The sequence below is a fragment of the Scomber japonicus genome, chromosome 5 (genome assembly GCF_027409825.1).
Source record: "Scomber japonicus isolate fScoJap1 chromosome 5, fScoJap1.pri, whole genome shotgun sequence".
In the NCBI taxonomy this organism is placed as follows: Eukaryota; Metazoa; Chordata; class Actinopteri; order Scombriformes; family Scombridae; genus Scomber; species Scomber japonicus.
The window spans coordinates 28,474,257-28,579,865 of record NC_070582.1 but is presented as its reverse complement, the minus strand read 5'-3'; the positions used below and the strand labels follow the sequence as shown (position 1 = coordinate 28,579,865).

Here is a 105,609-nt window from a genome sequence, read left to right as displayed (position 1 = left end):
TAATCACTGCTGGCTGGAGGCAGTGTGGGAATCGTGATTAGTGTGTGAGTTCTAATTAAGTCTGTGAAGCCTCACACACTGGCAGACAGGCTCCGGGAGCTGCACGCTTAGATACACACACAGATGTAGTAGGAAGGGACATAGAAACACACACAAGCAAACACACACACACACACACACACACACACAAGCACACACACGCCTTTCACATGCATCTACAGAAATCCACAGGAATCCACATGCATACATGCATGCATGCAAGCAACTGCAAGTGCACGCGCACACATGGGATCTTCTGTAAAGCGTGATGATGCAACAACAAAACAATCTGCATCTCTCTCATCTTAGGCTCACTCACATCAGCCCATCCACTGCAGTGTCCGAGACATCCAATCCAAAACTACATCAAGCTTGGAAGCGCACACACATACACATACACACACACACACGGAGGGACGCTGACTCAGATGGATGCTCTCGGTGGCAGTGCGCCCCCAGCGGCGGTGCAGCGATGCTGTAGCTCCTGCGCCGGGGTTAAAAAGCGGCGGGCGATGCGCCGGGGCCACAGTGTGGGGTGTGTTTGACACAGAGACACAGAAAAGTTAGTAGCGGACTTTTCTTGGCGTCGGACCTGCAGCATCTGTCGAGAGCATCATGGCAAACAAAGCACAGCAGCCTCCTCACCTGCATCTGGCCGAGGTCACCGCATCCCAGTTCATCGATATTTGGAAACATTTCGACGCTGACGGTAGGACACGTTTTTCTTTCCTAAAAGTTGATCCAAACTCAAAATGCATGAAATATTCCTGAATATATCACTGCAGTTAAATGTGCCGATTGAAGGTAGATTCATAATAGTTACGCAGGGAAATGAATGAAAAAAAGAAGAAGATTGAAATGCATCCTTAAAACAATACAATAAAAACCGTTATCATGTTTAGATTAATAGACAATAATATAACAGCAGAAGTTTGTCGTTTTGGGGAAGGAAAGCGATCATTCAGAAGAGATGAAATATGAGAAATATGAAAAAAAGTAATTTGTTAACTCACTTTTGCGGTTCAAGAGACAGAAAGTCCCCACAGTGGCAGGAGTCGGGTAAAAGGGACTATTTCATCTTTAATTAATGATGGTATGGTAATTAATGATGAATCCCCATGGTTAATAGAAAAATAACGCTAATTAATTGGAACGTTGTTTAACAGTGGATTTCAGATCATGACATTGTGTTTGCTGCTTTATTGCAATGCTTTAAAAAGTTTGATGTTTGTCAAATGAATTTTTGATGCCGACCACTCCCGAAACGCAAAGTTATATCCATTAATTCTTCACAAAACGCGCAAATCATCATAACGATGCTCTTCATTCATACAACGATACATTCATGATATTATTTTCATGATATCAGCCTCAAACCTCAAATGTAACTGTAAACTGTGTAAACCGCATATTGAATGGTCATTTTATCCTTAAATGAAGCTTCATGAGCGCACAGTGCTCTCCAGGAAAAGACTTCTAACGGTGCAGGAGATCCATCCTTTTTAATAATGAAAGCGTCACATTCAAAGTGTTATCAAGGAATCGATTTATCATCAAATGTTTGTCCCCCCCCCCCCCCCCCCCCCCCCCCCCCCCCCCCGTGGTTTACCTATAATAATGTTGTATTTCACCTATAAGTAGACTAATTGGATTTGAGTGATGCTCCTAGTATGGATATGGATGTATTTCTAATCAAAAACAAGTTTGTTCATTGAGTGCAACCTGTCACGTGATGCTGTCCATGCGGTAGAATTACCTTCATAAGCATTGATTTATGTTTTATTGATGCAATATCTGTCAACATTAAGTTGTCCTATGTCGTAATTTATTCAGCGAACCCCCTGCCTTCCTCCTCCTCTCCTTACTCTCTCTCTCTCTCTCTCTCTCTCTCTCCCTACGCACACACGCACACACACACACACACACACACACACATACACATACACATACACACAATCTTGATCTATGCCTTCTCTTGTGGACCCTCTGTTTGCCTCTGTACAAATCTGTCTGTGTACAGTATAATAATGATGATGATAATAATAATAATAATAATAATAATAATAATAATAATAATAATAATAATAATAGGTGTGATTTATATTATAATATTATTAGATTTATACAAAAGATAAAACAAACAAACAAATAAACAAAACAAACAAAAATCGTATGATGTGCTGTCATGAAATCCTCATTATTCTAATTACAGAGATGTTCTTAATTTCACTCGAGGGTCTGCACACTCTTCGGTGGCTTAAGAGAATGTTGTGCGCTGATGAGAAAAACCTTTTCTTAAAACACTCTATACACTCAATAATCCACAGTGGAAAGAAAAAAATAATGTTTTACTTTGAAACTTTTTTTTATCTCTCTCATTGTTCCCTATTGAATGGCTGAACAGGTTATAATTGGCCTGCGGTGTATCGGGGGCTTCATCCTTCAGGGAGAACAAGTGCTGTGCCCTTTTGGTGTGCTGGATAAATAACATCAAAATGACACAGTTAACCAACCCCCTGTTACTTGATATTAGACACTCCCAGCTTATAAAATGTTCATAAATCATAAACCAGGCAGTGTGCCAGACTGAGAAATATAGATCACCAGTTTGATTCCTGCAACTCGCCATTATTGATGTCCATAATGCACCTGTACACAAGGCGAGTGTGTTGAGACACTCTGGGGAATTCATCGTTAATGTTATCTGTTTTGACGCCTGCATACATGCTGAAACATATTCCATGGGGAAATCAAGGTGGAATGAGGGAGGCTGGGTGGGGTGTGTGTGTGTGTGTGTGTGTGTGTGTGGGGGGGGGGGGCTCCTATACGAGACACCATGCAGATGAAGTTGTCATATCTTATTGGTTTACTCTGTGGCCTGCTTATGTCTAATGAGCACCAGTCCAAATGTCTTTTTCTTCCAGGTGATACCTACAACCGAGGTATTTTACATATTGAGCTTTGCAACGAGCCACTTTGCAAATCAAATACAACCAGTGCATCAACAGATTTGGCTACAGTGTTTGATTTCTGCTCTCATTACTGGGAGTGTCTCCTCGTTCCGCAGAAAGAAAGGAGAGCTAATTTGTTTGCTCAGGTTGAGTAAACATCTCTGAGTTGCAGATAAAAATACACAGGAGGCGATGCGCCCAGGGATGATGAAACCACATATTCCCCTGTTGGCCCTGGATCAAATCTCATCTGGATTGCGTCTTTCGCAGCTCCACCGCTCTGTGTCCCTCTTATCTTTCTCTTCTGCTGTCTCCGTCAGGTTTTTTTCAATTCCATCACTTCAAAGTCGGAAAAGGAAGCAACTCCGCTGCCTTTTGCTAATTATAGAGCATTTGCTGTCAATTATTCTTATTAACCTGGATCTGAAATTTCTGAATATGAAGCAAAAATCTCACACCTACTGAATGGGCTCAACTGTCTCTATACAAAATATGGGAAATGCTTGGACTGCACCCTCCCCTGAAAGGCAAATACTTTATATAAGCTTTAAATGTGCCACCTATGTTGGAATGACCTGTGTTGGGTTTTAAGAATCAGAACCAGAAGAGTGTCTTAACCCACATCTTAACCAGGGTCTCCTGGGACTCATGATGCAGTATTCCAAAGAGTGTGTAAATTGGCCAAAAGTGTTTTTTCAAATCTTTTATCTTGGCGGTTGGTGCAAGTTTTAAGGAGACTGTGCAGAATATAAGCTCTAGAAGTATATGAGGGCAAGTTGAATATAGTTTTAAGGAGACTGTAAAGAATATAAGCTCTAGAGGTGTATAAGGGCAAGTTCAGTGCTTTCATTAAGCCATATTAAAGTCATTATTTGACTTTTAAATTGAATGATCTGAATGTCTGTTGAAGTCAGCCATGAAATGTATCCATTGGCAGCGATTTCTTTTTAACATCTGCACACTGATCTAAACGTGTAAATGAGGAGTATGTGTTCACTGGAAAGTTTGCATTTGGTAGCTGCTGGGGACAGTTTAAAGCAACATGGACATACTGTAATTAGGCTACATATAACATAGAGATAAACCATATGGGTATCTTAAGCATATTGTTGTGGCTTAAAGGCTGCTTGGAAGAGAAATTACTTGCATCTAAATAAGCACAGTACAACCACAAACAGATGCTCCCTTAGGCACAAGTATAATGGGATGTATGGATCTATTACAACGTTTATTGTAAATATGACAGCATTTCGGCATAATCTATTCATAAATCTATTTTTATTGTCATTTTAGGCCATTCGCCTTGTAGTTAATCAAATCTTACTCTGTTTAATTATCAAGCGGGCTATTTCTCTCCAGAGTGCTAAATGTCAATAAGACCCACAGGAGGGATGCTCGATAGCAGCGAGGCATTTCATTGTCCCACTTACTGAAACAGCCGAGCTTGTATTCATGAGTTTTGATAACATCACTAAGGAAAGCATGCGTGCCCACACGCACATACAAAAAATTGCCACGGATAGAACAAAGCCGTCAAGATGTTGGTTGGATAGAGAGAAGATGACAGGGAGATATGGCAAGTTAGAGGGAGACGTGAAGAAGTGGATGGCATAATAATCTTTGTAAGTGTTTAATGAGGCAACTCTGCCTTCCAGGGTTTTATTGAAGCAGCTAGTCACATCGTTTGGAGCCATCTGTGCAGCCATTCAGCGTGCTTGTTGATAGAATATTGGCACAGGCTCACATACTACCTAGGTGAAGCAGGCACACTTATTTGTCCCCTGATTAAGTACTCTTAGGACAACTGGACACTGGTAATAAGGATACAACATAAGATAAAATCAAATCATCATTATTCCCAAGCAAAATTTGTCAAAACAAAATACGATGCACATCATCCCAGGTGCATCTTTCTAAAATAAGATGAGCACCATTTGACAGAAGTGACATGTAGTCTGACAAGATGATTGATAGCACGCAATGAATCAAGGTGTTTTTTGAAGCATAGCCAGAAGCTTCTGTTCTGTTTGACAAATAATCAGCATTTTACAGTCTACTGTAGGTATTCTTAGAAAAAGCAATTCAGGTAGGAGTTGTCTCAAGATGTTATTTGTGGCACGACACTAGTACACTGTTATCCATATTGATTCATCCCATTTGCCAAATTCCCCTGCTGAAGGCAGTATTGATCTCCGTTGAATAAAAGAAGCTGCTCGTGGATCATCAAAATCATCAATTTTCCATATATAGCCTCTCCTTGTGTACAACCCTGTGAACACACAGTCTTTGAGGAGTGATCAGTTTGCATCGTGTCAGTCAATAGTCTAATCTATTGAGCCAGAGGAAGGAAGAGAGTTACTGGTAAAAGGCTCATATTCGAATCAATACGGGTGCAAAACTAAGCCATGCTTGGATCTGTTTGACATTGTGACACTATGACCACATCTGCTCTAATTGCATTTTTGCATGTCAGCAATACTGAGAAAGTCCTTTGTGTTGTGTTGGGATAATGTGACTTTAATGGTCTATCTGTCTCACAGGTAATGGCTACATTGAGGGAAAGGAGCTGGAGAACTTCTTCAGGGAGTTGGAGACAGCCCGGAGAGGAGCAGGAGTTGTGAGTCCAGTGACTATAGATATTCTACTCAGATACACATATTGCCAATTCAGGTTTCACTTATACTGAGTAAAAATGTTTTCTAGGACCCTACAAACCCCATATTCAGAGAAAAGATGAAGGAGTTCATGCAGAAGTTTGACAAGAACAAAGATGGAAGAATTGAGATGTCAGAGGTAAGGCACTAAATGTGCTTCTTGTACTATGCTTGGATATCGGCGGTTTTCACTAAAGGAATGGGATCAACATTTTGGGAAATCAATAGATCACAGAACAGTCAGATGTTTCATAGGCCTGGTCAGTACTCCAATCAGTTGCATGCAGTATTTATGATAGTCTCTGTGGAGTGCTTTCCCTCAATTTGACCATTTTCTTTGCATAATTTTAAAGTGATGCAAGAAAGAGGCCTTCTGCAACACCAATAATCAGCAGCCAGTATGGAAAATTTGCACATGGTTCAGTTATTCCTGTGAGTGAAAATCTGTCATAAAGGATTTGTCTGAACATTCAAAAACATGATTTTTGAAAAAAAAATTCTAATGTGGGCATAGCCTAGTTCCTGAGGTTATGGCACTCTATTATTTATGTCTGAGTCGCCCATTTGAAGCTTTGCACACAAAAAGCTCCCCAGTCTCCATCTCTTCTCTCCCAGCGTATCGACTCCACCATCTTGTGCTCTAACCACTCCCATTTCCCTGTCATTTCTCTCTAGCTGGCCCAGATTCTCCCAACTGAAGAGAACTTCCTGCTCTGCTTCAGACAGTTTGTCAGCTCCAGCGCTGAGTTTATGGCGGTAAGAGTGTGTGTCTGACTGTGTGTCATGTCTATGATCAGGTATATTCTTATAATGCAAAGATGCTGCCCTCTTTGCAATACTTTTCGAGATTTTGCACAAAAATCCTTTTTTTCTTGGGGTAACACCATTTGTCAGGACAGACTTACTTTAATCAACCATATGTTATAGCACAGAGTCAATCAACCATAGAAGGCCGACAGTCTGCGTGTTCTCATTCCTACCTAACAGCTAATTTCACGGATTAGGTCCCTCTGTATGGTTGAAGGTGTACTAATTAGTGAAATAAACTGAAGTAGCATGGAATGAAAACCGCAGACTCTCAGCCTTCATTCCACATCGCTGCACGTCTGCTGTTGAGATTTAGCGGTTGGATTAGAAATCGAGTGACCACAGCTGGTCCATCATGAACATCGACTGTAGAATTGACTAAGCACAGATCTACTGAGGATAGATGTGACTAATATGTGCCAAATGAGCAAGAAGAAGACACATACTAGTTAAAAAAGACATGCTCAATGTAAACCACTTAATTACAGTTAAAAGGAGGATTTAATAGGATTCTATGGAACTAATTTCCTTTTACCTTTTGGTTTCCGTAATTCAGTAAACTGTCCTGCTGTGTCTACAAGTCATTCATTGTGGCTTCAGAGGCTAATTTGATAGGAGCCATTAGTTTTGGTGTTTTATGCTCAGTTGTAAGCATGATGGCAAATCAATTGGCGTTAATTACTCAAGCTGGAATTATAGTTTTCCAAAGATGCACAGAGGAAGGTATTACGGCACAAATATAACAAATCTCAACAAGCATTACCAGGTTCGCTCAAAACAGAGGAAAAAGAACTTGGCGCCTAAAATCCTGACAAGTATAAAAGAAACAGCCAATGTTTGCGGATGACCACCATGAACATTTGCCTATGTGCAGACTTTCGTACCAAAATCACTGAAAGTAGAATAAGAAAATGTAAAACTGGCGCCCCCAGTGGCATTGTTTATATGAGATACTAAATACTTTATAACACATTTAAAAAATCTGTAGTAACTTTGCAAAAAACGTCAGTTATGTAGCTGTACTTTTGAACCAGATTTACTGAAACTAGTCAGAAACAACAGAAACAACTACAAGTAGCATACATGAAGCAAACGAGAAGTACAGCTAACTTCTAACAACTACAAAGTTTGTCACCACATACCAAAGGGTAAACTAGTCCACTAAAATACCAAAATGTCTACATATATAGTCTATGTCTGTATATCTGTATAGACAAATTTAACATTTTGTTTATAACAATTATCTGCAATGAAGTTAGCAACGAGACAATGCTAGCAAGAAAAAAAAACTACATCGATTTAGCTAACTAGCAAGTGGACATTAGCACACACAATTAGTTTAGTAATTTCCAAAACCTCACAGAAAATAAGAATGATTTTTTGTGTTTAAGAAACCATTGATATATGGGTATTCCCAAGTATGTTTCAAGGACATTTGGTGCTGTGAATTATCAATATTGAATAAAGGTAGGAGTAACAAAAAGCCTTCAGCAGAGCAAGATGTGTGTTGAAAGGTACTAGAAAGGAATTATTCCACAAAAAGCCTTAAGAAGATAAGAAAATGGCAGATTTTATGTTAAATCTGCCGCAATGAAAGAATGGAGCCAATTAGAAACCAATTACATGAGGGGAAGAGGCCTTCCTTGTCTCCTGTGTCATATTGAGTAGAAATAATGAAATGAGAGAAGGAGGATGACTGAAAGAGAAGGTGTGGAGGGAGAAGGATACAAAGGGCAAACGAGAAAAAGAAGGAACAGAGAGGGCATAAATGAAATGTCGATGGGAAGTTGAGAGCCAGAGTCTGAGAACATAAAACAAGAGAGGAGAATTAATCAGTCTTTGTTGAAGGGTGCAGGGTGGAGGAAGTGGGCAGAGAGGTTTTTAAAGGGTTAGAATGAGGAAGCAGAACCTTCTATTTTCAGAGTCATATATAATGAATAACACCACTGTAGCTCCTCTCTGCAGAGCCCAGAGGAAGAGAGGAGTAGCAGAGGGGGGAGGAGGAGAGGAGAAGGAGAAGGACGGGAGGCCATCCATCTTTGATAAGGAGCCCTTCTTTGGACAGGGACAGCTGCTAGATTAAAACATTCATTAAAATGACTTTCACCCCCTCCCTCATTTCTCTATCTGTCTCTCATTGCCCTCTATGCTCAGTATGTGGGCGAATGGGATCATATTGAAAACTATGTGATTACAGTGATGGTCCAGGCTTTTGTGATCATCCCCATTGGAGCAATTTCAGCTTTGAACCAGAGACAATCAAAACTCTTAAACGGGTAACCTCTGGTTCGATCAGGGAGGATTTATGTAGGGGGGGGGAGATGTAACTCACTCTGAAGGAGAGCATCTTTGTGCATCAGTGCTGAGAAAATGCTTTCAATCCACTGTTTCTTCTGTTTGTTTTATTGATTTCTCGTAGGCATGGCGGCGATATGATACAGACCGCAGTGGCTACATTGAGGCAAATGAATTGAAGGTATGTTTTGAATATATATTGGACTTCCACTGATGCATTAAAATCAAACAAATATTACAAATACACCTCATTTATTCCTCTTATTAACATGGTCATGCTTGTTCTTATTTTGTCATCTCTTTTTTTCCCCCTCCCCGTGCCATTCAACCACTCACACAAAGGGCACCTACCCTAAAGAGTAATGATCAGACAGTAGATCATTCCCTGTCTTTTCCTGTACTCATCTTCATGTTTAAACCACTGTAATGGTCTTATTTTTCCTGTTGTGTTACCGTCAACTTCATTCCCATATTTTTACTTTTAATGTTTCATTGACATATTAAGTGTACACACTATGTCTTGATTTGTATGGCTTTCTGTTTCTGTTTATTCTCAGTTGTTAAGTTGTTTGCACCAATAAAAAGAAAGAAAGTCAGAAAGAGACAAAAACAATCATCTACATTTGTTGTGTTATGGTCAGAACTGTCCTTATAACACTGATTCTGAATCTCTGTGCTTAAAGTCCACCACCAGCCAGTCATGGTTCAGTATGTAGCTGATTATTTATTAGATTATTTTCACTGAGGGAGAAGAGTTAGATGTCATTTTCTGAATTTTTAACAAGGTAATTGAACTTTTTTATAGGGGAAAAAAACATGTCAGGCACACATTATTATTTAAAGTCAAGTATTTTTATATGTCTTCAAACATGTCTGGAAGGGATAGTTTGACATTTTCAGACATGCGTTCATTTGCCGTCTTGCCAAGAGTAAGATTCGAGGATTAAAACTACTCTCATAAATGCAGCTAGACATACAGCAGATTATTAGTTTAGTGTAGCATAAAGACTGGAAGCAGGGGGAAGCTAGCCTGCCTTTGTCCAAAGATTTAAAAAAAAAAATGCCTACAAGCACACCCAGTTGGTTGCCCGTCAACCTCACAGTAATATCAAGAAATACCTCAGGCATGAACTTTCTTGGAAAGCGACAATTTTTCACTTTTTTAACCTTTGGACAGAGGCAAGGCTAGCTGTTTCCACCCAGTTCCAGGCTTTATGCTAAGCTAACCAGCTGCTCGCTCCAGCTTCATATCTAGCAGACAGACATGAAAGGGGTATCAATCTTTTCGTATAACTGTTGGCAAGAAAGTGAAATGGTGTATAACCAGAAATGTCAAATTATTCCTTGAAGGAGCATGTAATCTTTAAGAATATTTTTTATTTTCATATCTGAATTCAAAGAGGTACAAGCAAAGATAATCAACTCATAAACTGAATCGGAAACAAGCGAAAAACATTTGGAGCTATCAAATGATGTATTAGATTGGAAAAAAACAATCAATATTTTATCATGACTGATGCTGAGAAGTATATGTGCATATGCGTGAGTAAAGCCAGGCAGATGCTTTGACAGAGGACAGTTAAGTGGCTTCTTTACAGGAAACTCCCCAGTGATGCTGAGTTAGCTCTTTCTGGTGAGGATTCAGATCCAAAAAAGATTTAAAGACCACATATATGTTTCTCACTTGGACACCTTTAGGAAATGTTGTAGAATTATATAAAGGAAAGTACTCGACACCTGGGAGTAGTGAGTTAAAGAGGTCAGCAATTACACTGCTTGGGTTGTTATGGGATCACATTTGTTCCAGATGACATGGTGTAGATGAGTTACTCAGGTGTGGGTTTTTGAAAGCTTTGGAAAAAAAGCAAAATGAGATCACAGGCTTCAGACGTGTATCACGCCACATGACTGTAGGTCGACGAAGAAAATATCCATATGTTCACTGACTCGAGTACTGTACGGGTAATGCAAGAACAGACTGGAGAGATGGGGCTTGAGTACACTGCACTACATTTACTGTACCTGACAATTATAGTTACTGTTTATTTGAAATTTAAGCCCAAAACACAAGATAAACCCATAAAATCTTTGATCCTTCTTTCTTCACTGTTTTTCTTTTCTTCGATCTTCATTGTTTCATTCATTCTTTTCCTCAATGAGGAAGTCCTTTTATATTCCTTTGTGATGCTTGCAACATTAAACTTTATCCTTCCTCATTATCATCACTTTTATGTTGAATGTGATTGTTACTGCTACTACTTTTCCTTTGCCTCAGTAAAGATTCGCTACATTTACTTAAATAACAGGCTTGAGTGTATCCTCCCCACACTATTTCCAGGCCCTATTTTCAAGTTTTAGAGAGACAAGATTGCTGTCCTCTATTTGTCTTTGAATATTAGTATAACACAAATAAGATACAGTTAACATTCCCAGAGCAGGACTTCTAATCAAACTATATGTGTAATTTATTTCTGTTTGTTGATGTTGCATGTTACCCATCATGAAATCTGTAATCAAACAGAGCCACTTCTCTATATTTCATCTGTGTGTTGTCAGGGCTTCCTGTCAGACCTGCTGGAGAAGGCTAACAGACACTATGATGACCAGAAGCTTCAGGAGTACACACAGACCATAGTAAGACTCTCTCTCTCTCTTTCTCACACACAAACACACATACACTACCCACATAACCCCAGATATCGCCTACGCATACAGCATAATTGTACTGTTTGCATTTATTTAAAGTTACTAATTCAGTATTCTCTTGGGCTACACTTTATGCTTAGTATCAGGAACAGTAGATAGAGCAGTCTAAATTTAGTTTTACCCAGATTGTGCTGTAAGAGGAAACCGTTCATCACAGCGTAGTAAACAAGGTCTTACTTCTGCTCAGAAAATGCTTTCAGTACATGTAAAGTGAGACGAAAACTGAAATGAGCCACTTATAATGCATCAGAGTCTCTCAAAGTAATTAAAAACACACATTAGTGGCTAAACTTAGTGTTCCAAATGTTTGTTTCTTATATTAAACACTAAATTAATTTAATAAACAGTGAAATCTTACATAAAATGAAGTAAGGTTTAGTGTCCATCTGTTCTGGAGGACCGCAGAGGCTACATGGGGTTGGTGGCAAGGGCGCTGTGCGGCTGAGTGGTCGTGAACCCCTCATGTCCTGCAGGTTGTGTGTTTACAGGCCAGATGTGCTAACAGCTGCTTCTTCTTGGAAGCCCCAGAGCTGTCCTGACCTAATTTACCGAAGCAGTCTCCTGAACACTCGTAGAGTGGTCATTATTTTCCTTCACAGATTTATTTGCACATTTTAGAACCGCAGATGGTAAGACCTATAATTGAAGGAATACAGCAACTTTTTTTTTAGATATGTGTAAGACTCCCCAATTAGATGATGACATACATGTAATATAGGCACCAATATCAGTCAGGCTTGGCTGACTGAAAATATGAATATATAAGTAATCTTTACTGAAAGTAGCTAAGATGGGCAGTTTTGTGTAGGAGATCTACAGTATCAGCTATACGGAACTTTGAAACACATGACTTACACATTGGTGGGAGAGGTTGGATTGTACTTATTGGGGTGGGTGGCCAAAAGAAAAACATAGAATAATATATAATAAATCCATTGATAACAACAAGCAGTGTCTGACTAAGTGGCACTATCATTTTAAAATGATGGCATAGCACCTTAGCAAGCATATCATATTAATAACTACTACATTTTCTCATAAAACATTTAAAAAGAGAATAACATGTCAAGAAATTGGAAGTTTTTTAATATTCTTGGTTGTATACCAAATGTACTTGCAAAAACATTCTTTGCAATTATTAGAGGATCATTTTTTGCTCTTTCTTGAGGAAAATATAACAGGAAATCTCTCTCCTATTCTTTCCTCCTGATGCAACGCTCCCCTAAAAAAGCATTGCCTGAAATGGCTGAAACAAGTTTTATGAGCAGTCCCTTCACTGATTCTCTGTTAATCACCTAGAGAACTGTGACACAAAAAGTTGTGGATGTATAATAAAGGTAGAAACTTTAGGACATGTCCATTCTATTTCTCAGGTAATGAAATTCATGTGTCCACATTTACCTTCATCTTGACAGCATATATCTATAAAATACCTTTTCCTTTCTCTCTGCTTTGTCCCTTCTCTGTTCTGCTTCCACTTTGTAGCTCAGGATGTTTGATCTGAATGGAGATGGGAAGTTGGGCCTGTCAGAGATGGCAAGGTGATGTGCAATTTTACTTGCTTCTCTTTCGCTGTGTAAATGTTGAAACATAGCGCCTGCTGATGTTCATTCACTGTCAATGGATTTGAATAATTTAACGACTATTGTGTCTGCTAATGAAGTCCTCCTCTCTCTCTCTCTCTCTCTAATAGGCTTCTCCCTGTTCAGGAGAATTTCTTACTCAAATTCCAGGTAGGGAGCAAACATGGTGCAGAGAGAAATTTTAATTTAAAACAAAACAGCTCTTTCGAATGCACAATTAATGGCTCTGAAATATCTAATAATGTGCGGCCATTGTCCTATGTTAAGATAGGCTCCTTATTTTAAAACTATTTTAGATTTTTTTGTGAGCATTGAAAGTCAAATCTTGTTTTTACAGGGTGTCAAGTTGACCACTGAGCAGTTCAACGCCATCTTCACATACTATGACAAGGTGAGTGAGATTTTATTCACTGTGGTCATAAGTAATGGTACTTGACTACTTTCCACACACTTCCAAACACACAGCTGAAGTCTGGCCAGACTTTCTGTTTTAGTTTATGTTCCACTAGCTTTCAGTTTTCAATGTTTGGCATAGACCAGATGTTTTCAAAGTGGGTGGTGGGCCTCCTTAGGGGGGCTCTATACAGTTTCAGGGGAGGCTCGGTGAATAGGAGCAAAAACAATATTTCATTAGTGATCTAAAGGAGAACACATAGAATAGCCTCAATGTGTGAATTGGTTAAAGAGATAAAAGTAGTTTTTGGGGAATTTTACAGTTTCCCCAGAGTCAGAAACTAATAAATGAGTACAGACAGACCTTTTTATGTGTTTAGTGTAGTCTTATGTTATGTTAAACAACAATGTTTGGCTATCTTGGCTCATTTGTTGAGTGTCTATGGGATCAAATAATATAATCATGATCCCATAGGCATCCAGGAACTGAGCGAAACTAAGCAAGTAAACCCCCTGGCATAGATGGTTTCATCTGCATCCCTGAAAATACATTTGTTTCAAGTTAAACTGGTATCTACTGCTACTACAAAGCTACAGTAACATCTGGGTTACACCACCTCATGATGTTTTATCATAAACAGTTAGCAGATTTTATTAGCAACAATTACAGCCCCCATAGCTCCATAGCTCCAACTCCCATGATGTTTTGATATCATGGGAGTGGCTGCTAAATGCTAATTAAATTGTTATATCTTGGTTAAAATAATAAGGTGCTCATACATACATACATTAGTCAGCTAGTGATACAGAAGCTGGCTTGAAAATGAGTGGACGTTAGCTCTTTAGTACTTGATCAGGTGAGCTTGTCAGCATTATGATTACTGTACTTTGCTGTAACTCAAAAATAGTATACTAAGAGATAAAATGTATACTCCCACAGTAAAATAAGAAAAGAACTGCAGCAGAGTAAGAAAATAAGAGAGTCTATTTGACTGGAAAGCGCAGTTGTTTGTTTAGGTAGGAGTTTCCTTTTCGCCCATATTGTGAATATGCAAAATCCTTGCTTTGTACCTACAGTAGGTGCTCCCCACCGCCTAGGGAAATGAGTTAGACTCGGCACACCTGTTCCTTTGTAAACAACTCAGGGTGGTTGAGCAGTGGTTTGGTTAATGGCCATATATTCCACATTAGCAATAGATTGTTGGGGAGGGACTGCAGGGAGTGATGTGACATAGGACAGAAAGGAACAAAACAGGGTGACAGGGGAGGGAGCAGGAAGCTGTACATCCACTAAATTATTTTCCGTGTTTATAATATCTTGTGAGTTTTTGTATGCCATAATCGAGGTAGCTAGCTAGGCTCCATTTTTGAGGAAACAAACTCAGCTTGAGTTGTTATAGTTAGCCTGGTTGTCATGTACAAAACGCTTTCTATATTTTGTTCTTAGGTAGCACAAACTAGCTAGACATTAGCTACCAACCTTACCGAGCTAGCTAATTAATGCTATTAGCTATGTGAGCCGGTTGAAAACTCCTTTTCCTGGACTTATCGTCTCCCGAATAATCATTGAGTGTCCCTAATACATACAGTACTATAATTCTAAACATCTTTAATGTATGTAGTATTCCTGGTGGAAACAGTAGATCACATTTATTACACTAAATGCCCGAATTCATGCTATCATTGCTTGATTTTTGAGTGGGAAAATGTAACATTTCTGATTGAATTGAGAAACAATATCAGGTGTGCTGGAAGGAGGTATTTGGCAGTGACTTGAGATACCAGTAGATGGTGAGAGTTTGTTTTAGAGGGGCAGGTAACATCACCAACTATACTGTAATATTAAAATAAAAATGAACAATCAAAGTCTTCAGAATTGGTCTTGGAATATTCTGTCTAGGCTCTAGCAATAAAACACTCAAACGTGCACAATATTGTTCCATGTTTGCAAAATCCAACTTCTTTCGAGAAAATCTTTGTGCTTTCAACCATTCACCAATTCAATCCGCCAATGAAGACTATGAGATCTTATTTAAAGATACAGAAATGTCCCACTAAATTGACCTTGTGCTAAGAGTTTTCTGTCAGACTGTTATCTTCAAGATCAATAATACCTCCTAAAACATGAACTCTTCAACCGTGGCGTTAAAAGTTGGAGAGCAAGAGGAGTCCTTCACAGCATTTGGAGCTGTGCGTGCATGTTCGTGTCTCGGGTTGGACTGAAGGTTAGCACTCGCTCTAGCTCACTTGCAGGGGACAGGGTTGAATGTTCAATGATGGATGAGCCCCCGCGGTCCATTCATGTAGACTGCGCGTATGGAGCACAAGCATTTATGTGTGTAATTAGTTTCATCATTTTGTTATGAGCTCAGCCCCTGCAGCTGAAGCGCAGGCAGCTGCTGTCACTGGTGCTGAGAGATTGTGGGCAGGGCAAAGTGTAGCCGGTCAGCTGAACACTAACATGGCTCACAGTGCCAAAGCACCAAACTGTGCGAAGCCTTGAAAATGTCTGAAGTGCAAGATGGCACGCAATTAAGACAGACTGGCTGATACCTGATGTTGCCTCGTTTTCCCATAACTCTGCAGAGTCCTGGGTCTTTTATCCTTATAGGGAAAATAAATAGAATTCATGCTTTATTTCAAAGATCTGGGACACCTCAATGTAGCTTTGTAAACATCAAAGAACATCTCCTAAAGTAAAAAAAACAAACAAATAAGACTGGCAAAGTCACTCAGCTCTGAAGTCATCTTGAGACCGAGCCTAGATGAACAGAACAGTTTTGTGCCAGTTGCCAGGGGAAAATTTCCAACAATTTGGACTTATTTTTATTTTTGGCTCTTAATGTGACTACGAGACATAACTCATTAATTATCAAAAGTGACTCCATATTGACTTTACAGCTAACCCCCTTTACAGAGTTGTGAATGGGAAGTCTTTTTTTAAAGATCATCAGTCGTGAATGGCTGTTTGGCTGGTGCATTCATGATAGCTGCCATAAAGTATTGAATGAGTGCTCAAAAACCAGGAAGCTCAGAATAGAAACAAAGAGCTGACTAGAGAGGAAAAAAACACAAGTGTATAGGAGAAGGTTGCAATTAGCTTGCCATCTCCAGATCATATCAATGATCTGTATGTTTGGACATCTAAATAACACATATTGTTTCTGTTTTAGGATGGGAATGGCTACATTGATGAGCAGGAGTTGGACGCTCTGCTACGAGACCTTTACCAGACAAACAAGAAGGTGAGATGAGTACTTTGGTAAAGTTGTCTGGTACTCCCTGTGCATATTGTATACACCTACTATGTACAAGATAACAGACATATAAACACAATTCTCTATTATCACATGATCTGTTTGTATCACAGATTTAGTACTAAACATGCTGCAGTTAACAAGCTGCATGTGATGAATAGTATGACACATTTCAGTGCTGCAAAAACGCATATTGAGAGTTTTTAATGATACCAGTAAATAATAAAAGTGTTTAATACCTGCATTCAAAGTGTATATTGGTCCAAACCTTTACTGAACAGTTATCCAAGTCATCCATCATGTCATCAAGATGCAATGTCACAATGGACACATTAAAGTCAGTGGTGATGGAACATTATTTAAAGATCTTTTTTTTTTTTAAATACAAAAATAAGCTACAGCTACATTTTATTTGTAATACTGTACTATAATACCAAGGCTAACCATCTCTGCACTGCAACACAAGAGTAAGGTTGCTTATTTTGCACATCTTCTACATGTGCATGCATCATTAACTGGTAAGGAAGCCGACTTTTTGCCTGGAGCATGTTGCTACAGCCTCTTTTAGTATTATACAAATGCGTGTATGTTGGCATCAAATGCATGGTTTAGGATGGCTCTCGTTTGAAAACAGCTGGACATAACAGCAGGAGGAAGATGGTTCAGACAGCTTACAGAATTAGCATTAATTAGCTAGCTCATTAAAGCAGGTAATATCTGCTAGTGATGCTCATTTCTGATGGAAAAATTGATGATGGTCAGCAAAAAAAGGCATGCCTGCTTTTGTCCAGTTCTGTCTGAAATCAAGGTCCCTTTGTTCTAAAAATAACCAAGAATTTTTACGTCATTATTATTATCTAATTTTTATCCCTCTTATCGATTCTATTTGTCTTTGTTTTGTCTTTTCAGTCTGCTTAATCTAGTTTTTATTTCAACCTATTTTATTATCATAGCTTTTTAATATATTTTATTTTAACACCATTTTCACTGTGTTTATTTTTTGTGTGCATAAGTCTCAATTTGTTCTTTTTTTCCAGTTTTACGTTCCATCTTATTATCGATTTGTCAGTCATCTGTGAAGCACTTCCACCATCCAGTATTAACCCTTTGATGCATAAGATGGGTCAAAAGTGACCCGACAGAGTTTTAATCGTAAATATCTTTGCAATAAATGAATTTCACAATTCAGAATTCCAGGAATTCCTCAACTAACTTGTTTTTGATCATCACAAATTCTTATTTTCATTTTTAATTTTTTATTTTTTTAATAAAAATAATTTTTGTACGACTACCCTTCTAAAGCGCAACATGGGTCAAAAATGACCCGTATTCATTTCCTATGTTATTTCATGCATGGCTGTGTTTCTTTGCTATGTAATTTAAAATATATTAATTTAATCATTTAATATTTCAAAGTATTCATTACATATCTTGTTTTTGATTACCATAAATCATTTTTTTTCATTTTCTTCATTTTCATGTTGGAACTAAAATAGGTTTTGTATCACTACATCAAGTTTACACACATGGGTCAAAAGTGACCCATGTCACTTTTATTCATAAAATGGTTGCAGTTAGGAACATTTTTACTGTGGACAACTTTTCACTTGTCAGAACTGAACAACTGGACAACTTTTCACATTCCACTCAGAACAAAACAGGCTGCTTTTTTCACATCTGATTCATGTAAGTAGAAGTACAGCTCCGAATTTGGCTTCTGTGGCAACATGACGATGGTGAGCTATGTCCCGAAAAAGGGGAAGGCTGTTGTGCTACTAAGCACCATGCATAATGACACAACAGTGGATGACCATAGTGTCAAGAGGAAGCCAGAAGTGATCCAGTACTACAACTACACGAAATCTGGAGTGGAAACAATGGATCAAATGGTTTGCATGTACACCTGCAAGCGGAGAACACGGAGGTGGCCCATGGTGCTCTGGCACAATATGCTGGATGTTGCCACCCTCAACGCCTTCACCAACTACACTGCACAACAACCTGGTTACATGGGTGGTGTGACTAATGCATGGCGGCTCTTCATAAAGGAGCTGGGCAAAGAGCTGGTCATGCCACACATGAGGAGACGCATGGAGGGCATGCCCCACCTCCAAACCAATATCACAGAGGCAATGGGAAGATGTGGGTTAACCAGGGCAGCCACCACCCAGCCACAGGAGGGCCAAGTGAAGAGGAAGAGGTGCAAGATCTGCCCAGCTAGCAAAGATCGAAAGCTAGCATGAATCTGGTGTTCCAAGTGCACCACCACTGTGTGCAAGGAGGACAAACATGTCGTTGTCGTTTGTGAGGCATGTAGGCGCTAGATCATAGCTGTCAAACTCAAGGCCCAGGGGCCAAATCCGGCCCGCAGTGTAATTTTATTTGGCCCCCCAGATAATATCTAATGTCTATCAGAACTGGCCCGCCAATATGTCGCATGCACCATTTAGTTAGTATAATTCAGATTAGTTCAGTTAGTTCCCCGAATAGTTCAGATTCTATATGTGTGTAACATTAAGGGTGAGTTCATATTTAGGCCTATTCAAATGAATTAATATTATTGCAATAGCTAATAAGCTAAAGCTTTAGGACATTTTCAGATTCAATATGTGTAAAAGTTTATAATAAATATTGGATATTTCCCGCCCTCGACTTGGACCCAGTTTTTTTATTTCGGCCCACTGGGTGTTTGAGTTTGACAGCCCTGTACTATATTGCATCTTACTCATAAGAGTTTATTTGATCAGTTTTCTTTTCTTTTATTCATTCATTTTATATGTTCAGCATTCACCACAGTTCACTGCAGTAACACTTCAGATGCACTAACAGTTCAAAACCAGTGTTATCGGTTGTATGGTGTATGCTACATGTGAGTGTGACAAAGTGACAAATGAACATTTCAAATATTAACTGTGTTATTCTTTGGTCCAAATCACTGCTAAAATAATGTTTTTTGACACAATCATTATTATAGTATGTCATTTTTAAAGAAAAATATCACACCTGCATACACAGGTCATTTTCGACCCATGTGTGTAAACTTGATGTAATAATACAAAAGCTATTTTAGTTCATTAATTAAAAAAGGAGAAACAAAAATAATGGTTTATGGTTTTCAAAGACAAGATATTTAATGAATATTTTGAATATTAAATTATGAAATAAGTTGATTTCCAAAAATATAGCAAAGAAACACTCAACCATGCATGAAATAACACTGTATGTCAATACGGGTCATTTTTGACCCATGTTGTCCCTTAGAGGGGGTTTGCATAGCTTGTGCATCTAAGGGTTAAAAGTGCTATACTAGTAAAGTTTGACTGATTGATTGAATTAATTCGAATGGTAAAACTGCCACTGTGAAGTTTCAATTGGCCATCAGTCTTAAACTTCCTATCAATTAAATGAGATTTTCTAGCCAAAAACCTGGATCTATTATTCACTTTCTCCTCATCATGCTCTTTCCACACAAACAACTGTAAAAGCAACATCCTATATAACTCATACAACTCACTCTATCATGCCTCCCTTTGTCTTGTTCAGGAGGTGGATGTGAAGAACCTAACCGGCTACAAGCAGAGCATCATGAGCCTGTCTGACGGAGGAAAGCTCTACCGTGGCGAGCTGGAAATCGTCCTCTGCAGGGAGCCAATTGTGTGACTCATCGTCCTCTCTCTTGTTGCATATCATGATTTTCTCTGCCTGCCCTGCCCCGCTCTCCCGAGATCACACCCACTTCCAGCTGCCTGGCGACATATACCAGGTGCATGTGCCGGACACCGCCCTTTCCCCTCCCCTTCCCTCCTTTTCGATCATTCCTCCATCTCCCTCCTCCCTCCGCCCTAAAGTTGCAACTTCAGAATGAATGACAAGTGCACTGTCAGCACGAAACAGCTCTTCTACATTAAACCCTTATTTTCTGCAACCTGAACTTTCAACCCCGACCGTGACCCGTCTGAACCCTCTCTTCTCTACTGTTCCTGTCAACTCTTCCCTCGTGTCCTTTTTCTGACCCCATCCTTGTCCCCGCTGATCATGCTGTGCCTGACTTGCAACTCCTGACCAAAAATGCAAAATCCTGTATTCCACAGAAGTGACCCATTGACCAGTTGATAACCCCTGAACCTTGACCCCCCACCCACCCCACTCCCCTTCATTCCCTCGCTCTTTCAACTTTTTTGCATTAGAAACAATATATAGTCGAAGAAAACTGCAGACAACTGTGTTCGAAGTGATCTAATTTATAATCTCTAAAGGAACTGATATAATTTTCCCACCTCTATTTGTGCCGAAGCCCTCATGTTCCTATTCATTCATTCTCTTCTATGCCATTGCCATGATATGATTTCATTTTCAATGTTTGTTTTTGGCTGATACTGTCAATTGAAAATATGAATAAAATGTCTTAAGATAAAAATTTTGGTGTTGTACGAATGTGATTTTGTTCAATAGCCTGTGGTGGTTACATCTCGGTGAAAAGATTAACCTCCAGGACAGAAAAGTATCGATGTAAAAACTTCTCTTTGCCTCAAGGTCTGAAGATTTTCTACTTCAGAGCGCTGCGTCATTCTCTCAAAGTCACATCCCTCACATTATTTCTGTTCAGCTGACTTTTATCAAGGCCTCCCAGCTTTAAATTGCTCCCTTGCGCATGCTAGCATCCGCTTAAAAAGGGATTAACAATGCAAGCAAGATGGTGTGGCTACAATTTCAAACTGCAGCACAGTTAGTGTAGAGAGACAGTAAAACTGGACTCAGTGGACTTTGGTTGTCAGCGGTGGGTAACTTAACACCCCCCAACTTCTACACCTTCCCTGTTGATTTATTGCTTAGAGTACACTGGAATCGAGGAAGATGACAGGAATAATGGTTCTCCCGCCGTAGCACTGACTCAGACAACTTGATTTTCAGCATGATGTCTTTCTCTCGGTTGCGTAATGAAAATGACTGAGGAACCAAGTAGGGTGATATTGCTGATTCAGCACTGCGAGGCAACGACTTGTGTTTTCCATTTGCGCGAATGAAATGAGGCGGCACGGCAAAACACGTCCTCCTCGCCTTCAAGTCGCTGAGGCAGACCTGAGCTGCTCCTCGAGACAAAAGGGCTGACTGGAAGTTTCGGTCAACATTCATTCAAAAGTAATACGCTAAACAAATTTGCAGTTTGGCTTTTAAAAATCGAAATATCCACAAGATAAAACATTTCAGTTTAAACAGGCTCATATATGGACAATTGTTTAAAAGATCAAATACAGACAAAAAAAGAGAAAAAATATAATCTGATCCAACATAACCCAAAAGACAAAACCCTGGTGTGTCTCAGAAGATTTGAATGTAATTAGAAACATGAATGCAGATCCTTTACATACAACTGCAAGCCTTTTAAAACAATGATCTACACTGACAACCAAATATTTGGCTGGTTTTTCTGGTTGATTCCATGGTGGGAGTTTCCTGCTCCTGAGCTGACATGTTACTCTTGAGGTTGTGGGACAGGACATGATATTTCTAGTAAAAATCCCTGTAATTGAGTTGACATGCTTTTAAAGCCACCTGAATAATACAGCAAGCCCACAAGCTCCCATCTCACTGTGGAGCTGGTGCAAACTCACATCAATTAATCAGAAGCATTCCAATCTTTCAATGACATGTGGCTGCACAGTGCATATCATTGAAACTGCTAAATTAATTTAGCTGATAAGAAATCACGTAATATTGTTAATAGAGGGTGTGAAACTGTTGCTCAACACTGTGGGTACAAGTGATAGTTGTTGGAAAATGATCAAATATAGTGTAAGTGTAACATGAGTAGAAAAGAGTCATAAAGTCAACTGATGTTATCCTCTGTAAGTTACTGACAGTCATACCAAACCAAGTGAGACTTTAACAGCAAAACCCATTCAGTGTATTGAATTAAGGAAAGGTTTGTTTTATTACTTAAGTTAAGAGACAATCACAGAATAATAAAGGGTCAATGACTGTTTTTTGTGTCCATGTGGTTTAGTCAAATTTAAAGGGGTTATTATTTGAAAAGCAAACATATGAATAACTTCCACACATTCTTTTTGTAGACCCAGCATAACATTTCTGCTTTTAGAGTATTATGGCAAAAATGTCTAAGTGGTGTAACCATAAAAACTACACTAAATTCGCAATAAAACATCATTTAATATTTATCATTATTTTGTGGTCATTTGACATTTAAACTAAATGCATAAGATATTTTTAATTTCTCATCTTTCCAACCCTTATTTGTCACTGACCCTTAAAGGTTTGTTAGTCACCCTCCACTCAAAATTGTGCATCGATAACCAACACGCCTCTTACCTCTGTAGGATGAAAGAGCTTCACTGTGCAAGATGATGTATGTCCAGAGTTTGACACTAGAAGGCTGTTTACCCATTTATCTGATGAAAGGGGGAAGTTCCTGTGCTCATCAAAAATATAATATATAGTATTATACATATTATTCATGTAAGGAGGAGATATTTTAGCAACTGGTCATATCAGACAAAATACGCCTAAAGCAGCTAAACCCCAGTTCCTGAAATTAGCAACAGTGTGTGTATTCAACTTTACATCCGTAAGATGAAGAATGTGTTATCATAAGTAACAAAGTCTAATTTAACAATAGCTCTCAGCTGCAAACCCTGAGCTGTGGGAATCTCTTTTGTCTTTTGGGTGGAGAGTCAATAAACCTGCACACAGCAATACTCAAAACATCATCCCAGGTGGTATGCAGCTGCTTCTTCAGAAAGTCTCCAGCCTACAGGTGTGCAGTGTCCCTGATTAAAACAAACATTTCTCTCTCTTGAACGTACACGCATTACTATCTTGCTTTTTCCCCGACAGTGTGAGATCTTTAATTACTGTTTCAAGTGTAGAGATGACTCAGCTGTTGTTGTTAGACTTTTAAACAAGGGAATGTGCTTAAGGGAGTGGGGTGCATCGGTGTGAGAATAATTTCTTACAACTCTACATTATTTTTTTTTCAAAGGGGGAAAAAAGGGATCTGCTGATAAATGTCAGGCAGGAAGCACAACTAATTAAACATTTTGCTGAAGATGCAGTCAGGTCACTAAATCTAAAATATATCAATTTATTATGCTGAAGATTAGATTACTGGTCATGTTTGTCAGACATACTCTTTCCTTTGCTGCCCATTATTTCTGTTTTATAATGTACTGTAAAAGTAAAGAAGCAACAAGGGTTGTTTATCATTTTAATATGTGATTAGCTGTGCTGTCTTGTGGAAGGTGTTCATAATTATTGTTAAGAAGTGTATTGCTACTTCCTTGCCTTGGTCCATGTTAAGTAAGATGATGGGTGAATATGCCACTGCTTTGATCCTATAGGCCTGTGTTTCCTGAGGAATGCTCATGTTAACTACATTAAAGGATCTGCTGGTCACCATTTATGGCTGAAGGTCCCATTTCCTATATCCAGGGCTATTTGTCATTGACTGTACTCATATAGGTTGACATTTCTTTGTTCCTTCAGAGACTATAATGGTTTAGGCATGCTCTAAGCTTGTTGAGATGAGCTGATGTCATTTTGTATGTATCCTTTCTCCTTATTGTACAATAATAATGGTTTAATCTTCCACTCAGCAGTGTTTTGTGTATTATTTCATCTTTGTGTTAAGTGTTTTCAGACAATTTCCACAACAGTACTGTTTAATATATAACGTACTGTACATACAAGACTAGTAGTCATATTTGAACATCAGTGCATGAAGGGAAAATTACAGTATACTCCTTCTACAGCTGTAAGTGATACATTGGATTGTCTATGAATGATCTCCTTACAGACCTAACTGTAGGTATGATGTTTGCAGTGCAAGCTTTTGATGAAGGCTGTTAAGGACCAAACAGTGAGGCGATAAGGAAACAGGAGTTGTAGATGAAATTGGTCTTTAGTTTCCCCAAAAACGCAAAAGAAAATCATGACATGAAACACATTACAACCCAAGAATATATAGAACTTTACTCAATATAATAACAAGCAAACAAGCTGTGAACTGAACAAAACTAACCTAATACAATGACACATAAGAGAAGTGGCTTGGCCAAACCAACTAACATACAAGGGACAATATGGACCCCTACTACAACTAAACAAAGTAAAATTAATTCAACCCAAATCCTCCCGTTGACATGGCAGCACATGCTTTGGTACAATGACCTGGGTCCAACATTTAAAACTCCACAACTTTCAGCCAGGAAGGACTTCGTTCAACAACCACGATGACTCAACAACAAAGAAAAACATTATTAATATAACTTTGTCTGTGTAACCCCACAGTGTTAAAATGTCTGCACTCCATACCAAACAATGTGGCATCAATGGTTTGGCCATGGCTGACTGCAAATGAAAAGTAAACTAATGAAATGGGCGAGTGTGAAGTGGGTTAATATTACCATGTACAGATGCAGCCATCACAGACCATGAAATGCAGTTGAAAGCACAGGTTAGAAAGCAAGTTTTGTCTTTTTGTTCTTCAGGAAAATGCGGGAAATGCATCTGGGACACTTTGTGGGCTCTTATGGTTTAAAAAAAAAAAATTGGGCTGTTCTGTGCAGTAGATAGTAATTGGGGTGTTACATCAAACACCCCAATGTAATCACACATTAGAGAGTTAGTTCTTCAGTTTCTCACTTTCACCAAAAAAACTAACTGCATCTGGGACATAAACACAATATCAACTGTTGAACTCTTGAAATTGAGTTCATCAGTTAGTTTGAGGGGGGATTTCTTTTTCCACTGACACGCTGTTTACTACTTTTCACCTTTATACGTCTGGCAAACTGAGTTTCTCTCAAGACACTAAACAGTATTAAATCTTGTGTTATGGTCATGGGTTACACACAAAGCACTTATTCAGGTTATTGTAAGCAATGTTCACATAAGCCAACTCAATAAATGAATAGCTGAATAGACCAAAAAATGAAAGGATAATGTTGTGCATGTAAACACAATCTAGCCCAATATGATGAACCCATGTGATAAAGACTGGAAGCAGTCATCTACACAGCACAGGAAAGAAAGAGAGGAGAATATGAATGTAAGAGGATAACGGCCATGATTTATTCATTGATGAAAGGAACCCTGTTTTATTTATGATCTCTTTAAATATAGCTCATGTGAATTAAATAAGTGATTGAAAATGGATGTTCCAACCTAGATTCTTGTGTATCCCGCACACCCGGGCACCACACTCCGCACACAGGCATCTACATGCACATACACACACATACACCACGGCGTAATAATTATTAGCTGTTGCATTGTAACATAAAGGCGATCTTGTACTGTAGCAGGCTTGACTGATTGGGGCTCCACTGGAAGAAAAAACTATTACAGTTGATTGCAGCTCCTCATTATTAAACAGCAGATTTCTAAGAAATTCCTCCCACAGGCAGTCTGAGGGATTCAACTTATTATAAATAGCATGTTGGTCAAACGATGCCTGCACGTCACCAGGAGATTTGTCTCTTCTGGCTCGTTGTTCGCCTCATCACAATAAGCCTAAGTTCTTTACTGAGTTGCCATGACTCACTGAAACTCAGTTACACTTCTTTTTGTTTTAATGGTTGGGTCAAACAAGAAACAACAAGAACTATCTAAAGGAATATGTTTGGTTTGATACCACTCTAATGTCTGTCCATAGCCAGGAGATGATTTGCTAAGCATGAAGTCTAGCCTGTGTCCAAAGGTTAGAAAAATAATCCTCCCATTAGAACCATTAAAGCTCATTACTAAAACTGAAGAGTAAAAATAACTAGTGGTGGTTTTATGTGCTGGCTATCTCTTGGCTCCAGTCTTGCTATGCTAAGCAAATATCTCCTGGCTGTACTTTCATATTTAATGGAGACATGCACGCACGCACGCATACACAAACACACACACACACAAATACATGCATAGATACATAAATATACCAAACTTAATTATCAGTCTTAATGTTATAGTACTGTTATTTCTATTTATTGACTCTTGGTGTGTTAACAATATTCCTGCCAATAAAGCTAATTTGAAGTATAGTGTCAATCAATTCTCTTTCAACTCTCAGCTAGAATTGAATAAGGATTTTCTCCCAAAATCTTGAACTACTCTTTTAAATAACTACTGCTTCCCCTCTGTTAAACCTTCTTTTATAATCATTCTTAATTATTGGCCTTTTTGATGCCAAGGCTTGAAAACTGATTAAAACAATTAAGGCAGACATTTAGTGTTGAGTGACAAAATCTTCTACATAAAGAGACAGTGACCCAGAGTCATATTAGCCCATCCCCTCAAACCAGAGCAATCAAGTTTTCTTTTAGAAACACTGAAGTATGATGATGAATGCCCTTTTCATTGGTCTGCATGATGATTGTCAATGATCTTTATCATGCTTTATCATTTCACAGGGCTCTTGGCTGAGTCCCAATGGCCTGTTAATGTTTATTCCTTACCACCAAGCCAATATATGATAGGTCAGGAAGAACATATGAAAGAGTATCCTTAAGGGATATGGGGAAAGGAAATGGCCTACTATAAGAAGATCAATACATTACTGCCATTTTCAGTTGCAGGCAAAGCTTTCCTGTCTCTGGTTTTGGTTGAATGTTACACAGCCACAGAGTGTATGTAATCTATGGTTGATTAAATTACACATTAAATTGTAATATTTCACTATACTGAGTTCATGTTTCGTGTTGGATTGAATCTGTGCACTTTTGGACATGAGTATTACATTGAGGTTGTTTTGTGGTGTTCTTGAACCAAACTTCCATGGTGTTGTGTAAATGTGATCAGCTGAGGAATTTGTGGGTGTTCCTGATTTATAACTGAGTGAATTTTTCTTGAGTTGTAAAGTATTGATTGTTTTCCTTTTCAGCACTTGGAGATGATGCACTTTGGACTGTTTGTTCATTCCTAGAGTTAATATATCTCACAGGCAGCTGATTTAAGTAATACCAGTGTTGAATGAACTCTGGTAGACATAGGCACCACATTCATTATGTGATTTCGCTGAGTTGGCAAATTGAACGTTTGGCAGAACTGGCAAAATTGAAACACCTCGATCTGTACTGTCCCCCCGTACTGATTACTGGAGAGACCATGCGCCATGAGCTGATTGCTTACTGGAAGACAATACATCACTATTGTGTACGCTCAGGAAGGCCAGTTACCATCCACCAGTTTCAGGAGAGCCACTACCAACCCATCATTTGCACTGTGCGCTATGTGCCAAAGTAATGTGTTTGTAAATGGAGGCACAGGAGCCAAATTCCAAATTAACTGACCCATAGCAGACCAGGGATATCTGCTGTTCCCAAGCACCAGAAGCTTTAAGAAAATCTGCACTCAGGAGGCTGCCAGAGAAACCATCTGTGTGCTGTGACTGCATAAGCTCCCTCAGCTGTGCTGTCACCCTTATCTCTGCACCTCCATCTTAGCTTCAATATTTGAAAACTAACTGAATGCAAAACCCCAAACATAGCTTACCCTCTCTACTTTATTACTTACAAACAGACAAAATGGAATGCGAAAAATGCACAAACATTATATGAAAAAATTACTATATGATTTTACTGTTTAAATAATTTTCTAAATAATTATATAAAAGCAGCTGAAGGTCTAACATGCTGCAGTGCTGCCTATGTCACTGCCATCTTTCTTTTTTTGGGAATAATAACTTGCATTTCTGTTAACATAATAATGATACTCATCATAAAGAGAAACAACTTAATTCAATTGTTATTATTATTATTAAAGATTGAAGTATTTCATAAACCTTTGGGATATTTCCTCTCCCAATATTCTGTGTGGCATTTGTTTGATTTAAATAGGCCTACAACTATTTTTTTCACAGCAATTCCTGATTCAAACCTAGAGCAAAAAGACATTTTGTTATCCATCACTTTTTCAGTAGGTCCTGATAATCATGCTGACCAAAGAGACCAAGAGTGGGCTGCACACTATGATAACCTTTAAGGGTCCAGTACACAATATTTTGTCCCTGTAACTCAATTCTGGATACACTGTGGTGTGTGATGGTTTAAGTTATTTCGACTTTACTGTAAGAAACTGTAGATATAACAACTCTTCTTCCGATTCCCAGCTGTATACAGCCTGCACGGGGGAAGGTATAGTCTGTTGGATTATCTCCATCGTGTAGCGGTTCTGGTTTAGTTTGGTCAGGTGGAGCAATCCTCCCACCTACTGGAGATTTCTTATTCTAGGATGGCGAAGTTATGACCCGCCTTACTCTGTCTATGATTGGATTACCCCGATATTGTTACCCTATCCCTGACCAATCTCACTCCATGTGCCTACGCCTAACCAACCCAATTAATGAAGTCCTAGTCAGTAAGAGGCAGAGTGTGGGCGGGTCATGACTTCACCATCCTAGGAAATCCATTTGGCCTACTAGGGATTTGACGTAGCTCTGCCACAAGAAATATCTGGGAAGAGAATTCACCCACCGGGACGTCCAGTGCAGCTCTAGTTGAGGGTAACATTAATAATGAGTGGAGTCATTAATTTTAAAAACTGCGGCTCGGTGCTGGTAACAGGGGCCAGTCGGGGGCTCGGGCTGCAGATAGTCGACATGCTGGCGACTGGAGGAGCGTCACCCGGCAAGATTATAGCCACGACTAGAAACCCCGCCAGTGCGCAGGTAACCACCAATACCTGAAGACAGTGTCCTGATAAGCTAACCGCCCAGTAGTGCTTTTAACATGGTTGTTATAAGGCCATGATGACGCTGAGTCGACCTTCATATGGTGTGACGGTGTGTTAAATAACGGAATAAAGTTAAACGTTAGCAGCCACCACACCAGGTGGCGCCATTTTCCCTAGCTGTCAGTGAAAAGTGACCAGAGTTGTGCTTTCACCCTCAGACACTTCAGGAGCTGGCCGAGAAACATCCCAACATCCACATAATCACTATGGGTAAGACCCAGAAGAAGAATGGGTAGTGTGTGTTAACCATAACATTATGGATGTATAAAGAGAGAGTACTGTACACACTGGAGATATCAGGTGTTTTGGTTTAACTGGTGACCGTGTTACCTGGTGACTTTATCACATTACAAGATGCGTTGTGAGAGATGAATGAGTCTTTATGAGCGCAATTTAACTTAATTACGTAAATTTAATATTGAACATGGATGTGTATGTATTTAAAGAGGGCTAAACTGCAAATAAAGGCTCTTAGGAGAACACATACGTGAAAGTCACCATTTAACACGGTCACCAGTTAAAGCGTAACACCGGGCGGTATCTATTGTGTCATACATTCAGACCTCCCTGGCATTTTACCGGGTTTACGATAATATGACAAAACAAAACGTAAAAGCTGAGCTGTTGGCGATATTACTCACTGTAGTAGACTATGTGTGTTACAGTAAAACTAAAGAGAGAAAACAACTAACACTAACCTGTTCATTCAGTACCACAGCGGAGAAACATCTCAACAAAAAGCCAGGAACAAAGTCACTGAAGGCCACAAGATGATTGTCAGCTCTAACAATGAAAAATCTGGCGAGTTTCATTCATCACAAACACAGCAGCACGCGAACAACTTTTATTTTGGCAAAAGTTTGTAGAGAAGTTTTCAAGAAATTTAAATGACTTTTTCTGCAGTCGTAACTTGCAGGGGCGCAAACGAGCGGTAATGCGGACAGCGCCACGCTGCCATTGCAACCCACACTGTGGTCTGAGGGGGGATTACATGCTGCCTTCAAGTGCTCCTAGTAAACTCTAGGTTTTCTCGGAGTTTGTATTTTTGACTGCATTGAAAATCATACCTTCAGCAGGATTTCTAAGTAACCTGGTATACCGTAGTGCCGTGATACAGCTCAAGCCTAATTTGAGGTTAAATTGAACACAATTAGATTTATTTATTATTTTCCCCCTGTGATAATGTATATCTTACTTTTTGATTAGTTTTTGTTCTGGTGATGTGCAGTGTTGATGTGTCTCTTTATCAGATGTCGTGAGCCAGGAGAGCATAGAGAAGTGTGCAGAAGAGGTGCACCAGCTGGTACAAGAAGAGGGTCTGAACTGCCTGATCAACAACGCAGGGATCAATGTGGTGGCTGACTTTCATACTGTTACTGCAGAGAAGATGATTGAGAACTTCCACACGAATGCTGTGGCTCCACTGATGATCACCAAGGTATAGCTTCTGCATGAATTGTGTGCCTCTTGATGAACTGGGTGCAGTACATCAACTACTTAGTTTTGTTTAGAAAGTCTCAATTCACCAGACATAGAAATAAAAAAGAAAACAAACCACCCTTTATTTGTATTCAGTCAGCAAGCACAGGACCAGTGAGTTGCTCATTTTCTGAATGCTGAAAACTACAACAAAAAAGATGACCTTGATAAACAGAAGTAACACAATCCCTCTAGCTCAGGGAAAAAACCGCATTTCATAAATATTAATTAAAAGTCTGGTTGAACTTGGCCTCAGAGTACAGGGTGGACTACAGGGGAGCATCGAGCTGGTATAAATTCAGGGACCTGATCAAAAACATGTCAACAGGGCAGAAGCCTGCTGACACAGAGCTCAGTCCAAATGAAGGACAGTCTCTGTGACTATAAGACATACTGCTAACAAAGCTGTTCTGTAATAACATTTCCAAGGTGGGGGGCAGCCTTAGTAAAGAATTACATAAAGCAGAAACTTGCCACTGCACTGCTCTCTATGGGCTGGGACTTTGGAATATGTTGTACTCCACATGAATGAGTACACTGTATGAAAAGGCAAAGACAGTACTAATAAGATGCTGCATCTGCTTGAAGAAAGTCAGTACTGCGAGGGTTGTCTCAAATCAAAAGCACCTTGCAGTATTAAATAGCCACTTCATTAGTACTGGTATGAGTACAGACCATTTCTATCTGTGGTGGAAATGCTGCCACCAGAGGGCAACACTGCTATTCTGCCTCCCTGCATACACTGTGAAATGATTTTACTCTCACTAAGAATACTCTACCTTTTGTCTAGATTGCAAGATATATTGAAGTATTAACATTTAAAGTGTGTTTAGATTGCAGCTCTTCGTTTGTTTACGGTTGTATTTTCTGTACTTGTGTAGTCAGGTCATTAATACTGAGTTTGTGTATTAAAATATCGCATTTAATTAATCAGACACCATCACTAATAATTATCACAAAAATGGTCCACTCATTCTTTGAAAACATGCTGATTGGAGCTGCATCTCTTGAAATCCTCGTGGGTTGATTTCATCCTCCGCTGTAATGTGTTTTTCTTTTGTTTTTTTTTCTGTTCCTGCCAGGCCTTCCTGCCTCTGTTGAAGCAAGCTGCGTCCAGAGGTGGAGCAGGTGACGCTGGAAGCATGGGCATCCAGAGGGCAGCAGTCATTAACATGACCTCTCTGCTGGGCTCTGTGGAGCTCAACTGGGGGGAGAGGGCCAACAACTTCAAATGGTACCCCTACAGGACGTCCAAGGTATCATTATCACATGACGATGGGTGATGAGTCATAGCACTTAATAAAGTAAAGTACAAGACTGTTAAGGCATGTAAGGTAGGTTAACTCTGATAACTTGATGATAATAACTTTATTTGTATAGGACCTTTTATTAAAAAAGCATCTTAAAGTGCTTTACAATTAAATAAATTACATACACAATACATACATCAAAAAAGACATAACATGAAGAAAAAAACATGTACATAGTACATAAGATGGAAATTAAAACCCACTTGATAATATTGCTTAACATAAGATAGAACAAAGTGAAAATACAATACATTTAATGTGTTCTTCATTGGTAGTCATTTGAGAATGAATAGGCAGAAACTCAAAAGGTGTGTACTCAATGTACTGTATAAGTTTGTGCCTAGGTCTCTGAAGCCATAAGCAAACTTTTTCCCAATGGACGTTGGCTATTGATTTTTGTATCTTGGTAAATCAAAGTTAATCATCTCTTTTTAATTAAACATTTCACAACTGGTGAGGTGGCACCATCCAGCCTCCCCCACTGATCACCTGCTGTGGTGTTGGTTTACATTGCACTGGAGTGTGTTGCATGTTGCACGCTAACTTGTTTGTTCTTGCCTTCTCAGAGTGCCCTAAACATGGTGAGTCGCTGTATGGCTACAGACCTGGAGCCTGACGGGATTCTCTGCATGGCCGTACATCCCGGCTGGGTCCGCACTGACATGGGGGGGTCTGCGGTAAGCTTCTACTCCACATAAACTTTCTGTGAATACTCTGAGCTAGTAATAAAAATGTTGCAGAGAATTCATTTGACTAAAACGTGTCCATCTCGTGTCCGTCTCTCTCCAGGCTCCACTGAGTACAGAGGAGAGCATTTCTGCCGTCTTGTCTGTGATTGGTGGACTGACTGAGAAGGATCACGGGTCATTTTTGAACTTTACAGGAGAGCCGATACCTTGGTGACCCTGATCACCACAGTAGAAAGTACGGTGATTATGTGTTCTATTAACTGACCTGAATGACAGTTTAGTGACATATGATTAACTTCAACTATGAAAAGATGAATGCTTCAGTGAGTCAGAGCGCACAGTGTTAAATCAAACTTTACTTCTAAAAGTTTTGCACATTTCAGCTAAATACAAAGTTAATATAGGAGAGCAATCATATGTAATTATTGTGAAGGGATTGCTAGTTTTTCTAAGTAGATGAGTGGGGTTTGGTGTGCTGCTTGTTTTTTTTTAGATGCCAAACTGTACCTACAGTAAACTGCATCTGAGCTGTGTTCAAATGTAAATATAAAAAGTTTATATTTACATTATCTGATAACACATCAAAGTTATTGTACTAGCAAAATAGACAAAACTGAGTAGAGAAAATCATAACAGGAAACACTGTTATTTGCTTGTTGCTGAAGTGTTAAGGAGACAGACACATTTGCCACAAAGAGTATCACCCTAAAACAACAGTATTATAATCTGGTGTTAATCCATACAGATTTTTTCCCCTTCAGGTCCAACATGGTGTATGTGTCCTGAAATACTACAAAGTTACTTTAAATTGCAAACTGTTAGAGTGGATGGTTAGTTACTTGTTAAATTGTCTGATTGCTTTCTTTTACCTGACAGTCAGTAGAGAAGCATATGTACAGTATATCAAGTTTGTGTCTAAGAATGCACAAAAGTGAAGAGACTCATCGGCAGTGAACTCTTCCAACAGTTTAAAGCACAAACTAAGAATATAATATATTACTGTACTAAACTCCACTAGTTTACCATGTTGGCACTAATTTAAACTGCTGTTGCTGCACAATATATCAGCTAAGTTTAAGCACAGTTAATGTAGAAATGTGTTGCATATTTTTGAGCTCATTACTGTTTTTAGCGTTATTGTTATAAAACATAATAAAGCTTTGACTGTCTACAAGTATGTCTTCTGGTAGATGAGCTGCTTTATAACATGATACAAGTATTCTGTCATGTAGTTAGGCGTATGTTTTTCATGTATGGTCACATGATGATGAGTTTTCTACTGATACATAGATCAAGTGATGAAGCCTACTGATTTTTGGGATTCGCTAACTTTTCAGCACCAGCATGAGGTTGACTTTTGTATTTAAGTGAAATATCTCAGCAATATCTCAACATCTATCAGAGGGATTGTCACGAAATTTGTTACAGATATCCGTGTTGCCCAGAGGATGCAATATAATGACTTTGGTGATCCTCTGACTTTTTATCTGGCGCCAAAATCATTATTTAACTTATGCAGTGAAATATCTCAGCATCTACTTGATGGAAAAGTACATTTTCTGCAGTCATGTATAGTACGTAGACAGTGTGTTCTAATTGATGATCCCCCAACTTGTCCTCTAGCACCAGAATGAGGTTTGTGGTTTTGAATGAAATGTCTCAAAAATGATTTTGTACAGCCTCACAGAGCTTTGGGCATGCCTGCGGACCCATGATAATCACTTGGTATGTGAGTAAGTGAACCTAGGAGACAAACAATGTCAAACAAAGAAACCAGGAAGTTTTGTCAAAATGGTTTTCTTCCTCATTCTTGGAATATTAAGGTATTGATTTTATCTTTCAGCAATGTCCTCCTTTTTGTTCAAGGCCCATTTTTACGTACATTTCTTCTTTCCCTAATTGCGTGCCTGTTTTTCAGCGGGCAGGTCTACAAAGTAATTGGTGACAAGCCTGCAAGATAATGATAACAATGAAAAGCATTTGGGACAAAAGTCATGTGAAGTCATGAACCTGTGTCAGCAGTGGCACGTTACAATTGAAGAGAGGTACGAGCGTGTCTTATCATTGGCAGTTAGTGCACCTGTGACTGATTTGAGTACAGTGACATGATAACAGCTCCTCTATAACAAGGCAAAGCTGGCAAAGTGGAACCTGCAACTACGGAAATGAACATATCAAATGTATCAAACCTTCACGCAAAGTGTATTTAATGGCTAACCAAATGAATTTATTATATACATAGTATTGACTCAAAAGTGCAGTAGAAATGTTGTTTAGCAGCTTGTGGCGTCTGCAATGCAATGATCTGACAAAGTATTTAAATCCCCCAGTAGTTATTTGTTGAAGTCTGACCTAAATATTCAGCAAGCAGGCCTGTAGAAGCATCCTTAAGAAGGACAGAGCTGGCGATCAAGCCAATGTTAAGCTTCCAAAAAAGTTATCAAACCAGTTTGCCCAGCATGTTTGCAGGAAGTCATGTGCTGGGTGTGTGCGAGTGTGTATGAAGAGAGATGTGTGTGAGAGAGAGAGAGGGAGGGTGCCTAGAGTGCAAAACAGGACCAACAGTTATATGATAAGGTGCTACTTTGAATCTCTCACAAGTTCTCTTGCTTCCTTGGAAATTGAAGATCTCACAGCATGGATTTACAGCACAGCAGAAGGCGAGCAATCCTCAAGAAAAATATGACATGAGTTTTCATTTGTAAAGGTAAATTTGTCACTATTTTTCTCTCATGTATTGAGATATAGTTCATGATCAAGTAAACACAACAGTAGGGCTGCATTCTAGTGGAAGATGTTTTCATAGAGCAGCAGGAGAAATAATGTCTACAACTATAAATAATAGCTATAACCACTGCACATTCAACTTATGATAAAGTATAATTGTCTTTGAAAACATACAGTTGCCTCCTTAATGGTTTCAACTGTGACATTGTAAACTCCACTTTTCTTAACTTTAGTGCATCACTGTATTATATCTGAATTACCAAAGTGTATCATGCCATCTTTAATATGAATACTAGCTTCACCTTTTTAGAATTGAGAAAGTTCGTCTGGTTTTGCATTACGTGTGAGCAGGGTAAGAGCTATTTTGACTAAACTGTGACTGATAGTAGATAATAATGTTTTAATGACCAGGCCACAACTGCACCGGTTTTCTTTACCTCAAATAATAATCTGAATGCTGAAGTATGTCCAAGAAATTAGCAGCCACATGTTAATCTGTGCAAATTGCATAAACAATACAAAATATCATGTTTGTATATGTCGGGGCTCTTCAGTGGGAATAATAAAATAATAAAATGTAGGCCTATTAAATCTGAAAAGCGGCACCAGCTATATTTTCCGTAAGTTGTGTAGCGAAATATTTTAAAACAATTCAGGGAGGTTGCAAGGCCTGAAAATAGTCTTTGCTAAATTACACTCCCCACCCACCCTTTTTAATTATAAGTGCATGTTACTAATATTAACAATGTCACTATTAGTAACTTGTAGTAACATTATTCAAGTGTCCCAGGAAGGCGTGACTGTACCAGGACCCTAAAACTGAACTAAATTGAACTCAGCCATCATCATTTTATTATTTACACATGACCTTTTTGTGACAGGTCAAGAGGTCTTTGGCTACATTAGTATGCAAGACATATTTAGGACATACTTTGTCACATAGGATCTTAAATGAACATTTTAAAAAAGCTGTGAATGTGTGGCATTATTATGAGAAGACAGTCTATCAAGTCCATTAACCCTTGTGTCGTCCTCCCGGGTCAAATTGACCCCGTCCGTTTGGTTGTTCCTTCTTTCCTCCGTTCCTTCCTTCTCTCTTTCTTTCCTCCCTCCCTCCTTTCCTTCCTTACCTCCTTCTCTTTCTTCCCTCCCTCCTTTCCTTCCTTACCTCCTCTCATTCTTTCCTCCCCCCTTTCCTTCCACCCTCCCTCCTTTCCTTCTTTACCTCCTTCTCTCTTACTTTCCTCCCTCCTTCCTTCTTTCCACCCTCCTTCCCTCCTTTCATTCCTTCTTGCTTCCCTCCTTCTTCCTCCCCTCCCTCCTTTCCTTCCTTCTTTCCTCCCTCCTTCTTCCTCCCTCCTTTCCTTCCTTCTTTCCTCTGTTCCTTCCTTCTGTCTTTCTTTCCTCCCTCCTTCATTCTTTCCTCCCTCCCTCCTTTCCTTCCACCCTCCCTCCTTTCCTTCTTTACCTCCTTTCCTTCCTTACCTCCTCTCCTTCTTTCCTCCCTCCTTTCCTTCCACCCTCCCTCCTTTCCTTCTTTACCTCCTTCTCTCTTACTTTCCTCCCTCCTTCCTTCTTTCCACCCTCCCTCCCTCCTTTCATTCCTTCTTCCTTCCCTCCTTCTTCCTCCCTCCCTCCTTTCCTTCCTTCTTTCCTCCCTCCTTTCCTTCCTTCCTTGACTCAAGGACAACAGGAGGGTTAATTAGTCAGCAAATGATTTAAGATTAACTTACCGTTGGTCTGCCAATCAATCAATAATTTCAATAATTTACCTAAATGTATCACCAAATATTTTGGGAAATTTAGGCCATTTAGAACCAATGTCTGATGCTTCATGTATGTGGTCATAATGTGTTTACTAGAGGGACCATTTCGTTCTATAGTCTATAGTTCTATAATCTGTAGTACAGCCCCCATCAACATGGTCTGAACTCCTGTGTTGCAGCTGTATGTGTAGACCACATGGAGGTAGAGAATCATGATGATACTGGTGGACTTTCCTCCTTCTGTGGAGCGGCTGTTGGCGGCTGGAGACATGAAGATGCCCTTCTCAGACACGGTCAAGTACTGCATCCTGGGCATCTCTGTCACGCTTCTTCTACTGGCGCTGGGCATCTTAGCCTGGCAGGCCTTCAGATGCTGCACACACACACATACCGAATACGCCCAGCAAGATACAGGTGGGTAGGGATCAGATTACATTACCAAACAATACGGAGCATATGGATGATGTTTGGTGTCTGATCATCAAAACTTGTGTCTGATCTTTACTGTAGTGAATAGTGAACTACTGTACTCAGATGGCAAGTCTACAGCAGCTGGAAACTTCTCAGGATCTCCAAGTACTCAGGTAAGAGGATGTGGAGTGTAGATGTGATGAAAAAATACTACTTATTCTCTTGTCACCACATGTTCTTCTGTGGTCATCCTACTGTATCAAGTGTCCCAGAATTTGAAGTAACACCTGCACCGTACCATTTTAGCCTTTCTTAATCTATAGATGTTGGAGGTTCTTTGTGGTTCTATTTGGCATTATGTTGTTTAATGTAATTTTAGTGAAGAAATATATAACAGATGAAAAACGAGAGACCTAATTTGAAGAGTTTGAAGAGTTTAGTCAATTCACTCACATAGCAACACTAGTTTTTACATGTAAAAATATTAACTCAACCTTTTATCTTACTGTCGATTGCTAATTTGACATAGATATCTTTAACATTGGTATTAAATAATCTGTCAGAGGAGGCCGGTTGGTCTTGTGCTCATAGTAAACAGCAGGTTGGGTTAGGTTTTTGTTGGTGTTATGTCCTCGAACACGAGCTATGTTTAACAACCCATATTATTTGGATACTCTCTTGTTTCATTCCTAACAATAACTAATGTGTCAGTGAAAGTGTTTGGTCTCTGACAGCTTTAGTGAACATTTATGATTAAAAGCTTCACAAATTTCTTTTTTTTACAATCCATATTTATTAATTCTGAGATGCACCAAATAAGCAACACTGTCTATGTAAATAACGATCAATGAGCACATTGTTTAAACAAAGGAAAGTTGAGGCTTGTGACAAGACAAATAAAGCTAAGCTGGAGGCTTAATAAAAACACCACTAATAGAAATGCAATGTGTGTGTGTGTGTGCTCTCTCCAGGAGGTGGATGTTGGCATGGAAGTCCGCAGGCTGAGCCGCTGTTTGTCTCTGACTTCGCTTCCCTCCACAATATCCTGCCAGACAGATGGGGACATGTTGGAGCAGGCTAACATTAGAAAGGTGACGAGTAACAATCTTACAGCTCCAATTTGTTTTTTTTTTAGTTTTTTTTATTCTCTTATCTTCATGGTTTATGCACCTCCTATCTTCCTATCCTAACTACTTAGGCCTCCCTATTAAGTTATAGCCTAATCCATCCTCTAGTGCAGTGGTCACCAACCCTGATCCTGGAGAGCTACTGTCCTACATATTTTAGGTATCTCTCCACTCTAACACACCTGATTCTAATAATTAACTCTAGTGACACATACTGTAGGCTACATGTACCGAATTTCACAGCAATCCATCCTAAAGATATTTCATTCCACTGTCTGCACCAAATTTCATGGCAATCCATCAAGTTTTTAGTCAGGACTAAAGTGGTGGACCAACTGGCAAACTAATCTATTAAGATGAATCACTAAAAGAAAATATACATTGTACATTTTCAAGCAATGTCATCCGCATCATGTTCAATTATAGCAGGTCGATGGATCGCTGCGATTCTCTATCTACTATGACCAGCTGCAGTCCCGTCTGGTGGTCACAGTCTTGGAGGTGGAAGGGCTGGTGGAACAAAGTCAGACCCGCAGCCTCCAGCCATTTGTCAAGCTAAGACTCATGAAGGAAGGATCAAACGGAGGAGACCTGGAGGGCTGTACGGATGAGGAGGTAATCGATCTTTAAAGCCCAATCAAATGAGTGACAGACATCATTAAATTAAAGACTCAGCAGCAGCATCTTAAAGGGGGAAAATATATATACTCATGATTAAGACAGTTGACAGTAAGATTTTGCCGAACCTTGTGTGATGTTTGATGATTCTTGATTTTGTCCTGCTTTGGCCCCCTCAGTTTCTCATTTAAAACGTTGCAGTGGTGTCTTTGCACTGTATGAAGGTGTTACGGATTACTGCTGTGATCCTCTTAGGGTGAAGGGACGTCGCCTGTGCTTTGGACAGTGCTGCAGGAGTGGCAGACGCGCATTGTGAAAGGCAGCTGCAACCCTTTGTTCGGGGACCAGTTCAGCTGTGTTCTGAGCGAGGGTGCTCAGGAGCTTCAGCACATCTGCCTCAGGATGGAGGTCCTGCAGCACACAAACACATTTCACACTCTCAGCATCTCTTTAATTATAGTAGGTTACTTTATCAGTAAGGCTAGGGGACGGGCTGAATAGCGGGCCTGATTTTACAACCCAGTCTAACAGTTCTGCGAGTAGTTTACTTGCACTTGGGTGAAATACGATCAACTAGGTGCCAGACAGTTAAGATTTGTTTTGTGCATTTGTCAGTAGGTCTGAATACTGATTAAGCAGATGGCAGTGCAACTGATCTAAGAACCTCAACTAATAATACACTCCCAAGTCTATCATGAATAGAATTGTATGTGGATTACATCTTCATATTGCGACATCAAAGAAACAGTGCTTCTGTCATTCAGCCCTAAATACATTCCAATCAGGAGAGACAAGCCAATGAGAACAGAATGATGTTTATTATATTAATAGAAGTAATAATCATAAAGTACTTTGGCACTTGAACGTTACAAGGGACTTCATCCCAGAGCAGTCGGGAGATAGGTGATGGCGGCGGCTGATGACTTTGGATGAGAATGATAGCCGATGAAGTGATAGGACTGCTGATCCCGTGGAGTTGGGGAGGTGGTGGGGTGCATGTAGCAGTTGCATGTCAGACTAGAGAAGAGAGAGAGACAAATTCAAAAAGACAGCAACCAGATGATAGGCCAATAATGAAAGTATGTCATTGCGTAGACGTGAAACTAAGATTACACCCCTGAGCAGTGAAAACCAGGGATAAAATGAGCATGTGTGAAAGACGAGTATGACAAGACGGAATGAGCAACGCACTACATATGCCTAGATAGTCCATGAGCATGTTGAATACTTTATATTGCAGCCAGAGTCCTGAACAACATGGGTGTTTTTGTGTGGGTTACTCTTTAAATAAACTATCTGTGTGTACATTTCAGGTAAGGGACTTTGATAAATTCTCCAGACCCACAGTGTTGGGAGAGGTGAGGGTTCCTATAGGGCAGCTCAACATCTCCTACCCTCTGGAGCAACAAGAGGATCTGCAGACACCCCAGAAGGTACAGTAGGAAACGATTGCGCACATACTGCAGAAATACTTGTACCTGTGCCATCATTTATACGGACACACACGTGCAATTGTTTTTCTCACTTTTTAGATTGAAATAGAATGAATCAAGGGATGCCATATACATACAAATGTAAATAGCATGTATATCTTTGTAGAAGAAAAATAATACACTGAAATGATTTCAATTCCTTTCAGTTTCCCTAACATTCCCTAACAGTCATTTTTTTAGGCTTAACTACAAAATCTATGGGAAAGGCTCTTAAGGGCGTACCAATATTTTTTCTCAGTTTATCTGTTAATCCTTAGTTCCACCAAAATGTAAATTGCTCAGATATCCTGTTTAGTCTTACCAACAGACAAACTCCCAAATATATTTAGTCGACAATAATATAAATCAGAGAAAAACAGCCAATTCTTACATTGTAGATGCTAAAACCAGAGAAGATTTCTTTTTCTTTTTTTTAAATTGATAAACCAACAAGCAATTGATTATCAAAATTGTTGCAGATGAATAACTGTAGCTCTGACACACTTGATTTCAACACCTAAGCAGAGAAATCTGTTGAATTATACAGAAATGATCTATTTAATGTTTTCTTTATACCTCCAAAATTTGTGTCCCTTTTTGTTTTTTTTCATGTTGTAGTTTTTGTATCCTATGCGTCTGCAACAATGTCAGCATTTAAAGAATAAATTGGTTTAATATTTTCTTACTGTACATATTTTGTATGTAAATGGACATCAATCTCAAGTGTTGATCTTCTCACTGTCATGTCAGGATCTTGTAGGAGAAGCGCTTCTGTCATTGAAGTTTCTTCCCACTTCTCAGAGGCTTGAGGTTGGCCTCCTAAAGGTCAGAACGGTCCTCACTGAGATATGCTCGGGTGCAGGTAAGGAAGAAACACCCACACAGAAAAAAAACGTCCATATTCTTAAAAAATACAGTTCCTAATTTGCCCTCTCTGTGCTGTACAGCTATGTATGCCAGGATCAGTGTGCAGTGCAACCAGTGCAAGTTGAGGTATCAAAAAACCTCTGCAGTGGCCCGACGCATGGTGACTGTCTTCAATGAAGTTCTCATGTTCTCCTTGCCAGAGCTTCCTCTGGAGCAGTGTAAAATTTCAGTTTCTCTGTATGAGACTATAATGACTAGGAAATCAACCAAGCGTCTGATTGGACAGTTGACTGTGGGTAAGGAGAAGAGTTTTGAAGACAAACACTGGAGCCTAATGATGTCCTCAGTCCGTCAGCCAATTGCAAAGTGGCATGGCCTGCTCATTTGAGTTACATCTCATAAAGCCCCTCTCCTGCACTTCCTTGGATGCCCGTACCTATTTCTATTTAACTGAAAGCTGTGGTGCTTGTATATCAGGCTGTTGAGAGATCTGCACTTGCTTAACTACAGGACAAGCATGGACCCATCTCCCTCCTGACTCCATAATGGACCTTTATGTGCTTAGGACAGTGGAGTGAATGCCCAACAGAAACCGTAGATTACTCAGCCTATTTATTCATTCATATTTCTTCCATTACTCATTTTTTTCTCAATCTCATCATATTGAAAGGGCTCTATGGATCTGACCTTTGCAATTATTCTCTTCTCTCTAATGGAGTTTGACTTGGTGCTGCACTTACTGTCCTGCACTCAACTGTGTTGTTCTTTTATGTATTTATAAAATTGTCCATTCTGCATTATTAAATCTATACACTGAAATACTAAATGTTCAGTAAGTTTAACAATTTACTGTAAATGAGAGTATTACCTCATTTCTTATATGTAAGAGAAACCAAACAGTCCATTTAAAATGGTTGTTTAAGTGCAGTGGCCAGGGTTAGGCCCTGAACACATCTGAAAAAGATACTGTAAGTGTTCTCATTGTGAAAAAAAGACACAATTCCATGCTTATATAAAAACTTTATATACGCAGGGTATTTGTTAACTAGTCCTCTTTTTTTTAGGAATGCCCTGTTTAAACTCACCCGGTTAAACGCATTACTCTCCCACATTAACTTTACAAAAGCTCTTTGCTGCCATCTGTTGGTGTAACATTTTACTTTGTGACAGCAGATGCATTTTTTCTGAATTTACCAATAGGATTACACTAATAATGATGATGATTATTGTTGTAAATAACAGTTACTAACTTTAATATAATAATGTGTACTTTATAGATTAACAAATTCATCATTTGTTCTATAAAAGGTGAACATATCAATAAACAATGATAAATACTCATTACAAGGTAGAACCCAAATATTTACTGTTTGAATTGAGCACTTACTATGAGTAAATTTACAATTCTTTTCAGATTTAAAGAATGATAAAACAAAGAATTTAAATTCATTCCCATGTGAATTTAGAAATAAAGAGTTTTTCAGTGATATGAGTTAGTGGTGCAAAATAAAAAGTACTGCACTTAAGTACAGTTTTGAGTTATTTGTACTTTACTTGGGTATTGCCTTTTTATGCTACTTTATACTTCTACTCCACTACATTTCAGCAGGAAATATTTTGCTTTTCTCTCCACTAAAACTGACAGCTATAGTCACTGGTTACTTTTCAAATTAAGATTTTACATTAAAAACAATACTGTACAAAAGTGGTTCCCAACCTTCTTGGCTAAGTTGTGACCCCTTGAGCTGTTTATTTAGGGCCCCTAATATTATAGTAGTATAGATGTATGAGTTATTAACAGTTCCTCCAAAGTGATTTCCCCCTATAAATCAGATTCAGCTGTTCAGAAAGACATCAAATCATTAAGTCCATAAATTGAATATGCCCCCCCCCCCTCCCCCAAGACGCAAGATGTATCTGTCATTTGATGTATTAATTAGTTCCTGTAGATTTTGGAATATAAATATATATTAATCATATTAATCTAATGGTGTAACTAGATAGCTCAAATGTGCCATTTTTCTGCAGAGGCAGCTGTAACATTAAACTCCACCACTGGGGGGAGCACAACCACCATATGTAACCTTTTCCTTGTCGCTGATGAAGCTCCTTTATCCATACTGTAATTTAGATCTCCAATGTTGATACAGCGCGAATACATGATCAAATAATAGTATATTAATGTCTCCTTTAAAATTAACAGAATTATAACGATTATGGCTTACGGTCAAATTCACTGTATTACCCGACCCTATGTTGTATCCACGCAGTCGACGATGTTACACTAGTTATAGACGGCACATGCGTGACAGATTGAATTCCCGCTCTATTTCAAATTCCAGTATGTTTTTGTCTTTTCTTTCAAGGTAAGCCAGGCCTGGTAAACTGTTGTGACAGTTAATGACTATCATTACATTGTACATTATTTTATATTTTGTCTTAACTATCCTCATTTTCGAATTATTTTTGTTAGCTAGAAGGGTTAATTTAACATTTAACTTAATTTTAGTCAAGTTACCAACTTTAGCTATTGAAGCTATCTAGTGGTTTGCTAGGGGATATTTTATAATATAAGATAGCTTTGCATGTGTAATAATAGTGAATTTGTTTGAACACACTTGAGTATTTGTTCTCATGTATCTATCTCAAAGAGTGTAAAAGATTTAGACAATTTTAACATTTTTACATTAATGACATTTTGTTAATGCTAAACTTTAAACTGCAGCTCAGCCATAGCATACACTGGACTCTTGATACGTACCCAATAAGGTACTGTGGTTAGGATTTGATGATCAAGAATCGGATTAAATCCTTGAGTTATTCTTTAATTACCTGCTGTAGAAAACTGGGTTAGTCGACTTGTATCAGACACTGCCAGAGAAAGAAGATGTTCACATTTCATAGGTAACGGGTGTTGGTCATAGCATATTTCATCATTAGTAGTATGAAAACATTTTGATACCAGTACCAATCAAAGTACCCTTAAAGTGATAGCGATAGCAATTGACCACTTCATTTGATACCCATGACATATTTTGTGCACTTTGGCTGTGAGCAAGTCCATACAAATAGTCATATTTTCTAGCTCTGGGTGCAAAAAGGATCGATTGCAGGTATCGTTTGATGGCAGACGGTTTGATACTACTTGGTATCGATTTATTTTGATTGATACCTTAAAGGTATTGAGTACTGATACCCAGACCTAGTGCGGAGGCCCTTTTTACAGTACCTCGGCCAGAAATTCAAGCATGATTCTACCTGATTCAAGTGACAAGACAAGTCAATATTACCGTAAATATTTAAGATAATCAATAGCTAGCATATATTCAAATTATTTTATTGATAGTGAGCACTTTGGCTCTTTATTGTTCACTACTGGGTCATATAAAGGAAAGCGAATGCTGTAGAAGTTTTTAAACAGCAGAGATATTGATTTTCAAATCTCTATAAGTAAAGGGGAATCCAGAGGGGATAAAGATTTTAGGTAGATACTCCTGAATTCAGGCACAAGGTTACAGACCTGGGACTGACAATAAAAACTGAAGCCCCAATGTCAGATTTGTATGTCTTTGAAAAGCCACTCTGTCAGCCTATGATGATAAAACTCCCTGCAACTGTCACTTTAGCTGTGGAAAGTTACTTGGGAGCTGTTTGTGTAGGCCTACACTTACCAAGGCTGCACCCTATGATTTTCAGTAATATAATTGGTTGAGTGTACTACAAGACACCATAAGACATCAACCTATTGTCCCTTTCTCAAACTAGTCAAAGCAGTGCTGTTCCTCTCACTTGTCTTTGTCCAGTGCACCTCAGAGTTTTGATCACTAGTCACCTAAAATTCAAACGTAAAATTGATTGTTACATTAGATAGGTGTTGTATTTTCAGTAATTTGCTTGAAAAATGATAGAAGGGTCAATGAAGGCTGAAATCAATGACAGTAAGATAAGTAGACTCCATGGCCAACTATTTAATTCAAATTTGTTCCAGCAGTGATAGTTTCTATACCTTGGGGGAACAATGAGAGGAAAAAAACAAAGTAGACAGCAATTTAAATGCAAAATGTTTATTTTTCCAACATTCGTCACATGATATATGATTGGAAACAGCCAGTATGCTTTACTCAGCTGAATCTTTTCCCTAAAAACAAACAAAGAAAACAGGATTAAATCACATTAATTTTCAATCAGCTTTAAATGAGTGTTACTCTCTATCAAATTAAATGTATCTATCTTATCTCCATCTATTACATTTAGATCAATAGTAGTAGTATTTAATTTGATTTGTTTTCACTAAACAGAATTGTATATCTACCTTGCCAGAGTCACGGGTCTTTGCTCTCAGTTTGTTGACCTGGGACTCTGCAATGTCTGCACGCTCCTCAGCCTCCTCCAGCTCATGCTGGACCTTTCTGCACTTGGACAGATGAACGTTGGCCTGCTCCTCCTGGAATTCCATAGAGATAGACATGATTGATTGTCCAAAAAATCACCAGAAGTTTTCTTTGTGTAAAATAACTTGAAAGACTATCAAGTTTTCAGTATTGAAAATGTATATGTTGTCCTTACCGCTTCCTCAGCCTGCCTCTTGTAGGCCTTCACCTTGAGCTGCAACTTGTCAACCAAATCCTGAAGCCTGCTAACATTTTTCTTGTCCTCTTCAGTCTGTGATGGAAAGAAAAATTGATGTATAAATGTTGTCATAATGACTGATTGATTGAATTGTAGATTTTAAGTGTTAATGTGGCTGTACCTGGTAGGTGAGTTCCTTCACCCTCCTCTCATATTTGCGGACACCCTTAACAGCATCTGCTCCACGTCTCTGTTCAGCCTCAACCTCTGTCTCAAGCTCACGCACCTTGAGGAAAGCAGAAAATTCAGAATATATTTAGAGTGCCTGTTGTATGTTTTCTTACATCTCTTCAACTGTGCATTTTTCTAAAATTAAGTGTCTTACCCTAGACTCAAGTTTCTGGAGCTGCTTCTTGCCACCCTTCATGGCCAGGTTCTCAGCCTCATCCAAACGATGCTGCAGGTCCTTAACAGCGACCTCCAGGTTCTTCTTCATCCTCTCCAGGTGAGCACTAGTGTCCTGCTCTTTCTTCAGCTCCTCAGCCATCATTGCAGCCTATCAGAGGCAGTATTAAATGTCATTCAAAATATCTGCATAAGCAAATTTGACTTACTCAAATGAAAAACAATTAAAAGTAAACTCACATCAGTGATGGCCTTCTTGGCCTTCTCCTCTGCATTCCTTGCTTCCTGAACACTGTCATCCACTTCACTCTGGATCTGAACCAAGTCAGTCTCGAGCTTCTTCTTAGTGTTCAGTAGACTTGTGTTCTAAAAGAGAAGTCAAATTAGTTAATTCATGACATGCTTTACATAATGGAGTAGATTTGTGAATTAGTGGAAAGATGTTTGAAGAAATATTCACCTGAGAGTGCAGAAGTCCAACACGCTCACTGGCATCCACTAGCTCCTGCTCAGCAACCTTGCGGCCTCTCTCTGTCTGCTCCAGACCAACTCTCAGTTCCTCAATTTCAGCCATCATGAGACCATTTCTGCGTTCCACCATGGCAGCTTGTTCCTTGAGATCATCCTGGGCTCTGACAGCATCATCAAGGTGCAGCTGTGCATCCTAGTGAAAAAATATTGGGGAAATATTTACATTAATACCAAAATGTAAATGTACTGACTGACTATAGTCTGTGCAACAACAACGATATATTACAATATTACCTTAAGCTGTGCCTGCACATTCCTCAGCTGTTTCTGGGACTCAGCAGCCTGGCGATTGGCATGGCTCAGCTGAATCTCCATCTCGTTCAGGTCTCCCTCCATCTTCTTCTTGATTCTCAGGGCATCATTTCTGCTCCTCACCTCAGAATCCAGAGTGCTCTGCATGGAGTCAATCACCCTTTGGCTGTTCCTCTTGATCTGCTCCATCTCCTCATCTTTCTCTGCCAGCTTCCTGTCCACCTCACCTTTGATCTGGTTGAGCTCCAGCTGGACTCGCAGGATCTTTGACTCTTCGTGTTCCAGAGTTCCCTAATGATATCACAGAATAAAATGTTCATCTTTACCTCAGCCTTTGTATAATAAATTCATCCATTATTTAAAATTTCTTTTCAGAAGATTTCCCTGTAAATGTTTTTACCTCAGCCTCTTCAAGAGCTGTCTGGATCTCAGCCTTCTCTGTCTCCACCTGCTTCTTGGACTTCTCCAGCTCATGGATGCCCTTTCCAGTCTCACCAATCTGTTCAGTCAGATCTGAAATCTCCTCTGCAAAGAAATACATGTGTTTAATGTTGATTAGCTTTAAAAATGTATAAAATACTCAAATGTAAAATGTAAATATAAAATACACACACATATACGTTGAAGACAGTCAAACTATAGTTGCTAACCCAATCTGTTACGAACTTACGTTGCAGGTTCTTGTTTTCTCGCTTCATGGTCTCCAGGTGATCCAGAGCTTCCTCATAGGAGTTCTTCATCTTGAACAGCTCAGTACCAAGAGAACGAGCTTCCTTCTGAGCTCCTTCAAGCTCTGCCTGACCCTCCTCATGCTTTTGTTTCCACTCTGCCAAAACCTAAATTACACAATTCGCACAGTCAATAACAGTCGACTTAGTTATTAATACATAAAATGACTAATACTTTTCCTTCTCTTTTTTTTTGTTGGTCACTATAAATAAATGGTAGTACCTTGTCAAAGTTCCTCTGCTTCTTGTCCAGGTTGGCGGCCAGACCATTAGCCCTTTCCACATCAATCATGAGGTCCTCCACCTCACTCTGGAGCCTTTGTTTGGTTTTCTCCAGAGAAGCACACTTGGAGTTCACAGCCTCAATCTGCTCTTCAGCCTCCTGAAGGCGCTGAGCCAGCTTTTTCCTGTAAGAAAAATGGCATATTTGTTTGTCAGTGAAAGATTTATACCCAACTTACAAATGCCTATATCATTCCTGGTATCTTTGCATATATGAAATACAAATAATCACATACTTTAAGGATCTCCTTGAACATATAAAGATAGTGTTACAATGTAAAATACAAATGAAATGAAAGAAATATTTGGATGAATTTGTTTACATACAGGTATTAACACACAAGTAACACTGCTGTCACTTCAGCTGTATCATAATGCTAAACTTTTGCCATTTCATCATTCAGATTGTACTCACTTGGACTCCTCAAGCTCCTCAGTGCGCTGGATAGCATCAGTTTCATACTTAGTTCTCCACTGAGCCACCTCACTGTTGGCCTTGGACATTCCACGCTGCAGCTCAGCCTTGGCCTCCTGCTCCTCCTCAAACTGCTCCCTCAGCAGTTCACAGTCATGGCGAGCTGATTGGAGTGCATGGGCAAGAGCATTCTTGGCCTAAAATCCGAAATATTACTGAGTGAGCAATTTTTAAAAAATTTAAATCATACATAATACCCTGTTGACACTCTTATTTAAAGGTAGATGTTTTCTTTTTCTATTTTCCTACCTTAACCTCCTCTTCAGTCTGTCTTTTCATCTCCTCAATCTGCTGTGTGAAGGCCTGTTTGCCTCTGGTCAGCTGAGAGACAAGAGCCTCTTTCTCTTCAATTTGACGGCCGAACTCACCTTGTGTGAAAATTGTCATTAAATGTTACTTTGTGTTCAATTTCTCAGAAACACTGCAGACCACTGTAGTTGAATCCTATTTCATACATACCATTTTCAGTCAGTAGACGTGCTTTTTGTGTACCCAGGTCATTGTTTTGACGGAGGTTTTCATCATTCTTGGTCTTCAGTTCACTAAGTTGGTCCTCAAGAGTACGGCACATCTTTTCAAGATTTCCCTAATGAGGAAAAGTTTCCAGTATCACAGATCAGATTGTATTTTTAATAGTAATTCATTTACTTTACTATACTGCTCAGGATATTAAAACACCATGTAATGTATTATGTACCTTTGCTTTAGCAACAGCCTCCATGTTGCTGGAGAGGTCATCAATCTCCATCTTGTATTCACTCTTTTCTTTCTCAAGCTTCTGCTTGACACGCTGGAGGTTGTCGATCTGTTCACCCAGCTCAGCAACGCTGTCGGCCTGCTTCTTGCGCAGAGCAGCAGCAGTAGCCTCATGCTGCAGTGTGGACTCCTCAAGGTCGCGGCGGACCTTCTGGAACTCAGCCTCACGCTTCTTGTTCATTTCAATCTGGGCAGCTGTGGCACCACCGGCCTCCTCCAGCCTCTCACTGATCTCCTCAAGTTCCCTAGAGAGATCAGCTCTCTGCTTCTCAACCTTGGCGCGAGCAGCACGCTCAGCCTCAATCTCCTCCTCCAGTTCCTCAATACGGGCCTGTTAATGTAGATATGTTGTCTTTTAGTAAACATTCACTTTTAAACTTGTAATAGTAAAAATACATAGAAGTATTTTATGTAACACTGTGTGAGTCACCTGAAGCTCCTTGATCTTCTTCTGAAGCTGGGCACCCATTGACTGCTCATCCTCAATCTTGCTAAGGAGCTGACTAACTTCGAAGTCCTTCCTATAAAAAATCAAGTGCATAGTAAAGGTTTATCCTTGCCTTTTCCATGTTTAGAAACCTTCTCACTGGTTCAGAAATTAAAACAATGTTATTACTTTTTAATTTTCTCGTCAGACTGCTGCTTGTCATTCTCAAGATCCATGATGGATTCCTGGGCCAGTTTCAGATCACCCTCAAGCTTTCTCTTGGCCCTCTCCAGGTCCATACGCATCTTCTTCTCTTGCTCCAGAGAACCCTCAAGCTGCATATTAATATTTAGTGAGTTATTTATGTGTACATATTTTTTAAATATCACTTTCATTGGAAACCTTGCTATTCATCTTACATCATCCACTTGCTGCTCAAGTTTGGTCTTGGACTTGGTCAGAGTGTTGACTTTGTCTTCCTCAGCCTGCAGGTCATCAAGAGTCTGCTGATGAGCCTCCTGGAGGGCTTTCTTCTCCTTGGTCAGCTTAGCAATGCTCTCATCCTGAGAGGCCATCTCCTCAGTCAGATTCTTCACCTAAGTTTGCAAGAAAGATGTTATCAAATGTTAATCTTGATAATGTTACTTGATATGCTGGATATGGTAATATTTCCAAACCTTGTTCTCAGTGGCATGTTTCTCCTTCTCCACTTTGGCCAAGGTAAGCTCCAGGTCATCAATATCCTTTTTGAGCTCAGAGCATTCATCCTCCAACTTTCTCTTCTTGGTAGTAAGCTCAGCATTGATTTCCTCTTCATCCTCCAGCCTCTCAGTTGTCTCTTTGAGTTTGGCCTCCAGCTGAATCTTACTCTTGATAAGTCCCTCACATCTCTCCTCAGCATCAGAGAGATTCTCTGATTCCTAGTTCACATTTGGAAAAATATGTTAGTACATCAACATAGTGTGGACACAAACTGAGAAAAGCCATATATCTTTAGATGACTACTTACAGATGCTGCTTGCAGCTGCAGATCATTCCTCTCCTGCACGAGAGACACCATCTTTTCCTCCAGTTCCTTCTTCTTGGCCAGAGCATTAGCCAAGTCAGTTTGCATCTTCTCATAGTTCTCCTTCATCTGCATGAGCTCCTTCTCAGTTTCAGCACTCTTCAGCAGAGGCTTGATCTTGTAGTACACCTTCATCCATGGCCAGTGTTTGACATTCATGAATGAGCGTATGTTGTACTGGACTGTATAGACAGCATCCCTGGAGAAAAAAATGTGCTGTTATGGACATTGTTGTTTGTGATTTTTTGTCATACCATGACTGAATGTGCAGGATTAACTGTTTTAAACGTGCCTCTGCTCCATCATCTTCACAAACTCTCTTCTCATGAGGAAACCACGGCAGAGAGACTGAGTCATGGTGACAAGAGATGCCAGTTTTTCATCTCTCATTTCCTCAAGGGTACCCAGCAGACCAGCCTTGAAGAACACCTGATCAAACAGAAAATGAAAATGAACGTCTGCCCACTACAGTTAACATTGATACTAGGATGAACTCAGAGAAAACCCCATGTAAAACAAACAAATAGAGTTTTAAGGCAAATATTTTAATAAATAACCACATGCTCTGGATCTATACCAATTATTAATAAACTTTTTTGGCCTAACATAGTACTATAATCATTAAAATTAGTTCAGTGGTTTTTGATCAACAGACAAAAAAACAAACTGAACAACCTCTTTTTTTAATTGTGCCAAAGTAAAATGAGAAATGAAAGGGGCTTACCTTGGTGGTTCCAAATCTGTACTGGTCGTGATCAACATCGATTGAACCAAGCAGCTTCTCTGAAGCCTTCTTGTTGTCAATGAACTGGCCATCAGGGATTACACTGGCATTCAGTACCTTGTACCTTTTAATTTGAGAGTTAATGGTCAATGCAAGATTTGCTCAGTGGTTTGTGTCAAGTATGAGAAGATATAAAGAATATTGTCAGTGATACCTCTGCTTGAAGTCAGCATAGATGATTCTGCTGGGGAAACCTTTTCTGCAGATTCTGATACCCTCCAGCACACCGTTACACCTGAGCTGGTGAATGACCAGGAAGTTCTCCATCAGACCTGTAAGAAAGACATTTGTTAGTCATTTTTGTGAAATGTTATTGTCCTTGTCAAAGCAACACAAAACTAAACACACCATCCCAACAAGACTTAAGGTTACATAATCTGTGTACCTGGAGTCTTTGACTCATTGGGAATCAGGCAGCGCACAAAGTGAGGATGGGTGCTCCTCAAGTTGGTCATCAGCTTGCCCAAGTTCTCCTGTAGATCCAAGATAGTAAATCTTGTCATAAAATGTAACACGTTAGTTTGACTATAATCTGAAATATGATTAGATTAGATTAGATTAGATTAGATTAGATTATTTTTTATTTCGAATGCGTGACAAAAAAACAAAACAAAAACAGCACATAAAAAATGAAAGCACAGTGTTCTCACCAAAAATAGCGAACCTACACCCGACAGCAAAATATAATGCACTGTCAACAACATTCGAAAGGGAGTGGGAAGAAGTCAACACTTATTGAATCCCACCCCCACCTCTCAAATCAGTGCTTGCCAGTTCCCAATCAAATCACCCTTTCACAAAATCCTACAATTTCCTACCAACACCATATGTAATGTCAACATTCACATCCATACCCACTGTTATCAACACCATCAATGATTTTATTCCTAAATTATTACCCTAAACTGTGAAGACACAGTCTGCATAGAACCACCCTTCTTCTTGCCTCCCTTCTTTGTGGTATCTGTTAATAAGTTCAAGAAGAAAAACATTTGTTAGAATGTGACTTCATATTTCCATCAACACATTCTACAGTTAGTCAAAATACGCAGTATCTACAATCTTAAACGATGTGTCAGTTTACTGTTGTTAATATCATACCCTCAGCAACAGCAGGAGGATAGAGAAGAGACAGAAGTTTAACTGGGGACTTCTGGTACAGCTGAATGACAGACTCATTCAGTGGGTCCTTGTTCTTGTCAAGCCAGCCACTGATATTGTAGTCCACAGTACCAGCATAGTGCACCAGAGAGAAGTGGGCCTCAGCCTTGCCCTTGGCTGGCTTTGGCTTCTCAAATGCTCTATTTTTGCCAAGATGCTGGTCATAAAGCTTGTTCTTGAAGGATGTGTCTGTAGCCTTGGGGAACATGCACTCCTCTTCAAGGATGGAGAAGATGCCCATGGGCTTTAAAAAATGGGAAAAGTTTTGTCATTAAGTTGTACATGAAGTTAGAATAACAAAAATACATAGAATCCCAAAACTAAGTGCTTACCTTTTCAATCAGCTCAATACAGGCAGCCAAGTCCATACCAAAGTCAATGAACTCCCAGATAATACCCTCCTTTTTGTACTCCTCTTGTTCCAGGACAAACATGGTATGGTTGAAGAACTGCTGCAGTTTCTCATTGGTGAAGTTGATGCACAGCTGTTCCATGCTGTTGAACTGTGAGTGAATGAATGATTGAGTATTCAATGCAAATCAATAAAAATACCTTGTCGTAAACAAATCAGCTTAGTTAGGAATGAATCTTACATCAAAGATTTCAAAGCCAGCAATATCCAGGACACCAATGAAGAACTGCCTGGCCTGTTTAGTGTCCAACATCTGGTTGATTCTGATGACCATCCACAAGAACATCCTCTCATAGATAGACTTGGCCAGGGCAGGCACTGAGTTCAGCACCTGAAGAAAAAATAAAAGACAAGATTTGAATTATTGACTCGTTGTTTTGTAGAATGCTGGATTAGTGATTGTCTAATTGAAGCAATATACATTTGTTTATTTGTAATCCGACAAAGAACCTGTTAACATGTTTGATTTTAAAGCTAAATGCCACACTCACCTGATATTACAAGTCAGCAGGGACGAACACATTTTCTCAATTTTATTGTTCTTAATAAAGTTTATATTGGATTACTTTGTGGATTACTTCAGTGGTATTAATTGACTAATCAGTTGTAATATAAATATAACTTCTAAATTAGTAGAAGAAACTGATACCAATATTTTTTTTTACCTGAGGTACAGTTTGTCCCTTGGTGACAAACTCATTTCCGACCTTCACTCTAGGATAGCACAGAGCCTTCAGCATGTCAGCGGAGTTCAGACCCAACAAGTAAGCAACCTTATCAGCCTCTGAAAAAGTTAATTGTTTTACAATTAATATATACAGTACGGGACAGAGATCGTGTGTCATTGTATAACAGAAACCAGTCTGGTAAAGGACCTTTGAGCTAATATTCAATACTCACCCTCTGTGCCATCAGGCTCAGCCTGCTCCTCACGCTGCTTCTGCTTGAACTTCATGTTACCATGGTGGAGGACAGCACCTGTCATCTTGTAGATGCTCATCTTCTCCTCATTCGTGAAGCCCAGGATATCAATAGCATTCTGTGTGCAAAGAAGGCGTTCATACAATTTACAATCTCTTTAGAAAATTGATTGAAAACTGTTGTTTTTATGTTGTATTGATGCAAAAAATATATGAACATATTTGGAAAATACATTCACTTACATCAGTAGCATCCAGCTCTTCTTTGTCATCAATGCTGGCCACTGTAATCTGACCCATGCTGCACATGGGGAAGTCGTAGGGGTTGGTTGTGATGAGTGCTAATTCTGGAGATCAAAAAGAGTGAAAAGTTCAGCACACTATGTTAAATATGAATATAAGTAAAGTAAGTTTAACATTGTAAAATGATACAGTCTACTGACCAAGCAGCCCAGGCTTGTGGTTGGTCATCATCTGGTAGAAGATGTGGTAGCCTCTCTCATCAGGAAGCTGGAATGACACTCTAGACTTCTCCAGCAGATCTACAAATGTTGTTCATAAGTCACTATTTGGCCATTCTTAGTGTGAGTTATATACATTTAAAACAAACATTGCTACTTACATGTCTCAATATCAGCACTAGCCAATTTGCCAGTTGTTCCAAAATGGATTCTGATGAATTTACCCTGTTTGGGAAAGATTCATTTTTAAACATCCCTCCACATGGACAATATGCAACAAGACCTTTCTTATGTGTAGAAATGGCTCCATACTTACAAAACGAGAGGAGTTGTCATTTCTCACAGTTTTGGCGTTACCATAGGCCTCCAGCAAGGGATTGGCTGCAATAATCTGATCCTCCAGTGACCCCTGCAATTCATGTTTAGAATTTAAGAATCATCAAAGGACTTAGTTGTTCTTCTTGAAACATATTAAGTAATTTCAGAAATGTTATCGTACCTGGATCTTTCCTGATGCTTCTTTCTTCTTGTCTCCACCAACTGAGATTGTTGCAAAGTACTGGATGACACGCTTGGTGTTGACAGTCTTTCCAGCACCAGATTCTCCACTGGGTATAGACACAGACTTATAAGAATTTGATCAAAATACTTGATTAAGTTGCAAAATCCAATAAACTAAACACTTACGTGATCAGGACAGACTGGTTCTCCCTATCTGTTAAAATGAAAAACAAAACAATTCATGTATTTTTGCAGAAGAAACCTCCATGTACTGATAAATTCTCCATTGTTTACAACTTACCAGTAAGCATGAACTGATAAGCGTTGTCAGAGACAGAGAAGATGTGGGGTGGAGCCTCCATACGCTTCTTGCCTCTATAGGCACTTACGACTTCAGCATCATACACTGGGAGCCACTTGTAGGGGTTCACAGTGGCACAGAACAACCCAGAGTAGGTCTGAAAGTGATCATAGAGATATTATAGATAACCTTGTGTTTTCTACAAGCACTGTAGAGTCATTTTCAATATTTCTATTTGCTCAATATCAGATATTCTTACGTAGATCATCCATGCTGCATAACGCTCTTTGAGGTTATACAAGACAGAGGCTTCATTGAGATGGGTCATCATGGCCATATCCTCAATTTTGTCGAACTTGGGAGGGTTCATTGGATGAACGTCATCTTCTTTAACTGTCCTCTCCTGGAACAGGACATTAGTCACAATGAGTACTGTTCACATCTATCTCCCATTTGCATCTGACTGTATGATACCAACCTCCTGTGTGTCCAGGACTTTGACAGTGACTTTGCCACCATCTTTCTTGAGGATTGTTGCCTTCAAGTACAGCTCTTTGACATCGGCCACATAGCAGGCTGACTTGGCATCAAATGGTGCACTTTGAGCCTCAATTCTCTCCTTCTCTGGCTTACGGAGGTAAATGGCAGCCTTGCCATACATGGCCATTTCCGCGTCCGTGCTCATGGTGGCGGTTTATGTCTGTAAAGTAATTTTATATAATAGTGAGTGGTTCTAGTCTTAAAGCTTTTTCAGTGCTTGTTCAACTGTATAATTAACACAGAGGTTATTTCATCATAGCTAATTCAAAATGATTTTCTAGACAGTGGTAAGAATAGTTGTAACAAAATCGTAACTGGGTGAATTGTTTCATACAAATTTCAACATGGTGGAACGTTCTTCATACCTGATCCTCTTGTTTTCAGAAATCAGTTATATTCCACAATCCTGTTGAAAATATATCACATATTTCAGTTTGAAAGGAAATATCCTTTCAACACATATATTAATAATAATAATAATAATAATAATAATAATAATAATGAAATAATAGGTAAATCCAGTTTTAAATTGTAATTATCCTTCACAGAGTATGCTTACCACAAGCTGGGGTCTTCAAGGGTCCTGTGCCACTCACTCACAAGTGGTCTCAGACTCCTTTTATTGAGTCAGGCTTGCTTACACGGCAAAGGTTAAATATGGGACACTTGCCAAATATGGGACACTTGCCAAATATGGTGTGGGTAACACTTAAAGCAGACATTCATCCATGTGTTGCTAGTGTATATACCTTATGTTTGTGATACCTAAAATTAAAGGCAGTTCCAGTTCTGTTATAAGTATTTTTGACAAAATTAAGAGTTAAAAACATATTTAAAAGTCCTGTATCAAACACAAACATGTCATCTTTGACTTCTTTTATTTAATCCAATTTTCTTGCACAGCAAAGATCAAATCTGGGGCATAAGCTAAATAAAGTGTCGGTAACACTAAAACCATTCATCCATTTGTTGCTGGTGTAACCACCTTATGTTTTTTTATTTCATTCAGTAAAGACAGTTCCAGTTCCTTTCAAAAAAATCTTTTTCTTTTTTGACAAACTTAAGTTTTGAAAAAATATTTTCAAACTGTTTTCATGAAATGAAAATAATAAGTTACATCATAACAGACAAGGGTATGACTTCTAATTATAATTTTTGTTCATATTGGCATCCCTGTATTTGTTCATTTTAATCAAAGCAGCTTACTACACAGGCTTTGTAGTGGCTCATGTCTGACAACCGTTTTATGACCATGAGAATGACCCCAAGTGTCTTTTTAGGTTTCAAGTCTATTTTCTGCTTTACTGTGCATGCAACTTTGTAGAAAGTCTTTCACTTTAAATTTCTAGTCCCTTGGTTATGAGACAGTCCTTTGACACATTACTTCATCATTACTCATCAGTTATATATAAATCATGCAATCTTTCAAATGCCGAAATATTCTCCTTGAGTATTTGCCAAATAGTAAAATTTCCATATCAGTTATTCCAAGACATGCCTACAATTCCCACATTTAGACAGAATTTCTACTTTGTGCAATTCCCAGCTGCCATTCCTATAGTTGGATTGATGTGCATAGGTTAGGGGATACCCTGATATGTACGGTATATAATTGGGGAAGATATCTGGATTTCCAAATGTTTTTCAGGAGGTGTAGATGAAGATGATGTTTAACTCTTTCAGCCAGAATAGAGAGAATCTAAGTAGCATAGATTCTTTGTGAAAACTTTGGCATTATAATATAATTTATGTTTTAACTTCACCCCACAGAGACCAGGGGAGGATCATCTTAATATATGATCTTAATATATCTGAGCCAACCAATGCCAAAATGTGTTCTATGCCTACAGTAATTGTTTAAGTGTTGTACTAATCAAAACTAGAAATGTTTTTTAAAAAATGGTATTTTTACATGGGTTATTTCACTCAGGGTTGGGATTCATTGTTGCTGCTCTAAATCCAAAAGCATAACAGCTGTTGTTGTCTTTCACTAAGTAGTGTGATCAAATGTTTTTATTGGCAAGATTCAAGCCTATAGGTGGTGGATAAATTGGCATTGAAAATGTTTGCATACAGCTTGTTCAGTAGTTTCCTCGAGCAACAGTATCTCAAATGTTAATTTAAATGTAGTTAGTTTTTGGTTATTCTTTATTAGTAAGCTGTATAAGCAATGAATGATACTTTGGCCACTTCATAGGAGCTTTATAAACAGCTCATAATGTGTATATTATACAAAAATAATATGCATGTTATATTGTTAGATATATCTTGACTATCATTGTAAAGAATAATCTATTTTTAAATAGTGTTTCATATACCTCTGATTGAAAAGTAATATTTGTTTCTTAGTGGAAACAATGTGATTAAAATGTAATTTAAGACCATTAAAATATTAAAAAAGAGCCATTCTCAATTTCCTCTTTCCCTATCTGTTAGTTTCAAAAAACTGTTTATGATACTTTTTCATTCACTCCATTAATGATCACTTATATTTGTGATTTCCCTCTTGGCCTTCTTTGAATGTTTTGTGTCATCTACTTCACAACCTGGTCAGCCTCAACCCTCTTATTTGTATTCAAAAGGACCTTGTCACTCAAAATCATCACATGCTTGATTTGCATTTATTTTTTTATTTGTGATTTAGTGAGGAAATGTTTGCACAAGTCCAGAAGTTCCTGAATTTAGCGATTAAGACCAAAATATCTCATCAATTCAGTGGTTAATGTGATATTATTGTTGACACCTTTTCACTGGGTGTCTATTTGAGCCAGGGACTTTTAGGAGCGTGCATCTAGCAGCTGTCAGTGGTATTTCAAGGGACTTTGCATTGACTTCAATTTAAAGCCATGGTTAAAGTGGCTTCTACTGCACCTTATAGGGTGGCAGAGTAGCTCGCTCTGCTGTTTGAATTGTGGATATTTTCCAAACATTCTCCCTACTGGATTTATGTAGTGAGAGGTAGTCAGTGTTGACTTTAAGATATCTCATATCTGTACAATAAAACATTATGCAGCATATTCTATGCTGTAGCTAAGTCATTCCAATAAAGATAGTTTAACTGTGTCACAAATTATCCAAATCTCACATTTGCTATTTCTTAAGAAATATCAATCAATCAATCAATCTTTATTTGTATAGCGCCAAATCACAACAGTTATCTCAAGGCACTTTACATATAGAGCAGGTTCTATATTCTAATATTGACATCGAAATAACACAAACAGCAATTTAAGATTAAACTCTGTTTTATTGTGGTATATTTCACATCATATTATATGATTCGAAACATCCCATCAGTTGGAGTGCTTTATTCTGCTTCTTTCCCCTGTGAAAATGTGAAACAAAAAAATCAATACATGAGTACATACAAACATTACAAATTATACTTACATATGTAGATTGTTTAATTGAAATATAATATAAATAATGGTAAGGACTAAATTTGATTTGTTTTTCATAAAGCTTAAATGTATACATATCTACCTTGCCAGAGTCACGGGTCTTTGCTCTCAGTTTGTTGACCTGGGACTCTGCAATGTCTGCACGCTCCTCAGCCTCCTCCAGCTCATGCTGGACCTTTCTGCACTTGGACAGATGAACGTTGGCCTGCTCCTCCTGGAATTCCATAGAGATAGACATGATTGATTGTCCCAAAAATCACCAGAAGTTTTCTTTGTGTAAAATAACTTGAAAGACTATCAAGTTTTCAGTATTGAAAATGTATATGTTGTCCTTACCGCTTCCTCAGCCTGCCTCTTGTAGGCCTTCACCTTGAGCTGCAACTTGTCAACCAAATCCTGAAGCCTGCTAACATTTTTCTTGTCCTCTTCAGTCTGTGATGGAAAGCAAAATTGATGTATAAATGTTGTCATAATGACTGATTGATTGAATTGTACATTTTAAGTGTTAATGTGGCTGTACCTGGTAGGTGAGTTCCTTCACCCTCCTCTCATACTTGCGGACACCCTTAACAGCATCTGCTCCACGTTTCTGTTCTGCCTCAACCTCTGTCTCAAGCTCACGCACCTTGAGGAAAGCAGAAATATCAGAATATATTTAGAGTGCCTGTTGTATGTTTTCTTACATCTCTTCAACTGTGCATTTTTCTAAAATTAAGTGTCTTACCCTAGACTCAAGTTTCTGGAGCTGCTTCTTGCCACCCTTCATGGCCAGGTTCTCAGCCTCATCCAGGCGATGCTGCAGGTCCTTAACAGCGACCTCCAGGTTCTTCTTCATCCTCTCCAGGTGAGCACTAGTGTCCTGCTCTTTCTTCAGCTCCTCAGCCATCATTGCAGCCTATCAGAGGCAGCATTAAATGCCATTCAAAATAAATTTTACTTACTGAAATTACGAACAAATAAAATGTAAACTCACATCAGTGATGGCCTTCTTGGCCTTCTCCTCTGCATTCCTTGCTTCCTGAACACTGTCATCCACTTCACTCTGGATCTGAACCAAGTCAGTCTCAAGCTTCTTCTTAGTGTTCAGTAGACTTGTGTTCTAAAAGAGAAGTCAAATTAGTTGATTTATAACTTGTTTTACATAATGGTTTAGATTTGTGAATTAGTGGAAATGGTAAATGGACTGTTCTTGCATAGCGCTTTTACATTATGTCTCATTCATCCATATTCATACACTGATGACTATCAGGCATGGTGCCAACCTGCTCATCAGAGGGAAACTAATCATTCATAAACAATGCATACATCGTTGGCACAGCAATGGGAGCAATTTGAGTCTTAAGTGTCTTGCCAATCCGCCAATCTTCCAATTGGTGGACAACCGCTCTACCTCTGGAGCCACAGCCGCCCAGAAAAATGTTTGAAGAAATATTCACCTGAGAGTGCAGGAGTCCAACACGCTCACTGGCATCCACCAGCTCCTGCTCAGCAACTTTGCGGCCTCTCTCTGTCTGCTCCAGAGCAACTCTCAGTTCCTCAATTTCAGCCATCATGAGACCATTTCTGCGTTCCACCATGGCAGCTTGTTCCTTGAGATCGTCCTGGGCTCTGACAGCATCATCAAGGTGCAGCTGTGCATCCTAGTGAAAAAATATTGGGGAGGGTTAGGGTTAGGGTTATTAATATTTACATTAATACCAAAATGTAAATGTACTGACTGACTATAGTCTGTGCAACAACAACTATATATTACAATATTACCTTAAGCTGTGCCTGCACATTCCTCAGCTGTTTCTGGGACTCAGCAGCCAGGCGATTGGCATGGCTCAGCTGAATCTCCATCTCGTTCAGGTCTCCCTCCATCTTCTTCTTGATTCTCAGGGCATCATTTCTGCTCCTGACCTCAGAATCCAGAGTGCTCTGCATGGATTCAATCACCCTCTGGCTGTTCCTCTTAATCTGCTCCATCTCCTCATCTTTCTCTGCCAGCTTCCTGTCCACCTCACCTTTGATCTGGTTGAGCTCCAGCTGGACGCGCAGGATCTTTGACTCTTCATGTTCCAGAGTTCCCTAATGATATCACAGAATAAAATGTTCATCTCTGCTTCAGACGTTGTATAATAAATTAATTTATTCATTTATTTAAAAAATTCAGAAGATTTTCCTGTAAATGTTTTTACCTCAGCCTCTTCAAGAGCTGTCTGGATCTCAGCCTTCTCTGTCTCCACCTGCTTCTTGGACTTCTCCAGCTCATGGATGCTCTTTCCAGTCTCACCAATCTGTTCAGTCAGATCTGAAATCTCCTCTGCAAAGAAATACATGTGTTTAATGTTGATTAGTCTTAAAATGTGTAATATATAGAATACATACACATGCATTGAACATAATCCAACTGTAGTTGCTAACACAATCTGGCTAGAATTTACGTTGCAGGTTCTTGTTTTCACGCTTCATGGTCTCCAACTGATCCAGAGCTTCCTCATAGGAGTTCTTCATCTTGAACAGCTCAGTGCTGAGAGAACGAGCTTCTTTCTGAGCTCCTTCAAGCTCTGCCTGACCCTCCTCATACTTTTGTTTCCACTCTGCCAAAACCTAAATTACACAATTCGCACAGTCAATAACAGTCAACTTAGTTATTAATACATAAAATGACAAATACTTTTCCTTCTCTTTTTTTGTTGGTCACTATAAATAAATGGTAGTACCTTGTCAAAGTTCCTCTGCTTCTTGTCCAGGTTGGCGGCCAGCCCATTAGCCCTTTCCACATCAATCATGAGGTCCTCCACCTCACTCTGGAGCCTCTGTTTGGTTTTCTCCAGAGAAGCACACTTGGAGTTCACAGCCTCAATCTGCTCTTCAGCCTCCTGAAGTCGCTGAGCCAGCTTTTTCCTGTAAGAAAAATGGCACATTTGTTTGTCAGTGAAAGATTTATACCGTACCGTACCGTCCTCTTCTGCTTATCCGGGGTCGGGTCGCCGGGGCAGCAGCCTAAGCAGGGAGCCCTGACTTCCCTCTCCCCAGCCACTTCGTCCAGCTCTTCCCGGGGGATCCCGAGACGTTCCCAGGCCAGCCGAGAGACATAGTCTCTCCAGCGTGTCCTGGGTCTTCCTCGGGGTCTCCTACCGGTGGGACGTGCCCTGAACACCTCACCAGGGAGGCGTCCGGGAGGCATCCTGATTAGATGCCCGAGCCACCTCATTTGGCTCCTCTCACCTCGGAGGAGCAGAGGGTCTACTCCGAGCTCCCTCCGGATAACTGAGCTTCTCACCCTATCTCTAAGGGAGAGCCCAGCCACCCTACGGAGGAAGCTCATTTCGGCCGCTTGTACCCGCGATCTTGTTCTTTCGGTCACTACCCAAAGCTCATGACGATAGGTGAGGGTAGGAACGAAGATCGACTGGTAAATCGAGAGCTTCGCCTTTCGGCTCAGCTCTCTCTTCAAGCCAACAGGACCACATCATCTGCAAAAAGCAGTAACCCAATCCTCGGGTCACCAAACGGGACCCCCTCCACACCCTGGCTGCGCCTAGAAATCCTGTCCATAAAAATTATGAACAGGATCGGTGACAAAGGGCAGCCCTGGCGGAGTCCAACCCTCACTGGAAACAAGTCCGGCAATGCGGACCAAGCTTTGACACCGGTCATACAGGGAACGGACGGCCCTTATCAGGGGGTCCGATACCCCATATTCCCGGAGAACCCCCCCCACAGATTTATACCCAACTTAAAAATACCTCCTTCGTGGTATCATTGCATATATGAGATAGGATCTCCATGAACATGTAAAAACATTGCTGCAATGTAAAATACGATTGAAATGAAAGAAAAGTTTGGATGAATTTTTTTGCATAAAGGTATTGACACAAGTAAAACTGCTATTAATGAACTGTACCATAATGTTAAACTTTTGGCCATTTCATCATTATGATTGTACTCACTTGGACTCCTCAAGCTCCTCAGTGCGCTGGATAGCATCAGTTTCATACTTAGTTCTCCACTGAGCCACCTCACTGTTGGCCTTGGACATTCCACGCTGCAGCTCAGCCTTGGCCTCCTGCTCCTCCTCAAACTGCTCCCTCAGCAGATCACAGTCATGGCGAGCTGATTGCAGTCCATGAGCAAGAGCATTCTTGGCCTGGTATTAGTAATATTCTTGAATGAGCAAAACCTTTTTAACTTAAAATCATACATAATGCCCTATTAACACTCTTATTGTTTTTTACCTTAACCTCCTCTTCAATGTGTCTCTTCAGCTCCTCAATCTGCTGTGTGAAGGCCTGTTTGCCTCTGGTCAGCTGAGAGACAAGAGCCTCTTTCTCTTCAATTTGACGGCCGAACTCACCTTGTGTGAAAATTGTCATTGAAAATTACTTTGTGTTCAGTTTTTCAGACACACTGCACATCACTGTGGTTAAACGCTATTTCATACATACCATTTTCAGTCAGTAGACGTGCTTTTTGAGTACCCAGATCATTTATATGACGGAGGTTTTCATCATTCTTGGTCTTGATTTCGTTAAGTTGATCCTCAAGAGTACGGCACATCTTTTCAAGATTTCCCTAATGAGGAAAAGTTTCCAGTATAGTAATTCATTTACTTTACTATACTGCTCAGGATATTAAAACACCATGTAACATATTATGTACCTTTGCTTTAGCAACAGCCTCCATGTTGCTGGAGAGATCATCAATCTCCATCTTGTATTCACTCTTTTCTTTCTCAAGCTTCTGCTTGACACGCTGGAGGTTGTCGATCTGTTCACCCAGCTCAGCAACGCTGTCGGCCTGCTTCTTGCGCAGAGCAGCAGCAGTAGCCTCATGCTGCAGTGTGGACTCCTCAAGGTCGCGGCGGACCTTCTGAAACTCAGCCTCACGCTTCTTGTTCATTTCAATCTGGGCAGCTGTGGCACCACCGGCCTCCTCCAGCCTCTCACTGATCTCCTCAAGTTCCCTAGAGAGATCAGCTCTCTGCTTCTCAACCTTGGCACGAGAAGCACGCTCAGCCTCAATCTCCTCCTCCAGTTCCTCAATACGGGCCTGTTAATGTAGATATGTTGTCTTTTAGTAAACATGCACTTTTAAACTTGTAATAGTAAATATATATGTAAGTATTTTATGTAACACTGCGTGAGTCACCTGAAGCTCCTTGATCTTCTTCTGAAGCTGGGCACCCATTGACTGCTCATCCTCAATCTTGCTAAGGAGCTGACCTAATTCGAAGTCCTTCCTGTTAGAAAAATAATGTGCAAAATAAAGGTTTATCAAAGTGTCAGGCCACATCTAGACACCTTCTCACTGGTTCAGAAATTAAAACAATGTTATTACTTTTTAATTTTCTCGTCAGACTGCTGCTTGTCATTCTCAAGATCCATGATGGATTCCTGGGCCAGTTTCAGATCACCCTCAAGCTTTCTCTTGGCCCTCTCCATGTCCATGCGCATCTTCTTCTCTTGCTCCAGAGAACCCTCAAGCTGCATATTAATATTTAGTTAGAGTTATTAATGTGTACATATTTTTTTAAATATCACTTTCAAGGGAAACCTTGTTATTCATCTTACATCATCCACTTGCTGCTCAAGCTTGGTCTTGGACTTGGTCAGAGTGTTGACTTTGTCTTCCTCAGCCTGCAGGTCATCAAGAGTCTGCTGATGAGCCTCCTGGAGGGCTTTCTTCTCCTTGGTCAGCTTAGCAATGCTCTCATCCTGAGAGGACATCTCCTCAGTCAGGTTCTTCACCTAAGTTTGAAAGAAAGATGTTATCAAATGTTAATCTTGATAATGTTACTTGATATGCTGGATATGGTAATATTTCCAAACCTTGTTCTCAGTGGCATGTTTCTCCTTCTCCACTTTGGCCAAGGTAAGCTCCAGGTCATCAATATCCTTCTTGAGCTCAGAGCATTCATCCTCCAACTTTCTCTTCTTGGTAGTAAGCTCAGCATTGATTTCCTCTTCATCCTCCAGCCTCTCAGTTGTCTCTTTGAGTTTGGCTTCCAGCTGAATCTTACTCTTGATAAGTCCCTCACATCTCTCCTCAGCATCTGACAGATTCTCTGTTTCCTAGTTCACATTTGGAAAAATGTGTTAGTACATCCACATACTGTATTGTGATCACAAATTGAGAAAAGTCATATATCTTTAGATGTCTACTTACAGATGCTACTTGGAGCTGCAGATCATTCTTCTCCTGCAGGAGAGACACCATCTTTTCCTCCAGTTCCTTCTTCTTGGCCAGAGCAGTAGCCAAGTCAGTTTGCATCTTATCATAGTTCTCCTTCATATTCATGAGCTCCTTCTCAGTTTCAGCACTCTTCAGCAGAGGCTTGATCTTGTAGTACACCTTCATCCATGGCCAGTGTTTGACATTCATGAATGAGCGTACGTTGTACTGGACTGTATAGACAGCATCCCTGTGGAAAAAAAATGTTTTCAATGGACATTGTTGTTTGTGATTTTTTCATACCCTTACTGTGTGTACAGGATTAACTGTTTTAAACGTGCCTAGTCGCTGTCATCTTCACAAACTCTTTTCTCATGAGATAACCACGGCAGAGAGCCTGAGTCATGGTGACAAGAGATGCCAGTTTTTCATCTCTCATTTCCTCAAGGGTACCCAGCAGACCAGCCTTGAAGAACACCTGATCAAACAGAAAATCAAAATCATTGCCTGCATAGAGCATACCTCACACCATATAAAACAAACTTTACCCATATGATTTTTTAATATATGTTTTTATAGATGGCAACATCCTGGGTACTTTGTATCAATAGCAACCATTAATCACTTTTTTCTTTACCTATTGTCTAATTTTTCACCAAAATCATGTGTATTCAGTTAGTAACAAAAGACAAACTGAACAACTTAACCTCCTTTGTAAGTATGCCAAAGTAAAATAAGGGAAGCAATGTGCTTACTTTGGTGGTTCCAAATCTGTACTGGTCGTGATCAACATCGATTGAACCAAGAAGCTTCTCTGAAGCCTTCTTGTTGTCAATGAACTGGCCATCAGGGATTACACCTGCATTCAGTACCTTGTACCTTTTCATTAGACAGTTAATGGTCAATGTAAGGTTTGTTCTGTAGTTTGTGTCAAGTATTAGAAGATATAAAGAATATTGTCAGTGATACCTCTGCTTGAAGTCAGCATAGAGGATTCTGCTGGGGAAACCTTTTCTGCAGATTCTGATACCCTCCAGCACACCGTTACACCTGAGCTGGTGAATGACCAGGAAGTTCTCCATCAGACCTGTAAGAAAGACATTTGTTAGTCATTTTTGTGAAATGTTATTGTCCTGGTCAAAGCAACACAAAACTAAGTACACCATCCCAACAAGACTTAAGGTTACATAATCTGTGTACCTGGAGTCTTTGACTCATTGGGAATCAGGCAGCGCACAAAGTGAGGATGGGTGCTCCTCAAGTTGGTCATCAGCTTGCCCAAGTTTTCCTGTAAATCCAAGATATAAATTATTGCAGTAAAATATAATTTGAATTCGACCATGAACTGAAATATAATGTTATACCTAGGTTTGTAATGCTAAACCTTACCCTGAATTGAGAAGATACAGTCTGCATAGAACCACCCTTCTTCTTGCCTCCCTTCTTTGTGGTATCTGTTAATAAGTTCAAGAAGAAACATTTTTGTTCATCAACACATTCTACAGTTAGTCAAAATATGCACTATCTACAACCTTAAGATGTTAATATCATACCCTCAGCAGCAGCAGGAGGATACAGAAGAGACAGAAGTTTAACTGAGGACTTCTGGTACAGCTGAATGACAGACTCATTCAGTGGGTCCTTGTTCTTGTCAAGCCAGCCACTGATATTGTAGTCCACAGTACCAGCATAGTGCACCAGAGAGAAGTGGGCCTCAGCCTTGCCCTTGGCTGGCTTTGGCTTCTCAAATGCTCTATTTTTGCCAAGATGCTGGTCATAAAGCTTGTTCTTGAAGGATGTGTCTGTAGCCTTGGGGAACATGCACTCCTCTTCAAGGATGGAGAAGATGCCCATGGGCTTTAAAAAGTAGGAAAAAGTTTGTCATTAAGTTGTACATGAAGTTAGAATAACAAAAATACATAGAATCCCAAAACTAAGTGCTTACCTTTTCAATCAGCTCAATACAGGCAGCCAAGTCCATACCAAAGTCAATGAACTCCCAGATAATACCCTCCTTTTTGTACTCCTCTTGTTCCAGGACAAACATGGTGTGGTTGAAGAACTGCTGCAGTTTCTCATTGGTGAAGTTGATGCACAGCTGTTCCATGCTGTTGAACTGTGAGTGAATGAATGATTGAGTATTCAATGCAAATCAATAAAAAATACCTTGTCGTAAACAAATCAGCTTTGTTAGGAATGAACCTTACATCAAAGATTTCAAAGCCAGCAATATCCAGGACACCAATGAAGAATTGCCTGGCCTGTTTAGTGTCCAACATCTGGTTGATTCTGATGACCATCCACAAGAACATCCTCTCATAGATAGACTTGGCCAGGGCAGGCACTGAGTTCAGCACCTGAAGAAAAAATAAAAGACAAGATTTGAATTATTGACTTGTTGTTTTGTAGAATGCTGGATTAGTGATTGTCTAATTGAAGCAATATACATTTGTTTATTTGTAATCCGACAAAGAACCTGTTAACATGTTTGATTTTAAAGCTAAATGCCACACTCACCTGATATTACAAGTCAGCAGGGACTAACACATTTTCTCAATTTTATTGTTCTTAATAAAGTTTATATTGGATTACTATAGTGGTATTATTTAACTAATATAACTTCTAAATTAGTAGAAGAAACTAATACCAATATTTTTTTTTTACCTGAGGTACAGTTTGTCCCTTGGTGACAAACTCATTTCCGACCTTCACTCTAGGATAGCACAGAGCCTTCAGCATGTCAGCGGAGTTCAGACCCAACAAGTAAGCAACCTTATCAGCCTCTGAAAAAGTTAATTGTTTTACAATTAATATATACAGTACGGGACAGAGATCGTGTGTCATTGTATAACAGAAACCAGTCTGGTAAAGGACCTTTGAGCTAATATTCAATACTCACCCTCTGTGCCATCAGGCTCAGCCTGCTCCTCACGCTGCTTCTGCTTGAACTTCATGTTACCATGGTGGAGCACAGCACCTGTCATCTTGTAGATGCTCATCTTCTCCTCACCACTGAAGCCAAGGATATCAATAGCATTCTGTGTGCAAAGAAGGTGCCCATGCAAAACACTATCACTTAAGAAAATGCATTGAAAACTGTTGTTTTTATGTTTTATTGAAGCACAAAATATATGAATACATTCACTTACATCAGTAGCATCCAGCTCTTCTTTGTCATCAATGCTGGCCACTGTAATCTGACCCATGCTGCACATGGGGAAGTCGTAGGGGTTGGTTGTGATGAGTGCCACTTCTGGAGATCAAAAAGAGTGAAAACATTAGCAAACTATGTTATATATGAACATAAGTAAAGTAAGTTTAACATCTGCTTACCAAGAAGCCCAGGCTTGTGGTTGGTCATCATTTGGTAGAAGATGTGGTAGCCTCTCTCATCAGGAAGCTGGAATGTCACTCTAGACTTCTCCAGCAGATCTACGAATGTATTTCATGAGTCAGTATTTGGACATTAGTTAGTTATATAAATTTAAAATAAGAAATTGTCACCTACATGTCTCAATATCAGCACTAGCCAATTTGCCAGATGTTCCAAAATGGATTCTGATGAATTTACCCTGTTTGGGAAAGATTCATTTTTAAACATCCCTCCACATGGACAATATGCAACAAGACCTTTCTTATGTGTAGAAATGGCTCCATACTTACAAAACGAGAGGAGTTGTCATTTCTCACAGTTTTGGCGTTACCATAGGCCTCCAGCAAGGGATTGGCTGCAATAATCTGATCCTCCAGTGACCCCTGCAATTCATGTTTAGAATTTAAGAATCATCAAAGGACTTAGTTGTTCTTCTTGAAACATATTAAGTAATTTCAGAAATGTTATCGTACCTGGATCTTTCCTGATGTTTCTTTCTTCTTGTCTCCACCCACTGAGATTGTTGCAAAGTACTGGATGACACGCTTGGTGTTGACAGTCTTTCCAGCACCAGATTCTCCACTGGGTATAGACACAGACTTATAAGAATTTGATCAAAATACTTGATTAAGTTGCAAAATTTGATAAAGGAAACACTTACGTGATCAAGACAGACTGGTTCTCCCTATCTGTTAAAATGAAAAACAAAACAATTCATGTATTTTTGCAGAAGAAACCTCCATGTACTGATAAATTCTCCATTGTTTACAACTTACCAGTAAGCATGAACTGATAAGCGTTGTCAGAGACAGAGAAGATGTGGGGTGGAGCCTCCATACGCTTCTTGCCTCTATAGGCACTTACGACTTCAGCATCATACACTGGGAGCCACTTGTAGGGGTTCACAGTGGCACAGAACAACCCAGAGTAGGTCTGAAAGTGATCATAGAGATATTATAGATAACCTTGTGTTTTCTACAAGCACTGTAGAGTCATTTTCAATATTTCTATTTGCTCAATATCAGATATTCTTACGTAGATCATCCATGCTGCATAACGCTCTTTGAGGTTATACAAGACAGAGGCTTCATTGAGATGGGTCATCATGGCCATATCCTCAATTTTGTCGAACTTGGGAGGGTTCATTGGATGAACGTCATCTTCTTTAACTGTCCTCTCCTGGAACAGGACATTAGTCACAATGAGTACTGTTCACATCTATCTCCCATTTGCATCTGACTGTATGATACCAACCTCCTGTGTGTCCAGGACTTTGACAGTGACTTTGCCACTATCTTTCTTGAGGATTGTTGCCTTCAAGTACAGCTCTTTGACATCGGCCACATAGCAGGCTGACTTGGCATCAAATGGTTTGCTTTGAGCCTCAATTCTCTCCTTCTCTGGCTTACGGAGATAAATGGCAGCCTTGCCATACAAGGCCATTTCTGCGTCCGTACTCATGGTGGAATATGATGTCTATAACGTAATTACAAATAAAAATAAGTGAGTCTCATCCTAAAACTTGTTCAGTGCTTGTGACTGAACAGCAATGAATAACCAAGTTCAACTAAATAATTAACACAAAAGTGATTTCATCATAGCTCAATCAAAATACTTTTCTAGACAGTGATGAGAATAGTAATAATATTAATTTTAGTGAGCGCAGTCAGTTTTTAAACAAATAGTTGAACCAAAACTGCAACTCCATTAATTGTTTCACATAAAATGTATACAGATGAGAACAGTGGAAAGTTGTTCATACCTGAAGCTCTCTCTTTAAAACGTCTGATGTATTTCACTATCCTGTTGAAAACATAAAAGATATTTGCAGCTTGAAAGGAAAGATCAACTTCAGAAATACAACAATATAACAAATATCATACCAATTAATCAATATTTCAATTCTTTTTTAAATTCTCTTTTTCTATTTTAAATAAGGAATACATAGAAATGCCCCTAAGCAGTGCAGATAAAAGATATGCTTACCACAAGCAGGTGTCTTCAAGGGTACTGTACCACACACTGACTTGTTAACTTGGACCCCTTTTATTAAATCCACTTTGCTTACACTGCAAAAGTTAAATATGGAACACATGTCAAATGCAGTGTGGGTGACATTCATCCATCCATTGCTTGTGTATATACATTATGTTTCTGATTTCAAACAGTGAAGGCAGTTCCTGTTCCTTTCTAAAAAATTGACAAAATTAAGAGCTTAAGAAAACAACTTCAAACTATTTTTTCATGACATGACAAGGTTCCATCATAAGAGACACAGGTAGGAAGGTTTATTTTTTTTACTTCTAATTACTTATTTTTTTATATGGGGATCTCCAATATATGTTTCATCATATTCGTGGCTGTGACACTTTGTCTAACAGATTGCATTTCACCCCCATTTTCCATTTGTTCATGTCACAAACGGAACAAATAAGCTTATATGTTAATCAAAACAGTTGTCAACATAGGCTTTGTATTGGCTCACATTTCACAAGTGTTTTATGAGCATAAGAACGACCCCAAGTATCCTTTTAGGCTCCAAGTCTATTCTCTGCCTTTCTACTCACAGAACTTTGTAGAAAGGCCTTTTACTTTATAAAGTGATAGTCTTTCAGTTGTGAGACAGTCCAGCAGCACATTACTTTATCATTATTCATCATTGTTGTAAGTTGTATTTATATAATCATTTCATCTTTTTGCTGAGATATTCTCCTTGAGTATTTGTCAAATAGTACAAATTCCATATAAGCGATTCTAACACATGATCTCCTGATGAGCCAAATAGTGTAAGATGGAAAAGAAACCCCATCAGTGTATGATTTTCATCAGCGAATCTTCCGATTTTTCCAAAGAAGATCCTACATTTAGCCAGAATTGCTACTGTGTGTAATTCTCAGCTGCTATACTCATAGTTGGATTGATGTGCTTAGGGGAGGGGATACCCTGAATTATATAGATAATTGGTGGATATCTGGAATTCCAAATGTATTTCATTAAAAAGATGATGTGTAAGTCTTTCAACCAGAATAGAGGGAATCTAAGTAGCAGAAAAGATTCTACATGTAACTTTGGACAACACCTTCTTTTTTTAAATTTTAGCTCTAACCCACATAAACCAGGGAAGAATCATCCATTGTTTGAAATAGATTTTTGATAATATATATATAATGTATAATAATAATGGGCTTATCACTGCTAAATGGTTTCGCTGTATGTGCAATTGTTGCTTTGTTGTACGAATACAAAATAGCGATGTATTATGCTGCACGAATGCTTTTAGACATTGAAAAACTATAATATATTCAGATCAGAGTGTGAAATACAGGGGAGCCAGGGGGAGCTTAGCTTCCCTTAGTAAAACATGACATTGTGCTGATAAACTATAGAATATCACTCTGCAGAGTATAATGCACCCTGCTTGGCTGTATTGTATCATACAGTGATGTTTGGTTTTATGTGTTCATTAATTGATTCATTAATTCATTTTTCTGTGGTAACATTCAAGCCTATATGTTCTGATTATAGTGTTGGGGAGTGAAAATATTTGTATTTTTGGTTATTGTTTGTTCGTAAACTGTATAAGAAATGATTGTCACTTTGACCACTTCATAGGCTACAATGGGCTTTTAATATTCATGTCATACAAAAGCAGTATGCGCCATTGGTATTATAGCCTAACTATAATTTAGAAAAATGCTGAAGTTTGTATGTAAAGATGGATTAATTGTGTTCTGTGTCATGTAAGATTGAAAAAATAATGTTCCTTATTTGCTGTTCTCGTTATCTGTTTATTTTAAGATGGGGTTTTTCAGCCTGTTTGAGTCAACCCGTTTTTAGGTCCCATAATTCTCATGGACTGGGTTTCAGATCTGTCAAGTTGGTGAGTTCATAATTTTAGCACATCGTCATTCTGCTTATTCAGGCTATTCTGCTGATTTCCCTGTTTTCCTTCTCTGCATACCTTGCTTCCTTTGTAGTCTTAAATTTCAAATTTTTGCCTGATTTATACATTTTAAATGGTTTGGACCCTTCTCCACAGTGTGTACTTGCTCAGTAAGTTCTATTAGATCCCCCAGAATATCCTCGAGTAGAGACTGTACCATACCATACCTACATTTGGGCAGTCAGCATTCTCTGTGAAAGCCATGACTAAGTGCAAAGCCCTAACTGATGACATGAGCTTCTGTGTACTTTCTGTGAACTTCTTTGTATTCTTTGTGTGTCTTGTGTGTTTTTCGGTTTGTACTGTTTGTTATTGTGTGGTTATATGTTTTAATATTAACTTACTGAAGGGACTGAAGGTGAAAATTAGCTATGAGCTAAATCTGGTACAATGCATCAAATGTTAATTGTACATGGTCCCAAAAAAACAAATGACTACTACTACTGTCAGCTTCACAACCTGTAAGTTGTAAGTAATTTGTCACTCAAATCATCACATGCCTGATGTGCATTTATTATTTGATTTATGAATTAGTGGGGAAATGTTAACACGAGTCCAGAAGTTCATCACACACACTAGCATCACCAGCTGCTCAAACACTTCACACCTTCTCTATTTCTGAACATCCCTTAGATCCACAATTTTTGCCACCTGTTGACTGACTATACTTATCCTTGAAGCTTACTTCTCTCTCTCTCTATTAATTCCAGATTATTATTCAACATAAATGTAATTTAATTCTAAGCAGGAAATTCACAAAATAGTGTAAATGCAACACCATAGTTTGAAGCCAGGTTACTATTTAAGAAGCTAGTAATAATATATATACATATATATATATTGATATATAGATAGAAACTTTCTCATTCAATGTAAATTTATTTCAATCATGTGTGAATGTAATACAAAGTTGTGGTTCATATGTTATGTCATACGTCACATTTATCATTTTAGGAAAAAGTGTTCATAATAGTTCAAATTAATTGTTTATTTAATATAAAAAGGTTGCTGTTACATATATCATAATGTATAAATAACAGTGCTGCATGTTTGGACTGCTGTGGTCTAAAGCATTTTAATAGTTAAACCACAAACTTAACTTAATCAGCCTTCTACCACACTCGCAGACTGGAATCTGAATCTTTGCATTGGATGTGTCTTGCTTACATAGCAGGAGTTAAATATGGGACGCATGCCACATATAGTTAGGACAGCAGCTGATGCTACATGCCTGAAACATTTGTTGCTTCACACATCTTATGTTTCAGGTTTCCACTGGCAAAAACAGATCTCAAATGTGTGATAATCTCTTACTTAAAATAAGTCATTTTAAAGTTTGAAGTTGAAGTCCTTTTTGCTATTTAATGATTTGGGCACTTTATTGCAGCACATTGATTACAATATGTATTCAGATTCTTCTTACATACTAATTAATGTGTTTATTGAGTAAACATAGAATTTTAAAAAAGAAGTTCCAAATACTAATGGAAAACTGAAACAATTACATGAAGATTATTTTAACAAGAAGTAAAACATGAAAATAACGTCACTAATACAGTACTTGTAGTTAGGTGTAAGAGATATGTCTGTGGTATTCACACTTATATGTCAAGCTATTAACACTTTAACTGACTAAGCAGACATAGCTTCTTGTCGAGAGAACCAATGAAATTCAACACTGTTAGTGACTTCCCTCTTTGCCCTCTCTGCATGCTTTGCTTCCTACAGAGTGTCATCTGCGTCACAACCTCAGCCTCTATCCTCTTATGTGTTTTCAAAAGGATTTTGTCATTCAACTGATCACATCCCTTATATGCATGTATTATTTGATTTGTGAATTATTGTGAAAATGTTGAAATAAATGAAATTTAGGCTAAATTTAGCTATTGAGATCATAATGATTAATTGGCTCAGTATTAGCATTGGCTTCAATTTAAAGCCATGGTTAAAGTGGCTTCTACTGCACCTTATAGGGTGGCAGAGTAGCTCGCTCTGCTGTTTGAATTGTGGATATTTTCCAAACATTCTCCCTACTGGATTTATGTAGTGAGAGGTAGTCAGTGTTGACTTTAAGCTATCTCATATCTGTACAATAAAACATTATGCAGCATATTCTATGCTGTAGCTAAGTCATTCCAATAAAGATAGTTTAACTGTGTCACAAATTATCCAAATCTCACATTTGCTATATCTTAAGAAATAACACAAACAGCAATTTAAAATAAAGCTCTGTTTTATTGTGGTGTATTTCACATCATATTATATGATTCAAAACATCCCATCAGTTGGAGTGATTTATTCTGCTTCTTTCCCCTGTGAAAAGGTGAAACAAAAATCAATGTATGATAAGCACTTGTATGAACAATTAAATTTAATTTGTTTTTCATAAAACTTAAATGTATATACATTTACCTTGCCAGAGTCACGGGTCTTTGCTCTCAGTTTGTTGACCTGGGACTCTGCAATGTCTGCACGCTCCTCAGCCTCCTCCAGCTCATGCTGGACCTTTCTGCACTTGGACAGATGAACGTTGGCCTGCTCCTCCTGGAATTCCATAGAGATAGACATGATTGATTGTCCAAAAAATCACCAGAAGTTTTCTTTGTGTAAAATAACTTGAAAGACTATCAAGTTTTCAGTATTGAAAATGTATATGTTGTCCTTACCGCTTCCTCAGCCTGCCTCTTGTAGGCCTTCACCTTGAGCTGCAACTTGTCAACCAAATCCTGAAGCCTGCTAACATTTTTCTTGTCCTCTTCAGTCTGTGATAGAAAGCAAAATTGATGTATAAATGTTGTCATAATGACTGATTGATTGAATTGTACATTTTAAGTGTTAATGTGGCTGTACCTGGTAGGTGAGTTCCTTCACCCTCCTCTCATATTTGCGGACACCCTTAACAGCATCTGCTCCACGTCTCTGTTCAGCCTCAACCTCTGTCTCAAGCTCACGCACCTTGAGGAAAGCAGAAAATTCAGAATATATTTAGAGTGCCTGTTGTATGTTTTCTTACATCTCTTCAACTGTGCATTTTTCTAAAATTAAGTGTCTTACCCTAGACTCAAGTTTCTGGAGCTGCTTCTTGCCACCCTTCATGGCCAGGTTCTCAGCCTCATCCAAACGATGCTGCAGGTCCTTAACAGCGACCTCCAGGTTCTTCTTCATCCTCTCCAGGTGAGCACTAGTGTCCTGCTCTTTCTTCAGCTCCTCAGCCATCATTGCAGCCTATCAGAGGCAGTATTAAATGTCATTCAAAATATCTGCATAAGCAAATTTGACTTACTCAAATGAAAAACAATTAAAAGTAAACTCACATCAGTGATGGCCTTCTTGGCCTTCTCCTCTGCATTCCTTGCTTCCTGAACACTGTCATCCACTTCACCCTGGATCTGAACCAAGTCAGTCTCGAGCTTCTTCTTAGTGTTCAGTAGACTTGTGTTCTAAAAGAGAAGTCAAATTAGTTGATTTATAACTTGCTTTACATAATGGAATAGATTTATGAATTAGTGGAACGATGGATGAAAAATATTCACCTGAGAGTGCAGGAGGCCAAGACGCTCACTGGCATCCACCAGCTCCTGCTCAGCAACCTTGCGGCATCTCTCTGTCTGCTCCAGACCAACTCTCAGTTCCTCAATTTCAGACATCATGAGACCATTTCTGCGTTCCACCATGGCAGCTTGTTCCTTGAGATCATCCTGGGCTCTGACAGCATCATCAAGGTGCAGCTGTGCATCCTAGTGAAAAAATATTGGGGAAATATTTACATTAATACCAAAATGTAAATGTACTGACTGACTATAGTCTGTGCAACAACAACGATATATTACAATATTACCTTAAGCTGTGCCTGCACATTCCTCAGCTGTTTCTGGGACTCAGCAGCCTGGCGATTGGCATGGCTCAGCTGAATCTCCATCTCGTTCAGGTCTCCCTCCATCTTCTTCTTGATTCTCAGGGCATCATTTCTGCTCCTCACCTCAGAATCCAGAGTGCTCTGCATGGAGTCAATCACCCTTTGGCTGTTCCTCTTGATCTGCTCCGTCTCCTCATCTTTCTCTGCCAGCTTCCTGTCCACCTCACCTTTGATCTGGTTGAGCTCCAGCTGGACTCGCAGGATCTTTGACTCTTCGTGTTCCAGAGTTCCCTAATGATATCACAGAATAAAATGTTCATCTTTACCTCAGCCTTTGTATAATAAATTCATCCATTATTTGAAATTCATTTTCAGAAGATTTCCCTGTAAATGTTTTTACCTCAGCCTCTTCAAGAGCTGTCTGGATCTCAGACTTCTCTGTCTCCACCTGCTTCTTGGACTTCTCCAGCTCATGGATGCTCTTTCCAGTCTCACCAATCTGTTCAGTCAGATCTGAAATCTCCTCTGCAAAGAAATACATGTGTTTAATGTTGATGAGCCTTAAAATGTATAATATATAAAATACATACACATACGTTGAAAATAATCCAACTGTAGCTGGCTAGAACTTACGTTGCAGGTTCTTGTTTTCACGCTTCATGGTCTCCAGGTGATCCAGAGCTTCCTCATAGGAGTTCTTCATCTTGAACAGCTCAGTACCAAGAGAACGAGCTTCCTTCTGAGCTCCTTCAAGCTCTGCCTGACCCTCCTCATGCTTTTGTTTCCACTCTGCCAAAACCTAAATTACACAATTCGCACAGTCAATAACAGTCGACTTAGTTATTAATACATAAAATGACAAATACTTTTCCTTCTCTTTTTTTGTTGGTCACTATAAATAAATGGTAGTACCTTGTCAAAGTTCCTCTGCTTCTTGTCCAGGTTGGCGGCCAGACCATTAGCCCTTTCCACATCAATCATGAGGTCCTCCACCTCACTCTGGAGCCTCTGTTTGGTTTTCTCCAGAGAAGCACACTTGGAGTTCACAGCCTCAATCTGCTCTTCAGCCTCCTGAAGGCGCTGAGCCAACTTTTTCCTGTGGGAAAAAGAAAAAACTCAGTAAGACATTCATTCATTACAAGTATCTATAAATTGAGACTTTTTTTTCCTTTTTTTTTTTATAGATTTCAGGGTTTAGATGAATATATGAAGACTGTGCTGCAATGAAAAATATAGAATAAAAACATTAAAGAAATGTTATGTAAAAGAAAAAAGGTTTGCCTATATTTGTTTAAATACAAGTATTGACATAACAATACTACACTATGATGCTAGACATCTGGCCATTTCATTGTTTGAATTTTACTCACTTGGACTCCTCAAGCTCCTCAGTGCGCTGGATAGCATCAGTTTCATACTTAGTTCTCCACTGAGCCACCTCACTGTTGGCCTTGGACATTCCACGCTGCAGCTCAGCCTTGGCCTCCTGCTCCTCCTCAAACTGCTCCCTCAGCAGATCACAGTCATGGCGAGCTGATTGCAGTCCATGAGCAAGAGCATTCTTGGCCTGGTATTAGAAATATTCTTGAATGAGCAAAACCTTTTTAACTTAAAATCATACATAATGCCCTATTAACACACACTCTTGTTGTTGTTTTTTTTACCTTAACCTCCTCTTCAATGTGTCTCTTCAGCTCCTCAATCTGCTGTGTGAAGGCCTGTTTGCCTCTGGTCAGCTGAGAGACAAGAGCCTCTTTCTCTTCAATTTGACGGCCGAACTCACCTTGTGTGAAAATTGTGGTAATTAATCATTAAACATTACTTCATGTTCATTTTTACATATGTATATATACTGCAGATTTCTGTTATTCGACACTGTTTCATACCATTTTCAGTCAGTAGACGTGCTTTCTGTGCACCCAGGTCATTGTTTTGACGGAGGGTTTCATCATTCTTGGTCTTCAGTTCACTAAGTTGGTCTTCAAGAGTACGGCACATCTTTTCAAGATTTCCCTAATGAGGAAAAGTTTCCAGTATCACAGATCAGATTGTATTTTTAATAATAATTAATTTACTTTACTATACTGCTCAGGATATTAAAACACCATGTAATGTATTATGTACCTTTGCTTTAGCAACAGCCTCCATGTTGCTGGAGAGGTCATCAATCTCCATCTTGTATTCACTCTTTTCTTTCTCAAGCTTCTGCTTGACACGCTGGAGGTTGTCGATCTGTTCACCCAGCTCAGCAACGCTGTCGGCCTGCTTCTTGCGCAGAGCAGCAGCAGTAGCCTCATGCTGCAGTGTGGACTCCTCAAGGTCGCGGCGGACCTTCTGGAACTCAGCCTCACGCTTCTTGTTCATTTCAATCTGGGCAGCTGTGGCACCACCGGCCTCCTCCAGCCTCTCACTGATCTCCTCAAGTTCCCTAGAGAGATCAGCTCTCTGCTTCTCAACCTTGGCGCGAGCAGCACGCTCAGCCTCAATCTCCTCCTCCAGTTCCTCAATACGGGCCTGTTAATGTAGATATGTTGTCTTTTAGTAAACATTCACTTTTAAACTTGTAATAGTAAATATATATGTAAGTATTTTATGTAACACTGTGTGAGTCACCTGAAGCTCCTTGATCTTCTTCTGAAGCTGGGCACCCATTGACTGCTCATCCTCAATCTTGCTAAGGAGCTGACTAACTTCGAAGTCCTTCCTATAAAAAAATCAAGTGCATAGTAAAGGTTTATCCTTGCCTTTTCCATGTTTAGAAACCTTCTCACTGGTTCAGAAATTAAAACAATGTTATTACTTTTTAATTTTCTCGTCAGACTGCTGCTTGTCATTCTCAAGATCCATGATGGATTCCTGGGCCAGTTTCAGATCACCCTCAAGCTTTCTCTTGGCCCTCTCCAGGTCCATACGCATCTTCTTCTCTTGCTCCAGAGAACCCTCAAGCTGCACATTAATATTTAGTGAGTTATTTATGTGTACATATTTTTTAAATATCACTTTCATTGGAAACCTTGCTATTCATCTTACATCATCCACTTGCTGCTCAAGCTTGGTCTTGGACTTGGTCAGAGTGTTGACTTTGTCTTCCTCAGCCTGCAGGTCATCAAGAGTCTGCTGATGAGCCTCCTGGAGGGCTTTCTTCTCCTTGGTCAGCTTAGCAATGCTCTCATCCTGAGAGGCCATCTCCTCAGTCAGATTCTTCACCTAAGTTTGAAAGAAAGATGTTATCAAATGTTAATCTTGATAATGTTACTTGATATGCTGGATATGGTAATATTTCCAAACCTTGTTCTCAGTGGCATGTTTCTCCTTCTCCACTTTGGCCAAGGTAAGCTCAAGGTCATCAATATCCTTCTTGAGCTCAGAGCATTCATCCTCCAACTTTCTCTTCTTGGTAGTAAGCTCAGCATTGATTTCCTCTTCATCCTCCAGCCTCTCAGTTGTCTCTTTGAGTTTGGCCTCCAGCTGAATCTTACTCTTGATAAGTCCCTCACATCTCTCCTCAGCATCAGAGAGATTCTCTGATTCCTAGTTCACATTTGGAAAAATATGTTAGTACATCAACATAGTGTGGACACAAACTGAGAAAAGCCATATATCTTTAGATGTCTACTTACAGATGCTGCTTGCAGCTGCAGATCATTCCTCTCCTGCACGAGAGACACCATCTTTTCCTCCAGTTCCTTCTTCTTGGCCAGAGCAGTAGCCAAGTCATTTTGCATTTTCTCATAGTTCTCCTTCATCTGCATGAGCTCCTTCTCAGTTTCAGCACTCTTCAGCAGAGGCTTGATCTTGTAGTACACCTTCATCCATGGCCAGTGTTTGACATTCATGAATGAGCGTATGTTGTACTGGACTGTATAGACAGCATCCCTGGAGAAAAAAATGTGCTGTTATGGACATTGTTGTTTGTGATTTTTTGTCATACCATGACTGAATGTGCAGGATTAACTGTTTTAAACGTGCCTCTGCTCCATCATCTTCACAAACTCCCTTCTCATGAGGAAACCACGGCAGAGAGACTGAGTCATGGTGACAAGAGATGCCAGTTTTTCATCTCTCATTTCCTCAAGGGTACCCAGCAGACCAGCCTTGAAGAACACCTGATCAAACAGAAAATGAAAATGAACGTCTGCCCACTACAGTTAACATTGATATTAGGATGAACTTGAAACTGAGAAAACCCCATGTAATACAAACAAGAGAGTTGTAAGGCAAATATTTTAATAAATAACCACATGCTCTGGATCTATACCAAATATTAATAAACTTTCTTGGCCTAACATAGTACTTTAATCATTAACATTAGTTCAGTGGTTTTTGATCAACAGACAAAAAAACAAACTTTTTTTAATTGTGCCAAAGTAAAATGAGAAATGCAAGGTGCTTACCTTGGTGGTTCCAAATCTGTACTGATCGTGATCAACATCGATTGAACCAAGCAGCTTCTCTGAAGCCTTCTTGTTGTCAATGAACTGGCCATCGGGGATTACACTGGCATTCAGTACCTTGTACCTTTTAATTTGAGAGTTAATGGTCAATGTAAGATTTGCACAGTAGTTTGTGACAAGCATTAGAAGAAAATAATATAATATATCATATAGTATAATATTTATTGTATATAATAAAAGAATATTGTCAGTGACACCTTTGCTTGAAGTCACCATAGAGGATTCTGCTGGGGAAACCTTTTCTGCAGATTCTGATACCCTCCAGCACACCATTACACCTGAGCTGGTGAATGACCAGGAAGTTCTCCATCAGACCTGTAAGAAAGACATTTGTTAGTCATTTTTGTGAAATGTTATTGTCCTTGTCAAAGCAACACAAAACTAAACACACCATCCCAACAAGACTTAAGGTTACATAATCTGTGTACCTGGAGTCTTTGACTCATTGGGAATCAGGCAGCGCACAAAGTGAGGATGGGTGCTCCTCAAATTGGTCATCAGCTTGCCCAAGTTCTCCTGTAGATCCAAGATAGTAAATCTTGTCATAAAATGTAACACATGTGAGTTTGATTATAATCTGAAATATGATTTTATTCCTAAATGTGCAATGTTAAACATTACCCTAAACTGTGAAGACACAGTCTGCATAGAACCACCCTTCTTCTTGCCTCCCTTCTTTGTGTTATCTGTTAATGAGTTCCAGAAAAAAACATTTTGTTAGAATGTGACTTCATATTTCCATCAACACATTCTACAGTTAGTCAAAATACGCAACATCTACAATCTTAAAAGATGTGTCAGTTTACTGTTGCTAATATCATACCCTCAGCAGCAGCAGGAGGATAGAGAAGAGACAGAAGTTTAACTGGGGACTTCTGGTACAGCTGAATGACAGACTCATTCAGTGGGTCCTTGTTCTTGTCAAGCCAGCCACTGATATTGTAGTCCACAGTACCAGCATAGTGCACCAGAGAGAAGTGGGCCTCAGCCTTGCCCTTGGCTGGCTTTGGCTTCTCAAATGCTTTATTTTTGCCAAGATGCTGGTCATAAAGCTTGTTCTTGAAGGATGTGTCTGTAGCCTTGGGGAACATGCACTCCTCTTCAAGGATGGAGAAGATGCCCATGGGCTTTAAAAAGTGGGAAAAAGTTTGTCATTAAGTTGTACATGAAGTTAGAATAACAAAAATACATAGAATCCCAAAACTAAGTGCTTACCTTTTCAATCAGCTCAATACAGGCAGCCAAGTCCATACCAAAGTCAATGAACTCCCAGATAATACCCTCCTTTTTGTACTCCTCTTGTTCCAGGACAAACATGGTGTGGTTGAAGAACTGCTGCAGTTTCTCATTGGTGAAGTTGATGCACAGCTGTTCCATGCTGTTGAACTGTGAGTGAATGAATGATTGAGTATTCAATGCAAATCAATAAAAATACCTTGTCGTAAACAAATCAGCTTTGTTAGGAATGAACCTTACATCAAAGATTTCAAAGCCAGCAATATCCAGGACACCAATGAAGTACTGCCTGGCCTGTTTAGTGTCCAACATCTGGTTGATTCTGATGACCATCCACAAGAACATCCTCTCATAGATAGACTTGGCCAGGGCAGGCACTGAGTTCAGCACCTGAAGAAAAAATAAAAGACAAGATTTGATTTATTGACTTGTTGTTTTGTAGAATGCTGGATTAGTGATTGTCTAATTGAAGCAATATACATTTGTTTATTTGTAATCCGACAAAGAACCTGTTAACATGTTTGATTTTAAAGCTAAATGCCACACTCACCTGATATTACAAGTCAGCAGGGACTAACACATTTTCTCAATTTTATTATTCTTAATAAAGTTTATATTGGATTTCTTGGTGGATTATTTCAGTGGTATTAATTGACTAATCAGTTGTAATATAAATATAACTTCTAAATTAGTAGAAGAAACTGATACCAATATTTTTTTTTACCTGAGGTACAGTTTGTCCCTTGGTGACAAACTCATTTCCGACCTTCACTCTAGGATAGCACAGAGCCTTCAGCATGTCAGCGGAGTTCAGACCCAACAAGTAAGCAACCTTATCAGCCTCTGAAAAAGTTAATTGTTTTACAGTTAATATATACAGTACGGGACAGAGATCGTGTGTCATTGTATAACAGAAACCAGTCTGGTAAAGGACCTTTGAGCTAATATTCAATACTCACCCTCTGTGCCATCAGGCTCAGCCTGCTCCTCACGCTGCTTCTGCTTGAACTTCATGTTACCATGGTGGAGCACAGCACCTGTCATCTTGTAGATGCTCATCTTCTCCTCATTAGTGAAGCCAAGGATATCAATAGCATTCTGTGTGCAAAGAAGGCGTTCATACAAATTACAATCTCTTTAGAAAATTGATTGAAAACTGTTGTTTTTATATTGTATTGATGCAAAAAATATATGAACATATTTGGAAAATACATTCACTTACATCAGTAGCATCCAGCTCTTCTTTGTCATCAATGCTGGCCACTGTAATCTGACCCATGCTGCACATGGGGAAGTCGTAGGGGTTGGTTGTGATGAGTGCCAGCTCTGGAGATCAAAAAGAGTGAAAAGTTCAGCACACTATGTTTCACATCAATTTTAAAAGTAAGTTTAACATTGTAAAATGATTCAGTCTACTTACCAAGAAGCCCAGGCTTGTGGTTGGTCATCATCTGGTAGAAGATGTGGTAGCCTCTCTCATCAGGAAGCTGGAATGTCACTCTAGACTTCTCCAGCAGATCTACAAATGTTGTTCATAAGTCACTATTTGGCCATTCTTAGTGTGAGTTATATACATTTAAAACAAAAATTGCTACTTACATGTCTCAATATCAGCACTAGCCAATTTGCCAGTTGTTCCAAAATGGATTCTGATGAATTTACCCTGTTTGGGAAAGATTCATTTTTAAACATCCCTCCACATGGACAATATGCAACAAGACCTTTCTTATGTGTAGAAATGGCTCCATACTTACAAAACGAGAGGAGTTGTCATTTCTCACAGTTTTGGCGTTACCATAGGCCTCCAGCAAGGGATTGGCTGCAATAATCTGATCCTCCAGTGACCCCTGCAATTCATGTTTAGAATTTAAGAATCATCAAAGGACTTAGTTGTTCTTCTTGAAACATATTATGTAATTTCAGAAATGTTATTGTACCTGGAACTTTCCTGGTGCTTCTTTCTTCTTGTCTCCACCAACTGAGATTGTTGCAAAGTACTGGATGACACGCTTGGTGTTGACAGTCTTTCCAGCACCAGATTCTCCACTGGGTATAGACACAGACTTATAAGAATTTGATCAAAATACTTGATTAAGTTGCAAAATCCAATAAACTAAACACTTACGTGATCAGGACAGACTGGTTCTCCCTATCTGTTAAAATGAAAAACAAAACAATTCATGTATTTTTGCAGAAGAAACCTCCATGTACTGATAAATTCTCCATTGTTTACAACTTACCAGTAAGCATGAACTGATAAGCGTTGTCAGAGACAGAGAAGATGTGGGGTGGAGCCTCCATACGCTTCTTGCCTCTATAGGCACTTACAACTTCATTATCATACACTGGGAGCCACTTGTAGGGGTTCACAGTGGCACAGAACAACCCAGAGTAGGTCTGAAAGTGATCATAGAGATATTATATATAACCTTGTGTTTTCTACAAGCACTGTAGAGTCATTTTCAATATTTCTATTTGCTCAATATCAGATATTCTTACGTAGATCATCCATGCTGCATAACGCTCTTTGAGGTTATACAAGACAGAGGCTTCATTGAGATGGGTCATCATGGCCATATCCTCAATTTTGTCGAACTTGGGAGGGTTCATTGGATGAACGTCATCTTCTTTAACTGTCCTCTCCTGGAACAGGACATTAGTCACAATGAGTACTGTTCACATCTATCTCCCATTTGCATCTGACTGTATGATACCAACCTCCTGTGTGTCCAGGACTTTGACAGTGACTTTGCCACCATCTTTCTTGAGGATTGTTGCCTTCAAGTACAGCTCTTTGACATCGGCCACATAGCAGGCTGACTTGGCATCAAATGGTGCACTTTGAGCCTCAAGTCTCTCCCTCTCTGGCTTACGGAGGTAAATGGCAGCCTTGCCATACAAGGCCATTTCCGCGTCTGTACTCATGGTGGCAGCGGTTGTCTATGAAGTAATTTCAGAGTATGTGAGTCTTAAAACTTCTTCAGTGGTCCTGAACAGTTCTGAATAGTTCATATATATATACATATATATATATATATATATATATAATTAACACACAAGTCATTTCATTATAGCACATTCAAAATTATTGTCTAGACAGGCAATAATATTAATAGTAACTTAATTTCTCAAAAAAATGGACAAACCAAAACTGTGAAAATGGATGAACCAGTTCATTCATATACCTTATACATATATGGATGAATATTTTCACATAAAATATATACAAATTAGAACATAGAGTTATTCATACCTGACCCTCTCTCTTTCAAAAATCTGATATATTCCACAATCCTGTTGAAAACACATCACATATTTGTAGTTTGACAGGAAAGATCCACTCAACTAAATATTTAAATCAATTCATATTTAATATTGTTCTACTAAGCAGAGCAGATAGGAGATAACCTTACCACAAGCAGTCGTCTTTGAGGGTCCTGTACCACACACTGAGAGGTCTTCTTGGACTCCTTTTATTGAATCCAGTGTGCTTACGCAGCAAAAGTTAAATATGGGATACATGCCAAATGTGGTATGGGTAATGCCAAACGCAGACATCGCTACATTTGTTGCTACAGGATACATGTTATGTTTTTGATTACAACTTGTATAGGCTGTTCCACTTCCTTTCTAAATAATTTTTGACAAAAGAGTTTAAAAAAAAAAAATATTTCATGAAATGGTAATATAAAGTTTCATTTCATAGACAAGGATAGGAACATTTGTTTTTTAAATGTCTTCTTCGTTTAATTTTTATTTATATTAGGATCTGCAAATCTCCACATTGTCCAGTTGTTCATGTCACACACAGCATAAATAAGCTTTTTTCACCAAAACAGCTGTCAACATAGGCTTTGTCGCGGCTCACATTTCATGAGCATTTTATGAGCATAAGAACAACCCCAAGTGTCCTTTTAGACTTCAAGTCTATTTTCTACTCACATAACTTTGTAGAAAGTCTTTTACTTTATAAAGTGTTAGTCTTTCAGTTGTGAGACAGTCCAGCAGCACAATACTTTATCATTATTCATCATTGTCGTAAGTTGTATTTATATAATCATTTAATCTTTTTCAAATGCTGAGATATTCTCCTTGAGTATTTGTCAAATAGTACAAATTCCATATAAGCGATTCTAACACATGATCTCCTGATGAGCCAAATAGTGTAAGATGGAAAAGAAACCCCATCAGTGTATGATTTTCATCAGCGAATCTTCCGATTTTTCCAAAGAAGATCCTACATTTAGCCAGAATTGCTACTGTGTGTAATTCTCAGCTGCTATACTCATAGTTGGATTGATGTGCTTAGGGGAGGGGATACCCTGAATTATATAGATAATTGGTGGAGATATCTGGAATTCCAAATGTATTTCATTAAAAAGATGATGTGTAAGTCTTTCAACCAGAATAGAGGGAATCTAAGTAGCACAGAAAATATTCTACATGTTACTTTGGACAACACATTCTTTTTTTTTTTTAATCTTCACTCTCGCCCACATAAACGGGAAGAGTCATCCATTATTTGAAATAGTTTTTGATAGTCTTAATAATAATAATATATAATATGTATAATATGTAATAATAATAATGGGCTTATCATATAATCAGCTTATTATAGTTGTCACATTGTTTTAGAATATTCAGACGTGTTGGGTTTTTTTGTGTGACTCAGGGTCATCATTGGAAATCATTGTTGCTGCTCTAAATCCAAAAGCACAATGGCTGTTTTTGTCTTCCACCAAGGACTGACGTCAAAAATGTTTAGTGGCAACATTCAAGCCTATATGTTCTGAATATAGTGTCGTGGAGTGAACATATGTGCATATTGGGAGCTTGGTCACTAGTTTAGTTCAGCACCAGAGCTAAAATGTAAGTGATGTTAATTTTCAAGATTTTTGGTTATTGTTTGTTCGGAAACTGTATTAGAAATGATGTCATGTCACACAAAAGCAGTATGCAGTATGGAGAATGCTGAAGTTTGTATGTAAAGTTGGATTAATTGTGTTTCATATAGCTTTGATTGAAATGTAATATTTGTTGCTTCGGGGAAACTGTTGTGAAAATGAAATCTCAGTCATTTAAGACCATTTAATTAAAAAAAAAAGGCCCTTTCATTTTAAGATGTTTTTTTCTCAGCCTTTTACAGTCAACCTGTTTTAGGTGCCATAATTTTCATGGAGTAGATTCAGATATGTCAAGTTGGTGAGTTCATAATTGTATTATATTTCCATTCTGCTTATTAAGGTCCTCCACCTTGAGCTGCCAACAAGATCCTGGTGATGTTTTTCTTTAGTATGTAAAATCTTCACATGTACATTAGATTTATTAGATTTGTGCTAAATGTCAATGTACTCTGTAGATTATGTTATCTGTAGGATATTTCAAAACTGCCTTGTCACTCAGATTATTATATTCTTTATGTGCATTTATTATTTGATTTATGAATTAGTGGGGAAATGTTAACATGAGTCCAGAAGTTCATCACACACACTAGCATCACCAGCTGCTCAAACACTTCACACCTTCTCTATTTCTGAACATCCCTTAGATCCACAATTTCTGCCACCTGTTGACTGACTATACTCATTGTTGAAGCTTACTTCTCTCTGTTAATTCCACTCTGAGACTTTTATTCTTTATAAATGTAATTTAGTTCTAAGCAGGAAATTCACAAAACAATGTAAATGAAACACCATAGTTTGATATCAGTTAACTATTTAAGAAGCTAGTAATAATATAACAAAACACATTCAAAATAATTGAGTTAAAAACATTCTCATTAACTTTAAAGTAATTTCAATCATGTGTGAATGTAATACAAAGTTGTGGTCCATACGTAACATTTATCATTTTAGGAAAAAGTGTTCATAATAGTTCAAATTAATTGTTTATTTAATATAAAAAGGTTGCTGTTACATATATCATAATGTATAAATAACAGTGTTGCATGTTTGGACTGCTGTGGTCTAAAGCATTTTAATAGTTAAACCACAAACTTAACTTAATCAGCCTTCTACCACACTCGCAGACTGGAATCTGAATCTTTGCATTGGATGTGTCTTGCTTACAAAGCAAGAGTTAAATATGGGATGCATGCCAAATATGGTTAGGACAACAGCTGATGCTACATGCCTGAAACATTTGTTGCTTCACACATCTTATGTTTCAGGTTTCCACTGGCAAAAACAGATCTCAAATGTGTGATAAACCCTTAAGATAGGTCATTTTAAAGTTTGAAGTTGAAGTCCTTTTTGCTATTCAATGATTTGGGCACTTTATTGCAGCACACTGATTACAATATGTATTTTTAAAAATGAATTATTTAATTAAATTTAGCACTAAAATCAAAATACCAATTTATATTTTACGCAACACTAAATTGAATAAAAGGCTTGTAAAATGAAATGAAATTATGTGAACAGGGGTGTTTAAATTGTTTAAGTTTAAATTGAAACAATTACTTTAAGGTTAGTTTCACAAGAAATAAATTATGAAAATAACTTTACTAGTACTTGTAGTTAGGTGTAAGAGATATGTCTGTGGCATTCACACTCATATGTCAAGCTATTAACACTTTAACTGACTCTGCAGACATAGCTTCTTGTCCATTTTTGGCTCGACACATCAATGCTATTTGAATGTCATCCTCATTCTGTTTGTAGAGCAAACTATTTTCTGAATGTTTAAATGTAAAAGGCAAAAGTAAGTGAAAGTGAACATGAAGCTTACCCAGTTGTCACTCACATCACACTTCCAAGTAATCATTAGTTATTTTAAAATATATGTTTGAATATGTATGCATATAGTTTGTGTTTTGTAATGGTCCAGACACACAAACTTCTATTACAGAAAAGTTAACATATATCAAATAATATAACATAATATCAAATCAGATTAATTCACATATCGTCCACAGGTTTCTCTGTGGTGTGCCTGATTCAAATAAATGGTATTTTATATAATTTGGCTATTTGTCCTATACATATCTGGCTTCTACCTATTTCATTCTGTATTTATATCATAAGACTTAAAATATTGTCACCACATATTGATTTTGTGAGGAAATGCAGCTGGATGCAGCTAAACATGAGTACTGAAGATTTGAATATTGGATGTCAGATGTATTGCTATTTGACCAGCTTAGTGATAAAAGGTTCATTGTATAGAATTTAGTGGCATGAAACAGAACAGACTTGGCAGAATTTGAATATAATATTCATAAGTATGTTTTAATTAGTGCACAATGACCCTAAAATAAGAACAGTTGTGTTTTCGTTAGCTTAGAATGAGCCCCATTCATATCTACATAAGGAGTGGAGCCCGTCATGTTGCACTATCATGTTTTTACAGTATACCAGAGGAGACAAAGCAAACAAAGGCTCTAGAGAAGGACTTTCACGTTTGTGGTGAGTTGTGCAGTAACCATAGGTTCTGCAAAGCATAGGTGCTATATGCTTGGAAGGGTAGGGTGAGAGGTGGGGTATTCATTTGGTTGCAATCTGCAACCTCACCGCTAGATGCCACTAAATCCTACATACTCTTCCTTTAAGTCTCTCTGCACATCAGGTTTATTAGTTGACCATGCCACATTTATTTCAAATGTTAAAGAATGTCTCATTAGATTGCTTTTTATTCATTGCTTGGCTGAAAACCTTTTAGTGTCACAGTAATCTTTGCACAGCTTATTTTATATTTCAATAACCAAAAAGTTAATTGTTTACTTTTGTAGCTTAATGATTTTCACATGATTTGCATTTGAGTTTTACATATTGTCTGAATTACTAATTGTCCAAAATTAACATAATCTACTTTTCATTGGAAGCAAATGCATGAAAGTAATACAGACAGCAATTTGAGGTATATGTTTTATCTTTATTGTTTCAACATGGATTTTGTCATGTTATGATTCAACACAGTAAAACGCTCATTGTGCTTTACTCAGCTGCTTCTTTTCCCTGTAAACAGATAAATGTTGTATGTGAGTAAATGAGCTTTAGGTGACAATAATTTTAATCAGATGAATTAATTTAAACCTAATACTATATAGGTAGAATATAATACTGTAAAGTATCTGCTCTCTCATATTGACAGAAATTCAAGAATGAAACTGATTTGTTTACCTTGCCAGAGTCACGGGTCTTTGCTCTCAGTTTGTTGACCTGGGACTCTGCAATGTCTGCACGCTCCTCAGCCTCCTCCAGCTCATTCTGGACCTTTCTGCACTTGGACAGATGAACGTTGGCCTGCTCCTCCTGGAATTCCATAGAGATAGACATGATTGATTGTCCAAAAAATCACCAGAAGTTTTCTTTGTGTAAAATAACTTGAAAGACTATCAAGTTTTCAGTATTGAAAATGTATATGTTGTCCTTACCGCTTCCTCAGCCTGCCTCTTGTAGGCCTTCACCTTGAGCTGCAACTTGTCAACCAAATCCTGAAGCCTGCTAACGTTTTTCTTGTCCTCTTCAGTCTGTGATGGAAAGAAAAATTGATGTATAAATGTTGTCATAATGACTGATTGATTGAATTGTACATTTTAAGTGTTAATGTGGCTGTACCTGGTAGGTGAGTTCCTTCACCCTCCTCTCATATTTGCGGACACCCTTAACAGCATCTGCTCCACGTCTCTGTTCAGCCTCAACCTCTGTCTCAAGCTCACGCACCTTGAGGAAAGCAGAAAATTCAGAATATATTTAGAGTGCCTGTTGTATGTTTTCTTACATCTCTTCAACTGTGCATTTTTCTAAAATTAAGTGTCTTACCCTAGACTCAAGTTTCTGGAGCTGCTTCTTGCCACCCTTCATGGCCAGGTTCTCAGCCTCATCCAAACGATGCTGCAGGTCCTTAACAGCGACCTCCAGGTTCTTCTTCATCCTCTCCAGGTGAGCACTAGTGTCCTGCTCTTTCTTCAGCTCCTCAGCCATCATTGCAGCCTATCAGAGGCAGTATTAAATGTCATTCAAAATATCTGCATAAGCAAATTTGACTTACTCAAATGAAAAACAATTAAAAGTAAACTCACATCAGTGATGGCCTTCTTGGCCTTCTCCTCTGCATTCCTTGCTTCCTGAACACTGTCATCCACTTCACCCTGGATCTGAACCAAGTCAGTCTCGAGCTTCTTCTTAGTGTTCAGTAGACTTGTGTTCTAAAAGAGAAGTCAAATTAGTTGATTTATAACTTGCTTTACATAATGGTTTAGATTTGTGAATTAGTGGAAAGCTGTTAGAAGAAATATTCACCTGAGAGTGCAGGAGTCCAACACGCTCACTGGCATCCACCAGCTCCTGCTCGGCAACCTTGCGGCCTCTCTCTGTCTGCTCCAGACCAACTCTCAGTTCCTCAATTTCAGCCATCATGAGACCATTTCTGCGTTCCACCATGGCAGCTTGTTCCTTGAGATCGTCCTGGGCTCTGACAGCATCATCAAGGTGCAGCTGTGCATCCTAGTGAAAAAATATTGGGGAAATATTTAAATTAATACCAAAATGTAAATGTACTGACTGACTATAGTCTGTGCAACAACAACTATATATTACAATATTACCTTAAGCTGTGCCTGCACATTCCTCAGCTGTTTCTGGGACTCAGCAGCCTGGCGATTGGCATGGCTCAGCTGAATCTCCATCTCGTTCAGGTCTCCCTCCATCTTCTTCTTGATTCTCAGGGCATCATTTCTGCTCCTCACCTCAGAATCCAGAGTGCTCTGCATGGAGTCAATCACCCTTTGGCTGTTCCTCTTGATCTGCTCCGTCTCCTCATCTTTCTCTGCCAGCTTCCTGTCCACCTCACCTTTGATCTGGTTGAGCTCCAGCTGGACTCGCAGGATCTTTGACTCTTCGTGTTCCAGAGTTCCCTAATGATAACACAGAATAAAATGTTCATCTTTACCTCAGCCTTTGTATAATAAATTCATCCATTATTTAAAATTTCTTTTCAGAAGATTTCCCTGGAAATGTTTTTACCTCAGCCTCTTCAAGAGCTGTCTGGATCTCAGACTTCTCTGTCTCCACCTGCTTCTTGGACTTCTCCAGCTCATGGATGCTCTTTCCAGTCTCACCAATCTGTTCAGTCAGATCTGAAATCTCCTCTGCAAAGAAATACATGTGTTTAATGTTGATTAGCTTTAAAAATGTATAAAATACTCAAATGTAAAATGTAAATATAAAATACACACACATATACGTTGAAGACAGTCAAACTATAGTTGCTAACCCAATCTGTTACGAACTTACGTTGCAGGTTCTTGTTTTCTCGCTTCATGGTCTCCAGGTGATCCAGAGCTTCCTCATACGAGTTCTTCATCTTGAACAGCTCAGTACCAAGAGAACGAGCTTCCTTCTGAGCTCCTTCAAGCTCTGCCTGACCCTCCTCATGCTTTTGTTTCCACTCTGCCAAAATCTAAATTACACAATTCGCACAGTCAATAACAGTCGACTTAGTTATTAATACATAAAATGACAAATACTTTTCCTTCTCTTTTTTTTGTTGGTCACTATAAATAAATGGTAGTACCTTGTCAAAGTTCCTCTGCTTCTTGTCCAGGTTGGCGGCCAGACCATTAGCCCTTTCCACATCAATCATGAGGTCCTCAACCTCACTCTGGAGCCTCTGTTTGGTTTTCTCCAGAGAAGCACACTTGGAGTTCACAGCCTCAATCTGCTCTTCAGCCTCCTGAAGGCGCTGAGCCAGCTTTTTCCTGTAAGAAAAATGGCATATTTGTTTGTCAGTGAAAGATTTATACCCAACTTACAAATGCCTATATCATTCCTGGTATCTTTGCATATATGAAATACAAATAATCACATACTTTAAGGATCTCCTTGAACATATGAAGATAGTGTTACAATGTAAAATACTAATGAAATGAAAGAAATATTTGGATGAATTTGTTTACATACAGGTATTAACACACAAGTAACACTGCTGTCACTCACTTGGACTCCTCAAGCTCCTCAGTGCGCTGGATAGCATCAGTTTCATACTTAGTTCTCCACTGAGCCACCTCACTGTTGGCCTTGGACATTCCACGCTGCAGCTCAGCCTTGGCCTCCTGCTCCTCCTCAAACTGCTCCCTCAGCAGTTCACAGTCATGGCGAGCTGATTGGAGTGCATGGGCAAGAGCATTCTTGGCCTAAAATCCGAAATATTACTGAATGAGCAATTTTTAAAAATTTTAAATCATACATAATACCCTGTTGAAACTCTTATTTAAAGGTAGATGTTTTCTTTTTCTATTTTCCTACCTTAACCTCCTCTTCAGTCTGTCTTTTCATCTCCTCAATCTGCTGTGTGAAGGCCTGTTTGCCTCTGGTCAGCTGAGAGACAAGAGCCTCTTTCTCTTCAATTTGACGGCCGAACTCACCTTGTGTGAAAATTGTCATTAAATGTTACTTTGTGTTCAATTTCTCAGAAACACTGCAGACCACTGTAGTTGAATCCTATTTCATACATACCATTTTCAGTCAGTAGACGTGCTTTTTGTGTACCCAGGTCATTGTTTTGACGGAGGTTTTCATCATTCTTGGTCTTCAGTTCACTAAGTTGGTCCTCAAGAGTACGGCACATCTTTTCAAGATTTCCCTAATGAGGAAAAGTTTCCAGTATCACAGATCAGATTGTATTTTTAATAGTAATTCATTTACTTTACTATACTGCTCAGGATATTAAAACACCATGTAATGTATTATGTACCTTTGCTTTAGCAACAGCCTCCATGTTGCTGGAGAGGTCATCAATCTCCATCTTGTATTCACTCTTTTCTTTCTCAAGCTTCTGCTTGACACGCTGGAGGTTGTCGATCTGTTCACCCAGCTCAGCAACGCTGTCGGCCTGCTTCTTGCGCAGAGCAGCAGCAGTAGCCTCATGCTGCAGTGTGGACTCCTCAAGGTCGCGGCGGACCTTCTGGAACTCAGCCTCACGCTTCTTGTTCATTTCAATCTGGGCAGCTGTGGCACCACCGGCCTCCTCCAGCCTCTCACTGATCTCCTCAAGTTCCCTAGAGAGATCAGCTCTCTGCTTCTCAACCTTGGCACGAGCAGCACGCTCAGCCTCAATCTCCTCCTCCAGTTCCTCAATACGGGCCTGTTAATGTAGATATGTTGTCTTTTAGTAAACATTCACTTTTAAACTTGTAATAGTAAATATATATGTAAGTATTTTATGTAACACTGTGTGAGTCACCTGAAGCTCCTTGATCTTCTTCTGAAGCTGGGCACCCATTGACTGCTCATCCTCAATCTTGCTAAGGAGCTGACTTAATTCGAAGTCCTTCCTGTTAGAAAAATAATGTGCATAGTAAAGGTTTATCCTTGCCCTTTTCCATGTTTAGAAACCTTATCATTGTTTTAGAGAATAAAACAATGTTATTACTTTTTAATTTTCTCGTCAGACTGCTGCTTGTCATTCTCAAGATCCATGATGGATTCCTGGGCCAGTTTCAGATCACCCTCAAGCTTTCTCTTGGCCCTCTCCAGGTCCATACGCATCTTCTTCTCTTGCTCCAGAGAACCCTCAAGCTGCATATTAATATTTAGTTAGAGTTATTAATGTGTACATATTTTTTAAAATATCACTTTCAAGGGAAACCTTGCTATTCATCTTACATCATCCACTTGCTGCTCAAGTTTGGTCTTGGACTTGGTCAGAGTGTTGACTTTGTCTTCCTCAGCCTGCAGGTCATCAAGAGTCTGCTGATGAGCCTCCTGGAGGGCTTTCTTCTCCTTGGTCAGCTTAGCAATGCTCTCATCCTGAGAGGCCATCTCCTCAGTCAGATTCTTCACCTAAGTTTGAAAGAAAGATGTTATCAAAGGTAATCTTGATAATGTTACTTGATATGCTGGATATGGTAATATTTCCAAACCTTGTTCTCAGTGGCATGTTTCTCCTTTTCCACTTTGGCCAAGGTAAGCTCAAGGTCATCAATATCCTTCTTGAGCTCAGAGCATTCATCCTCCAACTTTCTCTTCTTGGTAGTAAGCTCAGCATTGATTTCCTCTTCATCCTCCAGTCTCTCAGTTGTCTCTTTGAGTTTGGCCTCAAGCTGAATCTTACTCTTGATAAGTCCCTCACATCTCTCCTCAGCATCAGAGAGATTCTCTGATTCCTAGTTCACATTGGGAAAAATGTGTTAGTACATCAACATAGTGTGGACACAATCTGAGAAAAGCCATATATCTTCGGATGTCTACTCACAGATGCTACTTGCAGCTGCAGATCGTTCTTCTCCTGCAGGAGAGACACCATCTTTTCCTCCAGTTCCTTCTTCTTGGCCAGAGCAGTAGTCAAATCATTTTGCATCTTCTCATAGTTCTCCTTCATATTCATGAGCTCCTTCTCAGTTTCAGCACTCTTCAGCAGAGGCTTGATCTTGTAGTACACCTTCATCCATGGCCAGTGTTTGACATTCATGAATGAGCGTATGTTGTACTGGACTGTATAGACAGCATCCCTGGAGAAAAAATGAGCTGTTATGTACATTGTTGTTTGTGATTTTTTCATACCATGACTGAATGTGCAGGATTAACTGTTTTAAACGTGCCTTGTCGCTGTCATCTTCACAAACTCTTTTCTCATGAGGAAACCACGGCAAAGAGACTGAGTCATGGTGACAAGAGATGCCAGTTTTTCATCTCTCATTTCCTCAAGGGTACCCAGCAGACCAGCCTTGAAGAACACCTGATCAAACAGAAAATGAAAATGAACATCTGCCCACTACAGTTAACATTGATACTAGGATGAACTCAGAGAAAACCCCATGTAAAACAAAGAAATAGAGAGACAAATATTTTAATAAATAACCACATGCTGGGTGCTCTGGATCTATACTAATTAATAATAAACTTTCTTGGCCTAACATAGAACTATAATCATTCAAATCTTTTTAATTATGCCAAAGTAAAATGAGAAATGCAGGTTGCTTACCTTGGTGGTTCCAAATCTGTACTGATCGTGATCAACATCGATTGAACCAAGCAGCTTCTCTGAAGCCTTCTTGTTGTCAATGAACTGGCCATCAGGGATTACACTGGCATTCAGTACCTTGTACCTTTTAATTTGAGAGTTAATGGTCAATGTAAGATTTGCTGAGCAGTTTGTGTCAAGTATGAGAAGATATAAAGAATATTGTCAGTGATACCTCTGCTTGAAGTCAGCATAGATGATTCTGCTGGGGAAACCTTTTCTGCAGATTCTGATACCCTCCAGCACACCGTTACACCTGAGCTGGTGAATGACCAGGAAGTTCTCCATCAGACCTGTAAGAAAGACATTTGTTAGTCATTTTTGTGAAATGTTATTGTCCTTGTCAAAGCAACACAAAACTAAACACACCATCCCAACAAGACTTAAGGTTACATAATCTGTGTACCTGGAGTCTTTGACTCATTGGGAATCAGGCAGCGCACAAAGTGAGGATGGGTGCTCCTCAAGTTGGTCATCAGCTTGCCCAAGTTCTCCTGTAGATCCAAGATAGTAAATCTTGTCATAAAATGTAACATGTGAGGTTGATTATAATCTGAAATATAATTTTATTCCTAAATTATTACCCTAAACTGTGAAGACACAGTCTGCATAGAACCACCCTTCTTCTTGCCTCCCTTCTTTGTGGTATCTGTTAATAAGTTCAAGAAGAAAAACATTTGTTAGAATGTGACTTCATATTTCCATCAACACATTCTACAGTTAGTCAAAATACGCAACATCTACAATCTTAAAAGATGTGTCAGTTTACTGTTGTTAATATCATACCCTCAGCAACAGCAGGAGGATAGAGAAGAGACAGAAGTTTAACTGGGGACTTCTGGTACAGCTGAATGACAGACTCATTCAGTGGGTCCTTGTTCTTGTCAAGCCAGCCACTGATATTGTAGTCCACAGTACCAGCATAGTGCACCAGAGAGAAGTGGGCCTCAGCCTTGCCCTTGGCTGGCTTTGGCTTCTCAAATGCTCTATTTTTGCCAAGATGCTGGTCATAAAGCTTGTTCTTGAAGGATGAGTCTGTAGCCTTGGGGAACATGCACTCCTCTTCAAGGATGGAGAAGATGCCCATGGGCTTTAAAAAGTAGGAAAAAGTTTGTCATTAAGTTGTACATGAAGTTAGAATAACAAAAATACATAGAATCCCAAAACTAAGTGCTTACCTTTTCAATCAGCTCAATACAGGCAGCCAAGTCCATACCAAAGTCAATGAACTCCCAGATGATACCCTCCTTTTTGTACTCCTCTTGTTCCAGGACAAACATGGTGTGGTTGAAGAACTGCTGCAGTTTCTCATTGGTGAAGTTGATGCACAGCTGTTCCATGCTGTTGAACTGTGAGTGAATGAATGATTGAGTATTCAATGCAAATCAATAAAAATACCTTGTCGTAAACAAATCAGCTTAGTTAGGAATGAATCTTACATCAAAGATTTCAAAGCCAGCAATATCCAGGACACCAATGAAGAACTGCCTGGCCTGTTTAGTGTCCAACATCTGGTTGATTCTGATGACCATCCACAAGAACATCCTCTCATAGATAGACTTGGCCAGGGCAGGCACTGCGTTCAGCACCTGAAGAAAAAATAAAAGACAAGATTTGAATTATTGACTCGTTGTTTTGTAGAATGCTGGATTAGTGATTGTCTAATTTAAGCAATATACATTTGTTTATTTGTAATCAGACAAAGAACCTGTTAACATGTTTGATTTTAAAGCTAAATGCCACACTCACCTGATATTACAAGTCAGCAGGGACTAACACATTTTCTCAATTTTATTGTTCTTAATAAAGTTTATATTGGATTACTTTGTGGATTACTTCAGTGGTATTAATTGACTAATCAGTTGTAATATAAATATAACTTCCAAATTAGTAGAAGAAACTGATACCAATATTTTTTTTTACCTGAGGTACAGTTTGTCCCTTGGTGACAAACTCATTTCCGACCTTCACTCTAGGATAGCACAGAGCCTTCAGCATGTCAGCGGAGTTCAGACCCAACAAGTAAGCAACCTTATCAGCCTCTGAAAAAGTTAATTGTTTTACAGTTAATATATACAGTACGGGACAGAGATCGTGTGTCATTGTATAACAGAAACCAGTCTGGTAAAGGACCTTTGAGCTAATATTCAGTACTCACCCTCTGTGCCATCAGGCTCAGCCTGCTCCTCACGCTGCTTCTGCTTGAACTTCATGTTACCATGGTGGAGGACAGCACCTGTCATCTTGTAGATGCTCATCTTCTCCTCATTCGTGAAGCCCAGGATATCAATAGCATTCTGTGTGCAAAGAAGGTGTTCATACAAATTACAATCTCTTTAGAAAATTGATTGAAAACTGTTGTTTTTATGTTGTATTGATGCAAAAAATATATGAACATATTTGGAAAATACATTCACTTACATCAGTAGCATCCAGCTCTTCTTTGTCATCAATGCTGGCCACTGTAATCTGACCCATGCTGCACATGGGGAAGTCGTAGGGGTTGGTTGTGATGAGTGCTAATTCTGGAGATCAAAAAGAGTGAAAAGTTCAGCACACTATGTTTCACATCAATTTTAAAAGTAAGTTTAACATTGTAAAATGATTCAGTCTACTTACCAAGCAGCCCAGGCTTGTGGTTGGTCATCATCTGGTAGAAGATGTGGTAGCCTCTCTCATCAGGAAGCTGGAATGACACTCTAGACTTCTCCAGCAGATCTACAAATGTTGTTCATAAGTCACTATTTGGCCATTCTTAGTGTGACTTATATACATTTAAAACAAAAATTGCTACTTACATGTCTCAATATCAGCACTAGCCAATTTGCCAGTTGTTCCAAAATGGATTCTGATGAATTTACCCTGTTTGGGAAAGATTCATTTTTAAACATCCCTCCACATGGACAATATGCAACAAGACCTTTCTTATGTGTAGAAATGTCTCCATACTTACAAAACGAGAGGAGTTGTCATTTCTCACAGTTTTGGCGTTACCATAGGCCTCCAGCAAGGGATTGGCTGCAATAATCTGATCCTCCAGTGACCCCTGCAATTCATGTTTAGAATTTAAGAATCATCAAAGGACTTAGTTGTTCTTCTTGAAACATATTAAGTAATTTCAGAAATGTTATCGTACCTGGATCTTTCCTGATGCTTCTTTCTTCTTGTCTCCACCAACTGAGATTGTTGCAAAGTACTGGATGACACGCTTGGTGTTGACAGTCTTTCCAGCACCAGATTCTCCACTGGGTATAGACACAGACTTATAAGAATTTGATCAAAATACTTGATTAAGTTGCAAAATTTGATAAAGGAAACACTTACGTGATCAAGACAGACTGGTTCTCCCTATCTGTTAAAATGAAAAACAAAACAATTCATGTATTTTTGCAGAAGAAACCTCCATGTACTGATAAATTCTCCATTGTTTACAACTTACCAGTAAGCATGAACTGATAAGCGTTGTCAGAGACAGAGAAGATGTGGGGTGGAGCCTCCATACGCTTCTTGCCTCTATAGGCACTTACGACTTCAGCATCATACACTGGGAGCCACTTGTAGGGGTTCACAGTGGCACAGAACAACCCAGAGTAGGTCTGAAAGTGATCATAGAGATATTATAGATAACCTTGTGTTTTCTACAAGCACTGTAGAGTCATTTTCAATATTTCTATTTGCTCAATATCAGATATTCTTACGTAGATCATCCATGCTGCATAACGCTCTTTGAGGTTATACAAGACAGAGGCTTCATTGAGATGGGTCATCATGGCCATATCCTCAATTTTGTCGAACTTGGGAGGGTTCATTGGATGAACGTCATCTTCTTTAACTGTCCTCTCCTGGAACAGGACATTAGTCACAATGAGTACTGTTCACATCTATCTCCCATTTGCATCTGACTGTATGATACCAACCTCCTGTGTGTCCAGGACTTTGACAGTGACTTTGCCACTATCTTTCTTGAGGATTGTTGCCTTCAAGTACAGCTCTTTGACATCGGCCACATAGCAGGCTGACTTGGCATCAAATGGTGCACTTTGAGCCTCAATTCTCTCCTTCTCTGGCTTACGGAGGTAAATGGCAGCCTTGCCATACAAGGCCATTTCTGCGTCTGTACTCATGGTGGCGGTTTATGTCTGTGTAACAAGTCAAAGAATACCAATCTCAGTCTGATTTTCTGTTTGTATTTTTGAAAGATATGTATGCAGTTTGTATACAGCATATCTACGTAAAAACAATGTCTTTACATATTTTTAAGTAGTCTTCTTTTAAGTAAAATCTTTTCATTCTGACTTCACAGTTAGAAGAACTACAATTATGAGATTTTAGTTTTGTCCAAATTGGAGAAAAAAATACACAAGGTCACTAATTAACCATGCACAAACTTTAACATTATATATATATATATATATATATATATACACATTTATTTTTTTTAAGTCATCAATAGTAAAAGTTATACATACCTTAAGCTTACTCTCTATGAAACGTATTATATTCCACAATCCTGTTGAACAATTAAGATTTTAGTCAGCGGAGAAAACAAGAAATAAATAATTGTTCAAATGTAACATACTCCTACAGTATATATTGTATTACAAGAAAAATACAAATGTTATTTCATATTGTAGGAAAGCAAAGAATTCAGTTGTACAAAAATATTTCTACTTCCTATGTTGTAAACAAATCTAGAATGAGGAATACATTTCAATAGTACAATGCTTAACAGCAGACAACCTCACCACAAGCATGAATGTCACTGGTCTTCTGCCACACACTCTGAAGCTCCTCTTCCACCCCTTATATTTGGTATGGTTTGCTTACAAAGCAAAGGTTGAGGAAGGGTTACATGCCAAATATGGGTAGACTGATAGCTGAGACATATTGCTGAGAAATATTCTGCTAGCACTTGCAATTTGGGAGAATTCATACTTAAAGTAATTACTTAGTTTTGTAAACACTCAAATATATAGCAGTAGATTAAATAATTATTTATTTATTTTAAAAAATGTGATTGAAAATGATTACATTTAACAGGAATATGTGGTATTATCACTCACATATTTAAGTAGAAACAGTGTTAAAAATTTACTTCCATAAATGTGTTAATTTGAACACATGTCTCCACTTATCCAAAAGAATCCAGACAGCAAATACATGACAGGTGGATGATTTGTCACCATGTCTTTTTTTTAATGTTTGTGAAAAGCCATTGACAGAGTATAAGTTGAGTTATTGTGTTTGTGCTTTGCTTTTGTTTGTTAATTTAAGCTACCAAATAAACCTGCTTGTGCTGAGGTGAGTAGAGACTTTTTCCAAGATAATGGCTTTTATTATATATAGGTTTTATAATAATTGAACCCAGATATGACCTACTGTACAATGCAGTCTTGAATCACTAAGTTAGCAACAAATTAAATTAATGTTATTTTCAATTTAATTAAAACACATTGTAATTAATTGTTACTGTAGAAAACTGCACATGTATTCATTTTCTTCTAATCTAACACATATTCACATTTACAACTAACTTTAACATGATTTCACAAGAATGTCACTGTCTCCTGAAACGTACATTCAATGGGTTCCAAGTTTCATTATGTGTTATTAGAAAAGATTAAGTCTACATTGTAGGGTGAGTTTGATTTAGTAGTCAGTTGTCAGCTAACATGGGGTGCAATGAGGAGCCCATACGGCCCCTTTGAAGCTGCATTTGTTAGGGGTCCTGTCGTACTCCATCATGTCATTTGAGTAGTTTTAAAGGAGGTGAAAGAAGTGGGCATGTCATCGCAGAGTGGAAATGTGCAAGGCTCACCCTGGATTGGCTGACTGTATATTGATTTAAACTAATTACTGTTCTAAACTTAAGAGGAGATAATGTGTTAAAATGTTGCCATGACCCTGCATTTACTCACTTGGATGTCACATAATGTCTTTTAATGGTGTACTGATATGTAGTTATCGTGCTTATTATTTCAAGGAGGTCTGTCATGAGTTAATTTTCAAAATGTTACATTTACACAAATGTACAATGTATTTTACACCTGACAAGACTATCACCCTTCTTCTAACTACTGCTGCATTGAGAAAATGAACATGTTATCTATGTGTGGTTATTTGCTCAGTGTGTGAATATAAATGTCTGTCAGTTGCTGCAAACACATACTTGAGTGTTAACTGATATTTGAGTTAGTTCATCTTGTGGTTAGATGTCTACAAGCTGCCGTTTAAATCATATATCATTGTACAGTTTTATTGTATGCACCATACAGTGTTTTTTACACAGTTGTTAAAGAAATACAACCCTGTTTGTCAACAAATATATTTAACTCTATTTAATGTTCTGATGACAGTTCGCCCACCAAGGTAGTAGCTATGATTATGATTGATGAGTCACAGCAAAGCCCTCCCACTGCAGAGTTGACCTCACTCAGAGGCTGGAGCCATATCCCATTTAGGCTACTTTGATGAGAAAAAGAGCAACGCTACTCTTTATACAGCTAACATTCTGATGTTTTTAGCATTCATTTATGTTCACCAAACATGATAATAACTTAAGGCTTAAACAAGGACAACTTCTTCAACTTCAAACAAATTTTAAAATCCATTATTAACTAAGAAAATCTGTGTCAGTCTGTCAATTAGTTTGTCAATAAATGTTTTAGTCCCACTAGGAGTTATAAGGATGAGCATCATTTTGCACAACAGTTCACCTGGTGTGAATGTATTCATTATTGTAATACACACTGTATGTGCTGAAGTTCTATCTTTACATGTTTTTTTGTTAGCTCAAGGAACATTTGGCGTGCTCCGTCTATCTAATTACGCCATCTCAATGTAATTAGATAGCTGTCAGAGAATTGAGAATGAGGGGAGAAGCTGCAGGGGGTCAGAGGTCAGGTGGTGGGGGTGGGGGTTTTGAGGCGCAAGGCAGTTGTTGTTGAAGTTACTGTAAAAAAGCTGGTCAGCTGGCTAGGTTACCAAATAGAGAGAGGAAATTTCAGTCCTTGTGGTTTTGGCCAATCATAGTATGGTCTATAAGTGTTCATAAAAAGAGCATAAAAGGGACTGCTACTCGCCCAGGGTAGGGAAGGAATGAACAGATAGATGGGGCATCTTCTCTGAGAATACTTACAAACCAGCTTTGAGTACAAGAGTTCATTTATGGTGTTCCATTACCACAACAGTTCTGAGTGGAAACACATCATTGAGGCTTTTACTGTAAATTCAAATTCTTGATATTGTCTTGAAGCGTTTCACATGGCTGACAATTTGAATTGTCAAACACAGGAGTAACTATTATCATGAATAATGTTCCATTAAGGTGTGCTGTAATATGCATGCTGGCCAGCAGGCACACTTTCATTATTTTTGTTATTTTACACCACTGGGGGGGAGAATGGGGTTTGTTGTCACACTTTTACTTTTCTTTGAATTCCACATAATACTAAACAGATTTCCTTTTAATTTGTAATGAAAGCCTAAAGTATCAGGTAGGAATAGAGTGGTCTTACTCTCCTTTAGCTGATTCTGTTCAAAGATATGGGCTGCCAACCATCCCCATCGTGGGTTTGGTAGTCACACACTATGGGGTTGGTTGTCCTTGTGTAATTGTAATGGGGGAAAATCAAAACGAATCATTTAAAAGGTTTAGTTTCATTGAAATACAACAACCTAACACATCTCCTGCACATCTCCTACACCAAGATTGTCTATTTTCACTGTATTGTTGTGTGCGCATTATATATATAGCCTATTGTTGTGGGTGTTTGGGTTTATTATACACATTGGAAACTATTAACAATTAATGAAAGAAGGGTAGGTGCTATAAGCATATGCTTCAGCCTACATGAGTTCATGTGACCGAAATAAATAAAGGAAAAAAGAAAAGGAAAAGAGAACATAATCAGGAAAAATCATTTCTATAAGTGCATGTTTTGTCCTGATATAACAATATTGTGCATTTGAATCTCTCTGACTGTCCTGAGATTTACATCTGGAGGAGTCTGGCTCTCTTGTTTGTCTTCCTGAGAAAGTTTCTGCTCATTTTGCTATCTTAAAAAAGAGAAAGAACTAGATATATCTCACCATAGGCTATACGTATACGCCAACATGTGAAAACCAATCCTGAAGAGAATGTGACAATCATCCCCAACTGGGAGCTACAGTAACAACCACATGTTTTGGAGTAGCAAAGAAAAAACCTACGTAACTATTGCTCTCTCTTCATACTTTTTAATGGTAATGATTGTTTTATTATAAACTCATTGTGTAGAAAGCCTAGAAGAGAACCACTGAAGAGTTGGATGTTTGTATTTTCACATGCAAAACACTAAACGTCACTAAACCTTAATATCAAGTAGTTTTAAGTAACATCTCACCTAAATTCTGAAACTTTCAGTACACTTTTTGACAGCGTCATCTAGAGACCGAGATCTGATGCGTGTGACAACCAACCCTGTTCTCCCCTACTTTTCCTGCCATACTAAAATCAAAATAAAATTTCCTACCATAAGGATGGCCAGGTGTGCTAAAAGACCATTTTGCTTTCCCATCTCTTTTTAATCAAATAAAGAAAGTTATGCGTGATTAAAACAGGCACTAGGTGACCATAGTGATATCTGGCCATCCCTCACTGTAATGTCAGACCGCTAGAAATAGTCACAAGCAAGTATTAATATGGCTGGTTAAGGTATAACTGCGTAGATCCTGAGAGGACTCTTCATCAAAACATGAGGCACTTTGGCTTTGCATGGGGGGAGTTCATA

The 105,609-nt window shown here is 38.9% G+C and overlaps 7 protein-coding genes across 13 annotated transcripts; 3 read left to right on the top strand and 4 right to left on the bottom strand.

Annotated features, from left to right (window-relative positions):
- Positions 1 to 654: 654 nt before the first annotated feature.
- calb2a (calbindin 2a) lies at positions 655 to 20,345 on the top strand. 2 transcript variants are annotated; one of them, XM_053319284.1, is made up of 11 exons: positions 655 to 748; positions 5,531 to 5,607; positions 5,694 to 5,783; positions 6,320 to 6,400; positions 8,871 to 8,927; positions 11,303 to 11,380; positions 12,938 to 12,993; positions 13,146 to 13,185; positions 13,373 to 13,426; positions 16,602 to 16,673; positions 20,232 to 20,345. In XM_053319284.1, exons 1-11 carry the CDS (start codon positions 655 to 657, stop codon positions 20,343 to 20,345), a joined length of 813 nt encoding a protein of 270 aa, XP_053175259.1. The 2 variants fall into 2 exon arrangements, with proteins under 2 accessions (XP_053175259.1, XP_053175258.1); XM_053319283.1 differs by having other exon boundaries at positions 20,229 to 20,345.
- Positions 20,346 to 29,089: 8,744 nt separating this feature from the next.
- On the top strand, positions 29,090 to 34,056 carry si:dkey-12e7.4 (uncharacterized protein LOC558132 homolog). Of its 2 annotated transcripts, none has more exons than XM_053319287.1 (6): positions 29,090 to 29,352; positions 29,576 to 29,627; positions 30,668 to 30,855; positions 31,979 to 32,152; positions 32,773 to 32,883; positions 32,996 to 34,056. In XM_053319287.1, exons 1-6 carry the CDS (start codon positions 29,200 to 29,202, stop codon positions 33,107 to 33,109), a joined length of 792 nt encoding a protein of 263 aa, XP_053175262.1. In that variant the 5' UTR covers positions 29,090 to 29,199; the 3' UTR covers positions 33,110 to 34,056. The 2 variants fall into 2 exon arrangements, with proteins under 2 accessions (XP_053175262.1, XP_053175263.1); XM_053319288.1 differs by having other exon boundaries at positions 29,325 to 29,458.
- Positions 34,057 to 37,600: 3,544 nt separating this feature from the next.
- Positions 37,601 to 42,271, top strand: syt19 (synaptotagmin XIX). Its single transcript, XM_053320041.1, has 8 exons — positions 37,601 to 37,802; positions 37,899 to 37,972; positions 38,771 to 38,890; positions 39,353 to 39,541; positions 39,800 to 39,952; positions 40,858 to 40,977; positions 41,767 to 41,878; positions 41,964 to 42,271. The coding sequence occupies exons 1-8, from the start codon at positions 37,601 to 37,603 to the stop codon at positions 42,269 to 42,271; spliced, it is 1,278 nt and encodes a 425-aa protein (XP_053176016.1).
- A 3,729-nt stretch (positions 42,272 to 46,000) lies between these two features.
- LOC128359541 (myosin heavy chain, fast skeletal muscle-like) lies at positions 46,001 to 56,599 on the bottom strand. 2 transcript variants are annotated; one of them, XM_053320035.1, is made up of 40 exons: positions 56,393 to 56,599; positions 56,339 to 56,360; positions 56,174 to 56,307; positions 55,915 to 56,071; positions 55,800 to 55,827; positions 55,612 to 55,720; positions 55,429 to 55,521; positions 55,274 to 55,337; positions 55,095 to 55,193; positions 54,895 to 54,998; positions 54,632 to 54,770; positions 54,397 to 54,515; positions 53,913 to 54,062; positions 53,652 to 53,822; positions 53,260 to 53,563; positions 53,058 to 53,122; positions 52,544 to 52,631; positions 52,313 to 52,430; positions 52,099 to 52,222; positions 51,667 to 51,803; positions 51,318 to 51,573; positions 50,986 to 51,228; positions 50,728 to 50,904; positions 50,498 to 50,643; positions 50,312 to 50,402; positions 49,823 to 50,212; positions 49,585 to 49,711; positions 49,375 to 49,493; positions 49,066 to 49,262; positions 48,592 to 48,775; positions 48,311 to 48,476; positions 48,041 to 48,165; positions 47,623 to 47,931; positions 47,318 to 47,521; positions 47,098 to 47,223; positions 46,838 to 47,008; positions 46,634 to 46,738; positions 46,450 to 46,545; positions 46,196 to 46,327; positions 46,001 to 46,021 (listed from the first exon to the last, which is right to left on the bottom strand). In XM_053320035.1, the coding sequence occupies exons 1-40, from the start codon at positions 56,597 to 56,599 to the stop codon at positions 46,001 to 46,003; spliced, it is 5,817 nt and encodes a 1,938-aa protein (XP_053176010.1). The 2 variants fall into 2 exon arrangements, with proteins under 2 accessions (XP_053176010.1, XP_053176009.1); XM_053320034.1 differs by lacking the exon at positions 56,339 to 56,360 and having other exon boundaries at positions 56,174 to 56,317.
- Positions 56,600 to 59,761: 3,162 nt separating this feature from the next.
- LOC128359543 (myosin heavy chain, fast skeletal muscle-like) lies at positions 59,762 to 70,848 on the bottom strand. Of its 2 annotated transcripts, none has more exons than XM_053320038.1 (39): positions 70,642 to 70,848; positions 70,423 to 70,566; positions 70,164 to 70,320; positions 70,049 to 70,076; positions 69,861 to 69,969; positions 69,678 to 69,770; positions 69,523 to 69,586; positions 69,348 to 69,446; positions 69,164 to 69,267; positions 68,914 to 69,052; positions 68,679 to 68,797; positions 68,222 to 68,371; positions 67,960 to 68,130; positions 67,568 to 67,871; positions 67,404 to 67,468; positions 67,215 to 67,302; positions 66,984 to 67,101; positions 66,770 to 66,893; positions 66,356 to 66,492; positions 66,009 to 66,264; positions 65,672 to 65,914; positions 65,414 to 65,590; positions 65,181 to 65,326; positions 64,992 to 65,082; positions 64,503 to 64,892; positions 64,289 to 64,415; positions 64,079 to 64,197; positions 63,794 to 63,990; positions 62,561 to 62,744; positions 62,282 to 62,447; positions 62,036 to 62,160; positions 61,617 to 61,925; positions 61,292 to 61,495; positions 60,829 to 60,954; positions 60,580 to 60,750; positions 60,376 to 60,480; positions 60,192 to 60,287; positions 59,938 to 60,069; positions 59,762 to 59,779 (listed from the first exon to the last, which is right to left on the bottom strand). In XM_053320038.1, the coding sequence occupies exons 1-39, from the start codon at positions 70,846 to 70,848 to the stop codon at positions 59,762 to 59,764; spliced, it is 5,802 nt and encodes a 1,933-aa protein (XP_053176013.1). The 2 variants fall into 2 exon arrangements, with proteins under 2 accessions (XP_053176013.1, XP_053176015.1); XM_053320040.1 differs by having other exon boundaries at positions 70,423 to 70,563.
- Positions 70,849 to 75,625: 4,777 nt separating this feature from the next.
- On the bottom strand, positions 75,626 to 85,801 carry LOC128359542 (myosin heavy chain, fast skeletal muscle-like). Of its 2 annotated transcripts, none has more exons than XM_053320036.1 (39): positions 85,595 to 85,801; positions 85,376 to 85,519; positions 85,117 to 85,273; positions 85,002 to 85,029; positions 84,814 to 84,922; positions 84,631 to 84,723; positions 84,476 to 84,539; positions 84,297 to 84,395; positions 84,099 to 84,202; positions 83,836 to 83,974; positions 83,601 to 83,719; positions 83,117 to 83,266; positions 82,856 to 83,026; positions 82,464 to 82,767; positions 82,262 to 82,326; positions 82,069 to 82,156; positions 81,838 to 81,955; positions 81,581 to 81,704; positions 81,156 to 81,292; positions 80,807 to 81,062; positions 80,475 to 80,717; positions 80,217 to 80,393; positions 79,987 to 80,132; positions 79,800 to 79,890; positions 79,311 to 79,700; positions 79,073 to 79,199; positions 78,851 to 78,969; positions 78,557 to 78,753; positions 78,099 to 78,282; positions 77,820 to 77,985; positions 77,587 to 77,711; positions 77,169 to 77,477; positions 76,864 to 77,067; positions 76,645 to 76,770; positions 76,385 to 76,555; positions 76,181 to 76,285; positions 75,997 to 76,092; positions 75,743 to 75,874; positions 75,626 to 75,643 (listed from the first exon to the last, which is right to left on the bottom strand). In XM_053320036.1, the coding sequence occupies exons 1-39, from the start codon at positions 85,799 to 85,801 to the stop codon at positions 75,626 to 75,628; spliced, it is 5,802 nt and encodes a 1,933-aa protein (XP_053176011.1). The 2 variants fall into 2 exon arrangements, with proteins under 2 accessions (XP_053176011.1, XP_053176012.1); XM_053320037.1 differs by having other exon boundaries at positions 85,376 to 85,516.
- A 5,009-nt stretch (positions 85,802 to 90,810) lies between these two features.
- LOC128359540 (myosin heavy chain, fast skeletal muscle-like) lies at positions 90,811 to 100,962 on the bottom strand. 2 transcript variants are annotated; one of them, XM_053320033.1, is made up of 40 exons: positions 100,756 to 100,962; positions 100,702 to 100,723; positions 100,537 to 100,670; positions 100,278 to 100,434; positions 100,163 to 100,190; positions 99,975 to 100,083; positions 99,792 to 99,884; positions 99,637 to 99,700; positions 99,458 to 99,556; positions 99,260 to 99,363; positions 98,997 to 99,135; positions 98,762 to 98,880; positions 98,278 to 98,427; positions 98,017 to 98,187; positions 97,625 to 97,928; positions 97,423 to 97,487; positions 97,245 to 97,332; positions 97,014 to 97,131; positions 96,800 to 96,923; positions 96,417 to 96,553; positions 96,071 to 96,326; positions 95,739 to 95,981; positions 95,482 to 95,658; positions 95,249 to 95,394; positions 95,060 to 95,150; positions 94,571 to 94,960; positions 94,333 to 94,459; positions 94,123 to 94,241; positions 93,814 to 94,010; positions 93,392 to 93,575; positions 93,112 to 93,277; positions 92,842 to 92,966; positions 92,424 to 92,732; positions 92,119 to 92,322; positions 91,899 to 92,024; positions 91,639 to 91,809; positions 91,435 to 91,539; positions 91,251 to 91,346; positions 90,997 to 91,128; positions 90,811 to 90,831 (listed from the first exon to the last, which is right to left on the bottom strand). In XM_053320033.1, the coding sequence occupies exons 1-40, from the start codon at positions 100,960 to 100,962 to the stop codon at positions 90,811 to 90,813; spliced, it is 5,817 nt and encodes a 1,938-aa protein (XP_053176008.1). The 2 variants fall into 2 exon arrangements, with proteins under 2 accessions (XP_053176008.1, XP_053176007.1); XM_053320032.1 differs by lacking the exon at positions 100,702 to 100,723 and having other exon boundaries at positions 100,537 to 100,680.
- Positions 100,963 to 105,609: the final 4,647 nt, after the last annotated feature.

What these genes read in the sequence shown, in the direction of transcription:
- LOC128359541 (XM_053320035.1), bottom strand. Translation starts at nt 56,599, where the DNA reads ATGAGCACGGACGCGGAAATGGCCATGTATGGCAAGGCTGCCATTTAC. An exon ending in CCACAAGCCTGGGCTGCTTG is followed by an intron (nt 54,999 to 55,094) that starts GTCAGTAGACTG and finishes TTTGATCTCCAG; the next exon opens with AATTAGCACTCATCACAACC. An exon ending in CAATGAGTCAAAGACTCCAG is followed by an intron (nt 52,431 to 52,543) that starts GTACACAGATTA and finishes TCTTTCTTACAG; the next exon opens with GTCTGATGGAGAACTTCCTG.
- calb2a (XM_053319283.1), top strand. Translation starts at nt 655, where the DNA reads ATGGCAAACAAAGCACAGCAGCCTCCTCACCTGCATCTGGCCGAGGTC. An exon ending in GGCCTGTCAGAGATGGCAAG is followed by an intron (nt 12,994 to 13,145) that starts GTGATGTGCAAT and finishes TCTCTCTAATAG; the next exon opens with GCTTCTCCCTGTTCAGGAGA. An exon ending in TCTTCACATACTATGACAAG is followed by an intron (nt 13,427 to 16,601) that starts GTGAGTGAGATT and finishes TTTCTGTTTTAG; the next exon opens with GATGGGAATGGCTACATTGA.
- si:dkey-12e7.4 (XM_053319287.1), top strand. Translation starts at nt 29,200, where the DNA reads ATGAGTGGAGTCATTAATTTTAAAAACTGCGGCTCGGTGCTGGTAACA. An exon ending in CTCCACTGATGATCACCAAG is followed by an intron (nt 30,856 to 31,978) that starts GTATAGCTTCTG and finishes TGTTCCTGCCAG; the next exon opens with GCCTTCCTGCCTCTGTTGAA. An exon ending in CTGACATGGGGGGGTCTGCG is followed by an intron (nt 32,884 to 32,995) that starts GTAAGCTTCTAC and finishes GTCTCTCTCCAG; the next exon opens with GCTCCACTGAGTACAGAGGA.
- LOC128359540 (XM_053320033.1), bottom strand. Translation starts at nt 100,962, where the DNA reads ATGAGTACAGACGCAGAAATGGCCTTGTATGGCAAGGCTGCCATTTAC. An exon ending in ACAGATTTGGAACCACCAAG is followed by an intron (nt 96,554 to 96,799) that starts GTAAGCAACCTG and finishes CTGTTTGATCAG; the next exon opens with GTGTTCTTCAAGGCTGGTCT. An exon ending in AGACCCGTGACTCTGGCAAG is followed by an intron (nt 90,832 to 90,996) that starts GTAAACAAATCA and finishes ATCTGTTTACAG; the next exon opens with GGAAAAGAAGCAGCTGAGTA.
- syt19 (XM_053320041.1), top strand. Translation starts at nt 37,601, where the DNA reads ATGATGATACTGGTGGACTTTCCTCCTTCTGTGGAGCGGCTGTTGGCG. An exon ending in ATACGCCCAGCAAGATACAG is followed by an intron (nt 37,803 to 37,898) that starts GTGGGTAGGGAT and finishes TCTTTACTGTAG; the next exon opens with TGAATAGTGAACTACTGTAC. An exon ending in ACATCTGCCTCAGGATGGAG is followed by an intron (nt 39,953 to 40,857) that starts GTCCTGCAGCAC and finishes TGTACATTTCAG; the next exon opens with GTAAGGGACTTTGATAAATT.
- LOC128359542 (XM_053320036.1), bottom strand. Translation starts at nt 85,801, where the DNA reads ATGAGTACAGACGCGGAAATGGCCTTGTATGGCAAGGCTGCCATTTAC. An exon ending in TAGTGCTGATATTGAGACAT is followed by an intron (nt 84,396 to 84,475) that starts GTAAGTAGCAAT and finishes CAACATTTGTAG; the next exon opens with ATCTGCTGGAGAAGTCTAGA. An exon ending in AGGCTGTTGCTAAAGCAAAG is followed by an intron (nt 79,200 to 79,310) that starts GTACATAATACA and finishes TTTCCTCATTAG; the next exon opens with GGAAATCTTGAAAAGATGTG.
- LOC128359543 (XM_053320038.1), bottom strand. Translation starts at nt 70,848, where the DNA reads ATGAGTACGGACGCAGAAATGGCCTTGTATGGCAAGGCTGCCATTTAT. An exon ending in TTATCAGTTCATGCTTACTG is followed by an intron (nt 70,077 to 70,163) that starts GTAAGTTGTAAA and finishes TCATTTTAACAG; the next exon opens with ATAGGGAGAACCAGTCTGTC. An exon ending in AAGAGCTGGATGCTACTGAT is followed by an intron (nt 69,053 to 69,163) that starts GTAAGTGAATGT and finishes CTTTGCACACAG; the next exon opens with AATGCTATTGATATCCTTGG.